Here is a 144179-nt window from a genome sequence, read left to right on the forward strand (position 1 = left end):
TTCTCCTACTTCAGAAATTCAGTTTTACAGATGCATCATCGTGTTTGATCAAAATAAATTTTAATATATATAATTTTCACAAATTGCTGAAATAAACTTTTCAAAAGGAAATACATCTTAATGATCTACAGGGGAAAAAAGAAGAATTCTTCCATTGTTAGAAAAAAAAAGATCAACCATAATGGATGGGGAAAAAGGGGTGGATGGGGGTGCATTTCTATTACCAGTTTTAAAATAAAACATTGATTGGCTTTAGAGATGCAAAACATATAGCCTGGATGCAGATTTAAAATATAAGAAATTGTGCATCAATAAACAAGTACCCTATTGAAAACAAACGGCCAACCTTTCAACTTTTCATTTCATAGATTTTTTTCAATTTTTGAATTTGTTTTCAGCAAGATATAGTGTTTTTGTATAGATTGACAGTACAATTACTAATTCTTCTCCCAAACCTTCAAATCATCTGATTCAGTATATACAAACTCAGGGATTGGTGTTTTTATTAACATCAAATACCATCAATATTTTCATTTACTATTCAGAATAGGATGTATAGCCCATATTTTACAGAAACAAAAACACTTCTAAATCTTAAATTGTTGACACAGCCATGACTTTACATTGATTAGGATATGAATGGATAAGATGAACCTTGAGAAAAGCTTTGTAATTATTTCTCATAGTGTTCAAACCAATGAATGTGGGTCAGTAACCACTAATTTGACATAAAATCAGTCCACTTAATTCTTAATAACAGAAAAGTTGTATTATATAAGAACTGAACTTAATTTTAGGAATTGAAAGATAAACTATTACAACTGACACATAATCTATATATATGAATAAAAATAGAATTTTCTTTTTAAAAGCTAAATCAATGCAATCAATATAATTTAAAATGGCCTTTATATATCTTAAATTAAGAACAATTATGGTAATTTGAATAAAAATAAAAACAGGGGATATAAATTATAGTTTTTCATACAAATTTATACCTTAGAAAATCGTTATTAAAAATAATATTTAATGGGAGATAACTCTCAATTGATGAACTAAATATCTGAGTAGAAACAAACAAAAACAATGATAATTTGTTAATTAAGGACATAAACAAAAATTGTTGCTGTTACTCTTATCAAAAACTGTACTGCTGAATGTTGAAAAAAATAATAATGAAGAAGTGTTGTTGTAAGAAACCTTAACTAAAAAAAATAGTTAAATGTGTAAAGGTTATAATTTCTAAAATGGTAGATGACAAATGGGTAGGGGTTATAACTTCTAAATGGTAGTTGTCAAAGGTTATTCAAACTTTTTTCAAAGTTCATTGTTGTGTGGATGGACAACTTTAAAAGGATCATATCACTAGAACAGCAAATTACAAATTTTCCTCACCTTAACTTGATCTATATCAATTGGTTAATGACAAGATGTAAAAGTTCTAAATCTTACTTGTCATCCAGAAACCTAATAAGCAAATTAAAATCATATACTGGAACAGTAAAAGTTAAATTTATCAAGATTGAGGTCAAAATCCTATCTTTTAAGTTCTATGACAATAAAGTATGAATTTTGAAACGTAGGTTGTGTCTTGTTTTATTTATTATCAAGCATTGATATAAACGTTCTTTTATACCAAGCATTTCTTTGTGATAGGGAAATACCAAGGGGCAAGGGGCCCTCTTAAACATGCAGTAAGGCAAGGCTTTTTTGCTCAGTGTTGAAGGCCTGACTGTGACTTTGAGACGAAGAACAGCAAAATTAAGCACTGTTCCTTTGCTGATTGTGGTTTTGCTAAGCATATACTGATCTTGTTTTATGGATAGATACCAAATATCCTTTATTTTCTACTATATCATTAGATAAAAAGAATTTTGTGATTGTTTAATAGTCTCCATCTGTCAGTTTTGTTGTAATGCAATGATGACTATAATAACCCTAATGGCTATCACCTGATAGAAGTAAAGTACAAATCTGTATTGAAACAAACTTCATAAATATCTGTAAAAGTACAGCAAGCAACTTTTAGAGCCAAAACTTTCTTTTCTTCAATTTCTGAAATGGAAAGAGGATACCATAATTATTATACAAATAAAAGTAAATGTTTGACACTGTGTCAATATTTGGTTGTCTTTGTTTACCCACATCTCTCGAGCATCAATAAACAAGTTTCTTTTATTGAAGAAAGTGGCATTGTTAAAATATAAAGTGGATTTGTTCAGCTTCTTGCTCTATATTTTGGAAACATTATGAAAATCAGTAAGGGTTTTACATTCTTTTGTGTATTATTTTTTTTAAATTGCAAAATGTTTGTACTATTAGACTCCTACAATTATGCCCTAAATAGACACAATAGATCAGACTGAAAAGTAAACATTTTACTCAGGCTTGTGATCATAAAATTTTAGTTTGCTTAGAAATTGATCAAATGCAGTACGCAAATCAAGGCTGGTGAAGGTCAAATGTCTATTTGGGTATATGGGCTTACTCTACCAACTAAAACTGGTTGCCATTTTATTGCCAAGTGTGCTTAAAGTTGTTCTTTCGACAAATAATCAATCCCAAATCAAGGATATTCATTAAGAAGCGTGACACTAAATTTAGATATAAGATAATAAAAATGAAACTTTTTTTCTTCAATATTTTACCATTTCTAAAGTAATATTAAATAATTAATTCATTCTTTAACCTATTCTTGTAGATTGATTGATTAATTTGTGTTAAAACAGCTTTAAACAAATTCCAAACTTTTGTGATGCAGCGCTCATAGTACCCTGGTATCTCTTTAGATGACTGCTTAGCAAAGCTCTGCAATCTATATATTAGTAATCATGTAGTTAATATTTACTTGTTTTCATGGAAAAATTTCCAAAAATACAAAATTTAGGTTATAACTATAGCTTTTCATTTTTTAATTTTTATATTTCTCTGATGACCTTAATTTCTAGAAAAAAAAATTTAATTGCCATTTAACAGATCCACAACTTACATGGTGCCAAAACGATTTTTCTTAAACATTTTTCTATACTTTGTTTAAGTTTAGTGTTACCATGGTCAAGTACTGTACGATTTACAAACAACAAATATTAGCTTTTCTTTTCATTGATTCTTAAATCTTATCAATATCTTAAGTACAGAATTGTTAAAGCTTGTATGTAATGTGACAACTAGTTTCTCAGGGCATTCAACTATTACATCCAACTGATAATTTTTTCCTCATTTTTCACTTTTTTTTTTCAAAGGAAAAAATCTGTTACAAGTTCAATGACTTAATTATATGCCAAATATTGATTATGATATCAAAAATATAATATTTTTGCTTCATGTGATACTTCTTTTTGGTCAAAAAGTCATACACCGGTAGAACAATCAATTAGTCCATCAGTGGATGTTAGAGGACAATATGGAAATCTGTCTCTTCCAAGGTTTTCTTTTGTTGGGAAACATGTAAGAATGTTAAAAAAAATCCCTATGAATAAACATATATTATATATGAATACATGTTGTTTCTTTTAACAATACAAACAACGTACTGTGAATTCAGAAATCATTTAGTACACTTATTTTTGTTATTGTTGTTACAATATTCTCAATAATAATAAAAAAAAAAGGAAATATTTCTAAATTTACAGTACATGTATCCAAGCAAAATTTGATTAGCATTTCTTTTAATGGAGAATAAATACATTTTAGCCTTTTCACTATTAAAACCTTCAAAATAACAAATGGTATTAAAACTAGTTTTTCTTGCAATATTTTGAATTGTATTGATTGAACAGCCTACAAAACATAGAAAAAAACCCACAACAACAGGGATGAGAATCAGATTAATGCATTTTCATATAATTTCCAAGACCAAATTTTTAAAAGTTTTATCACTGCCAATTTTAGATTAAATATTTTTTTGAACAAGTCAGAAGATGACCTGAACCCCTGTTTCCTGAAAAACTTTGCTCTGGTAAATCTGTTTGCTATCATAGAATACAGCTAGAAAAAAGGGTTTCCAATAAAATACATATGTAATTCATTTTATTGGATAAAACCTTGCCAATTAATGGTATTAAATAATGATAACCGGTACTAAAAGTAAATCCCATCTGATGAAAATAAATAATTCATAACTACTGCAATATGTCATGTTTTATTAGGAAGTAACTACAGTTCTGCCTTCAGATAATCATTAGAAATTTCCCGTAATTATTATTACATAACTCATTTACCTTTTTTCTTCAAAGGTAATACTATATCTTTGTAGATCTGAAAGTTTAGAAATATTCATTAAGTTGTGGAATTGCAGGATAAAGTATATTATTAAGTGCATTCTGGTAAAGCAGTTCTTCAATAGTATTCTGAAAGCCTCTGGCCTTTGTTAGTCTTGTATTATTTTAATTTTAGTTTCTTGTGTACAATTTGGAAATTAGTATGGCGTTCATTATCACTGGACTAGTATATATTTGTTTAGGGGCCAGCTGAGGGACGCCTCCGGGTGCGGGAATTTCTCGCTACATTGAAGACCTGTTGGTGACCCTCTGCTGTTGTTTTTTATTTGGTCGGGTTGTTGTCTCTTTGACACATTCCCCATTTCCATTCTCAATTTTATTTTATATGAAATATAAAAAGCATGATAGAGATGCTTATAATTATTTACTTGACAGAAAATGTTTTCAGAATTCAATTTTCTTAACTTGTCTCTCTATCATTAACTGACCATAGGGGGCATACAACTCAGAAATAGTCAAAAGTTTTTTACAGGGCATTATTCAAATAAAAGAAATCAGGAATATGCGACAGCAACCTCACACAATAAAACCAGGTAACACACTGTCATCACAGTTCAGACCTGGATCCCAAGAAGCTAGAATACAATTCTGAAATTTCTTGGTATGAAAAAGTAAAAAATACAAACTGTAGTACTAGTAGTATTTAATGGTTTTTAGGGGAAGGGGTACCACCCCGACTATGTTTGTGCTTTTTGCATTTGTAAAGCAGATTTTGTTTTTAGATAATTTTGTAATAAAAGTGCTGTATTAGAACAAATTTCAGGAGTAAATCATGAGAGCCATTTATATTGTCAATTTGACAATTATCACAAAGTAAAAGCTTTCTTGTCTTCTATGTTGTAATAATTCTAGTAACAAAGATATTTTATCGTGTTATTTTTTACATCTTGGAAGTGTTATAAACTTGTAACTCAGTTCAAGTTTTATTAATATAATTAATATAGAATCATTTTTGTCTCTATTCCATGTCAAGATATGATGAACCTCTTCATAACATCTTATTTATTTTTGCAAAATTATATTTTCTGATTAATTGAAATCAAGAAAATGAAATTGAATGTGTATCTTAATATCAAAAACACTCAAACAAACGTGAATTTAAATATATCAAGAAATGAACTTTTCAAGTACAAAATTATTGTTGCTGAAGCTGTTACATGGATATGAGTGCTGCCTTGTAGCGTCATTACCCTGCTCTTTTTCGAAATCTACAAGGGTGTCTTTTACGTGCAAGAGATATGGCTCTCTCTAAACAAGGCTCAGCCATTTATCGTCCCCTTCCGACGGACTATCATCGTTTCCTCAAGACCATACTCACGAATGGTGTCAAGGGAGAACCGAAAATTCAGCCCCTGAAATTTTCATCCGGAAACAGGAGTTGAACCAGGAACCTTTGTGTTAGTAGTCTGATGCACTAACCACTACACGGTTGTGATGTTTCACCACTATCCCAGACAGGGTAGGATTCCTGGAAACATGTTTAACCCTGCCACATTCTATTGGTGCCTGTCCCAAACCAGAAGCTGTAATGAGATGGTTGGCATTTGTTGCTATGTATCATATTTGTTTTTTTGCAAAAATAGTTTTACATTTGTCATTTACATGCCTTTTATAGCTTGCTATGTGGTATGGGTTTTGTTCCTTGTTGAAGGGCTGATGTTGGAATTTAGTTGCTAACTTTAACATCATTTGGTCTTTGGTGGAGAGTTGTCTAATTGGCAATCACACCACATCTTCTTATATCTATAATCAAGCTTAAAAAGAAAAATATTTTTAAGTGTCTTCAAAATCCTCAAAACAGCTGTTGTAAAAGAAACTGTTCAATGCAAAATATTATTTCATAATACTTTTTTTTACAGAAACACTAAAATTTGTTTGAAAATGGAACGATTTGATTGTGATAAATGTTGAAACTAAAATAAAATCACAGTTAAAAATTATTGAGAAAAACAAAAAATCTTGTATATCGAAGCTCTTGTCCTTTTATTTCATTTACCGGTAATCAGATACCCTAAGTATGGGGTATATGATTCTTCTTTTTCATAGCCAGAATAGTGACCATTATGTAAAAGTATCATGGCAGAACATTATATTAGTGGAAAACCTTAAATGGACAACTGTCAATGTTATGTAAACTGTCGATTTTTGTTGCTTATTATCATATGATGTGAAGAAAAGTGCGAAATATGCTTGGCATTTGTCCTGACATCTAGAAGTTGTTATTTGGAAATAAGGAGTACCTGTTCGCAGTTTATCATTACTATTTACTTTTTCCTATTCCTCTGTTTACAATGCCTCACATCTTTGGCAAGCTTTTCTATAATGCATGCCACAATGCCAGATCACATAGAGTAAACACACAACTACACCTGTTCCTGGTAAAGAAAATTGAATTACTAACATCATCCCAGAAAGAACCAAACCTAAGGATACTCTAATGGTTACTAAGGTTTGCTAAGGTCAAATCATGGCCAGATCACATATCATATCAAAAGATCTTGAAAGTCTAAGCTGTTATTCCACTATTTCAAATATTTAGGATGAATTTAGTGTTGGAAAGTTGTAAATATGAACATTAATACTATATGACTTCTTTTTGTAAGACAAAAATGAACACCCTCTTGTGATCATTGATACACTGTCCCCATAATAGTGCACCTTTGATGCAAATTACATCAACTAATTAATTTTACTTTTTCAGAAAACCAATACTATCGTTTTATTCAGGTTAATTGATCTGGTAAAATTTGTAAGGGGAGATAAAGCTATTTTTCACAGAAAACAGTGTATTGCAAATATATGAATATAGAAATCAAATTCCATGTCAATTTTCAAACTTTAAAATATTTGTCTTGCTTTGGAATGTTCTTTTAAATAAATGCTATTTCAATATCTATGCATTTCTTGTAAAAAAAAATTATGAATATTCCTTTACTAACTGCTTTCATTTATTAGAATGTGTTTATGGTGACTTAAAATACTGTTTTTGTCGATTATTTTTTAATTGGTATTAACCCGAAAATGTTCTTTTTAGTTTTAAACTAGGACTCTCCAATCAATTGTCCATTTCTAGTACAATTTTTCTCTAATTACCCTCTTTTCTTGTGTTTATAAAATTGTATATGTATATCATCATGATCATTAGATTTAGAAATAATATGCCTGTAGTCAACTCTGCAATATGTCTATGGTTATACAGATAAAAGGAGGTTTAAAATTAAATTTCCTGAATGAATTATTTTGAAACTGTTTGATCTTATGTATACCTTTAATATGATTCCTCTGCTTAAGTTCAAGCTTGTTAACTTGTGTCTGATTTTTTCTGTAAACAGACAAAATTTATAATACATTAACAGACCTGTACTGTCCAAAAATGAAATCAAAATGCACAATTCTAATTGGTCAATTTTTATTTGTTTTTTTTGTCTATATCATAATCAATAGGGGTTAGGTAGCTGTGTCTTTGAGTTGTAGAGACTGATTTAGAAATTAGAGCTTGGTAATCATTTATTCCCATACAATATAGATATTTTCTGAAGATTGATTTATAGATGTCTTTTATGGTTTTTGTTGGGTTTTTTTGTACTGTTGTCTCATTGCTATACACCACAAATCTATGAAAAAAGCAGATTTTATTCAAACTGAAGGACATAAACATTTGAAGTGACAATAACTTTAATAATATCTATACAGCTCTAAAAGTTGAATACTGCATTGACTAATCTTAAAAAGATAGTTTTCAGTAATATTATAGGATGTTTACTGTTAATCTTGCACTAGTAGGAATGTTTTTTGAGTTTGTGGGGTTATTTTTCTGCTGTCTCATTACGTTATACCACAAATGTACTTGTATTTATATACAATTGAACTAGCAGGATTGGCTTTGATGTTTTTACTACACTTTTGTTTACAACATTCTACAACTGAAATTCTAGCCTAATAGTGTTGAGTTGGTGTGTAAATTTTGTAAATAAATTTTAAAACTAAAGAAGTTTTTTGTACCATCCTCTTGATTCTAAACATGTGTGGCTCATTACGTTTTAAGTGGTTAAGCTTTGCAAAGATCTTCTTTCAGTAAGTTCTGTGAGTGGAATAAAATGGCATTCCCCAGAATATTTTCCTGACATCTAACAACAAACCATGCAATAAACTAAAGTGCTTCCAATCTTTATGATTTTCTCTTTCTTTTTCAAGAGCCCATCAGCTGCCAAAAGAACAAAATAGTTATGTTAGTAGGTTTCTACTGTATTTATTTATAGGTTTCCATTCACAGACCAAATATATCCTTAGAATGTGTCTTTATATTTTCATACAAAATTTTAATAAAATTAATATATACCTAATACAAATCATTATCTTTCCTTTCCATTTCTTTAACAATATTCTGAAAGTAATAACATACAATAAGATACAACTAGTATCTCAATTGTTTGTAAAACAATTGAAAGGTCTTTCCTGTAAAAGTGATGTTTTCGTAATGCACTTTGTACGACCTTTCGTTTGATATACGACAAGCGTACCTTCTAAAACTTTTCACTTTTCACTTAATAACCCCATCAGCCTACATTTTTAAGATCGGAAGTATGATATATGTAACACAGGGTAGATGAGCTTTCATTTGATATGCGACAACGCCATGTTCTAGAAAGTTTGATTTTTGCACTTAATAACCCCATCTTACTAATTTTTGGAGGTCGGGAATTTGATATTTCAAATGTAGACATCATGAGCTTTCATTTGATATACAACAACCCTATCGTAAAAGAAAATTTATTTTTTGCACTCAATGACCTCATCCAACCAATTTTTTGCGGGACGTCAATTTGAAATTTGAAATGTACGCTTTATGTTCTTTCATTTGATATGCGACAACCTTACCATCTGATAAATTTGAATGTTTGCACTAAATGACCCCACCCGTACCCCTGGGATGAAAAGGGGGTTATAAATTTTCATTTTTAAGTAGAGTTCATTAAGACCTTCAATTTGATATATCAGATGACCCCATTTGACAAAGTGCAAATAATGATGCAATATCAACTATATAAATAGAAGTTATGAAACTAACAAAGTCAATGCAAAACTTGAAAATTTCAAATTGATTTTTTGGTGTTTTTTTCCATGGAATGTTTTTGGTATTTGGTCAAACATATAACTATGTCAACCTCTTCAATTTCTAAAACATTTTAAGTGGTAAGCTCTTGATGATTCAGAAATACATGCCTCCGCTCGCAAAACTTCAAACTGCATTATCTCTAAAAGGACAATAGATATCTCAAATCTGTTAAATGATAAATGATCTACAGTTGAAGGACAACATTATAGAAAAAAAATTGGGACAATTTCAAAGTTCACAAAGGTCACAATTAATCATCAAATATATGATGCAATACCAAACTTGAGAACCGGAAGTCGTAGAGACATGGGACTATCACCATTCAACTCAGGACTACTTGACCTTTCAAATATCACAAGGTCAAGGTCATAGTATAATGTGAAGGTCAAGGTGAAATTTCATCATGACCTGACATTGACCTCAAATTGAAGGTCTTGAACTACTGGTCATCTTTGCAGTTTATTGTAGGTTGATATCTGTTACCTTTAAAAAGATATACACATAATACTATACTTTTAAGAATCATCCCGTCGTAACTTTTGAACAGATAGTCGAACTCTTTTGAGCTCAGTGTATAAAATATAGAGCTCGTCAAGAGGAACATTTTATACGCTGTAAGTATGCAGCAAACTCTTATCGTTTTCTTAATATGAACACTTGAAATTGCAGCGTAAATTTTTTTTGCACTCGGTGACCTTTGACCTTGGGTGCAAATTAAAGGTCACATGAACTTAAGATTATTGGTGTAGGTCCCAAGTCTTTACGACTTCCGGTTCTGGAGATACAATTTTTCAAAAATTGTGTATATTTTTTCAAGGGAAATAACTCCTTATAAGAGTTAACAACAAAATGATTGTATATGTTAATTAACATTGCCATCTGGTCCTGTACATGTTGCCGTTTTCAAATCGATTCTATCTTGAATACTTTTTGAGAAAAATGTAAAAGAAAGAAATTGCTTCAAGGGGACATAACTCTCATACGGAATAATGAAATCCTTAGCAGCCTCATATGGTAACAAATCATGATGAGATCTAACTATTGTCCAAATAAGGTCATGATATCTTCAAAAACAACGAGGGGGGGGGCCATGTTGGAAAAAACCAATAAAAGGGAGATAACTTCTAAAGGGGATGATGAAATCCTACACAGCCTCATCTGGTAATACTTCATGATGAGGTCTACCGATGGTCCATATTTGGTCTTGATAACTCCAATAGAAACGGGGGGAGGCCATGTCAAACAAATGCTGGATGAAAAAAAAAAAAAAAAAAAAAAAAAAAAAAAAAAAAAACAGGAGAAAAACAATAAGGTCTTTCCTCGCGGAGAGGAAAGACCTTAATGATAAAATATGAATTCTTAGGTATAATTCAATATCTGATAACTATTTATTGTAAGCTAATTATTCTTGAGACTTAGCAGAATATTTAGATTAATGCTGTGTTCATACCATAATGATGAACTTGATGCATATTCATATTTCACAATCATAAGGGCACTAAACGATTCTCAAATACTGTTTATCACACAATGAATATGCATTGGATGATAACACTTGTTGTATACAAATTAAAATTGAATGATCATTTAACTGTGAACCAGGAATCAAAGTGAAACCATATTTATCCAGTCTAGATACATTCCACATATATTACATCCAAAAGAGTATACAACATTAAAGCAGGAATCAGCCCCTTATGAAAACCAGTCTCCTTTAACCCTTTCCTCCATGGATTTTTTTCTTTCTTGATTCAATGCAAAAAAAATCATCAGGTTTAAAGTATTATGCATTGTGAAAACAAATATTTCATCAATGAAATTCAAGTCAGATATTCTCATGAATATCCTTTTCATATTGGATTCCAATTTTTAAAGTTTGAAGCAGACATTTTGTAAACATCAAAGCATATCAACTTAGGTACTACACAGGCATCAAAAGGCGTCATTATGGAGTAAAGGGGGTGGCGTCAAAAGGCGTCACTATGGAGGAAAGGGTTAAAATGTTATGCTGTGTAATGAAAGTCTATTTTAAGTTGCACAGTGACCAAGATCATATGCAGTATTTTTCTATGGTTATCCACAGCAACCAAAATGGTTCTTGAGGCAGTCTAAAATTTGCAATGATGTGCGAGATTTTACTCAATATTGTACTGTTACTTTAAGATAAAGAACAGCAATAAAAATACTGTTTTCCTTTGATTTGGGTTAAATCAAATGCCAGCAGCAAATTCAGGTGATGAATTATAATAATTCTCTGTCATTGCTCATCAGGGGCAGATAAATAGAGGTTCACTGAGCGATTCAACATTTGGATCTGCATCTGCGGTAAAATATGTTTCATGCCAAAGGTAACTGGTGATAGAATGATATTTATAGAAGCTATACCATAGTTATCATAATCTAGCTGTCTGCTTTCCCTTCCCCTCCCATTTTTTTTTCTTCTTCAAAATAAATAAATAATTGTATTTACAAATCACACGCAAACTTTAACCTTTAGAAAATTCATAAAAATAGAAAAGAAATATTTCTTCCCCTTTCTTACAAAGTAGTAACATGTGTTGACTACAGTGACACATTCTTGTTTCATCAATATCTACACCAAAACAAGGTGACTTCATCACCGCTATTGCTTACAGGTAACTTTAATATGCATCGATGATAAAATTTCTTATGCATATGAACCAAAGATAATTTGATGCAAGTTCATCTAAGTTCAGTAATTTACATTTCATCATGTTTACAAAATGCAGATTTTTATGCCTCAGAAAGCATATGTTAAAAGTTAAACGAGTGCATAAAAAATATGTTTTTAATCGAAAAGGGAAGTTTTTAATAATATCTTTAACTCAAATGCAATTTTATTATCATTTTTGTTTAGCCTAAAAAATACTGACGTATCATGTAACCACTTAGTAACATAGTACATGTAGCAGTTATTGTTTGTTTTTAGTAGAAGATTTGTAACGAGCCAGCAACCTAACACAGAAGGCTAACAAAAAAAACCAACCTAAACATTGGGTCTTGAATTAAAGACATTAAGGACTCTCAAATCATATTACAAGCTTTGATTTGTTTATTTCTGTCGCTTTAAAGCTAGTATTTTTTTTCCTTCAAGATTGTAAATTCTTCTATGAATTCATTTATCTTATCTGGTCTTTGCTCTAAAGTGTTTTGAAGAAAAAGTTTTTGTATTGTGTTATTAATAATGATGTTTTCATGTATATTATCATTTTTCTAATAAAATAAAATGTGAACTTTTATATAGTAACAAAGAAAATAATACATTTTATATATATATATATATATATATATATGTTCAAAGATTGCAATAAATTCATCCATTGAATGCCTACGGGTGCCGGAATTTCTCGCTACATTGAAGACCTGTTGGTGACCTACTGCTGTTGTTTTTTCTATGGTCGGGTTGTTGTCTCTTTGACACATTCCCCATTTCCATTCTCAATTTTATGTAAAAGAAAATTACATCTAAAGTTCAGAAGTTAATTAAAATCATAATAAATTAAACAAAAATTTCAGTACATGTATATGTTTTGCCCACTTTAATCAACCATTTCATACTAAATTAAAACATATCGTTTGTTACCATAATGATAAAGTTTCCTCAAACATTTCCTATTTAATCTAGCACCTTAAATATCATATTCCACAACTTGTGGATAGATGCTGAAGAAATATGACTTGGTTTTCATTATCTTGTTTAATTATTTGTAATTAACGAATGTATGTAATGTGTATTCATATTCTTGAAGGTTATCTGCTACTCATTTAACTTCCTTACTGTCAAGGCAAAATGGTCACCTCCATTTCAAGTTATTCCTGGATCCATATACATACGAAACATATCCACAAGCTTAAACTTATAATCCAATTGTTTCAAAACCCACATAACTTTCAAATCCATTTGAAAACAGATAACTGACAGAAGTCTCCTGACTGGCATTGTAATTTTTTCCTAAGCATAAACAAGTCCAACTTCAAAGTGAGACACAATGTCTTTAAATAGAAAATTATATATGATGAAATTTCCTTATATATTTATAAATAAATCTTGGACATCTTGAAGTTATAAATGACAGAAGGGTAAATGACTACTTATAGGTAAACATTTGAATATAAGGTAGGTTGGGTAGACAAGTCTAAACATGTTTCTTTTTAACAGCATCACATTAAGAATATACATGTATCAAACAGATACGTCTATTTGAAATGTTTGCCTTTGTTAAACTTTAAAGGTATATAAGTACTTGATAAAAAATTTAGTTATGCAATACAATCTTTTGTTGGGTTTTAAAATGATATGAGCTTCTCAAAACTTGCAGATAATGTACCTAACCTTTCACACCTTCCAATAAGCTACTTTACTTAGATTTGTTTATATTCTCTATTAATTAGGTGTAAGGAAAGGGAATTATAATTTAATAGATATGTATTTATATAAATATATATTTAATTTCTAAAAGTACAGATCACAAGAAATTATTTAAATCCCAAATAAGAAATTTTATTTTAGGCCTGTAGCTACCTTTATCAGTTTTGATCTCTATGTATATTTTTATATGTTCAAAAAAGTTGCAGAATTTCCTTAAACTGAAGTCAACAACATAGTTTTACTGTTTATTTAGAAGGTAAAGTGCCTATTTTATAGTTATAGGAATATTTATTCATTGGGTGACAAACAGGCACTTTATAACAAGGATAGATGTCTCAAGGGCAATCATACCACATCTTCTTATTTTTATACATTATTTTGCAATTTTAAAACAATATTTTGTAATCAGTTGCTCTTTATAAATAAAATATGATATTTGTAGTACCAATTTCTGTGCCTTTTAAAACCAATTTCAAAAGTATAGCTAATTTCCTGTAATATTGGTTTTAACATCAATCTTTTATAGTTTTGTGCAACAGAACACATCTTACTGGTTATATGCCAAGGGTTTTGCTTTCTCAATATATCTATCGAGTGGACAATATAATCTTGATCATCTTATTTCCATTTTATGAAAATTTAGTGACTGCAAATTTAGAAATTAATGTTAGATTTTTATTAATTAGTAATGCAAAAAATATGATTGGATGAGTATCACAATATTATAAAGAACTGCATTATGATATCTGATACATATTGCATTGGCGGATCCAGGGGGGGAGGGGGGGGGGGGTTCCAGAGGTTGGAACCCCCTTTTTTTTTGGCGATCAATGCATTTGAATTGGGACATATAGTTGGAACCCCCCCTTTTTAAAATGGCTTGATCCGCCCCTGTATTGCCTAGATGTGGTTATTGCTGAGATTGCAATAATTGTTTTAAAATTTTGGTTGGTCAAGTAAAAAAATGCAATACAATCTAATATACTTATAAAAGTAATTAAGTCTTTCCACATGTATGTTGGTGGAAAAACTTTTTTGATTTTTTTCAATTGTATTTTTTTCCCCATCATTTTTTCTTTCTTCTGACACGTTGCTTTTGTTTCTGAACATGTCAGTAAGATATTTGGTACTTGATATCAGAGTCATGTATAATAATGTCTATGATGATATCAAACAGTTATTGCGCTTTTGAAACATGCCCTTTAAAAACAACATGTTTCCATACAAGAGCTATCTGTCATGGGAAAGTAATTTTACTTATATTCTAATGTCTAAAAAACATGATTTATTTTTCTAGAAATAAAATCAATGCTTCATTTTTCAAATTAAACAATATTTGGTTTATTATTATCTACAATGTGTTAAATGTCACAGTTTGATCAAAGTAATACCTTTTGAAATATTAATTTTAACTAATATGTCACTAGGATATTAAAAACATTAACTTTTGGGGATTAGGCATTGTTTGATAATTTTTTTAATTTGCTAATAATAGAACTATCTACATGTCTTGTCATGTTCAGTAATTTTTGGTTTAAGCATAAATAGTTTTAATTTTTTTTTTGTTATTTTGTAAACAAACACTCACACTGGATCTATAAGAGTTTGACATGGGATATAAAGGCTCATAAGATAACTGAAGAAAACAGTTGATTTCATACAGATCGGATATTTCCAGACTTATATATATATATATATATATATATATATCAAACGTCTGAATAATAGTCAACGATTTTTCCCACGTGGGAGCTGGATCGTTACAAGTAACAATACATGTACACAATAGAATAAATTATATATATATATATATATATATGGATAACAGCAGACAAATGATGGTGGTATCACCATGTAAGGGAGCAACGCTTATAATGACGTCAAAGGAAAAACAGAAAGATGATGATTTATATGAGAATTCATACAAACTTGAACCTGATGGTAAATTCCAATCGAACAAAATTAATAGTGTTATTCAAGAGATTTTGGAAAATGAACTAGCGAATAAGACATATAAGCCAGAAATTTGTGTAGGTCAATCAAAATTACTAGCAGAAAAACTCAAACAGGCGGTCAAAGCTCAGGGTTTTAAAAAATACAAACTGGTAGTGATGGTATCGATAGGAGAAAATGAAGTCAGTCCGTCAGTGTCTTTCTCAAGTCAATGCGTATGGAACACAAGTGTGGACAACTATTCAGAATATACGTATTGTAATAACTCACTTTATGCTGTTGGAAGGGTGTTTGCAGTTTCTATAGACTAATTAAGAAATATTTATATAATTACATGATCATGCTTTAAAAAGTATTTAAAATCCTTTCAATAGTCCCAGGAAAAATGTGTAATTATTTTTTTGAAACTGATTGGCTTATATAAAATAAGTTTGTTAAAAAAAAATGTGTTTTATTTTCTTTTAAAATTAAATTCTGTATTTTGTCAAAAATTGTAAATAATTTTGTTTACTTCATCTTAATCTTTGTTGGTTCATGTGTTTAATTTAGCTTAGATTTCTGTTAGTGTTATTTTGTTTAAAAAAATATGTTTTGTTTTCTTGAAATTTAAATTTTGTATTTTGTAAAAATTTGTTTATAATTTGGTTAAATTAATTTTTATCTATAGAAGTTGTAGCAAGTATTTAAACTGATCATACAGTTCAATCAAAGTAATTACTTTAGAAATATTGATTGTAATTAGTATGTCACGAGGAAAATTTATGTTTTCATTACAACTTTACTGATTAGGCTTTTTTCGTTAAGACGTTTAGTTTTTATTTTGTTAATGAGAGCACTTTATTCATGTTTTGCCACATAGACATTAAGACTAATTTTTGGTATAAGTATATATTTTGAAGGTCATTACATTTTTTTGGAAAAGAGACATTAAAAGAGGGACGAAAGATACCAAAGGGACAGTCAAACTCATAAATCTAAAACAAACTGACAACGCCATGGCTAAAAATGAAAAAGACAAACAGAAAAACAATAGTACACATGACACAACACAGAAAACTAAAGAATAAACAACACGAACCCCACCAAAAACTAGGGGTGATCTCAGGTGCTCATGACACTCATATTGGATTTATAAGACTGTTCACCAGGTTACCAATCATCTTTTGATGAGACAAAATTTACATCAGATTCTTATTTTATCTTTTGAGAAGCAATTCATTTTGCAGACTTAGAAAAAAATTAAATTAAAAACTTTCATTCATATCTATTTTTTTTTACTTTGGTTATAGGCCACACTTAAAAGTATCAGATGTCTATTAGTCTTCATGCCTATTTGAATTTTTTTTTTTTAACATCAGATCAGTGAAAGATTTTGAGAAGGCAGCTATTTTCTGGGTAGGTAGGGTTAGGGCAAACAAACATATTCTTTTTTATGGCCTGATTCAGTATTTATTTTATATTTCCACTGTCAAGAGTATGTTTTATTTTATTTGATATCTAGATTTTATACAAGTTTTGTAGTTTAATTATAATATTATTATCATTTGGCATTGTTTACAAATTGATTTACTATCATTCCTTACAATTGTTATTGTTAATTAAATTATGAAAACCTTCCTTGTCTTTTACCTAAGCCTATCAGAATATTAAGTACAGCCATAGACTGGAACCCTCCTGTACCTTGGATCAGGTACATATGAGTTACAATCCCTTACAGTGCTCTGGACCTGTTTGACATATCTCTCTGTATACTTTGTTCCTGCTTGGGCTCCTCCTTAGAATCTGTATAAAATATCGCTTGAGGTTTCTGCAAAAGTATTGTAACTTCCTCATAATGATCTGTCCAATATGTACCAATAAGTTATAAGAAGATGTGGTATGAGTGCCAATGAGACAATTCTCCAACCAAGTCACAATTTGTAAAAGAAAAACCATTATAGGTCAAAGTATATTCTTCAACATGGAGCCTTAGCTCACACCAAACAATAAACTATAAAGGGAACCCAAAATGAATAGTGTAAAACCATTCAAAAGGGAAAACCAACAGTCTTATCTATTTAAAAAAAAAACAGAACACGTTATGAACCACATCAACTACTGAACACCAGGTTCCTAACTTATGACAGGTGCAAACAAATGCAGCGGGGTTTTAACGTTTTAATAGATACCAACCTTCACCCTTATATAACCCAGTTATATTTTGTAAGGTTAATTGATTTTCATTTTTCATTTCCAACAGAAAATAGTATACCAGCGGAACTCAGAAATGAAGAATCTTTTTGATTAGTGGTCATTTGCCATAAGAGGGAAATTGAGTTGAAGGTCAAAAGTTAAGGTCATGTTCTAAATTTTGACTTTGCATGTAATTGCAATTACTTTGTTTGGTAGGATACCTTCTTATCAATACATATACGGTCATAGAAAACAAGTCATTTGATGAACACCTTGATCTTTGATCCTTTTAATTGATGTCATGGTCAGAAATTATTAATTTATGTTTTAAACAAAAATATTTTTATCAGTATTCATTGTATAAGGAACATATATATAAGATATATACTGTTCTCAGATTGTATAGATGTATTTATAACAAAGGTATGTAAATTTGCACTCGTTAATATCTGCTTATTTATCATGTTTATAGTTTGCAAATCCAAAACAAAAGTTACGTAAAGGAAATCAAGGCGATAGCAATACATTGGAATACCCTCACTGTCATTATGATGTAAAAATCAGTTCAATAAATTACTTCAGATTTCAGTTGGAAATAAAATATTTTGTGGTTTGCCCTACCAGACATATACGTTGACGTTGTATTAAAACACATTTGTTATTTTATGCTTAGTTCATTTCAAGAACGATTTTCAACATGAGTATTTTATCATTAATCTAAGACATTCACACATGGATACTAAATACTTGGTTGATTCTTGTTTCAACTCTATATTTCTTAATCTTTCTTGCCTTTGAATTTCGTCTGCAAATCAATGGATTCCGAATAGATATTTACTTCCGAATGGCGTCTGCAAACTGGTTTCCTTCATTTTTAATTACTATATTCGCTAGAGACAACTGTAATGGGAACAGATACAGGAAAACAAAACAAGACTTGAGAAATAGTTTGTCGAAACTTCACAAAGTATGACATTTTGTCCTTCATTGTGTGTTGTGACAGTTCTACAGTTGAATAAGTGATAAAAAATAAATAATCAAGCTAAGTTTGTGCATTTACTATCGTATCGTCGTATCGATACTCGATACTCCTTTGAATGTCTTACCCACACGGCCACAGGCACAGACACAGCACAGGCTCAGACATTTGTAGGTCTATCCATGTGCATGACCATGGGAACATCGACTATCCATATTTAATATGGATAGTCGACCTCTCCTTAGATAGAAGCAAATGCCTGTGACCCCACAAATGAGAGTTTACAATGGAAACATATAAATAAATTTTGAATCAGCATAGTAAACAAATAAGGACATACACATGCATCCTAAGTCAGAGGGTTCCTGATCTCGAAATCCCGGGGTTAAAAACATGGAATCCTGAGGTCCCAAATTAAAAGATATTTAAATCCTGACATCCCGAAATTCGAAAAAAGAATTCCTGGATCCAGAATGGATCAATCCCGAAATCCTTAGCTTAAAAACACCTGATTCCGACAGCCCGTAAAAGGTCCTGCCTCCCTCCTCTATGGATAACTTATTGTCCATTAAGCGTCGCTAAACAGGCCAACCCTCCCATTTTGAGTGGAAGTCCCTATGCCTGCTGACCTCACACACATGTATGAAAAACACAACTTTCTGCAAATCTTTGAAAAGTAAGGATAAAAACAATAGAGAAACAGATTCAGCCAATATAACAGCCAATAAAACTCCTGTATAATAAATATGATATTTCTCCACTCTCAACTTTTTTATAGTTTAAAAAGCTTAGCTAGTCTCTCCCTTTAAATTATAAAATTTATCTGTCTCAAGTGAAGAAAATTGTAACACACTTGTTACAGTGGTTATCGTATCACAATAAATGGTAGGACATACTTAATTGCCTTTTCTACAATCAAGAGACACATATATGAGGACAAGCATGAGGAAATAGAATAAGAAGAAGAAAACGAGGAGAATTTTGAATGTAGACAGAAAGAGACTAACATTTTTTTTTATATATATGACAAAATTTGCTTCTGGGTAATTAACTAATACTTTTGTATCATCATGATACATCTTTCAAAGTACTAGATTAAAGTATAATATATGATATATTTGCAACTAGATGTTAAGCAACAAACAATCAATCAATCAATTGTCCCATCCCTTTTAAAAAAAGATTTTCATTCTGTCTGTCATAACTTACTTTCCTTTCAAAATCAATACATGTCATGCATGTACTGTAAAAAAACAAACAAAAAAACAAAGAAACACAGCTCTTATTGCTGTTCTTCATCCCAAAGACACAACATGGCGTAAGTTAAAGCCAGCCTCTAGCTCTGATTTGAGAGGAAATTTTTACAAAATGATTCAGATAGGCTTAAATAAAACTTGTAAGATGTAACACCACCAAATCAGGCATTGTCAAAAAAGATACTGAAAAAAGTACATATTGAAATTAAAAAGAAAATGGTTCCTTCACATAGGTGTAAATATTACACAATGTAGAATATATTTTAGTTATAAAATTGTGAACAACTGGTAATTCTTGTAGAACACATCTATTATATATTTACTGATAATTATGAATAATACAAATATGTTTGAATGGAATTTGAGGGCATATATTGCCTGTTTCTCAGATGTACATGTACCGGTAGAGTGTCTGGATATCCAAGACTTTTTTTATTCTGCCTGCAATAGTAAGATGGGGGTGAGGGGCATGATTCTAATTCATCTGCACTCTTCTGTCTGTTTTTGTTTGTACTTCACTTCCTGTATCTGTTCAAAATTTTGGTTTACCTTGAAGATATGGTCATACAAACTTGAAACTTAGTACCCTCATGTTCATTATGATATAAAAATTTAAGACATATACCCATTTAGAAATTTTTAACAGATTTTTGTGGTCTTTTGTACAAGGAAATGTGATTATGCAAGCAGGTTTTTATCCTATTGACACACTCTTGTTATGTGGCGGATTTCTCCAGGCACTCCGGCTTCCCCTACAAATAAAAACTGGCCGTCACGAAATAGCCCAAAAGCAGTGCTTAAAAGTGGCGTTAAAACCCAGAAAATCAAATCTACTAAATGAAACAATTTTTATTTTCAATACACATAAATATGACATTTTCGTATATTTTGATTCTATTCAATTCTAAGATTTTAGGCAAAGGAATAAAGATTATCATGCATGCACAGACAAAATCCATGTAAGACATCCTGATATTTAATTGACAGTTACGTTAAGACACTATACATCATCTTCTCATTGACAAACTAATGTATACAAAAATCTAGTTAATACAATTGTGCTGCATGATTATGGATAAACACTGCTGTTAAAGGTATTTTATCAATAATAGTATTTATATTGAACCAGCAGTAGTTTTCTTAGATGTGGTATTAGGAACTCAATTTAAGTCTGATTTTAGTGTTGTATCAATTTTTTCAGCATCAATTTTATTCTGTTTTTTCTTCTTCACCCAATTAGAGCTAAATAGCATATTAGTTTTAATCCATAGGAATTATATAAATGACCTTTGTCAGGTTTGAAATCGTTTATGGAATTGTTTTCTTTTACAGATCCGTGTGAAAAATGAATCCAAGTGAGATAACAGAGGACCTTCCAAGTCAAGCAAGTGATACAAGTGACATTCGACAACTAAAGGTTTATAAAAGAGAGGCTTATAAAAGGTAACTATAAGTACATGTAGTATTGCAATTCAATCAGTGCTGTTTACAAATGTGTTTATTAAAATAATGTTTCATAGCGAAGAATGATTGTGGTATTTGAAAACAAAAGCATTGCAATATAATGCACCATAGCATAAACTAAGTGATTGAACTCATGCTACTGAGATATTGTGGCACCAAATTACCTTACACTATGCTGGCGCGCTAGACAACTGGACCACTTAGGCTCGACAAAAATAAAGCTTTTGGTGACCGGGTGTTACCTTTCCTCTTCACTTTTTATCTTGCATCATAACACAGTACATGATATTTAGGCATGAAGAATGAATATATATTTATTCTTATAAAATTCTTTACCATTTGATTTTTATTTATAATGGATATATATTTCATTACTGCATATAATTTGATTTTTTACCAATTGATTTGTTCTTTCTGAGAAATTAAGGTACTTAAATTAATACAACTGAGATGCAACTAATCTATACGCTTGTAATGTTAGTTCCCATCTAGTTTCGTAAATATTTCTATCAATAGATGCAGTGCATATAATCCCTTTCACAGTAATTTGTATGACTTTGACTTGAAAGTCAAATGTATAATCTTGTGTTTGCTGAAATAGAATATAAGGTTAAATTCAAAACAATAAATTTGGTTTCTTTAGTTTTTCCTCAGCGACAAAACTATTAAATTATTGATTTTTGTCTCAGATCCAGAGCACACTTTCATTAGCTGAAAGGTAATTACTCAACATATGTTTTTAGCTTTGCTGGCCCAAACTCAACCAATACAAATGTATCTCCTCTTCTGAACTGGTCCAATTGAAACCAAATTCTGTTAGCAGTATTATGGCTAAAAAAAAATTTAGTTGACAATAGACTTAATATATGTTTGGTACAAAATATTTAGTGAAACAGTCAAAACATCTCTGGTCAAAATAATGATGTACAACTATTTGATCCCATAAAAGAAAAACCCTTTTGAAACATACCATTTTTTTTATAATTGATAAAAAAGACTATGTCAAAACAATGCACATGCTAAAGGACGGTTGCTTGTTAAATGCATTCAACAAGAAAACACTCTGACACCTCAATGACATTGTTAGTATGTGCAGAAAAAGGCATTGGATATAAACGTGAAACTAAAATTAAGTAAATCAAGCATCCGTACAATCATAACTATTTCACATACATACTGTAATTCAGCAATATAAAAAGATTTGCCAAAATTTGTCAAATTTATGCAAAACCTATCTAATACACTGTTCTCCCCAATATTTTCAAATAGCTCTGTGAATTTTAAATAGCACTGATTTTCTAGATATATTACACCACATATTATACAGTCTACCTGTTATTACTAACTCTATTCTGTATAATTCAGATACATGTACAGTAAGCACCAGGGACCAGGGTAGAAGATATTGTACCATGGTAACAGGTGCTTAAAGGCTCTCGGGAGCCTATTTAAATTCATCATATTTATATTATAGTGCAAAATTAAATATACATTTTTGTACATGTTATTAAATGCTTTCAGGCTGAATACAACCAATTTTTAAATTGAGAGCATTGATATTTGTTTAACATTGATTTTTAGGTTTTGGAGGGACAGTGACTACAATAATATTTTATTACATTATTTTTATCTTGTACCTTTACTTTAAATCGTGATTTAATGCACATACCTATACTAATAGGGTGTATGCAGTTGACTCCAATAATAGGCTTATACAGAGGTGAATTTGAAATTTAAAACAGAAATTATTTAAACAGATTATTAAAGATTTAATTACTTTAATGGATTGAATATTGTCCAAAAATACCCTGATGGCCCTCACCTGAAACAATACATTAATCTTTAGTTAAAAAAAAATCTTTAGAATGTCAAACAATATCCTTTGGTTCCCCCTTTCATTACAAAATGTTAAATGAGGTTTACAGGGAATAATAAATTTTGAAAATATCTAAAACAACATATATGTCAGCTTAACACTGCAATAAATGTTTATAGAAGCTGATTAAAAGTGCCTGTTCATCTAGATTTACTTCAAAGAATTAGTGAAAATTGACAAATTCAAAATTACATGCAATTTTGTTGCTACTAATTGTGCTAGCATTGAATAAAAGGCCAGGAACACAAATATTGACGACAAAATCTGATTGTCAATATCAGGTTCTGGTACAGCTGTTGGATTATAGAACAGTGATAGCGGAAAAGTCACCTTAAAACAATTAATATAACTGAGCAAATATAGGCATACTGTGAAAGTGATTTTTATATTACATCAGATGTTCTAGTGGAATAAACTTGATTAATCCACACTGAAAGTAACAATATTTGATTATTCTACACCGAAAGTAACAATATATGATTACAAGATATTAGATAAATATGTCACATATGTATGATCGCCGAGTTTCTCATGCACATGTAAATCCTTTTTACAGAGTGTTTGTCAACAGAGGACTATTGCTGGATTCAGTGAAGTTTTATGGCTTTGACATGGATTACACTATAGCAGGTAAAAGTCTACCAATCAGAAACAAGCAATATTTTATTTGTAATATCAGGTAAGTAAGACCTTCCAAACACAACTGGTTGACAGTATAAAAAATATTTGAATCTGCCAGCAGCCACTTTTCTGAGTGTCACAATCACACCTTGGTCTCAATAGGGAAACATTTCCATAATTTAAAGATAAAGTCAGCCATCTTCAGAGAATGTGTTGCACTGATCTGTTCATATGAAGCGACATGCTTTTAACATGTTTAAGATCAGAATTTTTTCTCAAACAATGAGTTTGTTGTCTCATGTCAAGTCTTGACCATGTATTTTTTCCTTTTATAAGGGAGTTCATTGAAGCTATCAATATGATTGTCTGGGTGGAGTGCATTTTTGCAATTTGTATTCTCTTTTTTTCAAAAAAGGATGTTGCAAGTTCAACGATGCATGATTTAAATTAGCCTATCATATTAAGCAAGAAGGGTATATTTTACTGTGTTGCTTAAATAAGTTTTTGCTTTATAGTAAAAAAAACCAGTCACATTTTAGTGCACTCAGTAGTGGCCTCCTTTAATGAATTTCTCAGGAAAGTTCACCATTAATGTTATGATTTAAATTATGTGTATGAAAAGGGGCTAGTTGAAAAAAGGGTATTAATTTGTGCTACAAGATTTTTTACATCTAAAGCAAAACACTGTTACAGCTAATTTCAATCCAAAGTAATCTATGCTCTCTTATTCTGACTCTGGGCTCATTTCCTGTACTACCAATTCACCCTTTTGAACAGTAAAAAAAACCTGCAATAATAATTTCCAGCATTTGTATCATTTAAGTGCTTTTCTTGTCTTAGGTAGCTTGCACAGTAAATAAGGATTGTTTCATTTCACATTTTACCATATGATACAAAAGTTAACCTATAATTTCTAATAGGGGCATAGGGCATAAAATTACAATGCTATAAAAATTCCATCAGGTACTAGTTTACAATCCACTTTATTGCTTTGTTCGTGTACCTTTTCATTTCACATATAAACAACTTTCTAATCTCTATAAAAATGTCCTAATTTCCTGTTTACACCAAGCTAAGTGGTGACAATTTTGGAATTAAATTGATTATGGGCAATAACTCAACAACTCTATAAGTAGATAGGTATTATATGATATCGGCTACCTCAATGACAAATGTTGAAAGCCTCTTATTAATCAGGTACCTTGTTACTTTATTTACAGGTAAATTTCTCAGGTAGAAGAAAAGGCGGGAAACCCAGGTGTTGTATTTAATATAAATATGCTAAAAACGCTATTATTTATTCTGAATCTTTTCGGGTCATTTGTTTTGACCCAGATATAAAATGTAAAAAAAAGGTATACAATTACCATCCTGGTGTTTTAGGGGTAAACAAATATGCAGTTGCAATAGTACTTTTCATTAATAATTGTAGTATACGTAATTGCACCTGCTCCTATTGTTAAATTTCAGTGTATTCAAAAGACAGGATGTTGGTGTAATATAATCAGTATATGACTATATGGCTGCAGTCAGGAATAAATTTAAAATTCCCATCAGACTTTGAAATTATGGTATAATAAGTGTGCTTGTCTTGAGGATGACAGGGTGTTGGTTTAATTTCTAGAGCTTTATACTGTAACTGTAATTACATACCTAGTATTGAAGTGTAAAACCTAGCAAGGATGCAAAATTTAGTCTGAATTGTAGTACACGTAATTACATCTTTCTTGAATGTTGTTTTTAAAAATCTTGAATGACAAAAGAACGGATGTTGGAATGTTATTTCAGAACATTGTAAAAATTTACTTCTTGTTTATGTTCTTCTTCTATAATGCTTTTAAAGGGCCTTAGTCAATGAACTTCTGCTGCATAAATAGTTGATATTAACTAGCTGTAAGGGTTTGTGAATAAAAAAAAAGAAAAATGATACCATAAAACATTGGTCTTAGTCAATTACTGGTCACTTATATTTATAATGAGATAAATTATATTATCCATAAGAGACCAACTGAGGTAGATGTACAGCCTTCAAAAATTAACAAAACCCATAGTACATGGCAAGCTATAAAACTTAAAAGGCCAAGAAATTACAAAACGTAAAACAATTCAAATAGGAAAAGCAATGGCTTGATTATGCAGAGACCAATATAAGGTATACAACAATGATAAACGGGAACCAAAACAGCCACTGGCTTCTGCCTAGGGACAGGCATATACATAATGAGTTTTTTCTCTGGAATCATTGAACCTTTCAGGCATAAGTCCCAAGGGTTTGAGGTTACAGTTGACTAAACCTTAACAAAATACTTTTAAAGAATATCCCAACTACATTTGGTTCAAATAAGCAAAACTTTCTGACATTTGTAATTGAAATTCCAAATCTCTTAAAAGATTTTGCTTATTTGAACCAAATTTGGTTGGGATGTTCTTTTATAGGATATAGTATATAGTGACCTTCTTAGGTTTAAAATAATTATTGGGCTGTTATATCATGACCTGATAATTATTGGGCCATTATATCATGACCTGACTGAAAAGTTAATGCCCTGTCATATATTAACAAAAAAGGGGAAATCTGGTTTTACTGAAATTTAAGTACTGTTATGTCTTTGTGGCTATTTAAAAATGTCTTATCTTTTGTTGAAGGTTATCAGATTTGAAATTACGTCTTTCTTTATATTCTTATTGGGCTACAGTGATTCATCAAAATTTAAATTTGTATTTACAATATTTTTCTTTAAATGATTAAAGTGTAGGTGTTCTTTTAATCTTTACTGTTATGTCGGGACAATATTTTCACACTTAACAGGAAGTCATTTCTTGGGAATCACCCGAGCGGAAAAAACAGCTCTCCATCGACAGATTATCTATTGTGTATCTGTTTCCAAGCTCCATTTGAAATTTTATATTCTGTTTTGAAGTATTACTATTAGAAAAATTATTAAATAACTTCACCTTGAACGATGCATTCAAAAGTTTTGGTGCGTTTGATTAAAAGTAGCCATTAATTATTATTTTTACATCAACTTTTTACGTCTGTTAATTTTTGAAGATGCAATGATGTATTACAAAGACATCTATATTCAAATTGTTAAAGCTGGGAAATTTTTTTAATGTAGAAAAAGAATAATGGTTTTTAAAAGCTGTTTTGATCAAGTAGAATTGTGCGGATTTTCGCTATGATCTGTCATTTGAACACATTAACACGTCCAATGCCATAAATGTCTTATTATTAATTAATTTTCTTATTGTATTTTCAGTAATAAATTGTAAACATTTGAAACATAGAATCACTTTAACAGTTTGTTTGCAATTTTCAAATAACTTATTTTTTTTTTTAATTTTCATTTTTTATTGAAATCTGTACATTTGTTACTGTAGTAATGAAAACATCGAATACCGGTACCTTATCCCGGCCTCATTAATGTTAGTAATAGATCATGCAAATATATATGTGTTACTATTTGTTAGTTCATTTTACAAAAAAATATATCAGCTGTAGTTGCAATATAATACCGCATTTTTCATTTGCATTAAAAAATAACATAATAAAAGTTTAAAAATAAGGACCACAAATAAATGTATTCATCATATTAGAATAATTGTTTTAACAAACATACAGATATTCTAAGTTTTTATAGTTTTTTTAAGAATGGAAATTTTGAGGAAAAATAAGTAAAATAAAATTTAAAATAATTAAAAAAAAGAAAAAATTAACACAGAAAAAAAAGAAAATAAATATAAATATAATGTTCTGATGAATATTTTTGATGTAACTTTTTTGTTAGTTCACAAATTAACATTCTATCATGTTTTTCACATATGAATTATAATAGGACTTTAATTACAATCGAACAAATGAGTAAATTTAATCCACAATTTATTGAAATTTTCAATTTTCAAATAACTTGATATTGATAAATTTGAATTTAATTTATTTATTAATGTTGCTATTTTTACTTCTTTAGAGCAATTTTTTACTATACTTATATATTTCCCTTCTTCAACAATTAATTTTCAAAGCTAGTTGAAAATGGGAAGGGATTGTTCTACGACAAAGTAATCTTTGTATGGTTTCTGAATATTTACTCATAGTAATATATATATCAGTATGACAAACTTGAATGGGAATCCTTACTTGAATTGTTTTGCACTAGTCATTTGGGGGGCCCTTTATAGCTTACTGTTAGGAGTGAGCCAAGGCTCTCTGTTCCATTGTTAACTTTTTATACCTTTTGACTCGGACGGAGAATTGTCTCATTAGCAATCATACCACATCTTCTTATTATATATTTTTAATGAACCTCAAGCAGTCCACAAAATTTCAGGGGTCATTTTTGAATAGGCTCACCATTCATGATTTATGAGAAGATTACAGTATATCTGTATTTATAAGAAAAAAGTATCTCAGGCCTGAGAGATTTTTAGTTACTATCAGTCAAATTATTTGATGTTTTTAAAAGCTTTTATAGACTACCTGGTTTAAATAAGAGAAGAATTGGGATCCATAATTCAGATTCTCACCAATTCGAAGCTAGAAGCTGAAATTGATAATCAAGAAGAAGGTTTGCCACAAGAGGAAATCGTTCAAAGTCTACTATATCTTCTTTTACTACGATGATTTCTTTCAAATTGCCTAATACTAGTGTATCTGTACTCATTATGAGGCAGTGAAGTATTTAAGAAACAGGAAGTTATTTTTTAATGATGTGTTACATCGATAAACAGTTTGGTGCCAACTTCATCATCGTTTCTCAATTGGTTTGGTTTTTCAATTTATGTTTGATTGTTTGTATATTTTTCCAGCATATAGACCAATATTTTGGTAATGCGTAACTTTAAAGCAGATGAATGTCAATGGTTTTCTAATTAAGTGTAGCATATGTCTATTTGATGATAGGGGTTACATTATAGTTTGCTGGGATGGACAACTTCATCAGCTTTAATTGATCTGTTTTTTCGCCAGCTGTCTTGGTTTTTCCTTCATAGTTCATAATGTTACGTTTTTTTATTTCATCATTATCTGAAGATTTTTTTGTTAACTTTGATCAAGAAATGGATTAGGGCTAAAGAGTTGAGATAATCAGGATTAATTAACATGAAATGGTTATTTCCTGTAAAACTTAAGACATTCACCTGGCAAAACTTTACTCAAATATATACACCTACTCAAACAGTCACTGGCCTTTGTCAGTTACAGTGGCTGTGTTTTCTGTTTGAAAAAAAGATGTAAAGTATATATATACATTAAAGATAGGTAGCAAGAACTGTGGTATACTGTAGAAACCAAAGTTTTCATGGTTTTAGTATTTTACGTTTTTGTTACTAAATAAGATTTCATGGTAATTAATTTTCATGGTTTCTAGTATGCAAAATTATTATATTAATTGGTGGTTAAAATTTTATTATGGTTTTAATTTCATGGCTATTATCTATCCACCATAAATTATTGAAATTAAAACCCCAACAAGTTTTTTTGCTTTTACAGTATGTCAATCAGCCAGCAACCAAATGAGATAAAAACCAAAAGATGTGTATATAATATAAAAAAGAAGATGTGGTATGATTGCCAATGAGACAACTGTCCATAAGAGACCAAAATGACACAGACATACATTGGACATGGTACAATTCAGCTCTTGACATATGTTACAGACAATTGTCTTTTGTTAAAGACCATATGTTGACCTCTAGATTTCGTTCATCTCCTCTAGTGAAAAAAAGTAGTCTTTAGATTTCTTATTTTGAATGGGTTGCTGTCTCATTGGCATATACTGTTCTTCTCATAATAATAGCTGTTAGACAGAAACCCAACGATACTTTAAATACAAACATTATCTGATGTTGTTGAACCTATTTCCTGTGAATTGAAATACAAGTTACTTATAACTATGCATATCTTTATGAATGTGAGTATTAAAGGGAGAACACTTATAATAAATTTATGCAGCACATAATGTGTGACACTGACAGTGAACATGTATTTAATATTGAGCTTTAAAAAGGTTGATTGTTTTATTTAACGGAAAAAACAACGATACAAGGTACATAGTTATGCACATATGCCATGTCCTAGGGGTTTGGTTTCCACTAATGAATTGTTAATTGTTCTTAAATGCAAAAATACATGTACCAGTATGCATTGCAAAAAGTGTGCATAATTGCCAAGGTATGGTTTTCATTTGTGATTTTTAATTGTTTAAAACATACAAAAATACAAATCTAAAAAGTACAAAAAATACAAAGAAAATGTAGGAGTCTTGTTACACCGCATGTTTAAACGTGGTTTAAACAAAGATAGAATTATTGTTTTTGTCATAATTGTCATGTTCACAGGTACATTACAATAAGAACTTGTCATTAACCTGATAAAATGACAAGTATTTAAGGAAGATGACTTTAAATAGGGGACAACACAAAATGTGCAATAGCTGACTATGTGATATGGGTTTCACTTATTGTTGAAGGCTGTATGGTGACCTATAGTTTAAATTTTAGGGTCATCTGTGGAGAGTTGTCTTATTAGAAATTGTACCATATTTTCTTTCTTTTACAAATACATTTGGACAGCAATTTTCTTACTTGTTTAAGACAGTTTGTCTAGGCACAAATCATGCCACTCTCTTTGAGAGAGTACTGATGTAACAAGAGGTGCCAGGGAGTGGATGATTGGACTTTATTATCAATTGTCAGTTGTCACTAATGTTAAGTGATCAGAGAGCCAAAAAATGATTGATATGCATCCTTCTAATCGTATTTTTGACTATAAGTGTCAAATTGAGAAAAAAAAACTTTTGTTTTTACATATTATTTTTTTACAATTCATAGTCTCCTGGGTACTCCTTGCCAACCCTCTCATTTTGTATTTATATTGTCATTGTCAAATTATATCCCCTTTTAACCCCTTGTAAGCTCATGATAAATGAAGATGGTAACATTTTATTGAATAACATCAAGAAGTTATGGCGTTAATATGACAAGGTCTTCCTGTTTGTCTTTTGAACACGAAACAGGAGTAGGACAGGAGGCATTATTTCAGCCTGACTTGTATAACAAATATCACACTTTGAACTAAATACAGCAGTACATCAGAGAGCATTATTAATGCTCGGCTTGTTTGACAAATTCACAGTGACTTACTAGTAGACCATTTATTAAAATTTCTACCAATGTCAGTTTCACTTGTAAAAAGAATATAAATTCTTTTGTTCTTAACATAAGAATTTGTTAAAGTACACATTAAAACATGATTATGTATTATTATTAGTACATTTCTTGTAATAGAATAAGATGATGCATTCAAATGTCAAAAGGTGAAAATATTACAACATATTTTAGATATATATGCAATCATAAATCATTGCAAATTAATTGAATTAACCAGACAGCTTTGGGGGAATTTTTCTTTAAAGCATTTCATTTTGGGAAAAAAATTTCAGAAAAATTTCAAGTTTATGAAATGATTCTGTTGGTAGTACAGGTATTATTTATGGGTAACTCTTGGAAGGGGTTGAAAGAAGAGGTATATTTTTTTCGTGTATGGGAATGAATTTTAAAGGAAAACATTGAAATAAAATGAATGCAGTGGGCAATTCTTAAACAAAACCTACTTTCTAATTCAAAAGAAATTATCACATTTGTATAAAAAATTGTCTTTAAACTTATTTCTGACACTTTTAATTTGTCTGAGTTTGCTGAAAATTTAAATACAGGAAATTACTGATATTTTTATGTTTTGGAAAAATTTCATGCCACAAAAATGTTGTTTTGGATATACAATGTATAGGCCTACGTAATTTTTGAAAATTTAAATTGAAAACTTTTGTTTCACCAATAAAAACAAACTTGATGCAATACAGAATACTAGACCAACGAATCGGTAGATAAGAAATTTTAAATTGTGCATTATTATGATCACGTAGCTCTTGCTTGACAACTAAAATGAAAATTGCTATGTTTTTTCCCAAAAGTACTTAAAACTTCTTAGGAAAAATGTAAACCTTTGCTGAATCATTCAGAGGAATTTCAAGAGTACACATCGCTTTCTACTAAAGTATGAACGTAAGCTTTTGTTATCTTCATGAGATTTTTTGTTTGTTAGGTTAGTTTCTTTTCACCTGGACAACATGCCTGCACGACAAGATAAATCATTACAGAAAAAACCATCAAAGTTGTTAAAGAATACAACTGGATGTTAAAGTACATGCATTGTATAAATTATTGATTGATGTTTACCAAAACTCCAGTGGCAAATATTTCAGGCATGTTCAAAGCAATTGGTAAAAGGTAATATAAAGACATACAGAGGTCAATATATATGCTACAGTATGCATTCATGCTATTTGTAAATTTTTACTCTGTTGAAATGTTTTGTTGCATTCATGTGTACCAACAAAATTGATAAAAAATGGTATCTAACAAGTGATAAATTTACAGTACATTTATAACTTTGAAAATTATCCCAAATCTATCACTATTTTTTACAGTATCCAAAAAATACCAAAATTTTAAAAATCTAAAACAACTTGCACTAGCAATATCTTTCATTTACAAAATTATGTTAAATGATATATTTAAAGTTTTTTCCTTTTTTTCCTTTCAAGCAGATGTTCCGTGATTTTTCATTGCACCTGAATTCACGCCTATTTTCAGGTGACAAAGGTTATCTTTCAAAAGTTTACAAATACTTATAAATGACGATTTTTCTGTTTGACATGCAATCTTTTGAAAAGCAAAACATTGTTATTTTATGTGGTCATCAATGCAACAATTACCAAAATATGATTTTCCAAATGATAAAATTATGAAATGTCAGAACTAGATAATGAAAATTACCCTATCTTTAAGATGTAGTGATTGGTTTAGTGATCTAGTTTCACAAAAACAGAAATTATGGGTGTTTTGTAGACAATATCAATAGCTTGAGTGATTAGCGTGATGACAAGATGTAAAGATGTCTGGCAATGTAGCTTACTTGTAGAAATTTCATCTGCATATTTTTTATCCTTTAGAGTGCTCCACCTACTTAGGGTTAAAAAAGCATTTTTAAGGAAATAATTGTGCATCTAAAATTGCATCAGATATCAAGTTTTGTTTTAGACAAAAGAATTATGCATATCATGGTACTTTTGAAATAATGAGAGCATGTCTACCCTTCTGTCATGTCGTTGCTATTCTAGTGTACTAGTATTGTCACTAGATATAATAAAGTTCAATATACCTTATTGTACAGTGAGTGATTTATGGAAGGGAAAAATATTTGCTAATTACACAATTAAGATAAAAATGAGAAAATATACACTCAAGAAAATTGAATCTTTAGGGGAAATTAGATTCAAGGATAACAAAACTTTACCTCAATAAAAAAAATACTGTCATCTATGAAAATTACCATAAAGTTTTCTTCTGAATTGTTAGATGTTAAAGTAAGGTTATCATTTGCCATAAACTTGATCATAATGTGTGTGTGTGATTTTATTTCTGTAGAGACATTTGAAACTTGGGATGCAACATTTCTCACAAAATTGATAGTTCATAAACTTTCATTCTGACAATACTCTGGTTATCTCCCTTGTAAGTAATGTATACAAATAAGGAGATGTAGTATAATTGCCAGTTTCGAATTCATTGTATAGATCACAGCTCACAACATGACTCACTTCTTGGACAAATCATTATGGAAATCCCTGATGAATTGAATGCTTTGTTAGCAGCCATGAACCTGCTTGGAAGTTTTCCGCAAGTACTGACCAGGTAACCATACAATTGACATGGAACAAGGCTAAGGAACCAGAGGCATCCTCCAGTAAATCCAAACCTGCCTGCCCTGGAAAAAAGTAAACCACCATCCACCAGGAGAAGGGATGCCAAGCATTATGACCAGTGGGTGCAGGTCAAAAGCTCTGCTGCAACATCAGCTGAGGTTATACCACCAAACACCAGGGTAGACCAGAAACAGCAAACAGAAGCCAAAACATAGCTAGAGGGAAACAGGGAGATAATACCTACAAAATACCAAGGTGAACCTGAGGGGATTGTCATCAAAACAGACATCATCATCAGTCTGTTCCACCCAAGGAAGGCATGCCATCACCAATATTTTCTTCAACCAACCAGCGACAGAGGCAAGCGATGCTGGATTGACTACAACAAGGGATTTGACCTAGATGATCCCGAGTTACTCCGGACACCACCACACACATCGCCACTAATAATGCCATCTCCAGAGGCAGTAACAACAGCACTATCGATCTTGGAACGGCCAGATACGCCATATCATACTCCTCAATGTAAAGTTAAAGCTAAACGGTCATCAAAACTATAACCGCACAATAGGTAGAAGTTAGTCCACAATATCCAGACAGGATAGCCAGACAGTAAAACCCACATATCATCAATTGCCAGTTAGACAACACTGGTACCTTAAAGACTAATGGACAAAGATGTAAAAAAAAATTAAAGACTACCATACAACCTTCAAAAATGAGCAATTCCCATTTCATTTGGCAAGCTATAAAATGCCCTTGTATGACAGTATGTGGAATAATTCAAAAGAGAAAACCCATGGACATATTTTTACTTCTGGTAACAACAAAGGAAAAAACATTATGACAGACACAAACCAACAACAACCAATGGAATACAGGTTCTTGTTTGGGGCCTGTATAGAAAGATGTACATAGTCTGAATAAAAATTTCTCCCCTGTTAGGCAGTTTGCCCATTCAGAATGGTTTCAATGGGAAGTTAACTCGTAAATTAATATAATGAATGAGAGTATAACAACTGCACCAGAATTAAGTCAGTTAAGATCTGGGGGAGGAAAAATTATTTTTTAAAGTATTATAGCTTTTAGTTTTGTGAAGTATCTTGGGATGCACTAAGCACATGACTCTAGCAATTATAATGGCTATTAAGGATTGTCAAAATTCTAAAAGATCAAGTTGTATAATGGCATGAAACGTATGTCGTAATGACTTTATTTCAATCTTCAAATAGAAATCCTTACCTTGAAGTGCACTGAACAACTGCATCTTTGAGGATTATTGTTTCCAGTTAACATTTATTTAATCTAAATCTCTTAGTTCTAATATTTTTTCAAAGGGTAAAAAATCATGCCAATAAAGTGGTGTTCCTGCATAATCCAAAGGGTAAATGCACTTGCACATTCATTGATTTGTGCTGCATAACATAAATATTTGCTTTAATTCTTTCAGCTAAAAAATTCTCAAATGTGACTTGCCAGAGTACTTATGATTATAGTAGAGTACAAATGAATGTCAGGGACGGATCCAGTCATTTTTATAAGGGGTTTCCCAACCCAGAAGAAAAAGGGTGTACCAACTATATTTCACCATTCAAATGCATTGATCTTTAAAAAAAAAAAGGGGGGGAGGGGGTTGCAACCCATAGAATCCTCCGCCTAGATCTACCACTGAATGTTGTGCTTCAGTTATTTTCGATGTTATAACCAAGCTTTTGAGTTTGTCCTTAATTTGAGACAAGAATACATGTCTTATATGTATCAATGTAAAATATAATTGACATGCAATAGACACTATTCATTTTAGACCTGAAAATTTACATACATAATAGTACTAATTATAAAAGTTTCAAATGTCAGTCATCCACTGGAATGATGTATGGTCAATTTCTGTGTATTTGTATCAAAATCAGGAAGTTGATGAACATCACTGAACTTTGAATATTTTAAAGTTTCAAAAAGTACTCTAAGGATCTTCCAACCAATTTATAGTTAATATGGGGACAGGAGAGTTTTGAAGATGAATATCCTGGTATATATAGCCTGGTAAAAGGTGACAAAAAGAAAAAAAGCATGCATACTGATAGCAACATATACAAATGTACATTTAATTCACAAAATATCCCCATACCCCACCGGAACATTTAATTATTGTCCCCAAATACTGTGAAAAGTAAGGGAAACGGCCCTGTTATGAACTAAATTCTGCCCCCTCCCTTTTTCCTTGATTAATTGACCATAACATTAAGTAAGCATGTTTAGAAAAAACACTTGTTTCCTTGAATCTTTTTTTGACCTATGAGAGTCATGACCTTCATCAAGTGAAGCAGACAAGTTTACATTGTAGACCACAAAATGCACTAGGAAGTATCTTCACATGTTAAAATTGATATGATATTAAAAAAGTTTTTTTTGCGCTTCTTTCATGTGATAGATATTTGACAATTAATGACTCAGAAATTGACATTCATTGATAATAATATAAGGATAAATTTATGCACCTTGATGTTTTTGATGACCGAATACAAAAGAATCTTTCTAAGATGTGCAGTTTGAAAGGTACGGATGATGTTCATATTGTGGGAAAAGTATTTTAAACGTCTATTAAACTGACCCTTACTTCAAAAGTAATTAAAGTATAAAACAGGAAATCAGCATAAATAAAATTGAATAATAAAATGTCTCTTCTTTGTGAAAAGCTTGATAAAAAGAGCAATATGTTCAAATGAAAATGCTGTTTTTCATATGTTTGCAACCTCAAAGGAAATTTAAGTTATAAAGATGGGATACCTAAAGAAATCTGACTGATCAAAGAGGCAATAGAATTAGAGAGAGTTGTTCTTAAAAATAAACCCTTGTAGATTCTTTTAGCAGCACTTAATTCTTTAATAAAAGAAACAAAAAGCAACAAAAAAGTTACATTGGTTTTAAAGAATGTTATTCACTTTACAAAACACATCACTTTGACTGCTTTTGTAATGTTTGCTGTTTTGTAAATGAAAGCTATCTATCTGTTTTTGGAAAAACAAACCGCATTGACATTCAACATTGATGGTACACATACTAAGATCAGAAGCTAAGATATCTAAAAAAAGACTGATTTGATGATTTTATTTACAGATGATTATAATTGGTCCTTTAAGTTATATATACAAAATGTACATAATTATTTATAGAAGACAGACTGGTGCCTTAACTTATTTCAATCTATCTTTGTTTGTTGTCTACAATTTCAATAAAATTGAGAATGGAAATGGGGAATGTGTCAAAGAGACAACAACCCGACCATAGAACAGACAACAGCAGAAGGTCACCAACAGGTCTTCAATGCACCGAGAAATTCACGCACCCGGAGGCGTCCTTCAGCTGGCCCCTAAACAAACCTGAACGTGAAAGTTATGTTTGAATGGGGTTTTTTTTGCAGTTTGTTTTCTCTCTTTGATTGTCATTTTCACACTGTTCAGTGCAGAAGTGTTAGGAGGTGTCTCTTTGGTAACCCAACTGAACAAGGGTTTTAATGTTGCATCATTATACTGTTGACAACATATAGCTGTTTGTTGTTTCATCCTGTAACTATTTGGGTAGCATCAGCTCACCTCAAAATGTAAGAGATCAAGGGTTGGATATCTTGTTAGGAACAAACAAAGAGTACAAATTTGGTACGATAATTTGATGTCTTGCAGACTCTAACATTGTGAGCTAGAATGTTGTCACTGGTGGATCCAGAAATTTTTATAAGGGGGACCCCAGTCGCATCATGCTTCAGTGATTCCCCATATAATCAACCACATTGTTTTCCACAAAAGGGGGCCCAGTCCCCTTGATCCCCCTGGATCCACCTATGTTGGTCCAGTACAAAGCATGGGTTATATTCATGTCACATTCATATAATCTCATCCTGAATGTGCAGCAATTTTTTTTTAAAGATTGAAACAAATTTAATCACATCATTCAATCAAGTTTTGATGACTTTTGATTGGCTTTTCCAATGTTCAATTATTCTTTCTTATTGGAAACACATGTACATGTTAAAATTCTTATTATTTCAGTATACAAATCTCCAGAATATGAAACCCTAGGATTTGATTTGATAAAGAACAAGTTGCTAGAGATGGGATACCCTGAACCAATTGGAGAGTTTGAATATGATCCAACATTCCCAATAAGGTTTGTAGAAAAAGTTCTAACACAGAGAAAAAGGGAGACATGTGATAGATAAAATCCATTTATAAAAGATAAAAGATATTTAAAACACTTGGATATAAAATCCTGTAGCATTTTGGCAGTTGAAAACAGAAGAAACTGAGTCAGTTTCATATATTGTTACACTATGTCATCTGAAATAGTGATAGATTGTAACACAGTAATCATCTATAGTATTTTGGATAGAAAGCCTTGCTGGGAGTAGTCTTTAACATGCAATATGATTATTTTGGGGAGAAGGCATGAAAAACTTGCATACAGATTTAAAAAAATACAGGAAATGAAATGAATGAGTACAAGACAAATATTCCATGAATTATTACATTGGTTGCAATGAATTACATTGATTTCCCAGTTAGATAAAAACCGATAATTTCACATGTGAAATAAACGTGGTTATTTCACTCTCTGACGTCATACAACAATATACAATTATGGCCCGTTGAAGAGGTGAATATCCAAAATTGTCAACACGAGAAGGTTATTTCATTGAGGGCGCAGCCCGAAGTGAAATAACTTTTAAGGGTTGACAATTTTGGATATTCATCGACTCTAAGGGGCCACAATTGTTTTATTATACTGAACTAACATTGGAAAGGCCTTTCGAACACTTCTTTGGACTTTACACAACAGTCAACACAAACAGACAAGCTGAAAATACCTTTAACGGCTTTGTGTTCTAGAATTTCTCGAATGTACAACAAAGGTAGAATCTTTTTGTAAAATATTGATGGCCCTGAAAAGGACCGTTTATAAGAGACACGGCTGCTGGCACTCTTTTCATGACCACTGCCTTATTTCCATTTCTCTCGGTGGGCTTCCAGTGTAACGTGAACGCTGCCATTTTGTTTATTTATGTCTGTGACGTCATTTTCATTGGAGGTAACTCAAGTACAAATCAACAAACTGAAAAGGTTATTCACCGGTGAATAATAGGGTTATTCACCGCTGGTGCAAATTTTTAGGGTTATTCGTCCTTCCTTGCAATTGAATGAAAAACAACTGAATTATTCCATGTCACGTGATAACGTTTCACCCAATAGAATTGTTTAAAATATATGTAAGGTATAATAATAGGCGTTGTCAAGACGTCGATAACGTCGGATCAAAACAAATTGTCAATGCATAGGAAAAAGATATAGTTCCTTACATTTTTCACATTAATTTCATAAAAAAAAAAGCCATTTGCCAATGTAATAAAAAGAATAACTACTCGCCGTATTTGAATATCAAAAATAAGACAACTTGTGACCGAACGCCGCTATGGATTAAACGAGTGCGCAGCACAAGTTTAATCCATGCGTCGTTCGATCACACGTTGTCTTATTTTTGATATTCAAATACGGCGATTAGTTATACTATAAATAACTGGAAATAACAACAAAATCAAAGGGACAAAGATTCTATAATGACAAAAATTATTACACTTTCAAGGGCACACAAAGGTGGCTTAATTGTCTGTAATAGCAAATGTAATGGATGAAAACAAAAATTGAAGGTATTTGCTGTAAAACAGTATTTTATTTGAACTCAGGTTTGTCCAACCTTAAACATTATATTTTAACTAATAGTCTTTAGTGATGCAAAATGGATCCAGATGACCCCAGGTTTCCAGCCATTCAGGACAGGTCAAGTACGATAGTTTTTTTTATTACTTCCGGAGGCAAATCAGACAGACAGTTAAACATTCTTTGCAGTGAAAACTTTTGATGCCATATATTTTTTTATTAACCCTCTTAAAAGTTTGACTTCCATCTATCAAAGATGATGTTTACTTCAAACAGAACTAAGCACATCAACAATGGTCACTTAAGGTTAAGATGTTTTCTCACTCTTTATTGAGTGTAGCACCTCATTATAGAGATTTATAAAACCCTCTTCGCCTTGACAGTCTTCATTATAGGAATATAAATTATTCCCTTCACTGCCAAGCTTTAAATTAATGATGAAATTTGAGTTAATTGTTTAATATCATGTATTTATTACCCCTTAGAACATTGATATTGATGCTGCGATTTACTGCACAAAAATTGAGCATTAAATAGTATCATATCACTGAAGAAAATGTGTTTTGTTTTCTTTTTTCAATTGATTGATTTATATTTGTTATTTAATTGAATACAGTTGTCAGTGGGTGATTTTATTGAAGTAATAGAGGATTTATTGTAAACAGAAGTACGAAATTGTTACACAATTATGAAAATCAAAGGGTTTTCATTAGAACTTTGTTACTTACATATCTATTCCATATACATGTGAATGGTTTCAGCCCACCTCATTTTGTGCATGTAGCTATTCAGCTATTTAGTTTTATATTATATTGTTGCTTTTTTAGGGTGTGCATCTATAAGTACTAGAGGTGTACTATGTTGGTGGTTGGTGTGGCTGTTGTACTTGGCAATATTTTTGAAAAATATTATGCATTTTATGCATAGATAAATTCAGTCAGGAACTTTAAGATTTGGCTTCGGTCATTGATGCTGTATTTGGCCTATTAACAGAAACTGCCTTTGCTTTCTTCATGCTGGTGACAGATTATCAAAGGTCACTAGCATTTATACACATCTGATCTAGATTCCAGTATAAATATATGGCTTTTCACAAATGGTATTGGTTGATGTCTCCCATCACAAACTGTTACAAAAGGACTTTTCTTGGGGTTTGATTGTGTTTAATTTTATGCTGATTCAGCATTCTACAGATTTTCCTCAGCCTACAAATATGATATTATAATTTGTTTTAGTGACATCCTGAAATCATCCACAAAAAGTATCACATAAGATCTAAAGGTCACTTTGTTTTTACCATTTAGTACTTGAAATGAATAATTCAAGATGTGTACTACTGATTTTGGCAGATGCTTTCTTAGAACACCTGCACTGTTCAATTAATAGACAATTAAATTTTCAAAATCTATAATACTTATATGAGTTTGAACTGATTTAATTGATTGCAGCTTTTAGTAGGTTAGAGTCTTGTTGATTTAAAAATCAGGATTTCGATTAATTGTTTTTCATACATATCTGAAAAGTTTGTGTTTGAGTCTATATGTACTTCTACAAAAAAAAGGGAAAACTGCTTTTGTATGATGTCACCACCTTATTTACTTTGAAATCTTGACTCGTGAAGTCCATCTTTTCATTTGAAATTTTATGATAATCAGCTTTAATACAGAAAATGGAAATCTTCAATTCAAACTCTTTTGTAACTCTTAGATTTAAAAACCCCAAAAGTATTAGGAATTATCAAATATCATCTGTCAGATGTTGTCAAATATCAATATTTATAGTTTTGAACTTAAATTGTCTTTTATATCTGCTAAGATCTTAAAATTTCAAATAACCCCAAATCTGCCAAAATAGTCTCATTTTGAGGTCTTGTAGTAACTATTCAGATATTGCAACAACCTTACCCTAAAAGATTTTTTATTATAAAAACGTCTTATTGACAGATATTAATGTATAAGAATATATTTGCGGATGAGACAGATCTCATAGTTAACTTTACAAAATACTATGGGTAAAAATGGTTGTCTTTCCCTCAATGAAAGTCACATGATGGAAGACAAAGGGATGCTACTGCAGAATATTACAAAGACATCACCACTGATATTTCTACACTAGAAAATCTTTTACCATATCTTCTTCTTTTCTGTAACTTCTTCCTGCTATTTAGGAGCACATGCAAAAGGATTCAAAAGTCAAGGGTAATATTAAATGAACACAATCTAAAGATGGAAAATATCTTCCTATTCTGTTTTTTAACAGTTTATTATCAAAGATTTATACTTTTTTGCAATTTTAGTGGCTTTATGATTCTTTATTTACCATTTCTTTTCTGTAAAATTAATTTGACCAAATAATGTCCCTCATTTTGAAGACGGAAACGGTTGGGGGACTGAAGGTTTTAACTTACTAGCAAGAATCGCCAAGTAATGGTGTTTGTTTATAACAGATCTAACACAGGTGAATGAAGTTTGCCAAAAAAAAAAAAGGAAAAGAAAAAGTTTTTGGCACCTGAAGATTAAAGTGGTTCCCTTCACCAATCAAAATAAATATTCTCTGATTGGCTTAATTAATCTCCCCGCCAGAGTTACATAAACGTTCACTTTAAACTTAATTTCTGTCTTATTTTAGCAAACCAGATGTTAGGCACAATGAAATTACTATATAATGGCTTTCAGTCCTGATGTTTGTAAAATCAATCTTCTTACCATATAATTTTGTTTAAGATTCAGTGGTTAAAAGAAATATAGCTTTGAGCTGCAACTGCATGTATTGTTTAGAAGTAATCGTTTAAAGTTTTACAAAGAGTTAAAGAAGCATTTCGAACTTAGCCAAGAACTCCCAATTCGTTTGAAACATGGATTTTCAATTTTTGTTAGATTGCAGTTGCAACATGCAGACATTAAAGTCAAAATGTAAACAGTTTATGAAACGCACTAACTATCAAAACACTTAAAATAATCTTTGAGCCAAGTTTGAAAATTGAGGTTTGAATACCAAGAAATACTTACTTACAAGTGAAAAATAGTATTCTGAAAAAAAATTATTTAGTTCTGTCCAAGTGTTTTTCAATAAAATTATCTGGTCTTTCTGATGTTAATGTGGTTCAAACTGTTTAGATTTTTGATTTTGAAGCATTGTCACTAGACAACAAAGCAAACACTGCTTAAAAATATGATCTGATTGTCTTGGGTTTAAGACAATGTGAAAACAATAATATACACCTATAGAATGAATCTTTTGTTTCAACTATCAAGGTGAAGGTCAACGTCAAGGTCAAAAGTGTGGAAACATAGTTTTTTTATTATTATAAGTAATAGTCATGTTCAGAGAGGATGCAGTCTCCCAAATGTCTTTGTTATTATTACTGTGCATTTTCTTTATTGCACTGTGATTAATAAGTAATTTTTAGGTCAAAATTTCAATAATTTTTATCGTTATTTTAATGGAAATTAGGTCAGATTGCTAAAAACCTTATAGTTTTTGATGATTTACAGATGTGAAAGGTTATTAAGACTGCCAATTAAACAGTAGTTATAGCTAAGAGAAACATATAGACAGAAGGAAATGAACATATTAAGACTCTTCAAGTTGTATGTTTCATCACCTTTCAAGAAGTAGTCAATCTAAGCCAGAAAGATAACAAATTGACTACACATTTGTGCAATAAAATAATTCTTTGTCTTAATTTACAAAAGAGAACATAGAATTGTAATAAAGTGTTATGGTCAGTTGGTCAATTGGCCATTATGAACATTTGTTCTAGACAGTTTATTTATTTTTTCTGACACCTGTCAAATTATCCTGATTGGTGAGAAAAGCTTTTTAGAATTCTCTTACTATGACTGGGCTGACCACACTCTTTTATTAATAGGATCATCTACTAGTAATTATCCTTAAAAAAAGTTTGATAAAAGGTTAAATTAGAATTAAAAAAAGATATATCCATGAAATAAAAACTTGATTTGAATTGCAGAACTGTGAAGGTACTATCTTTTGTCTTGGTCATGTCTATATAAAGTTTTCTACAAACACCTTCATGCAGATGTCAACAGAGCTGTCAAATACTGCAATCTTTCATGTATACTTTTGAACAGCTGATCTTTTATTCAGATTAGCTTTCCAAAATTGTTTCAGGTTGAATTTATGTACAGTAAATCTAAATCAAAATGTTCCTTCATCCAAGCATATCTTGGATGTGCAGGATGAAGGTCATTCTTAGAATATGAGCCTGAGGCTCGAAAGTAATGAATTAGCTTAACTTCTCTATGAGGGGTGAAGCTTACATATAATATCTCTGTTTAAAGAAACAAACTATACCCATAGCTGGCCAGTGACCTTGACCCTAGTATATAAGCACCTGTTCCATAATAACTTGTCATAATTTAAAGCAAGTTTGTGTCGACCAAATATAAAACCCAGTGGAAAAGGGTGGGTCTGACTGATAATCCCTAGGGTGGGAATTAATTACTTTCGAGCCTCAGGCTCATATTCTAAGAATGACCTTCATCCTGCACATCCAAGATATGCTTGGATGGAGGAACATTCTTATTCATATTTCGCCTTCGGTCTCAAGTAATGAATTAGCTTGTTTAAAGTGTAGACACAAACTAAAAACAATTTTTATATAAATGCCAACATTTAATAAAGGATAAAAATCACAATCACAGTAACTACAACTGAAGAAAAGCGTTTTAGTACTGATATTATTCACTTTCCTGTTATAGAACTTGTAAAAGGTTTGATCATATGTCCAGACAAAACTGTTGCCATAATGTCCTTAATAGAACATTCTGAAGCTAAATGCACCTATGAAGAGGTTCCTCTAAATGAGTTAACCTTAAAACCTCGGATAAAATTAGAACTCTCTCTAACTATCTAAACTTTACGAAAAGACTTAGATGAATTCTCTCACCTATTTTGTACACAAAACATGATAAATCATTGTCTTAACAACACAAAGTTTTGGTTTATCAAAACCTTTGATCACCTCGTTAGGTAAACTAACTAACAGATCTAGTATTTTTCAAAAACTCATGTATATGAAAAAATAAAGTGCCATGTCTCTGAATGAAGAAACATAGAATGTAAATCTACAGCTGATAAAGATAGTACTTTAAGGCAGCTGTAGTCAAGGCAAATAAAGACACAAGTATAAAAGACAGTCTTCAATGTTAAATTCTCCAATGAATATTAAGAACTTAAAAAAGATAGCACTAAATTCATCTCCCAAGTGAAAGAGTATCTAACTCTTCAATTGCAGATTCAGGTTTAAGCAACCTTCCACAAATACATGTAGTAAACAAACAAATTAAGTAACATCTATTTCTTAAAGGATAAAGTCTGTTTCAACATAGAACAAGGAAAATTCACATTAAACATGCTGAATATGAAAAGCTTGTGTTTTACAAAAAATTCAATAATCAATAACATCCTTTTTAGATGGTGATAAGGAATTGGTTCTCTTTGAACACACCAAATAATGAAATTTCTCAAAAAATATTGATAATGCTTGATTATAGATGCATGGTCTCCAAGATGAAGTGTAAATATATTTTACAAATGATTCTGAAATCTCCTGTTTATATTAAAGTGATTTCTGAGTATAATACACATGTTTTTACCCTACCGCACAATCAACCCTTCAGGTGTTGGTTCACTTATATTTTTTACAATATACAGTTGAATTAAGTCTCTTCCTGACAGAAAGACATTATCTTCAGTATGCAACATTGTTACTAATTTTTATGCTTAGCAGTTTAACTGGCAAATAAATTAAAATTGGTCTTAGCAAAGAAAACCAACTCTGAGCAGGCCAAAAAGGATAATCAAAAGAGCCTTCTGAACTTTATCACTAATAATTTTCTTTATAATTATCCCCAACAATGAAAAAGATGGGAAAATATAAGGTCTTAATTCTGACCATGAAAAATACAAACATCTCTGAAAGGAGCTTGTTGGTCAAAAGACAACGAAGTAATTCTCTACAGATTTGAAAATGAAAACGTGATAACAACAAAACAAATATATCTTCTTTCAATTGCCATCCTTTTGAATCTGTAAATTTTTTAACCATATGATAAGCCTCAAAATTTTCTTACCAGGAATATAAAGAGCTGTGATAAAAATGTTCTTTCTTGAACACCAAGCCCAAATAATGAAATATTTGTAGTAAGCATGTTAAGTGACAACAAGGTTTTACCTCCTATTGCATAATAAAAGCTACTGAAAATGTATTTTCTGATTGTATAACTCTCTGTGACTAAAACTTTTTTCTCCAAAAGAAAAATATAGCCAACAATACTATGAAATCTATATGAAATGAGCGCATACTCTTAAAGAAGCTCCATCTACCAACAGAAACATTTTCTTCAAATTTGGATCCCAAATCCTTCTTACGAGGAATCTGGTCCAATCCAAAAACTTATTTGGATGGGTCTATAAATCAAATTTTTAATTTCTGATTTTAAAATGTTAAAAAAAATTCACCTACATGTATTGATGAAAATAAATACTGTAACAACTCTACAGTGTTTCAACATTATTTCCCGCCATGTTTCTGCAATGTAACATTCCCACAGATACTGCATTAAAAGCATTCGTCACAAAACCAATATATGATGTAAATCATCTATAATACAGTTACACAATTCTATTTAAGAAGAATTTCCCAAGGGAGATAATATTACCATTTCTCATCTGTCAGAAAAAACTTAAATAGCTCAGTATCAATAATGAGACAAAGGAAAACAATGTGCTTCCAAGAAATGAGTACCAACTTCTCAAAATTTCTTCCGAAGCACAGCTTATCAAGCATTTGCACCACTTCTTCTGTATTCACAATACAATCATCTAAACTCTGATCCATAATAAAAGAATCATCAATGTATAAACTATAGCATGTATATACTTCAAGTGACATTATTTCATAAATACATAGACAGGTTTTAAAACCTTAGTAAAAACTCTTGATACAGAAGCCAATCCAAAACAAAAACATAAATATCATATCAATGTCTTTTCCACATGAATCAGGAAAATGTGATATAATCATAAATGAAACTTAAATATGCATCTGTGTGATCTATAGATGTTAGCTCTCTCTCTATATATATATAGATATTTATCCTAAAAATTTAATTCTAAACAAAAGATAAATGGTCCTGCTCCAAATGCTGATTAGCAACAAGCTAAGTATGTTTGAATTTATCAAATAGATACAGGCCTTGAAGACCAATCTTTCTTAGGAACTAAGAAAATATAGGAAATAAACTGATTTTCCATTGATCGATCAACCTCTTAAATAGCTCCCTTAGCTATCAATTTTTGGACTTCTGAAATTAATTCATCCTTATGAAAGGTGAAATGTATTTAATTCAAAAATGATGAACCTTGTGGTACATCATTAAAAATAATTTTATAACCATTTCTTATTAAATCTAATATCAATAGATCATTAGTAACATTTTCCAAATCATAATATTTAAGTTATCTATACTGTATATATAGCAACTGGTTGAGAAATGTGACCTCTTCGAGATTCCCTGTTCCCTTTTTGAAACCCTCTCCCTCTCAATGAAGGGAATTGCCTACTAGTATAGTCGCCCTGTTGACCAACAGAGCCTCTGCAGTTAAAAAACTGATATTGCCTTTCCCATAACAGCTGGGAGTAAATTAATTGCTAGACCTGGAACCTCTTCCAAGGAATCTAGAATTTGCTTCAGAACCTTTGTATAAACACTAAGTTTGCTTCATGCAATCATAACTAGAAACGTGATAAAGCAACTATCACAACAGAATTACAAAAAGTTTTATCATCTAAATATTTCTGAGCATCTCCTATGGGTCTAACCAGAAACCCATGGTCAAACAAACAAATAGAATTTTACAATAAAATCCTTGTACTATCAAGATCCAATGGCCCATTCTTACAACAAGAAATAGCCAACTCAACAATAGGGGTGATGATCAACCCCTTAATAAAGTATCTCTGGGTTTCCTGCATCTTTGAAACCACAGAGTGGGCCTGTCTAGGCAGTGCCATTTCGATTTTTTATTTATCCTCGACACACTAGGATTGTCACAGTTCTCAGTGTGATAGTATTACCTCTATGAACTTTATATTTTCCTGATTTTATATTTGCTGACATGGTAGTAATATTTACAATTTTGGGATTTTCAAAGCAAAATCATGATTAAACTGTTCAACAAACAGGATGAGATAATGGACCATTAATCTCACTAATAGAAGCCTTAAAGGCTTCTGAAAACCTTAATGCAGGATCAAAAGATGAATCAAATTCAACTCCGACTGGACTATCATCAGCCATGGCACAAACTCCAAAAGGAGGTACATACACAGTATCATTTCAGTAGTTCAGATCAAAATATAGAACTAAATCTTCATTAAAGTAAGCCTCTAATGGCAAAAATCAAATATAGCAGCAGGTTTCTCTACAAACTCTGCTTGAGTTAAAGGCAGTAAAACTGTCTCAAACCTCATGATTCATACAGGTTCTTTACTACATTAATAATAATGAGTCAATGTATCAATATACATGCCTATCTTAAAACTCAACAGCACTTTCGTAAGAAACATTCACAAATCAAGTAGATTTTGAAGCTATACAAGTAGCACTAGATTTAAAAACTTACTTTTTACAGGTTCTGTTGCTTTGTCAATTATTTCCAATTGCCATGCCATTATGATCTTTTATAAAACTACTAGGTTTTATAACTGTTTAAGAAGAGGATTTATTCAAAATACCTCTTGTTTTCCTATTAAATTTATCATCTTTAATTTCTAAAACATCATTCTAAACATCTTGCAAAAACAATACATTTGCATAAACAAATTCAGCCATTGTAATACAAAAATGTGTACCTGTGCAGGTAAAACACGTGTAAATTGTGAAGAGTACTCACGACCTTCAGGTGAATAGAAATACTTTTAAATATCTACCTGTTTAACAAACAGGAGTATGAATTAAGTAACAAATGTGCCGTACATCGTAGTGTACTAAGGCAAAAACTTAATGAATATATAAAATTGTCATACATCGTAGACAATAAAATATTTAATTAATTTCCATGAACACTTGTCATACATCGTAGACAAGAAATTTTTAAATTCATTTCCATCAACACTTGTCATACATCGTAGACAATTGAGGAAGTATTATTTCTAAATAACAAAATAACATTAGAACTTGTCGTACATCGTAGACAAGTTAATGTAACTTTAGTAACTCTCTCCCAAATTTAAGATAAAAATAAAATAACTAAAAAGAATTCAAGTGAAGTGTTCACTTCACCCCTCTAGAAAAATAATGACAAGTTATTATGGAACAGGTGCTTATATACTAGGGTCAAGGTCACTGGCCAGCTATGGGTATAGTTTGTTTCTTTAAACAGAGATATTATATGTAAGCTTCACCCCTCATAGAGAAGTTAAGCTAATTCATTACTTGAGACCGAAGGCGAAATATGAATAAGAATCATTGATAGCAAGCTGGTTCTCATGACACCTATAACAAATTCAACACTTTGCAAGAAAGGTGAATGATGCCAAAGGGACATTGGAAATCATAATTCAATAATAAAGTTACAATGCCATGGCTGAAAAGAAGAAAGACCAACAGACAAACAATAGTACACAAAACACAACATTGAAAACTAAAGATTCTCAGCAACAGGAAACATTACAAAAAAATGGATTATAGAGATGTAGATAAAATTCTAGTCAGAAGATGAGTAAAAGGATAAATTTGTTAAGGCATGTATGATTTCAGTTAGTACTGTATGTTTTTCTTTTTTATTGCTGTATCATTGTGACATTATAATTGAAGAAGCCTGGTGAAAGGCTCACAGCTTAGTATCAAATGATGTTAAAAGCATACTGTTGTATTACTACTGAGTATAGTAGGTGTCTACCAGCCATGCCAAAACTTAATGGTTCTGATGTCCCCATAAATCTTTTTAAAACAGTAACAATATATTACACATGTTGTGAAAGTTGCCAAATGGAAGATAGAGTGATATTGAGGAATGGTATGCACGGTGCAATTTCATACATTTACTCATCGGCAAAAAAAATCACAGTTGAAGAGCTGGCAATTATTGACTTTTCATCTTTTTCTCACTTTCATGCTACATTGATAGAATTATGCAAACAATTTGTGCAGCATTTGGCGGGTGTTTTTTTTATCTTTGGTAATTATGTGTATTAAGATTTTTGTGATCATTAGAGCTAGCAGTCTTTACATGTTTCAATTTGCAGGAAATTAAGATATGACATTAGATAATAGATGAGAGATCTATTATTACACAATACTGTTCTATTATTACACAATACTGTTTGTTAGTTTTGATAGCTAGAGTTTCTGATTCAATGATATGGTTGTTTTTAATTGGCCAGTAGTGAATTCTGAAGAATGCTTTAGGTTTTTGAATACCTTATTAATGGACAATTTAGTTTTCTTTAATTTCTTGAAATAGTTTACCTTGATCTCAATGAATTAGAATAGAATACTGATGGTATCAATGATTTTGTCAAGCAATTTTGTGAAAATGAGTTATTGATTGATGGAAGTGTAACATATACCCGGTAGGCTAAATTGTTGAGAGAACAAGTTTTCAAAATATCAGTTAAAAAACATATCAAAATAAGTCTTTTAAATAAAAAAATGGAATTGAAATGAAATATATTATTAGCATTTAAAAACCATTCTGTAGTAAGAATTATTATGTAAGATATATCCTTCTTTTGTCAAAAGGCATTTTACTTTTATTGAGATTGAGGAAAATAAGAAAAATGTAAGCAGATATATCTTTTAAACAAAAAGATGGCCAAGTGCATAATTTTGCTGTTGGAAACCTGAAAATCATTTTGATTAACGTGAAAAGTGAGAGATTCATTGCAGTTTCGTTCTGAAGATTTATTGAAATGTATTGAAATTCAATGACTGGTTTAGGACGATTTGTGACAAACAATTGGACATATCAACATACTCTTTTCAACTAAAGAGATGGTGCCACATGTAGAGCAGGATCTGCTTACCTTTCCTATGCTTCCAAGATCACCCCAAGTTTTTGGTGGGGTTTGTGTTACTAAGACAGTCTTTAGTTTTCAAGTTGTTTTGTATTGTGTACTTTTCTAGCCATGAAATTGTCAGTATATTTTTGAATGTCCTTCAATATCTTTTGCCTCTCTTTTATTGTAAATGATAAAACTGTTGATCTTCTTGCATAACAAAAGTAATGCAATAGATTTCTAAGGATTAAGGAGTTTGAAAGGCTTTCAAAAGAGCTATTTTTGTATCTTTAACTAAACCAAATCTTAAAACCTTTTTTTTTTTAAATAAAACTGATTAAAAATTTGACAAACTCTGCAGTATTGTGTCTTTCTATTAAAGATAATTTTTAGAAGTATTATACATTGAGAGATTTTGCAGTTACATATTATGAGCATGGTGGGGGGTGTTACTTATCTTGGAGTTAGAACGATGATAACAGAGACATTTAAATTATAAACTATAAGTTTTACATTTAACATTCATTTTTGCACCTTTTATATTCAGAATTCTTTTTGCCCTGCCTATGGTAGTACTTCTGTCCTTCCCTAAGTTAAAGATTTGTTTAACTGACATTTAATTTTTTGTTGAAGGTAACATTTACCATGAAGATGAAGTCAACCTGAAACTGTACCCATGGTCATTATTTAGTGGCATCAAGGGGTCAGACTTTTAGATTCAATTTGCCAACTTCCTTTGTCAACATTCCTCCAGAGGCTATCTCTGTACACTACGTTTTTTTTCTGGGCCAATAAAACCTGACCTAGGATATATAGCCAATAGTTTTGAAACATCTTCAAGAACAGGGAACATTTTAACTTTATAAAATAGAGATAAACTAATTAACACAAATTTAATATTTTTTTCATTTGAATATCATTCTAGTTGAATTGACATTAACTTAGATGACAGGAAATGGCCAAACTGTAAACATCATGATCAAATTTTCTAGATTTGGCCATTTTTAAGATTGTTTCTCTGCGACCTAATGTCTAAGTAGAAAGGATGCTATTCATGTTTTTTTAAGTGTTTACACTAGAATCATTTTAAAAGTCAGCTGTTCTTATTAATTACAAGAAATGCTAATAGTCTTTAACTTTTACTCTCAAAAAGTGAAGAAGTTTTTATAGCGTTTCCTGTTTAGAGAGCTTTTTACTGTTTTGTAATTTTCAGTCAAAATTTGATTTTGCCGATAAGAAAATTTGTGACATTTGTTGGAATCTGAAACTGTCATCATTTGTGAATAACTTCCTGCCAGTTTATGCTGTAATTTTAAAGATAAGCATGCTTGAAATCTTGACACTGTAAAGAAAATTTAATGGAAATTTCATATGTGATAATTGGAAGCAGAAAATAAAATACTTGGGTTTTCATATCACCCCTGCAGTTGAAGTATGAAGATTTCCGGAAGAAATTGTTCGAGTTATGATACATATTATTTCAGTATGACCTTGATGTAAGATTTTTAAACATAAACATACTACTTTCTAGTATGTCAAATAAAGGATAAAAAAGAGGAAATGCCAACAATACAATTTTTTCTCTGAAAAAAATATATCCCATCTGATTTTTTGTCGAGCCTGCGACTTTTGTGGCAGAAAGCTTGACATAGGGATAGTGATCAGGTGCGGCATTAGCTAACTTCTTAAAAGCTATATATTTTAGAAGGTTGAAGACCTGGATGCTTCATACTTTGTATATGGATGCCTCATATTACAAAGTTTCCGTCAGTCACATGTCCAATGTCCTTGACCTCATTTTCATGGTTCAGGGACTACCGGTACTTAAAAAAAAAGTTCAGATTTTTTGTAATGTTAAAATCTCTCTGATTATAAGTAATAGGATAACTATATTTGGTATGTGCGTACCTTGTAAGGTCTTCATGCCCATCAGACAGTATTCACTTGACCTTGACCTCATTTCATGGATCAGTGAACAAGGTTAAGTTTTGGTGGTCAAGTCCATATCTCAGATACTATAAGCAATTGGTATAGTAATTATTCTGTGTATTGAAGGACTGTAAGGTGTACATGTCCAACTGGCAGGTGTCATCTGACCTTGACCTCATTTTCATGGTTCAGTGGTCAAATTTAAGTTTTTGAGTTTGGTGTTTTTTTCTAATACTATATGCAATAGGTCAACTATATTGGGTGTATGGAAATGTTTTATGAACTATATGTTAGTCGTGCAGGTTTTATTTGACCTTGACCTCATTTTCACGGTTCATTGCTCAGTGTTGAGTTTTTGTGTTTCAGTCTGTTTTTCTTAAACTTTTAGCAATAGGTCATCTATATTTGTTGTATGGAAGAATTGTTAGCTGTACATGCTGAACATGCCTGGCATGGTTCATCTGACCACGACCTCATGGTTCATTGGTCAATGTTTAGTTTTCTTGGTTAATGTTATTTGTATGTGACAGTTGTAATAAAGCTTTATATTTAGGACTATCAACATAATATCAATGATAAGTAAAGAAGGCGAGACATTTCAGCCTGTGCTCTCTTGTTGTTATAATGAAAAAGTCACAACAATTTTGGAATTTTCAGTTTTTCATGTACCCTTAGTTGTATTGCTGGCTCATATAAGCAGGCTCTATAAGTGTCAATTTTGCCAAACAAATGATCATTTGCATTCTATATTGGTGTTGTATGTACCAGATTGTTTATATTAATAATGATGGTTTAATTTGTTATTGCCCCCAGGGGGTCCATATGATTGCTATAATAAAATATTTGATTTGCTTTGAATTAATACTTGTATTCTGGCAATCAAATGATCTGATATTGAATAGATTCTGTTAATCTGTTTCTCATAAACAAAAGATAATATCACCATTCAGTCTTATGAAACTGCTCAACACATTGGAGATTATTTGTGTCTACATTTTACCACCCAGATCCTTGAAACCATGGAAATATTACACACTTACATGTAATTGTGCACTTGCTTGTATGGACTTTTTTGCCCCCCCCCCCTTTTTTTTGTTCCAGAATCTTTTGATCAATTTTCTGCATAATGACATGCATTTATTGTATGGGATGGTCTAGTTGACCTTTGCATGTTGACCAAAGTTGTAGCTTTTTCTCAGATTTTTGTTCAGGATGCAGACATCAATATCCTCTGGACTCACCATGGTTTTTGTAGCTTTATTTCATCTCCTCTTATAAAAAGCATGTCTATTAACTCTTGCTGATACATTTTAGTTTTGTTTCAGAGGCCTGTGGTTTGATTCCACGTATGGTAATCTACTGAAATGTGATCCATTTGGAAACATCATGGTTTGTGTTCATGGTTTCAAGTTTATGAATAGGTAAGTGATTTATTTTATTTTCCAATTGATAATTGATACGACAAGAAGATTCAAGCAGACGACACTATTTCAGAAAACAAAAGGTATGTATTTACATGTTCAATATAATTTATGTAAGTTTAAAAAATATTTTCATCACATTCTTGTCAACTCTCAGAACTTTGCTTATAATAATAAGGTAAAACACAATCAAGTATCTTAAGAAAAAGAAAAACTGACAGTACCAGGGGCGGATCCAGCAATTTTATAAAGGGGGGTTCTCAACCCAGAGTAAAGGGGGGTTCCAACTATATGCTCCCATTCAAATGCATTGATCGGCCAAAAAAAGGGGGGATTCCAACCCCTGGAACCCCCCCCCCCCCCCCCCCCCCCTGGATCCGCCAATGAGTACCATTGCAAAAGAATACAAAACAAAAAGATAACAGTCCTCAAAACACTGCTTAAAAAGTAAAAAACTGAGCAACTCAGTCCCGATGAAAAACGAGGGGTGATCTCTGGTGTTTATGTTCATGTGAAATCCTTTACTTTTTTCATGGAAAGTATACAAATTTGTTAATCAACCATCAATCAATCAATCATACAAATTTAAGATTAAGACTTTGATGAACTTTGATACTGACACAGGTTAGGCAATCTGGTTTTGAAAATCTAGGAAATAGCCATAGTATTATTAAAATATAATATGATCACCCATGACCTGAATTTTATATAAACAACAAGTAGTATTTTGATGAAAAAGAGTTACAAACAAAAGCTTTTCTTCTCTATTCATAAATTCATAAAGCGTTTGATATGACATGTTCTATCATAAAGCTGTAGGAGTTCTATACAGATATATGTGGTATGAAACATAAACTGAAGCTGCTGTTGAAAATTATGATGAGAAAATTTCTCATAAAGACACTTTTTCATAAAATTATGATTGGTGTGCTTTGTTTTGGAGGAAGTCATAACTTATCTTACACAATTTCAAGAGTAGAAGGTGCGAATAATTGTTCATTAAATGAGTTTAACAAACGTTTGTTACGATGAAGCAGAAAGAAGCAATATGGCTATGTACTATAGAAGATCACAAAATTCATAGAAAGAGCTACTTGATATATCTATTTTAGTGTTTAGCACCTGTCAGTCATATGGAATTCATTATAAACTCTGAAAACTTCAGTTTGTTTTGTTTAGAAATTACATATTTCATGAAAAGCCATTTGTTTATTTAAGAACAGCACTTGGGTCATAGAAATAAAGCTGAAATAAATTAAAAATGTCTCATAACTCTCTGTCAATGTTTGCAGAGTTTTACATTTTTCTTTTGATTTTTTTTTTCTCAATTAGTTGAAATGATTCCTAGTTTATTAAATTCATTGTAATGTTCTTCTGTTAATGTTTTATGATATGCAAATATATGTCAAATCAGTCACTTTTTCCCTAGTTTTTTTCAACATGTTAACTGTAGACCATTTATATATTTCACAAAAAAATTTACACAATGTGTTGCGGAAATAGAAAAAGGATATTATTTTGCTTAAAATTCCATTTTTTTTGTAAATTCATGAGTACTTCTGTAAAAAAATAACTAATATTATTGCTATGATTAACAAAGGACTTTTGGTATGAGTCTATATGAGACAGCAATAAAAAAAAAATAGATATATATATGTAAAGTTACTTTGGAAAGATTTTACATAATTTTGCAGTGAGCAAACTCAACAAGAATGTCCATTTTAATCTATTGCTATCTTCAAAATACAACTGATGTTACAGTTTTAATAACCATGGAGATTAATAGAAATAATAAGATGTGGTATGAGTGCCAATGAGAAAACTCTCCATCCAAGTTCAAATTTGTAAAAGTAAACCATTATAGGTCAAAGTAGGGCCTGCAATACTGACCAACAAACTATAAAGGGCCCCAAAATTGACTAGTGTAAAGCCATTCAAACAGGCCCCTTTCAGCACTCATTTCTATTTCATGGGGACAGTTTTATTGGTGGAGAGAGTAGGAGGGCCAGGAAACGCCTCGAAAGGACCATGACCATTGATAGGCAATCCTAGTCAAGATCTAATTTATATGCCTTCAATCTCTCCATAAAAATGTGGATTTCTACAAAAAATAAATCTAAAGGCCATGTTTTCTGTATTTTATTTTGCCACAAATCCTTGACACTGAGGAGTACATTTGTACAATTTTAATGGCTGCATATTATTGCGTCACATGTTCTAAGTTATATAATGTGCTTGTATTGTCATTGTATGTTTTCTCCTTTTACAAGCACCTGCATCGAATTAGCTTGGTACAGTCCTTCTTATTAAAGTACTCAGTCATTATACCTGAAAAAGAAATGTTATTTTAATGATTGATAATTAGTCGAAAGTTATTTTTATAGATATTTAATTTTAATCCTTTGCATAATGGTGACAGACTGAAGTATTTTCAATGATGGATTTATCATTTATTTCACATCAAACAAATGGTCAAAGCTTAACACCTGTGTCCAATGACCATGCATTGTAACCTTGACCATCCAAAATCAAGGTGTGCTACAAGCTTCTTTTGTTCAATTAGCAAAAACTTCAAAATAATTGTAGAACTAAATGTAAGATACCATTGATGGTGATAATAATGTCCTTCCTGTTAGCTATATAAAAGTTCTAGTTTTGACTATTGAATCACCTTTTGAAAGAAGTCTTTATCTATTTATTACCTTAGTTAATAGATATAGGAAGATGTGGTATGAGTGCCAATGAGACAACTTTCCATCCAAGTCACAATTTGTAAAAGTAAACCATTATAGGTCAAGGTACGGTCTTCAACACAGAGCCTAGGCTCACACTGAACAGCAAGCTATAAAGGGCCCCAAAACTTACTAGTGTAAAACTATTCAAACGGGAAAAACAATGGTCATATCTATATATAAAAGCATTGATAGTTCTGAAAAACAATCTTTTTCCCTCCAATACTTACAGTGGAATAAAATTGAGAATGGAAATGGGGAATGTGTCAAAGAGACAACAACCCGCCCAAATAAAAAACAACAGCAGAGGGTCACCAACAGGTCTTCAATGTAGCGAGAAATTCCCGCACCCGGAGGCGTCCTTCAGCTGGCCCCTAAACAAATATATACTAGTCCAGTGATAATGAACGCCATACTAATTTCCAAATTGTACACAAGAAACTAAAATTAAAATAATACAAGACTAACAAAGGCCAGAGCAATTTAAACATCCCTCTATCACACCCTATTACAGGCTATCACTTAAACAGATAAATTAGGATCTGTGTTTTAGATTGCCATTTAAAACAATTGTTTATGCTATTGTATAGAGAAGATTTTTGTCTGCGGTTCTAGGTGTCATTGAAATACAATGGATTTTGCAATGGTGTCCTGCAGATTTTAATCTGTAATACCAATTCCATTGACTACACCCTTGCTGGTAATAGGGTGTGTCTATCTATATACACAACCAGGATGTGAGACAGGTGTGAAATGGTTTTGAATTGTGTCTATGAAATCCAACTTTTCAAGGTTAAATTTTGTTATTCAATGACCTTGAATAAGCCTTTTGCTTCCCAAGGTTTCTTCAGATCAGTCTAAAGTTTGCCATGCTTCTATATTTTAATACATTTCTGAAACCATCTTTTTGTTTTGTTGTAATTAATTCACTTCTTTTCTTGTGGCTTATTCTGTTGTTAAATCTAAGTGTGCAGTTAAGTATTTTTCCCGGGAGGGTTTGTCTCAGAAGTTTTGGTTCCATCCACAATAAATATGATTTGGGGATTAAAGATGAACCCATGCTGTTAACATGGATTTTCTTGAGATGCTATAACCAATGATAATCTCTTTATCACTATTTTACAAATGATATTGTTAATTTCTATGACAATGGGCATGTTTCTAGTGATAATTGTTCTTATCACTCTACTGTGCTGAGAAAGGAAATTATCAGTCAGTAAAATCAAAGGAAAATTTCGTAAAATAATTATAATTTAGGAGCGAATCTTTCATTGTTTTTTATTATTTGTTGTAATGTATGTTTTAATAAAAATGTGTTAAACTAATACATCTCTCTACTAATTGGTAGCTAAACAAAAGAATTAAAAAAAATGTTCGAACTTTTTGAACTTTTGAGAAAGTCACTAACAACAGTACATTTTTTCCAAAATGTGTTTTTACTTTATAATCTATTGTTTGATTAAAGGTGGATGCTCCTAATTCCATATAATTTAAAAAGTAAATTGGAGGCTGTCAATCATAAATGCCAGATTCTATGGAGTACTTCACAGTATGCTGAGTATTAATTTTGGCAAATTATTTTCAGGGAGTTGTTTATTAATCAATATAAACACTTTAACATGATAAAAATTGTATTCATATGTTGTGATGATAGCTAGGATGCTGCGTACTATCTTTAATGTAATGAAATATGGCTTAAATAAAAGATATGATAAATCTTGCTTTATGTAAGTAAAAGTTGTTGAATACTTACTAGAAAGTGCAATGTAAATGACGATAATACCACTGTTAATAAAAGAGGATGTGGGGTATTCCTGTTTATCAGCAACTGAAGGTCAAATTGAACTGCAAGTGAAGGTCAAATTGAACAGCAACTGAAGGTAAAAAACAAAACAAAATGGTTATATGTTAACAATAGACAGGTCTTACAATGAGTACAGGAAGACTAAAATAAGCCCAGAAAATATGTGAAGAAATTTTGCAGTGATATTCAAAGATCAACCTAGTCATTTTTTTTAAAATACCTAAAACAATAAAAAATATCAAAAGGTAACAACAGGCACATGAACATGTGGCTGGGTTAAACTTTTTTTCTCAAGTCAAATCCCTCCTTGTACATGTATTTTGTAATACAGTACTGTTGAAATTCAACATACACCATCTGAATATACAAAGACAATCAAGAGTACCCTTGAACTTTACATCAGATTCTCCTAAATAAAATTTCATGATATATATCAGTGTAATCATTGTACGACTGACACAGTTTTCCTCTATTACATAATATATTTTTAAGAAGGCCATATGAATTTCTAATATATTATTGAAATAGCAAAAAGATATAAAAGATTATGTGGTTAACGTACAGGAGACATCAACCCAATGACATGGAAAAATCAAAGACATTTTCAGGTTAATATACAGCCTTAAATGGTATACAAATGATGTCTATATAGTATTCTTGCACAAAATCACCCTGATCATACCAAAGTTATGAATAAACCCTGATCATAGCATAGTTATGAATTAGACTGACTATTTGCCACTGAACCTTAAGCACCTACCAATCAATCAATCAATTGGAGACTACACAAGATCCATCATTTATACCTTGCTCCCTATTTTTATTATTAAGAGAACAAAAGAAAACCACTGCCAAGGTTCCTGACTTGTGACCTTACAGCATAAGGTCAAATGTCAGAGACAGCAGCCTATCAGTGTGATTATATATATGTCAACTGATCACTTTGTGTTTTGCTTTCTGCTTGTTAATTTCTACATCTTATTTTCAAACCCAGTTTTTTTGTTGGATTTGGACTGACTGTATTCTCTCCATCATACAGTTTTTATTTCATTTTCTAAACTGCTTGTATAAATTTATAATACATTGTACCTTCCAAAACCAAAGTATTATTTGCTGATTCCAGTTTGTAGTTTTCATATTAAATTTGTGATTTTGAATTTTGTATATACAGACATTGTTGTATCTTTGAATGAGGCCATTCATGATAATGTCTCACAGCACATTAACCTACCTTTAGATACAAGTAATCCTTTGACCTTTGTCGTATGTGCAGTTCCTGACAATTCTTTGTATGAAAGGTAGTTGACCAGCTTAAAGAAGTGATAATCCAGGCTTGAACTTTCTTATTTTAGGGTTGTATAGTCTATAGAAACAAATATTATTGTTTGTAATTGTGCAGGATTTATATGAATGTAGGTGAATAAAGGTACAATCATTGTTGGAAGACAAAGGTTTATAATCTACCCAGGGGTAATGATACAATTAATAGTATCATTTATAACAATGAAAAAGCTCCCCAAAAATTAATTTAATTGCTATGAACTACCATGCAGTAAACTACAAAAGATCAAATACATGTACAAGATTGAAATAATTCAAGGATAGGGCATCACAAACTTTAGTATCTTTCAAACAGTTCTTGTAGGAATTAACACAAAAACCAGACAATTCGTAATTTCACTGTACTTTTGGCTGTGTTGTTACTGATGACTTTTAATCAGGGAGCTTTAATTGGTGTTTATTCTACAGGTTTCTCTGATTAGAATTATAAAGGATTTATCAGTTTCTCTTTTCTCTTGCTCTATTATTTTATTCATTTTAATTCATTTAACATTCAAAATATACCTGGAGTCATTTTAAAAAAACAAAATGTCTCAGGAATTTTAGTCTAATATCCATTTGCTTGCTATCCAAAATATTTTATCTGAATAGTATTTGTCAATAGGTGCTGTCATTTCTAGGTTTGCCCCACTTTATTATTTCTTATTACAGCAAATTGTACACTGAAATAAAGATTTGTAAATACATTTATTCTCTGATATTGGATTATTTTAGAAGTGAGTGCACATGCATTGTGGTCAATAAAAACCTCCAAAACATTGCTATAATTGCAATAAAAGATAGGGATATTATGTATCCTGTATATGGTCCAGAATTAGGCTCTAATCTCTATATACCAGGTACGCAGGTAACAGTAACTGAAGGTCGTCACCTCTGGGATTGACTTGCGGTTTTCTGTAACAAATACTCATTCATATTAAATCTTTATATTTTTCATCTAAAAGATAGATTAGCTATATATTTCATGAAGAAATTCAGGTTTTCTAAAGTTTTTCTTTCCTTTTTTTTCTGTTGATATAATATATTGTACCGCTCAGTTGGGGTTGTATTGTAGGGTGTCGTATCTTTTGAGATTTCGCTGAGAGCTGTTCGACATTATGACCTTACAACACAATGTTGTCTAACTATACTCTATGGTTCAATGGAGACATTTAAAAAATAGAAAGAAGATCAGGAGAAATAGATGAAAATTAAGTAGGTTTGGGTGATGACAGATTTTATCAGGGCTCACTTAACAAATATGAGATGCTATTCAAACGGGTATTGATAACTGAAGGTTGAACCGAAATAATTATACAGAAAAAAAAAAATGACAAAAAGTACTTCTAAAATTTAAATGAGTTTTGCTTCTAGCTGTAATCTGGTATAATAACTAATGTCAGGTGACTGAACTGTTCAACCAAGTTGAACTTGCAAACTTTAAATGTTTTTATTAAAAGTTTAAATTGTTAATTCTTGAAATTGTGGTTAATAAGGGATCAAAAGAAAAGTTCTTGAACCTTTCAGGCATATGAGAATTACATTTGTTTAGTAGGAATTATAGAGAAAGAGGAAATTGTCATTTCAATAATCCTTAGAAAAAATATTTTCGAAATTAAAAAAGTTTTAAAATGTTCTTATAGTAAACATGTGGCTTGAAAACTAAATTTAAATATTTTAATTTTGAAATTAAAGACTGTCCAGGTGTTTCACTTTGTAGTAAATTTAAAATTAAAATGTCGAAAAGCAACAAAGATTTATTTCTGAAAAAAACATGTATAGTATAACATTGTTATGATAAACTTGTTAAATTTGTTTAAGTGCTTATCCAATGTAAAACCACAACTGAAAAAGGTATAGAAAAAACAGAAATATTTGAAATAGGCTTTTTGTGTGGTCTAAAATTAAATGATTTAACGAAATGTAGTGTCTTTCTTATAATAATAAATTATTTTTTTTAAATATATGGGCTCTGAAAATAATCCATTTACTAATCTTTTAAGTTATTAGGAGCATATAACCACAGCCTGTTTTAATTGTGGGCTTTTACAAGTTCAAAGTTTATGGAAAGTTAAAGTTCCTTCAGTGTCAAGGATTAAAATTAGTTCAAACTTATTGGAGTCTCTGACCTTGGTTCTGTTCATTCAACAATAGGTAGCATGCATTAACTGGTAGATTTATAAGGCTAGTCTGGTCATATAGTTGTCATGATTCCTTTAAGTTTTGTATTGAGATCAATTTAACTAAATTGTATTATGTAATTATCAATGATGATAAAAAATATAAATATATTGATTATTGAAATTATTTTATTACTTGATTATAATTTTCAATAATCGATTATATATATACAAAAAGTTAAAAAAAATATTTATAAAAAGCATATTTTTTCAAGAAAATTCCTTTGACACATCATTACAAATATGTAATTTATGTTTTTTAATTAACCATTGAATATCAATTTTGTATATAAATGCAATTTTTCTGTAGAGTTACCTCTGCATTTATGCATTTTTACATTTAGGTAATTTTACTTCAATTCAATAAATATCATGCACAATTATTACATAATGAAAAGTGTGTTCTATAAATTTACATTATTTGCAAATAAACTAAAAAACTTTTAATGAAAAATCAAACCAGAGCATGCTGTCCGATTATTCTGACGTGTCATGATTGCCAATGAGACAAATCTCAACAAGAGACCAAATGACAGAAATCAATAGCAATAGGTCACTGCACAGCCTTCAACAATGAGCAAAGCCCATATCGCACCTATGTTTCATTAATGTTGATTAATATCATTTGGTTCTTTATTACATAACATAAATTGAGAAAATTTTAGGATGTTTATTATTATTGCAAACAAATATGACATAATGAAGGGATATTACAATACACAATAATTTAGTCTGATAGAGCTATTTTGATGCAGCCATTCCTGAAATTGCTTAAATTTATTTCCACTTTGTCTATTGTTTAGCAGTCATTTAAATAATTGCATGCAATAATTTCAGAAAAAAGGTTCATTCTATGTGTGAGAATTTGCACTGAATTCTATTTTAAATTTCCAATGAGGTTTCACTGCTTTTTTTTCCCTTGCATAACACTTTTGCACATATGCTTCTGAACAGCATTTAGGAATCTATGACCAACATTTTTGTCTTGTTTTTTTTCATGAATTTTTAAACATGCCAAGAAATCTACAAGTCAATTAACCAATTTCTTCTTTATGTATGAAGAAATGTTTATAAATTGAATAACAAAAATAGTTTTCTTTTCATTAAAAAACGGAAATTATCAGTAAAAAGTGTATATTTTTTTGGCTTTATGAGTTTAAAAAAAGTCTGACATTTTGTGTATTTTTTGTGGAAAAAAGGAAGAATCAGTAATGGAAAGATTGACGTAAACATTACTACTTTTTGTTAATACTTTCGTTAGTGAGGATCATTAAATCTCCATTCCATCATTTATGTTTACTCTGCCATGATGGCTCAATGAAGTAAATTGAAAGTAACAGGCCTTTGATTGGAAAACCATATATTACAGACATTATTCATTATAACTCATCACTATTGGATAAGAGGGGGAGAAAATTGTCTGATATTGTATCAGATCACTTTGTTTGTTTTTGTTTGCTTAAACTTGTTACACCTGTGAATTCAGGTGGTTCTTGTAGACATTGAGGCAGGAGAAATCATTATAATAAGCTTTTATAGAGAGGAAGGGGCCTGCATTCTTTTAACTGGAAAAAATTGATGCCTTGGATTTTTTTTTATAAAAATTCTTCACTTTACTAAATGGTTAATGTGTACCATTTATTTTGAGAGAAAAATTCTGAACAAAAAAGTTCCAAAAAACAAAATAATTTTTTGTGAATGTAATGTAATCTTGCTTTTAAAACTGTGAAATAGACAAAAAAAAATCCATTTTCTTTCAGTATAGCCATTTTAAAGGCATTGATCTAATTTGTTTTTATCTAAAGAATTATTATAAAATGATAAAAAAAAAAACACACATATTTGAAAAAAAGTCACATACTGTCTTTTAAGGATTGCAAAATCATTGTAAATAAATCTAACCACTGCATACTTTACCTATTAAGGAATTTTATAAGAATTTATAAATTCTATAAAATTCTAAAACACCCACTTTACGAAATTACAGATAGCATATGTTCTTAATGGGAATTTATGTGTCCTTATTTGAATATCAACATATTCATTGGCATGCTTTGGAGGCCAAAATTTAAATACGTGTAACGGTATCTTACTGATAAAACGCAAGGTAACAAACCTGAAATAAAGATTTAAAGTTTATATAAGATTTGCATATTGAATGACCTCTGTGACCTTGAAATACCCGGATTTCTTGACAGGTGCAGGACTGTACTTAACGGATACAGTTACCTTGTAAAACTATTTGAAAACAGTTTGACATGTACAAGAGACTTTTTGGTGACAATATTATGTATTCTATTACCCTTGAAAGTAAACATAATTTAAATGTTAAGATTTCACATCCTGATGGTGATCTAATCTTAATGGCTTAAAAAATATTGTATTACCCCCAGAGATTTTAATAAAAATCTAATGTTATTTGTAATGAAAATTGTTTGAAGAGGTTTTTTAGAAATTGCATAAGGGGTTTTGAAATTAGAAATTGTAATTGCTGGTTATATTGTATTACAGTTTACTTGAAAATGGCATGAGAAAAAAGTGTCTTTTTTATAATGTAAGAAATGTGAATGATATCCAGGGGATTTGAGTTAAATAGCTTTTTAGATAGTTTTCAATATGATACAAAACCCCATCTGATTTAAGCTTCACATGATACACTTAGTTCATCATGGGCTGTTAAATGACAACTAACTGTACTTTCTGAAAAATGTATTCTAAAATCACAGGACAATTTGATACTAATCAGCAAAGGAAGGCTATAGTGGTAAAACAGAAGACCTCAAAACAGGGCATTTAAATGATTTAAACATGTATTTTAGCACCTACATACTCATTCAAACAATATAGTATATAAGAGGAGTTTTAGGTCCTATCGCACTAAAATCACTCCTTAGAGATTTTTTAAAGTTGGCAGGTATTTTGCTACTACAGTGTCACATCAAAGTTCCTTCATATTTCATTGAAGTAGCAATCGCTGTACTTTGTGAAATTTAGGTCATATCATAGCTCATTGCAGACCAATGGGTCTCCATGTGAAATTTAGGTCATATCATAGCTCAGACCAATGGTCTCCATATAATCGGATTTTATCTTTTAACTCTTCTTCTGCATCTTATGATTACTATTTAAATATTTGTCAATTGAAGTGTTCTGTTTACTTTAGCAGTAATGACTCTATTTTACTGTGTTTGTCTTATTTATAAATAGGACGAAGTAGGCTAATAACCCTAATTGTCCCTATTTAGAATTTAAAAAGTACAGTTATACACACTTTAGAAAGCTTATTATGTGTGGGTCTATTTATTTATAGGGATTGATATTGTACACTTGATATATACACAATGACATGTCCTGAATGTCCTAGCAAGCACCAAAAGAGGGACACGGCTCCTTTCTGACCTTATAGTCCTGTATTATGTAATTTTCTATTTTGAAGGAAAATGAGTATGTTTCATTGTAAAACAAACTGCTTATGTCAAGTTATCCTTTTTTTAGACAAGAAATGGTGCTAATGTGACCCTCATCTGTAAACTGTGCCCCTCTATCTCTAAATCTTGTCTTGAACACTGCCACAGTCATGTGTTCTGTGACAACAGCTGTTCTGAAAGTTCTGTATTACAGTTTTTCTTCAATATCTGAAGTATTTGCAATTTAACTTGCAGTAATATTGTAGTCAAAACATTGTATCTCGTGACTCTTTAATTACAGTACAGTAGGTTTTTGTTTAGTAAATGAGAAAGAAAAAAAGTTAAAACAAAAAAAATTCAAGTCATAACTTTTGTTCAATTAGTAAGTGAAGGGTTAAGATGTTTGACATTCTAGCTCTTTGTTCTCTGTTTACTGGAAGTATATTGCAGATATATGCACTGTCTAGATGTCTTAATTTTTTCTGGAATGTAGTAATTGAAATCATAATTATTTTTCATGTTGAAATATTATTAAACAGGCCAAAAATGACATAATTTGAAAGGAAAGTAATACCAGTCATCTGGTGGAAACATCTTGCTTCAGTGTTATTGCTACTAATGAACACATGCATACTATAGTTTGTTTATATGTTTACAAAAGCATAGAGCCCTATTACCTACAAACTATCATTTAAACATTGATTTTTAAATATTTTTTCCAGATGTACATTCCTCCATGGGAAAATTTAAAAGAAGAATTTATAGATTGAAGATTTTGTATATTGTTTCTTGCATTCCTTAAGTGACTGAAGAATGATCAGAGTATAAAAACTTCTATATAATTAAACCAATGGCAAGGTGAAGTTTGGGAGTTAAAAAGAAGTTATGTGGATGCGTCAGTTTTGCTTTCTTCAACATTAAAACAATAATAATGGCATTGAATGGCTTGAATATGAAGAAAATGGTTTTAATTTCCATTAGCTGAATTTAGAATTGGAATGAGTATGGGAAGATAGCACTAAATTAAAGGCATTCATTAAGTTAAGGGAGATAACTCTAAATTGTATCCTTTTGATAAGTTGCAGTGGCGGATCCAGAAAAAAATTTGGGGGTGGTCCCAAATGAATATTGAATGGTATGAAAAAGGTTAAAAAATACCTTCGACATTATGGAAGATCATGAATTTGGACAACACCATGCAATGCACATATTCCTAGGTAAAGGAATTTAAAGACATGTAAAACTGATTTTTATTTAAGACTCTATACAATATCTTGCAATCTAAAATAGCACAACATACAACTGTCATCTGAATTAGGCAAGCTGTAAAAAAAGTTTAGCTAAAATGTTCCGAATCGGTAAAAATAGTTCTACGTAAAATTGTTCAAAATTTACTAATTAAACTAAGAGTCGTTTATCAGGTCATTCAACATCATGCATCACGGGTGTTTCCTTGCAAAGTTATCTATAATTTGTTTTATGTTAAGTTCCAAACTGTAGTGCACATGCATCAACGCAAGTCCGTTTAACGCGATTGCCCCACAGTTGTTCTCAGGTAGGTTTTTAAAAGTGATAACTCACTCTTGGATCGCTTACATTCGCAACTCGTCACCCCCATGGTAGCTATGATTTTTAAGATAACAGAAATATTTGGAAAGTCAACTTCTTCATATTGAAACCCCTAAGGTGACTGGGGTATAAAAATATGGTCACTTGGTCTTCTCCTGACCGACAGTAAAACGCTTGCCGAAGTGGGGCGTCCGTTTGGCTGTGCGGAATGTATCAAGTTCGCAGTCACGTCCAGTCAGAAGGGGGACGTTAAATCTGATGCCTCGTGTAAAGAGAGTGCCACGCTCTTTGCACGTTAAGAACCCTTGCAACAACTCTTTGAGGGGTCCGTAGGTGGCCTGTTGCAAGGCAAAATTTCTGTCCCTATCCAATATACCCTCATTTTCCAGTGGCAGTCCAAATTCCCCCGACCATCATCCCAGATGGCCTCTATCGTATCCACCTACCTATTGTATTTTTTTGTGAACTTGTTCTCGTCCTGAATATGCATGAAATATTTGCCACTGGACGTTAAGCAACCAACAATCAACTAATCTTCATATTGGCGAGCTGTTTTGACAATTTAATTACATGTATACAGGTGAAACGCATTGATCCGTATTCTATCATTGTGACACCTCCAGGTATCCAGGTAATTCATAACCAATTAGTGTGATGAAAGGATTAATCTTAAGTGTTAATTTATTAATTAGCTAGTTATTGAAAAAATAGACACTTTAAAAAAAAATGAGGTTCGTCATGGGGGTGGTCCGGTGCGCTGTGGGACCACCCCCTGGATCCGCCACTGAGTTGGGGGACATAACTCTAAATTGAAGCCTGTTGGTAAGTTAAGGGTAATAACTCTAAATTAAATCCTTTTAATAAGTTAAGGGAGGTAACTTTAAATTGAATCCTTTTGATAAGTTAAGGGACATAACTCTAAATTGAAGCCTGTTGATAAGTTAAGGGATATAACTCTAAATTAAAGCCTTTTAATAAGTTAAGGGAGATAACTCTAAATTGAATCCTTTTGATAAGTTAAGGGACATAACTCTAAATTGAAGCCTGTTGGTAATTTAAGGGAGATAATTTTAAATTAAAGCCTTTTAATAAGTTAAGGGACATAACTCTAAATTGAAGCCTGTTGGTAATTTAAGGGAGATAATTTTAAATTAAAGCCTTTTAATAAGTTAAGGGATATAACTCTAAATTCAAGCCTGTTGGTAATTTAAGGGAGATAATTTTAAATTAAAGCCTTTTAATAAGTTAAGGGAGATAACTCTAAATTGTATCCTTTTGATAAGTTAGGGGACATAACTCTAAATTGAAGCCTGTTGGTAAGTTAAGGGTAATAACTCTAAATTAAAGCCTTTTAATAAGTTAAGGGAGATAACTCTAAATTGAATCCTTTTGATAAGTTAAGGGACATAACTCTAAATTGAAGCCTGTTGGTAATTTAAGGGAGATAATTTTAAATTAAAGCCTTTTAATAAGTAAAGGGAGATAACTCTAAATTGAATCCTTTTGATAAGTTAAGGTTACCTATTCCTTAACAAAAGTGTTGATAATATTTTTTTCTAAGGTTTTAGACATCATTACCTAAAAAAAAGTCTTCTAAGCTCATGATGATAGAGAGTGTCTTGAGTGTTTGAGGTTGAACTCTCAGGCTGAATAAAACAAAAATTTGAAAATCAGAATGTGTGGTTTCTTTTCTCAGCACTTTTCATTTAGAATAATATGTCCAGGTAGGCAAAGTTCTTATTCATATCACTCATTCTTGTCCTGAATTGGAATGGGATTTTGCCGCTAGACGTAACAGTCATCCATGCATTTATCATCATCATCTTTAAAAGCCAATCATAAATAGACATTATAGATATCAGTCAATATCCTCAAAATTCATCTATTTATTTATTGTATATGAATTAAAAAATTTGTTTGATGATTATTAATATCTGTTGTCTATATTTTGTTATTTTTGTAATTTCTTACAAACAGTAGATGTTGTAAGGAAATAGGAATATAGAGTTTTTCCAATTCATTTATTATTTTCTAGATATTTACAGATGAAAAGCTACTTAATACTTTTGATTGACTCAGGCACAAAGGTTATAGATTTTGAGTATTTATGTTGTATAATATTAAATGATATAATGAGAATGATGTTGAAATGCTGTTTTAATAATTAATATAAAAAACAGATACTACAAACACACTCGTCTGGCAAAACTTCAAAAGATTGTACGTCAGTACAACTCCTTTGTGAAATTTTCTTTTCTTTCACAATATATTTAGTATAAAGCCATCCACAAAAACTAAGAAATTGGTAACCCACGAGCAGAAGTACTTTTACAGTATGACAGGTTTCTTTAGTGGAGCATGATTCCTTTCTCTTCTGAGTCCTTTCCAGGATTTGTCTGCTATTTAAGTTATTCAGTGTATAGTGTTATATTTAGTCTGTTCTGACATCTTTAATTATTTTGGCTATGGTATTGTCTGTTCTACTACAACTGCCACAGTTGAAAAAAAGTTGGCAAAAGAAGCTAGTACAACTAGCAATCCTGATGCATTTCCCCCTTGTCAAAGCTGTTTTCAAACTCACTACCTCAGTGTTGACATGCTTGTAATCTACTATGGTATAAATACTTAGACCATTGAACCATTTCAGCCCAAAGTTTAGGGAGTTATAGGATGGATTGCTGTTAAAATTTGACCAGTGACAAATATCACATGCATCAGAAATAAGAATAATATAAGAAGTTACACATCTCTTAATTTAAAAAGAATGTTATGTTATATATCAGGGGCTTATCCCTATACCCCTTTAAGATAAATACATTTGTTGAAGACATCTCTGGTTTTCCACAATGATTAAAACTACAATTTTTTTGTTTTAGAAAATGTGTTTATTGTCTTAAGATAATTGTACCCTGTAAATGAAAAGATAACCGGATGTTTTTAATTACAAGTGTCTACCACATCAAACAACTTTAATTAATTTAAACATAGCTACCTTATTAGTTAGAGGAAATTCATTATTAGCAAATTAGGCAACCATAACAAAAAGGTGATATCTCCGGATAATAACACAAAGGTGACCTTGTTGTTCGTCAATTTTCACTTTTAGTGGTACTATGACAATAGATGTCACTTTGCTGTGAGTTTCGGTTATTTGACCATGTAGACACCATGTCCATTTCTCTAAGTTGACATGTAATTGAAATTTTTTTTATTACCTTTTCTTTCCCTTCTTATCACAATGGCCACTATATCCAATGTACCATAACTTTTAAAAAATATTTATTATTGTGGAATACATTTAAATTATAAATGGGAGATCAGCATGGGAACTTTCAAAAAAAGAAAAATAATCATGTATCATTAAGGTCCATTACCGACCTATTCTGTGTGATGAAATTGGATAAAAATGGATCCACACACTATTAATCTTAACACAATAACTTAATTTTCATAACCTCTTCTGATATTTCAAAGTAAATCATTTTTAAAATATATAATGTGGGCACTATGGCTCCATTTTATAATAGGGAATTAAGATGTCAGTTTTTGAATTGATGAAGACGTTATTTGACCTTTTAATCATTTAAAGATATTATTGTCAAAACTGGTATAAAAAAGCTTTTTAGAAATTTGTATGATTTAATGAATGACTTCACCTTAACTTATGAATTCGATCCAAAATAAGTTTTTAACCTTGATTTTTTTACAAAAATTGCGTCTTCAGAAGTTAATATTTTTGGTAGTTTGACCTTTACACATCACTTAAGTTTTGATGTTAAGAGTTTATATTAAAAAGTACGAAGTAACAATTTTCATGTGTTGTGTTCCCATTTTTTTGCCATTGATTCTTCAAGTATCATAAACCTTAATTGGCTTTAATGCCTTTAGTTGCAAAGTCTAAAGATATTAAAAATTAGACTTAAAAAAATTTAGGGCTGCCTCAGATTTTGTTCGGATCCTCTGGTTATGACACAACTATTTTATACAATGCATTGACAACATTTAAATTTGTGAACTTTTTTGTATTTTTCCTACGTCGCAGAAAAAAAATAGAGAAAGTTCATGAGTAAAATGAAAATATTATACATAGACTCTATATGGAAATGTTCTGGACTTCAAAGGTGCTAAACTGAAAGTGTCTGGACTTTGAAAATGCTTTAACAAAAAAGTCCATAAATGTGTATGGGAAAGCATGAACAATTGTTAGTAGATACAGAGATTGGAAACACAACTTTATATTTTTCCTACCATCTAAGGTTTAATTTTTTGTATCAGTTTTTGTGTAAAAGGGTGAATAAAGGATTAAAAATGTTGTTACAGAGCTGTAGCAAGAAAATGCTTTAAAAGAACTTAGAATTAATAAGGCATTGTGGAATATTCCTAAGTAGTTAAAATAAATGCTTCCAACAAGTCTGTAACAGTTTAAACAAATGTTAGTTCTTTGCACTTAGGATTTAGTATATTAAAGATGTAAAGTTAAAATAAATTTAGATTTTTTAGACATTATAGAAGCAGACAATCCTTCAAGCTTTTTAATGAGCGAAGGCATGATTTGTTGTGGTGAAAATGATTCAATTTTAACAGATGCAATACACAACTTCATCGTTAATCAGTGAAATTAACAATCATCTCAAACCCACACGCTGGTAATTATGAAGGTGCTAAGAAAAGTCCAGTAGCCTTTTCTCTATGTTCCGTGAAATATAGAAAACAGCAGTTTAGGTCATGCGTCATGCAAGTGAAAATAATTTAATCATGGCATATGCAAAATTTAAAATGCACTCTTAGACAGCATATCGTTTCATAAAAGTAGACAGGTGCCTTCAGTTTCTTTTAGCATTAATATTTTTTTTGTGCATCTTAAATAAATGATGCATTTGGCAGGACAAGCATGAAAGCAAATGTGTAAAATTACTTTCCAATTTTGCAGACTTTTAAATGGTTAAGTCTTCAGTAAACAATATAAGGTTTCTATCATTTAATAATAACAAATTTTGATTAGAAGGTAGCAAGGTGGAAAATTGAAACAGACTAAACTTAATTAAAATGTGACTTTGATTTAAATGAGGTTTATGTAACTTGATAAATTCTATGGTGCCATGCTATAAGATGCTTCATAAAAACAAATCCTCTTGTTTGTTTTTTTGTGAGTTTTACAATGATTTCTTTGTATTACAAAGGATTTATATAGAAAGATTATATAAATCCTTGGTATTACCGAAATAATTCGTAAAAAAACCCCAGAGAATTAATAAACATGAAACAGGGCTGTTATAAGTTATCCTTCATTTGGGTACCGATAAGCCACAATTCCTCTTGTAGTAGTTTTGTTTTTTAAAAGAGTTCAAAAAGACATTGAGGTGTATTCTATCCCTTTGTATTTTCATGGTTTTGGTGACCAAATTAAGCTTGTTAGACCATATTATTTATATTTTGTAATATAATTAAATTAAATTAATTTGTCAAATCTGTGAACTGATGAATAACTTTTTTTGTTCTTTCAGACATGAAATCCATAAAATCTACCCTAACAAGTTTGTCAACAGAGAGGACGATCCTAATAGGTTCAGAATATTCAACACCTTGTATGAACTACCAGGTAATATACAGTTTCTGGTCCGAGACCACAATTAATTCGTAGTGCATTTCTTTTAGAACATAAATGAAAATTAAAAAAATCCCACCTGCGCTTTCTCAATGAAATTTTTACAGTGTGTTGTACTACTTTTGGGACAAATTATGTCAAAATTATAGAAAATTCATCGGCTCTAACTCAAAGTATGAACAATTTATGTTTAGGGCGTCTTGAAATCTTTTGATAGCTTCCGAAGTGCTAATTTTTAATCTTTTTCAGCTGGACCAAATCACTACTTTCCTTTAAAATTCTGAACCCAACTTTTTTTTACAGTGTAATTTCACCCCCCTTCTTACAATTTGAGGCATAAAACATGGAGAAATAAATTTGGAAGGGGTATAAAAAATAATGGCAAGTAAACTACTGTCAACACTAGGGACTATATTTGTGGACAACGAAAATCAAGGGATGACAATTGTGGTCTCGGACCTTCTGTTATTATACATGGAATGAACAATCTAAAAAAGTTAAGCTTCAATATTCTACCCAGCATTTTTAAATAGCACCATGTGACTTGAAATAGCACTGATTCCCTAAATATAGCACCACATTTATTACACTTCAATATAAGATATATTCATATAGCACCATGGTTATAAATATGGTACCATGGACCAATAGACATGTTGTGCTACAAGACACCTGAGAAAACAAACTTGAGATGTCCTAGAAAAATATTTAACTTGATTTAGGTTTATAAAGTGCTGTTCTGTCATGTTGCTTTTTAGCTCACCTGGCCTAAAAGTAAAATGCAGTTTTTGGCTTATAACTCAAAAACCAAAGCATTTAGAGCAAATCTGACAGGGGTAAAATTGTTAAACAGGTGAAGATCTATCTGCCCTGAAATTTTCAGATGAATCGGATAACCCATTGTTGGGTTGCTGCCCCTGATTAGTAATTTTAAGGAAATTTTGCTGTTTTTGGTTATTATCTTGAATATTATTATAGATAGAGATAAACAGTAAACAGCAATAATGTTCAGCAAAGTAAGATTTACAAATAAGTCAACATGACTGAAATGATCAGTTGACCCGTTTAGGAGTTATTGCCCTTTATAGTCAATTTTTAACCATTTTTAGTAAATCTTAGTAATCTTTTACAAAAATCTTCTCCTCTGGAACTACAGAGCCAAATTAATCCAAACTTGGCCACAATCATCTTTTGGGTTAGTAGTTTGAAAAATGTGTCCGGTGACCCGGCCATCCAACCAAGATGGCCGCCATGGCTAAAAATAGAACATGGGGTAAAATGCAGTTTTTGGCTTATAACTCAAAACCCAAAGCATTTAGAGCAAATCTGACATGGGGTAAAATTGTTTATCAGGTCAACATTTGTCTGCTCTGAAATTTTTAGATGAATCGGACAACCCGTTGTTGGGTTGCTGACCCTGAATTGTTAGTTTTAAGGAAATTTTGCTGTTTTTGGTCATTATCTTGAATATTATTATTGATAGAGATAAACTGTAAACAACAATAATGTTCAACAAAGTAAGATTTACAAATAAGTCAGCATGACCGAAATGGTCAATTGACCCCCTTAGGAGTTATTGTTCTTTATAGTCAATTTTTAACAATTTTCATAAAATTTGTAAATTTTTACTAACATTTTCCACTGAAACTAATGGGCCAAGTTCATTATAGATAGAGATAATTTTAAGCAGCAAGAATGTTCAGTAAAGTAAGATGTACAAACACATCACAATCACCAAAACACAATTTTGTCATGAATCCATCTGCTTCCTTTAATATTCACATAGACCAAGGTGAGCAACACAGGCTCTTTAGAGCTTCTAGTTCTACTGAACTTTTTTTCAAATAGATCTTGTGTTCATAAATGGTCATTTTAAAATATGAGGCTGTCTAGTTTCAACATCATTTTCAATTTTACTGCCAATCAAAAAGCATATGTATAATCATTATTGAAATATCAGACATAGTTAGTTGTAAGATCCCCATAAAATCAATTGAAAATCTTTCAAAATAAGAATAATTAATTTATAGATTTATTTTTGTTTTACTTTATTGGGGGGGTATGAAAACTACTCTTTTGTTATATGTTATTATACCCCCGCTTTAAAAAAAGGGGGGGTATACTGTTTTACCTCTGTCTGTCAGTCCGTCAGTCCGTATACCCCCGCTTTAAAAAAGGGGGGGTATACTGTCAGTCCGTCCGTCAGTCAGTCCGTCCCATGAAACTTTCGTCACATTTTTCTCAGGAACTACACATCCACCCTTTCTGTAATTTGGTATCAACATTTATATATGTTAGCCATACCGTGTGATGCGTTTTCAGATTCATCACTTGACAACTTCCTGTTTACCGAACACTTGTATGATTTTACACATGATAGCCAAGTTGAAAATTTTCGTCACATTTTTCTCAGCAACTACAATACAAGGATTTCTGAAATTTGGTTTCAGGATTTATATAAGTCAGCTATACCGTGTGATGCGTTTTCAGATTCATCACTCGACAACTGCCTGTTTACCGAACACTTGTATGATTTTACACATGATAGCCAAGTTGAAAATTTTCGTCACATTTTTCTCAGGAACTACAATACAAGGATTTCTGAAATTTGGTTTCAGGATTTATATAAGTCAGCTATACCGTGTGATGCCTTTTCAGATTCATCACTTGACAACTTCCTGTTTACCGAACACTTGCATATTTTTACACTATTAATATTATCCACTTGCGGCGGGGGTATCATCAGTGAGCAGTAGCTCGCAGTTTCACTTGTTTAGGTAATGTCTTTTTATCTACTGTGGATTCATTAATATTCGTTGGATACCAATTTTTGTGGGTTTCGTGGGTACAGGTGAACCACAAATTCAAATGTTCCAACGAATTACATATTTTGAATAGGCTTTGTATACAGAGATTGGCTAAACCACGAAATCAAATATCCACTAATATATAATTTTTCAGCAATCCACGAAAACTGATACCCACGAAAATAAATGAAACCACAGTACCTGAAAGCTCTGATATCTGTTCAATTTTAACTAAATGTGTAAGGCTTAGCACATTGCACTCTGAATACAAAATAAAAACGATTATTATGTATACGAAGACATTTTTTCAGTATAAGTAGACCAAATAAAATAGTTTTTTATGAGGCTATATAAAAAGTTATGGGACACCATTGAAGTTGAGATGTATCATTTTATCGTTGTTTTTCTAATGTACTTTTCTCACTTTGATGCATATGCACATTTGTTATTAAGTTGATATAGTGTTATAATTTATCTAAATTACACCTCCCAGATTATAGAAATGTGTATTACCAATTTATCATGTGGACACCTTTAGTCCATTGATCTAAGCTATAAGTTGTATTGTGTTAAAACTTTTAATTTGTTCCTGTTGAAAGCTAAAATGTCTATAAAACATTTTTAGTTCACACAGAAACAAAATCTTTTAGTTTCCCATGCCAATCTTCAAGAATCAATTTATTTATCCCCCTTTTTTTGCCAGATTGTATCAATGTAACCCGGGTTCCAAGCAGTTAAGAGGGCTTAAATCCAGAATTACATCATCAAGTTGGTGTTAACCACCCTCATTAGTTCCATGGTAACATGTTCTCTTCAAGTACAAGAGGTTTTGTGTTGAATATATTAGACACTACTCTAGAATTATCAAATGGATGTTTATAATGGTTATAATTGAAAACAAGTGAAAATAACACTATATAGGGATGGACAATTTGTTGAGATACCATTTGTGTAGATTTCTGTGTATGTGGTTATTGCAAGTCAAGAATAAAACAGTGTTCTTTGCTTTCTGCAAGGCAACATTTATATACAGGTAATGTGTGCTGTATATGATATTGAACATTTGGTGCTGTTTTCAAGGCTACTTTGAAATGCTATGGTGAGCCTCGGTGGCCGAGGGGTCCTAGTAGTTGAACTACTGTGTCTCTAGCCTGTCAGCACTTTTACCAGCCAATAAAACTACATAAAAAGGCATTCAATTCTGAAGTAAAAATGTGTTATGGATAGTGATCATAGTCATTTTTAACATATCGAAATTCCTTTAGTCTATATGTTTGTTTCAAGATGGATAAGGATAAAAAATGAACCCTAATACGTCTCAATTGACTGTCACTTTATGTCAGAGAGCTGTCATCTGTTTGAGGGTTAATATGTTAATAAACTCATTATTAATACACCAATGCTACATAAATAGCCAGGAAACAATGTTGTTAATGACTTGTGTGATGGGCGAAAATTCAATTATCAAAATAATAATTTTAATAACTTGTCCATCAAAGCAATTACTTGTCATCTTTCATAAATAGGTAAAATATAAATGTTTAAGAATAAACATATGCATAAAAATGCATATGATAATTAAGGTAGACTGTCTGAAGTCTGAAATGTTGATTTTTTTGGGAGCATTGAAGTGCATCTTACTAAAGGGTCTATACAGATAGTCAGAAGTCTTGTACAGTTGTAGTGTCAAAAGAAACCTTGGGTTGGAGTTTGCAGAGATTACAGTGAATACACATACTTTGCCAGCCATAGCATTACATGCAGATGATTACAACTATTTTTTGCTAGTTTTAAATTGAGAATGGAAATGGGAAATGTGTCAAAGAGACAACAACCTGGCCAAAGTGCAGAAAAAAATACTCTTTAAAAATCTTTACTTACAGTCAAATGTGAACTTGAACATAAAAAAAACAATATTCAAATATTTCTTAAAATTAAAGCTGGTTTTTTTTTCAAATATTGTCCCATTTCATTTTAATTTTAGAGGAATAAGTGATACATTCCTTATATATGTTTATTTTATATTATTCTTTTCTGTATCCAAATGAATAGGAGATGTAAATTCATTAGAATGCACTGTAAAAATCATACAAAGGTAGATAACTCTGAAATTTACACACACATATGTCTGTGTTTAAAATGTATTGTTAAAGTCAGGGAAGAGCCATTAGTTCATTTTTTTATGTGTAGCTTGTCTGTAAGATTGTGATTTTGTCAAGTTTAAATCAGAAATACCCTTTTTTGTTGTATTTCAAGCAATTTTTGAGATTACTCTTCATCAAGATTGCTCAAACCATGGAAGTATTATATTGACAGGAACTCCAACAATATAATACTTCCATGCTCAAACCAATAGTAGTGGAACAACTCACTTTGAAATTGTGAGGTATAAAGTGTTCTGTTAACTACAGCTCTTTATGACAGTAGTAGTTTAAAATAAAACTAATGCGGTCTGGTTAATTTGCATTCCTTTTCAACCCCCAAAAAATATCAAAGTCAATTTTCTAGTGGGCTTATATGTCTGAATTTGGAAAATCACTGTATCTACTCTACAAGAAGACAGCGTTGTCACGATTTTTATTTGAATTCACGTCACAGATGACATTGAAGAATTTTTTATTGAAATATTACCTCCTGTATTGAGCCATATTAATTAAAACACACATTATTATGTTTCCCGTAATTAATTGAAAAACAAAATGATTAATTACCTTCTCCTATTGTAATTGTTCATTTATATTGTTTATTGTTTTGTGGAAGAGTGATTCTTAGTGATGCAATAAAAAGCGATTTTTGATTGACGAAAGTATGCTAACAATTTACAGCTTGAACAAATATTAATTATTCAGACAGGATAAATATACACACAACTTTCTTAGAATTCTAATTAATTATAAATTTTTCCTTTGATCTTTTAGGGATTTTCTTTCCTCCATTATTCATGAATTGAAATAGTTTTTCACACCCTTTTTTTGATTTTGATAATAATGACTTTTAAAGCATTGAAGTAATTAGTGCTGTTAAAAGATCATGTAAACTGTAAAAAATCATATTAATGTGCCTGCACTCAAAAAACCTTATAATTATTCCATTCAAGACATGATCATTTAGTTCAGTTTACTTTGTCTCCCCCACAAAAATATAATGTGGAATGGTTTGAACAACAGATTGTCCACAACCTTATCATTTGAATTAAAAAAAAAATCTTCATATATTTACAAAAAAACAGAATTTACTCACTTGTTGATAATTTTGACAGCAATTGTGATGTCAACAGCCATTCGTTTTAAGCCCATATGGCTTTACATATTTTTTTTATGCCCCCGCCACTTCCTAAAGTTTGTTTCCATTCTCTTACTTTAGTTTGCCTCATCCATATATTATGAACTTGTAAACAATGCTTATTACCACAAAACACAGAAAAAATTCGAATTTTGGTGGCATCACTTTTACCATTCTAGAGTTATTTCCCTTTAAAAATTGCTGATTTCTTTTGGTTTCCATTCTCCAACTTAAGTTTGTCTCATTTATTGGCCCCTTTACCGTTCTTCAGTTATGTCCCATTATAACATTATATGCTCTTCCAAAACACAACAATACTCAGGCAGCATTTGAAAAAAAGCTTTTATACTTGGATTATTTTTCATCATATTGTGTTGACATTTCTGTACCACCATTTTGATTTGATATTTTTTTCAGAAAGAATGGGACTTTTAACATTTTTACATGTATAACAGGACTTTTTTAGACTACCGGTAATAACCCAATGACACCTTGTGAATTCAGCTTCTTCTAGACTGTTAAGCAGGAGTTTATCTACAGCAGAGTTATTTTTGTTACTCAAAAGGTTGAAAAGATAAATGACTTCATGCGTCGAAGGAATCATAAAGTTGGCTTTTAAGTGTAGTATACATGGTTTTACTAATTACTGATAATATTTACATCAATGATTAAGTCATTTATTATGTTATGATGTCAACTTTCATTACTAAAGAATATGCAGTGCTTAAACTGTACGTTTTCATTAGGGAGATGCTCTTTACACATCTCTTATAAGTAATTGTTTCTAAATACACTATAAAACTTATCATTATGTGATCTACACATTATTTCTTTGTAGACGAAAAGTGTGCCAGTTCTCTAGGTATCTCTTATTAGTTATACCAACCATGTTTCATCCACGAGTACACCAGTCCTCTTGGTATCTCTGATGATTTTTATCGAAAAATGTTTTAAAAGTCCCAGAGGGTATCATAAACTCAGTAGTCAACATCTTTTTATTAAAATGAAACATCACTGATATGTTCATTTTTTTGTAAGTCAACTGCTCATAAAATGTTAAATTTTAAGGATTTTTTCTAGATAGTAGAAAGCCTTATATAATCAGCTTAACTTTGTTTAATTTTTATGTTTTCAATACTCTTCAACTTCATATTTGATTTTGCCAGAAACTTTTGATTAGAGCATAATTAATGAGTCTTATGTGACAAAACATGTCTGGTATAGCATATTATGAGCCTATTATTTCTGATGAACCTTTTCAACCACTGGGTTGATGCATCTGTGGTTAGACATTTTGTCCACAAGGGTATCACAAACACCCAGTAGTTAGCACTTCTGTTTTGATATAAAATGTCATAGATACATTCTTTTTTATAGATAAACTATTTATAAAGAATGTGTTGAAAAACTCTCAATATATAGGGTTTTCTACCCCTAGTCATAGTTTTGCAATAGTCATATTTGGCACAATTTTTGGAACTTTTTGGTTTTCTATGCTCTTTATGCTCTTTGTATTTGTTTTTGCCTGCAACTGTTTCGAATCAAGCACAATGTTGAGTCTTTTGTAGACTAAACCCATGTCTATTGCTCGGTTTAAGTCATATATACTAGCAAGAGATACACCCCATTCTTTATAGAAATAAGCATTCTAATCCATGTTATTACTTCAATAGCAGAACATGATCAGAATGATTGGAATCTGGCAGCTAAATACAAGTATTAATTGGACAGGTAGTATGCATAATTGTTTTCCAATGGCCACATTTTGTTCTGCATTAACTTCTTGGCATGTAGATGTACTCTTGGTAATGATATATTTATATTGACAAGATTACATATTTGTGGTCAAGACAGTGACCCAAACACATATGTTTTGTAATCTTTTCATAATTGATCCCACCAGTCTGTGATGTTCAGTATTTGGATAAGAGACAATTTTGTGGATTTTAGACAAGAGCTAATGTGAAGTGTTAATTAACCTTAAAGATATACAACCTTGTTAGTACTGTCGTCTGCCAAAAGTAAATTAGCCATCTTGTATTTTATCTGCCAACGATTACTAACCTATCATCACACAATTCATCCCTAATGCATTAATTTGAAATTATTCATCAAAAATTTACTTTTGCCAAAATGATTATACAACAATTTGGCATTGATGGAAATCATTTTAATAATTTCTTCAAAATTTGATGACGCAGATTGTTGAGGTTGTTGCCTCATAATTTAGGAAAAGTTTAAGTGGTAATCAGAACATTTTTCAATGAAAATGTATATCATATAAACTGATTAACCCCTTATTACATTCAGTTCATTTTAGGATAAATAGAATCAGAGGGGGTGGAGCAGGGATTTACCACAATTCCCCTAAAATGAAGGAAAAAGACCAACATGAAACTTATTTTCAATTACTTGAAAACAACAACTAATAAGTAAAACATGTTTTGAATAATAAATATTTGAAACCCAAATGAATTTCTGTAAATTTTTTCTTAAAAACTACAATTTTCAAATGGAGCATTTTTTTCTCCTTGATTAATATAACTGTACAATAAATAATTCATGAGTGCTGCCATATTAGTATTTCAGTGCTATACTCAAGGTATCAGATCAACTAGACATTTGTTTAACCCTAGATAACTGGACTCATTTGATAATTATACTTTGGCCATTATCACAAGGTTTGGTTTGTTTTTGCTTGTTTTGTGCAATGCATAGTTGATATTAAAAAAAAACAGAATTAACTAAAAACATATCAGATATCAACTTGTCCAAGTTTCAGGTTTGGTATGCTTACTATTAATTAATTTAGAAAGATTGTTGCTCTCTCTCTCTGAGTTTTTTAGAAGGTGAAATATTTGATTATGAGAGATATGTTAGACATACTTTCCTCTTAGGCAGCTAGGATAGGTTTAATTATACAATGTAAATGTTTATAAATAATATTTTCCAGAATGGATTTGTACTGTTATTGTACAACGTCAAAGGTCATATGACCTTGGTGTTTACTACAAAATCATCCTTAATTCTACCTTTTTGGCAGTGGTTGCATCTTTAGAACAAACAATTTGAATTGTAGAAGGTGTGTAACTCAAACATACGTCAGTGTTTAAGATTGAATACATGCCTCCATACAGGAAATCATTCACTGCAAATAGACTTATGTTTATAATAGTCTGATCATCGCTTTTGATATTTTTACGTCAAACAAACAAAATGTAACAATCTGACTGACAGGTAGAAAAGTTTCTTGAATGGAACATAATTACTCGTTTAGTTAGATTTAGATGAGTTTTGGGGTTTTTTTTCCCGCTATCTTTATAGATTTTGCAATTCTTTTATTTTCATATTTTTTTTGTTTTGAGTCCATTTTTTGCTTCATTACTAATAAATATATTGGAATGCAAATTGAAAAGCAACACCCAGATTTTTTTATGTTGAAAACACAATTTAGTAAATGATATTGATGTTATGTGTGCACTTTTATTAGTGCATTGTAAAATGTGATACTAACCAGAATTTTTATCCTTGACAATATAACCCAGTATCAGTTGTTTTTAGACCTCTAGTCAAGTGGTAGAGATAGGTTTGTCAGCATGTCAGGTAAAGATATCTCAAGTTCATCACCTTTATTAGGTAAATTGATGCCACAAGTTGAAAGCCACTTACTTTATTTCTAAAAAAAGGATAATTAAATCTGACTTGTAGATAGTACCAGTAGTTAGTATCTACCTTTCTCAGACAATAAAGACAGTCTTTATTGTGAAATTATTTTAGCAGTTTATAGACTCTTTCAGTTCAAATATGGTTGTTGATTGTTATTCTTCCAGGAGAGAGAAAAAAGTAGTAGTATAATTAATCTAAATAAAAAGAAATCTTCCAACATAGAGTTTGAAGGGGAGAAGGGGATTAGTAACATAAATTCAGGGGGATTGACTACAAAAAAAGTTTAGTCTTTATTGGTCTTTGTGCTGTGTATGTTTCTGCTTCAAGTTCCCTAATTAATTTGGGGCTCCATAATCAATCAGTGGAAGCTAGGCCTGTAGTATTCAGTCAATACTTCTGCCACCAACAACAATGCCGCCTAGTGAATACAACTCCTCTGAGACTGTTGCACAAAAAGTTCTCATATGTTATAAGATTGTTTAACATCAAGTGTAGTTGACCATATTGTACCCTCATTTTGACAATATTTTACCATCATTTTGATAAGATTTTACAGGAGTTTTGAGAATTAGATCTCAATTATTCATTGACACGTAGCAGGGCCCTCTGTGGTCACATTACTATAGTAGATGTTTCCTCAGTACAGGTATATCAATGGCTCACTTTCTTTAAGAATATTAGATTACTGAGGCCATCTTTTCTCTGTATTTTCAGGTATTTATATACTTGCCTGTATAGTAGATTTCTTTTCCAACCATGAAGATTTTAAAAAGTAAGTACGATTTAGTGTGCATTTCAGGTTAAAAAGTAAAAACTGAGTGGATTATGGGTTATCTATGCATATCAAGCTATTAATTTCTGTGTCTATTGGTCTTTTCAACAGAGTTGTCTCATTGGCAATTAAACCACATCTTCTTTTTTTTCTTCATATAAGGCTAAAATAGCAAAAACACTTGAAAAGTATGAGTAACAGTACTTCTTCATTGTAGAATTCAATATATTTTTTTGTATTTTTATTGAGGTATTAAGATAACCATGGTTCATTCAGATCAATGTGCAGAAGAACATCATACTAAAACGTGTGATTGATCTGTGCTTTCACAACCCTGTAACTAGGAAAAGATCTATTTCACATTTAACAAAGATCAACTTTAATTTTCTACAGATTTTTTTCTCTCAAAACATTTGTCATAGGCACCTTTTTAATGACAAGGATGATGAAAGCAGTCTGTCTTGAATTTTGTGCTTCAGTAGGTAATGAAGTTGCATAATAGCCATTACATCAGTCAGAATGTTTAGATTCGAAAACATACATAAAATGTATTTTTTTGAAGTTATCTAATGTCAAAAATATAACAGCTATATCATAATATCATAATGCTTACTACTTTATCCTGGAATCCCAATAGGAGCTCTATCCATCAAAAATAGATAATAGTCTTATCTATATCTACAAACATATTAAATTTGATGGTTTCTAAATGGTAATGGATTGGGTTGAAATAGATGATAGGATTTATCATCCCAGTGGTTTGTTGTTAATTTTTGATTTATTAAACATATTTCCAAAATAATTTGGTCTCTAGGTGATAATTGTATTATTTTTGCAGAAATTCTCACTTTATCTCAATCTAGAAAACAATAAAACAGTTATGTAACATCTTGTTCTTAGGTGTTTTATTTTCATGTTACTTGTGGTTAGAATGCATGTTTTTATTTGTCCTACATAATTTGAAGGTTAAGGATTACCATCAAGATCAGTGTACACTAAGAGTGAATGGATACAAACTCCAGGTCCAGATAGCCTGAACTGATACAAACACCAGGTCAAGATAGCCTGAATTGATACAGAAACCAGGTCCAGAGAGCCTGAATTCATACAAACACCAGGTCCAGATAGCATGAATTGATACAAACACCAGGTTTAGATAGTCTGAATGGATACAAACACCAGGTCCAGATAGCCTGAATTGATACAAAAACCAGGTCCAGAGAGTCTGAATGGATACAAACACCAGGTCCAGATAGCCTGAATTGATACAAACACCAGGTCCAGAGAGACTGAATTGATACAGACACCAGGTCCAGATAGCCTGAATTGATACAAACACCAGGTTTAGATAGTCTGAATGGATACAAACACCAGGACCAGATAGCCTGAATTGATACAAAAACCAGGCCCAGAGAGACTGAATTGATACAGACACCAGGTCCAGATAGCCTGAATTGATACAAACACCAGGTCCAGATAGCCTGAATTGATACAAACACCAGGTCCAGATAGTCTGAATGGATACAAACACCAGGTCCAGATAGCCTGAATTGATACAAAAACCAGGTCCAGAGAGTCTGAATTGATACAAACACCAGGTCCAGATAGTCTGAATTGATACAAACTCCAGGTCCAGATAGCCTAAATTGATACAAACACCAGGTCCAGATAGCCTGAATTGATACAAAAACCAGGTCCAGAGAATCTGAATTGATACAAACACCAGGTCCAGATAGCCTGAATTGATACAAAAACCAGGTCCAGAGAGTCTGAATGGATACAAACACCAGGTCCAGATAGCCTGAATTGATACAGACTCTAGGTCCAGAGAGTCTGAATTGATACAAACACCAGGTCCAGAGAGCCTGAATGGATACAAACACCAGGTCCAGATGGCCTGATTTGTATTCAAACTCCAAGTCCAGATAGCCTGAATGGATACAAACTCCAGGTCCAGATAGCCTGAATTTATACAAACACCAGGTCAAGATAGCCTGAATTGATACAGCACCAGGTCAAGATAGCCTGAATTGATACAAACACCAGGTCCAGAGAGCCTGAATTGATACAAACACCAGGTCCAGATAGCCTGATTTGTATTCAAACTCCAGGTCCAGATAGCCTGAATGGATACAAACTCCAGGTCCAGATAGCCTGAATTGATACAAACACCAGGTCCAGATAGCCTGAATTGATACAAACACAGGTCAAGATAGCCTGAATTGATACAAAAACCAGGTCCAGATATTCTGAATTAATATAGGCACAAAAACAAACAAAACTGGGTCCAGGTAGTCAGAATTGATATAGGCACAAATTTCTAAAAACACATGGTCCAGATAGCATGAATTGATACAGGCACATAAACAAAACAACACATAGTCCTTATAGCCTGAATAAAAACAGGGAGGTAAACAAACAACACATGGTCCTTATAGCCTGAGTAAAAACAGGGAGGTAAACAAACAACACATGGTCCTTATAGCCTGAATAAGAACAGGGAGGTAAACAAACAACACATGGTCCTTATAGCCATAGCCTGAATAAAAACAGGGAGGTAAACAAACAACACATGGTCCTTATAGTCTGAATAAAAACAGGGAGGTAAACAAACAACACATGGTCCTTATAGCCTGAATTGATACAGACACAAAAACAAACAACATGTGTCCAGGTAGCCTGAATAGATGCAGGCAAAAAAACACAACATGGTTCACATAGCCTGATACAAGCACAAAGACTAACAGATTTATGCAAAATCAATCTCCGACTATTGTCTTTGTAGATCAAGTTGAACTGTCTTATAAAAACTGTCCATATATTGGTTTTGTTTGAATAATATATAAAGGCAAAAATTATTGATTTCAATTTCCCAAAAAGTAAACATAAATAAATTGAGAATGGAAATTGGGAATGTGCAATTTTCAATTTCTGACAATCAAGGGAGTGTTTAAGAAATGTCTCTAATTTGTATCTGCTAATTTTTTGTTTTCAAGTGATTATTTAGTCTGTACTGGACCAAGCTATGTTTTATTAGACATTGCACATTGAAGTTTTACCAAATTTGACTCCTACACTTATGTATACTATGGTTATACTAGGAAATCATTTCATAAAGTAGTATAGTGAAATTCAGGTTAATATTATTCAGAATATCTTTTCTTTTTAAAGTAAATCTTTTTTATGATCTTTGCTATTGGTGTGGTCTTTTTAGTCTGAAGTGTAATGTATTTGATCAACTGATTATGTGGGCTTAGTATTGCAGGCTTATAATTCCCTATAATTTCATTTTGAATTTTTTGAAATCACTATTTTAAAAGAATCTATAAATTTGCGTATTAGTTGCTATCTGAAGATGAAGCTAACCTGGAGTATTTCGTAAGATAGGATGGCGTGATATAACTGATAAAACAGTTTATATTGTGATAAATCTGCCTTCTCATGGAGAGAATAGTAGATAAAATTTGTTGATCTCTACCATTATCAGATGTCTAAACTTTGACATTTTTGAAAAATCACTTTGATATTTAAAGCATTATATATTATGAAATGATAGGGACATTTGCCTTGTGTGAAAATATTATTCAAGTAAAATGGGGGAAAACAGGATATGGATTTGAACAGGATCAATTTAAACAATAAAAATGATTCTGATTATAGATAAATTAAATAAAAAGATAGATATAAATAGAAGGGAAAACTAGAGGCTCTAAAGAGCCTGTGTCGCTCACCTTCGTCTATGTGAATATTAAACAAAGAAAGCAGATGGATTCATGACAAAATTGTGTTTTTGTGATGGTGATGTGTTTGTACATCTTACTTTACTAAACAGTCTTGCTGCTTACAATTATCTCTATCTATAATGAACTTGGCCCAGTAGTTTCAGGGGAAAATGTTAATAAAATTTACAAATTTTATGAAAATTGTTAATAATTGACTAGAAAAGGACAATAACTCCTTAGGGGGTCAATTGACCATTTCGGTCATCTTGACTTATTTGTAAATCTTACTTTGCTGAACATTATTGCTGTTTACAGTTTATCTCTATCTATAATAATATTCAAGATAATAACCAAAAACAGCAAAATTTCCTTAAAATTATCAATTCAGGGGCAGCAACCCAACAACGGGTTGTCTGATTCATCTGAAAATTTCAGGGCAGATAGATCTTGACCTGATAAACAATTTTATCCATGTCAGATTTGCTCTAAATGCTTTGGTTTTTGAGTTATAAGCCAAAAACCCCATTTTACCCCTATGTTCTATTTTTAGCCATGGCAGCCATCTTGGTTGGTTGGCCGGGTCACGCCACACATTTTTTAAACTAGATACCCCAATGATGATTGTGGCCAAGTTTGGTTTAATTTGTCCCAGTAGTTTCAGAGGAGAAGATTTTTGTAAAAGTTAACGACGACGGACGACGACAGGCGAGGGACGAGGGACGAGGGACAGCGGACGCAAAGTGATGGGAAAAGCTCACTTGGCCCTTCGGGCCAGGTGAGCTAAAAATGAAATTTATTAATCTTTTAAGTTCTGTTTATTTTCTTGTTTTTTAGTAACTATTAATCCACCAATAAAAATAATAGATTAAAATCTGAATTTTTTTAATTACCCAAAAGTAAAATTTATATATTAAAAATAATAGAATTCCATGTCTTTCTAGCTATAGAAACATTAATGTCAAATAATAATTTACAAATCTACGTGATTAGATTATACACTCCTGTGTGTAAGTTACAAAGCATTTCTGTTAAAATAGGGTCACTATAATTGATTGATTGATTGGAGTTTTAAAGCCATTTTCAACACTATTAGTATTGTGCCATTTTGTTGTGGTCAGGGTTTTTTTTTGTGTGTGGAGTCACCCAATTTGCAGGATGAGAACCACAGACCTTTAGGAAGAAAATTTACAATCCTTGTCAATTAAGATTGGAGTTGAGTGCACCTTCAAAGTGCAGGATTTGAACTCACAACCTCAGATTTGAAAGGCCAGTGATACAGTAGTTAGACTCCTTCGACTATTTGACCACTGACCTATAATTCACTAGTGAATGACTTTGATAAAGTAATTTGTTAGGGTGCATGTGAGATGTCATGAAAAATATAAATTAAAAAAGTGCAACATGAGACTTTGAACAGACAATGCAAATTCATTTATTCTTTGACTAATTCCTAAAAATAGCACTAATATTCTTTAATAATTTGCAAGAATGCATTATTATAAATAGTTCAATAATTAAGTTATAATCAAACCTTTGTCATGTCAGTATTAAACACATTAGCTTTTTTTCTGCAGCAGAAACATCTGAGATAAATTTTATCCCAGAGAAACAGAAAAAGAATGTTACATCATAAATAGAGGTTAATATCTATTAAATTAAAATATCTCTAATCAAATAAAATCAGTCTTAGATAAGAAGGCTGTAAGCAAATCTGTTTGAGCAAATTACATCAATGGAAAGAAAAGAACATCATTAATGGTGTCCATTTCAGAATTAATCAAGATGTTTATCGGATGGAACATGGCGCAAAACATTTTCATTTTTGATTTGGATCGCCAAAAATAGTTTATATAATCCACATGTGTTTTGGTCTTATTCCAGGATTTAAGATCTAAATGTGTCCATCTGTCTGTTGCAGTTAATTATAAAGCTTTGTTTTTAAAGTGCACTAAAAGTTCTCAGAAATCCATTATGATATAGCAGTGGTAGTTCAATGATACAGCCCTTTCATGTGCATATTATGTAAATTCTATTCTGTTTATATATGATAAATATCTTTTCAGAGTTTAGGATGATGTGGAATCATAAAACATAACTATGACCTTGTTTTTAAAGTGCACTTAAAGTTCTTAGAATCCATTTTGATATAGCAGTGGTATTGTCTATGCTACATCCCTTTCATGACATATGTAAATTTTGTTCTGTTTAAGTATAAAGAATTTATTTTTTAAGAGTTGACAATGGTGTGCAATCATAAGATATAACTATGACCTTGTTTTTAAAGTGCACTTAATGTTCTCAGAAATCAATTATAATTAATTATAATCAATTATAATAGAGCAGTGGTATTTCAATGCTTTAACCCTTTTTGTAAATTTTATTCTGTTTATGTATTTCAGAGTTGACAATGGTGTGAAATCAGGGGACATAACTATGACTTACATGTCTATATACCAAGATGTACTAGCTGCTACAGATTATGTACATACAAAAACAGTATGTATTAATTTGCATATTCAGGGCGTTTTTCTAGCCCTGCTATTTTCCCAAAGTATAAAATTGTCTGATACCAACAGTGTTTAACAGATTTTTATCACCTGAAACTTATGTCAGAAAAAGAAGAAAAAGGGATGCTCATCCTGTTTGGCAATCTGAAAGTTTTGTTTAAAGCTTCATATTTTAGGTTGTAAAAGAACTGAAAACAAACCTGGTACAATGTATACAGATTCCTTCAGGTCTTAAGGTTTCATCTGGCATATGTCTCTTTATGTCCTTGAACTAACATGGTTCAATAATCACTTATAAAAAAAAACGTAGTTTTCATTCTCATGTTATTTTAATGCAATATTAAGATTGACTGATGAAAGCTCTGTATCCATTTTTGTCCATGTTCTTGTTTGTCATTTAGAGAATAGGACTTTAATTGTCAGATTTAAGTTAATATTTCACTTGTGGTACCATAACCTATGTTTGATTGGATTGACTAACTGGAAACTTCACACAATTATTAAAATTGGTGAAAATAACACAGTGGTTGGTTAAAGAAAAATACTTCATTTGAGAGTTATGTGACTGAACATCAGATATATAGGCTTGGGAATGAAAACTTGCTTGTGATTTTAGAAGCAAGTCTATGACTTGTTTGAGCTCAGTATGATAATTAAATTATTTTAGTGCAATCATACATCTTCCTTATTTTAATGCCCCACCTACGATCTACAATAGTAGAGGGCCATTATGTTTTCTGGGTGTGGGTCCGTTCGTTCGTTCGTCCCTCCATCTGTTTGTCCGTCTGTCCCGATTCAGGTTAAAGTTTTTGGTCAAGGTAGTTTTTGATGAAGTTGAAATCCAATCAACTTGAAACTTAGTACACATGTTCCCTATGATATGATATTTCTTATTTTAATGCCAAATTAGAGTTTTGACCCAAATTTCACTGTTCACTGAACATAGAAAATGATAGTGCAAATTTTCGGTTAAAGTTTTTGGTCAAGGTAGTTTTTGATGAATTTGAAGTCCAATCAACTTGAAACTTAGTATACATGTTCCCTATAATATGATCTTTCTAATCTTAATGCCAAATTAGAGTTTTTACCCTTAATTTCAGGTCCACAAAATAAAAAAAATGAAAGTGTGAGTGGGGCATCTGTGTACTATGGACACATTCTTGTTATAAATATTTTTAAGTGTAATATTGTTGCAATTTAGGTATAAGACATGTTTACTAGAAAGCAGTCATCCCTTGTTATGCTTTTATCTGGAAATAATGTTTATTGTGGCATGCTTTATCTATGAGAAAACTACGATTATACATGACAATGTAAGATATATGGCAATCAAACAAAACAAAGCAGTATTATGTATTACCAGTTTTTGTTGTAACCATCATGATCAGTTGTATAATGTATTAAGAACAGCGGACTGAATTTCATTATTTGCCAAAATAGAAATGAGGAGGCAGTTGAAATTTAAAGTAGTGATTGAAAAGAAAAAAATATAGGGTATATGTTATGTGAATGCCTTTATTTATATTGATTGCAATTAAACAAAAAGAACATGGTTCAACACTTCATATCTGATTTTGTATAAAAGTACTCCTTATCACTGTTTGAATTAAAATGAATTGCAAATTGACATGTTGAAGGGCCAATTATTTCCTTGCAGGACTACTTACCTTGAATCATTAGGAGTCCCCCCAACTAAGTCAGCCAATAAGTCAGTGTCAGGTTCATTTTATTTAAAGTATTTTTAACTTTTTAGTCACAATAGTACTTCCTAAAGATTATTTTGATATAAAACAAATAGATCTTTTGACTCCCATTTGATTTCAGTACTACTTTTACAAAAATGTCAAGTTGTGACACTAAGTGGATGTTTATCTTGTGAATAAAAGAGTCATTTAAAAAACTTTTACCTACAAAACTTTGGATCCAAAATATTTGATATTTACAAAATTGCAATCAAAGGAAGATAACTCTGATTTGTTATGAAAATTTAACATTACTTTGCCATTCTTTGTCTGCATCTGTTATTTGTAATAGAAAAATGAATCAGAATTTCAAAGGATGTGGGGTAGCCATCCATGACACAATATCAGTACATGCACAACAAAAAAACACAAACAATGCAAATGAACGACACTTTTATTGCTGTTCTTGATCTCAAAGTCACAGTGAGGCCTCAACACGGAGTAAAAAAAACTCTCACCTCACTGCAAGTTTTAGATGACCCCTAACATCAGCTTAAGCGGAACTCTTTGCAAAAATAATTTGGATAGACTGTGTAAGAATATATTTTTTTCAGGGCCCTCTGAAAACAGAAACGGCAAAAAATTTAGAGAAATATGTTATTAAAGATGACAGATTACCAATTCTTTTAGACAGGTGAGAATATGCAGATTGCTTATATTTAAATTGTTCTGTTTGAGATGCATTTATAAACCATTATAATAAATTGTCCACAACTGTCTGATGGAATTAGATGGAGGAAAAAAACTGTTTTGTGCAGTTACAATGAAAAAGCAGGTAATTTGGAACAAGAGGTTGCTTACAGACTTGATGTGGTTTAGCCTTATACTAGACTTACACAGATATACAGAGGAAGCTACCAGCTTTAAATCATTGTGTTGTGACTTTTAATTTTAATTATACTGTAAATTCAGAAATTATTGTGTGCATGTATTATTGCGATTTTGTCAATTTATACTTAAATGCGATTTTAATTTTTACGACTTTGAGAAAAAAATCCTGTTTAATTCACATAAAATAGAGTTTAAATTATTGCGTTTACAAATCTCTGGTGGTTTTCCCAATGATAAAACCTCGCAACAATTTCTGAATTTACAAGTCGGAAAATCAGCAACAACTATTTTTTACCAAAAAAACTGTATGGAATATTGTGTTTGTTAGTGGTTTTATGCTTTACATGGTATAAGTAATTAAAGTACAGTTCAAATTAATAATCGTTCTATTCTTCAAAACACATCTACATGGAATGGTAACAATAAATCAAGAGAACAAATCAAATTAACATATAATACAAATACAGAATGCAATCTGCATATCAATACACCAAAGACTGATAAAGGAGAGATAACTCTCAAGTATGTTAACTTTACCAAACATCCTGACCATACCAAACTGACATATAACAGTGGCCACATGTCATAATTTCTTGTCATATTTACTGTTATCAAAGGTTTATATGAGTAACATCTTTGAAACCTGAATGAACTTTGCATTTGAAAGGAAAATTATTGGAGTTGTTGCCCTTGGATAAATATGATATGTTCCATGATGAGAGGTATTGGAACATTGGTTTACATATTTTATTTGCCTGTTTTATATTTAGAATGAGACTACATGGATCTAAAGTCTTTCTAGCAACAAATAGTGATTATACATTCACAAATGTAAGTATTTATAAAAAGGTAAAAAGTTAGAGCAAGCTAGGTTCTTTTACTAAGAATCAAATCGATTATAAAACAAAATAAGAATATAACACACCACAATACACACAAACAATTTGAACTTAATTTTTGTACCTACTTTTTTTTTTTTCGCCTGTGCATTGTTTTTTTTATTTATTAATAAAGGTGTTGTTTGTTTTATCTCATTTCTTCATTCATCAACTAGTGGTTAATTTTTCTTAACTGTCAACAGTTAAGAAGTTTTAAATTTTTGACTGTCTTGGTGTATTAAACACATAACGAATTATGTACATCCCAAAATTGGTTTCTAGTTTGCCTTTACCAAATGTTATGAAATTAAATGCTTATTCCTACAAAACATGGAATAAGAATTTTGGCATCTCTTTTACTGTTCTAAAGTTATGGCCTATACCTTTCTTTTTTTTTATATTTATTTTATTTTATCAAAACACAATACATAATCATGATAATATACAAGGTATATAAATTATTCTTTACAATGCAGGTAATACAATTACAGATAATCATAATTAAGTTAATTGTAATACTTCTTATAATTACTTATTCTTAAGAACAGTTTGAGTTTTCTGCTGCAAACTAATTTGTCTATGTTTTGTTTTATTTCTATAGTAAAATTTTGAAGAAGAAAAAAAAATTGATAGAGAAAAATAAAAGAAAAAAAATCAAAAGTTTGTCAAAAGAATAACAAAAAAAATCTAACAAAAAGCCAAATACAAGTTTGAAATTTTTAGGAAAAAAAAAGAAGAATTGGTCATCTGTGGTTTGCCCTATATATTACTGCCATTATATGGTTTCTGATTCAAGAAAGATGGAGAGTAAAGAGCCAGATTTATAGGTTTCATTAGCAAATTTAAAAACAAAAGTCTCATGTATTTGTGTTATTGTTCCTATACCTTTCTTGAGTTATGTCCCTTTATAACATTATATGAAAGCTTGGGCATCATCTGTGTCATATTTTATATTATATTACCAGTAAAAATTTTAAAAAGATATTTTTTATTTCAGAAAGTGATGAAATATCTTCTTGATTATGATGAAAAGGTAAGAGTAAGAATTTGTAATCAGGGAGCATTATTCTTACATTTTATTTCTAACTTATTCATGTGATTGAATGTAATGGAAGCAAAGTTTTTATTCTCCGTTTCAATCTTATAAGTGTACACTAGTTTACCCCTATGTAAAATGTTAATCCTAATAATGGGGTAGATGGAAACTTTAAACAGTAGAAATTGTCAGCTATACAAGATATATTTTTGACTGGTGAGCACTTCAGACTATAATAAGCCTGTCGTTTAATATAAAATATTTATTTTTTGTTATTTCAGAGAGATTGGACGGATTATTTTGATTACATTGTGGTCGATGCTAGAAAACCTTTATTTTTTGAAGGAGGAACTATTCTACGTGAAGTAGTTAGGGTAAGATAACTGTTTTATTTCATTCTTTTTTGTGTGTCTTTTGTGTCATTGCACATTTTGAACATTTAAGTAGCTGCATCATTTGTATTTTATGTTTAGCTTTTTTGGGGGGTTGTATTTTTTCTGTTTTGATGATGCTTACCTTAGATCTCATTTTCTCATATACATATGATTGAACATTAAGAATTGTATTGGGGAAAAGGATCTGTTGTATTAGAACTCTTTTCAAAGTACAAATTAACCATTGTAACTGTTTCAAAGTGGCAAAAATAAGAAAATTAATATAATGTACATCATTATTTTTATAGACAACAAGAATCTAAGAAGGATATATTTACTTAAAAAGACCAGTAGTATGCTTAATATAAGATACAGTCTAAGGTTAAAGATTATCAGACATCAAAGGCTTTGTCAAACCTTTCTGAATATTTTTGTAAACTTGGACAACATCTGTTTAAGATCAAAGACATAATTATGCATAGCAAAATACATTAGAAATTAAACACTGTTTTGACTATATGGGATATTTTTTCACCCAACCACAAAACTTATTCATAAAATTGTATATGATAGCAATAACATTCAAACTTTTATTTTTCAGGACACTGGAAAATTACAGATAGGTTCACATACAGGACCAATTAAATCTGGAAAGATCTATTCTGGAGGTAAAATTCTCTTGTAATGATATGTATCTTTTCCTTAAGTGTCTACTACAAAACACAACAGAGCTTAAGTAATGCATCTAGTTCTAACTGAAGTGTATTGTAATTGGCCTGTATATTGAACAAAAATGATCCCATGTTTTAAGTTTTGGTAGTTTATACTGCAAAATTTAATTAATTTATTAGCAGCAATACTTCATGTAGCATATTAAGACATAAGCTTTAGAATGTTAATTTAAAAAAAATTGTTTGAAATTTTTTATCACACAATTTTTACTTATCTCCCTTGCCTTTCAAATTTGCACTTTTGAATATGTGTTTCTTTACAGTCCACAAAAGACTTTTTAGTTGCTTTGAAGCAAAGGGATAAAATTGACAAGCAGTTGTTGTTTGCAAACCTGTGTTGTTTATGTGTTACACAGCTTAAAACTTTGCTTTAAATTTCAAGTTTGTGTTCATTTTAGGTTCTGTTGATGTGTTCTCTGATATCATGGGAGTTTTAGACAAGGAAGTTCTTTATATTGGGGACCATATATTTGGTGATATTTTGAAATCAAAGAAAATGAGAGGTTGGAGAACATTCCTTATTGTACCAGAATTAGCACATGAACTAAGAGTATGGACAGAAAAACAGGACTTCTTCACACAACTAGAAGATTTTGATGCTAATATAGGCGAGATATATAGGTATGTCTTATCTTGATACTATACAGTTCATTTGAAAGGTAAAAGGCTTGTAATCCAATAAATAGACAATAACAGTGCATTGACTTGACATATCAATGATATAAGGATGAGGGTTAGAAATGGGCAAATGCAAGACTCTTCCAAGCTTTTGCCCTGTTTCGGCCAAATCCTTATATTGTTGATATGTCAAGTCAATGCACTGTTATTGTCTTTATACTTTAATCTAGAAAAAACATTTTCACTTGTTGTTTAATGTGTTAATGTTATTTATTTGATTTGAATATTAGGGGAAAGTCCCCTTTCAAAAAGGCCTCATATCAGGCGGAGAAATATGAAAATGACATCAAACATTAACATAAGTGTATATGTATAATAACAGGTAAAACACTGGAATAATTTTAAGTTTTATTAAGTATCTATACTACTAAAGAAAGTGACTGATTTCTTTGAGCCACAACACGTCTGAAACCAAACAAATCAGACATATTTGTGATATGATTTATGGATATTATGTTTTGTACTTCCTAAATTTCAAGCTCACCTGGCCCGAAGGGCCAAGTGAGCTTTTCTCATCACTTTGCGTCCGTCGTCCGTTGTCCGTCGTCGTCGTCCGTCGTCGTTAGCTTTTACAAAAATCTTCTTCTCTGGAACTACTAGGCCAAATTAAACCAAACTTGGCCACAATCATCATTGGTGTATCTAGTTTTAAAAATGTGTGTCATGACCTTGCCAACAAACCAAGATGGCCACCATGGCTAAAAATAGAACATAGGGGTAAAATGTAGAATTTGGCTTATAACTCTGAAACCAAAGCATTTAGAGCAATTCAGACATGGGGATAAATTGTTATCAGGTAAAGATCTATCTGTCCTGAAATTTTCAGACGAATCGGACAACCGGTTGTTGGGTTGCTGCCCCTGAATTGGCAATTTTAAGGAAATTATACCGTTTTTTTGGCTATTATCTGGAATATTATTATAGATAGAGATAAACTGTAAACAGCAATAATCTTCAGCAAAGTAAGATCTACAAATAAGTTAATATGACTAAAATGGTCAGTTGACCCCTTTTAAAAGGAGTTATTGCCCTTTATAGTCATTTTTTGTCGAGGCTGCAACTTTTGTTGCAGAAAGCTCGACATAGGGATAGTGATCTGGTGGCGGCGGTGTTAGCTCACTTCTTAAAAGCTATATATTTTAGAAGGTGGAAGACCTGGATGCTTCATATTTTGTATATAGATGCCTCATGTTACGATGTTTCCGTCAGTCACATGTCCATTGTCCTTGACCTCATTTTCATGGTTCAGTGACCACTTGAAAAAAAAGTTCAGATTTGTTGTAATGTTAAATTCTCTTTTACTGTAAGTAATAAGATAACTATATTTTGTATGTGCGTACCTTGCAAGGTCCTCATGCCCGTCAGACAGTTTCACTTGACCTCCACCTCATTTCATGGATCAGTGTACAAGGTTAAGTTTTGGTGGTCAAGTCCATATCTCAGATACCATAAGCAATAGGTCTAGTATATTTGGTGTATGGAAGGACTGTAAGGTGTACATGTCCAACTGGCAGTTGTCATCTGACCTTGACCTCATTTTCATGGTTCAGTGGTTATAGTTAAGTTTTTGTGCTTTGGTCTGTTTTTCTCATACTTTATGCAATAGGTTTACTATATTTGTTGTATGGAATGATTGTAAGGTGTACATGTCTAGCGGGCAGATGTCATCTGACCTTGACCTCATTTTCATGGTTCAGTGGTTATAGTTAAGTTTTTGTGTTTTGGTCTGTTTTTCTCATACTTTATGCAATAGGTTTACTATATTTGTTGTATGGAATGATTGTAAGGTGTACATGTCTAGCGGGCAGATGTCATCTGACCTTGACCTCATTTTCATGGTTCAGTGGTCAAAGTTAAGTTTTTGAGTTTTGGTCTTTTTATTTAATACTATATGTCATAGTGAACTATATTTGATGTATGGAAATATTTTATGATCTATATGTCAGTGGTGCAGGTTTTATTTGACCTTGACCTGGTTTTCATGGTTCATTGCTCAGTGTTAAGTTTTTGTGTTTTGGTCTATTTTCTTAAACTATAAGCAATATTTGTTGTATGGAAGCATTGTTAGCTGTACATGTCTGCCTGGCATATGGTTCAACTGACCCTGACCTCAATTTCATGGTTCATATTAAGTTTATGTGACAGTCGTAATAAAGCTTTATATTTAGGAGTATCAACATAATATCAATGATTAGTAAAGAAGGCGAGACATTTCAGTGTGTGCACTCTTGTTACCAATTTTTCGTAATTTTTTCTTATCTTTTACAAAAATCTTCTCCTTTAAAACTACTGTTCCAAATTTAACCATACTTGGCCTTAATCATCATTGAGGTATCTAATTAAAAAACTGTGTGCAGTGACCCAGCCAACCAACCAAGATGGCCGTCATGGCAAAAAATAGAACATAGGGGTAAAATGTAGATTTTGGCTTATAACTCTGAAACCAAAGCATTTAGAGCAATTCAGACATGGGGATAAATTGTTTCGCAAGTCAAGATCTATCTGCCCTGAAATTTTCAAATGAATCCAACAACTGTTTGTTGGGTTGCTGCCCCTGAATTGAAAATTTTGAAGGAAATTTTGCTGTTTTTGGTTATTATCGTGAATATTATTATAGATAGAGATAAACTGTTAACAGCAATAATGTTCAGCAAAGTAAGATCCACAAATAAGTCAACATGACCAAAAAGGTCAGTTGACCCCTTAAGGAGTTATTGCCCTTTATAGTCAATTTTTAATAATTTTGTACATTTTGTAAATTTTTGTAAATTTCAACAAAATATTTTCTTCTTTTACTATTAAATGGGCCAAGTTCATTATAAATTGAGATAATTGTAAGAAGCAAGAATGTTCAGTTAAGTAAGATCTACAAACACATCACCATCACCAAAACACAATTTTGTCATGAATCCATCTGTGTCTTTGTTTAATATGCATAGACCAAGGTGAGCGACACAGGCTCTTAAGAGCCTCTAGTTTTTTTTTTTTTATTCAGATGGTATAAAACTGAATGAGGTAGACCACAAGGTTGACATAATTTATTGTGATCAAAAAGATTTTGTTTTTAGAATGCATTCAAGTATTGATTTGATGATCAGTCTGATTAGTCAGTATTTCAACAGATGAATATAAAATAAGAACCTTTTCCTTTTTCTTTTTGGGGATATAAAGTTACTGAATTGGGTTGACCCAAAGTTGACATATGAGTGTTCCAATTTATTGTTTATGGATTACTTTAGAACCCTAATATATTCACTTTGTATAGCTTGGCATCCTTACTGGCTGTACTGCTGTCAGGTTGAGAACATCCTATATAGAGCTGTCCTGTTTGAGAGAAGGCAAGGGCATGTGGATCTTCTATTCCATTGTCTGTTGTCTTTATGTATGTTATCAGGTGTCCAGAGTTGTTTAGGATGTGGAGAGTATCAGTATCAACATCAACTACAATTATATTGCCTCTTGGTGTTGTCACTATATCTACTGGTATGAATGGTATCTTCTTGTTGATTTCTGTATCCCCTTTATATATATTTACCACATCACCTGCCTGTCCTAACACTACCACTTTACCACTGTCTTCACCTAAATTATAATCTGCCACATGTATATTACCATTGCTGGTTGTAGTAATTCTCCAGGGGTAACTAAATATAGGTTGATTATGTTTGTCATGTTCATACACAGCTTCATGGTCTCCATTCTTATTTATTACAAACACATCTCTTCTTCTTTCATCCTTATAACCTCCTACAATGACCTGACCTCCACTGGTGACATGAATGGCTATAGCAAGGAAAGGCTTAATGTCATACACACTGTCTGTTACTTTACCAGTGGCACTGCTGACCATTTGTAGTCTGGATTCCCCTGTTGACACAAGTAGATCATCAGATGCAAGTATTGCCATACCATAGACCTGGATGTTGAAGGTTGATATTGTCTTTAGATTGTTTCCATCAGGTTTTACTTTCTGTAACACTACATCTGTTTGACAACCTATCCACAGTGAATCATCAGGACATGGAGATAAATGACCAACAACAGAAAGATTAGTCTGATATTGGTTAACAACACTAAAAGAAACCTCTACTTCAGGTACAGGTATGTCTACACTTTGTAGAACTCCAATGTTAGACTGAGTTATCTCTCCTGGATGAAATTGAAGTGTTTTTCTTTGTGATATTTCAGGTTGTGGAACAGATAATTCTGTTGATTTCTCAATTTTGTTGACACCTTGGAAAAATTTAGAAATGTTGATGGTATTAATGAAATCCTGAACATCCCTATACTTTTCCTCTATTTGTCCCTCACTCTTAGAAATTGCATTGATACTTTCTTCATTTGCTTTGGTACAGGCTTTGTGGTTCTGGTCTAACTCATTTCTTAGTTTTGCAATATGTTTTTCAATTGCTTTTTTCAAATCTCTCTCATGATTAAGAATTTCTGTGCTTACTTTGGCATAATTTGAATTCTCAGCTTTTTGAAACTCGTTCAATTGATCCTTGGTCGCAATGATTTCATTTGTTTCCTTTTTCAGTTTACTTTGTCTATTCTTCAGTCTTTCTTTCTTTAAGTTATATGCATCACTTATTTCGGTTAGATCATGTTTCTTGTGAACCTTAGCAATGCAAGTAGGGCAAACGAGTTTGTCACAATTTGTACAAAAAAGGCAAGACGATTGTTCTGAATGATCTTCACATTTGATATTGGTAAAATCCAATTCTTCAACAGGCAGCCCCACATTCTTAATGTCAACTACCTTATGATCCTTAGCAATTCTCAGATGTATTTTATCTTTACATGTACTGCACATTAGAACTCCACAGGTCAGGCATTTCCATTTGATATTCTTTTCAGTTTCACATAAATTACAGTTAATTGGCATTTGGCTTCTAATTACTGATTTAGAAAACGCCATTATTGAAGCTATTCTATTCCTGGTTTGTATCCAGGTGACTACCAAATAAACCTTGCCAGGTATATAAAGTATATAAATTTAAATGTACATCATCTCTTGATCAAGTTTATTACAGTAGTGTAAACAGTTTAAAGTTCTTCTTGATAATAAACTATTCATCCTTAGCAAAAGAATTATGTATCTTAATTGAGCAACAAAGGAAATGAATCTTATACTTTTTGTCGAGCCTTCGACTTTAGTCAAAAAAGCGAGACTAAGCAATCCTACATTCCGTCGGTGTCGTCGTCGTCGGCGTCCACAAATATTCACTCTGTGGTTAAAGTTTTTGAAATTTTAATAACTTTCTTAAACCATACTGGATTTCTACCAAACATGGACAGAAGCTTGTTTATGATCATATTAAGATAGTATCCAGAAGTAAATTTTGTGAAAATAAAATTTCATTTTTTCCATATTTTACTTATAAATGGACTTAGTTTTTCTGCGGGAAAACATTACATACACTCTGTGGTTAAAGTTTTTAAAATTTTAAAAACTTTCTTAAACTATCCTGGATTTCTACCAAACTTGGACAGAAGCTTATTTATGATCATAAGATAGTATCCAGAAGTAAATTTTGTAAAAATAAAATTCCATTTTTCCCGTATTTTACTTATAAATGCACTTAGTTTTTCTGCGGGAAAACATTACATCACTCTGTGGTTGTAGTTTTTAAAATTTTAATAACGTTCTTAAAGGGAAATTCCGCGATTTTTTACTTATCATCTAATTATGTTCATCTTAACATAAAAAACACATTTGCAAAGTTTTAAATTTATATTCCTTCTAATAACGGAGAAAATCAAGTATTTGTAACTTTTTTGGTTGAATTCTCGAGTGGGTCGTGACGTATTAGCCCGATTTATTGAATTCTGGGAAAAAATAAAATCTGTTTAACTCTTATAGCTTATCGACAATATACGTAATTAAAAGCGCACAGCTGACGAATGGTCGAAGTTATAAACCACAATATAAGAATGAACGAAAATGAATATGCATATACCATTTTGTATTAATTGATTGAATTAAACTCCTATAAAATTATCTCTAGTAAATGTTTTTGAATAAATTTAATTAATTATTGTTGAGATTTTTTTCATAACATATTTATTGAACATTTTTACTGATATTGAACTGAAAATATTTCAGTTCTATTTACCGTTATTGTTTTGATAATCATTTCAATGCAACTAATGTGTGAGCAGAGTGTGTATATTATTTTGTAAAGGTCACTGTATATTTCTCGGCTTGAGGTCAATTCGTTTACCTTGTAGCTATTTAGCCGCAGGTGTGAGTTCAAGCGTACACAGGTATAAATGTTGTTATTTGGAAAGGATAAACAGAAAGGATTAGAAAGAGTATGCTGTCACGATGTTAATACACTAAGATTTAATACACGATGAGAATAAAGATACAATAATTAAATTGTGTAAATTAATTGAAAATAAAATTCAGATTCGTAATTCCGAGAAAGTGTATAAAAATAAAAGGAAACAATTTTTGATTACTTTCTTAGCGGCAATTGGCGTAAAGATTCAAATATGAAGCAAAAAATAGTAGTTTTAATCTTTTATAAAAACTAAATGCAATATTACCCAATTTGATATACCATTGTACATCTGTTTGATATCATTGACTTTACCGGAATTTCTTAACTTGTATTCAAATCTGGCTGTGTTTAAATGCTAATAAAACTATTGCAATTTTAAAGTTTTTAATTGACAAAAAATACAACATACAACATGCATGATTTTTTTTTAGTTTCTTTTTAACATTTTATTCTTACATAATTAAATTCATTTGACAATCATTTACACGAACTTTTTGTGAAAAGAATATCAATTATCTAAGCTAAGGCATTATTTCTTTTGAGGATTTTTGAGGATTTTTTTTTAAATTCTATGATAATATTTGTGCAATGTTGAACATGATAGCCGTCATTAATCCAAATAAGTAATACAGTAGTTGTAATAAAAGTTATATTTTAGTCATGCATAACTGATATTGACGAATTTATAATAGTTCGTCCATACATCGTTGTTCTTGAAACAATCATTATTAGTATACCTGTAAGTTTCCTGACTTATAAGAGCCATTGAGGATGAGCTCCAGAGAAATCAGACTAGTGGCGTTTCGTTCGTTTGTTTGTTGGGAAAGGAGAGGAAATGCAACCGCTTGTACAGATAAACGACAGAATTACCATGCAAGCATTTATAGTCAACACAATCAGAAAGAGTTCCCATCGTTAGACGGGGAATATGAAGGCTTCCAAGAATGAACAAGTGACATGTCTAACTCTGAACAGTTAGAAAAGAGACTATCGACATCGACCGCTTGTTCTTAATATTTGAAACTGTATGCATATATATATAGTGATGAGTTCTTGCGTCTGACAAAAACTAAATTCCTTCATGGTTATATCTTGCCATACGTTTATATTGGTTTGTAAGGTGATTACTCACAATCGTTATTTGAAAATCCTGTTTATGAGATGTAGATTCATTTCAATACAGAAATTTCGTCTATATATTTCACAAGTGTATAACACGGAGAAGCTCTGAAGGTCCATTACTCCCATTTTGTTTGGGTGTGAACCATCGATGTTTACAGCAATATCACAGAATAAGATGATGATGGTAGAAAGAACTATGGGCGTCATGTGGCAAATATTACATGCATATCGGACAATGAGTTGTCAATCTGTATGAAAAGATTTCCACTACAACCATATTATTGAGAAGGAATGTTTACATGCTATACTCTCGTACTAGTATTACAGGGTTCTTGTGGCGTTCACCTTAGACACACATCTGTTTAACGATGTTTAAAAAAAAGACAGAACCAATTTAATGTCATATTTCCCTATTTTTTAAATATAACTAAAAGTCTTTAAATTTTTATCTGACAAGAATACCCCTATTTAGCGAACAAGTAATTTATTCTTTTTTCTGTTATTGAATACCAAGAAAGAAAATAAATCCCGAAATTAATTTGAAACTTTGATACTCAAAAGTTTCCCAGCAAAATATTCACATTCCCTGGGGATAATTAGTGTTCGTCCAGTGGCATATATAACAATTGTGATGACGAATTACTTCCTTTGTTCGAGAACAATCTTATTGAAATATAAATCTGTGATTTTACTAGGTCCACAGCTTCAATGAACCAAAGCAAAAGTTATACATCGACCTGTATTTAAATCAAATTGGTTCTCTTCTTCTTCTGGTATACAATAGTCTATCGACATTCGATGATTACATACTGTTGGCATACATGGACTAGTCTATTTACAACACTTTTACCCCTATTTATTCAAAATATATGTTTTTTTCTTATGTTCAATGTATACATGTATATATTCAGTGGCGGATCCAGAAATTTTCATAAGTGGGGGCCCACTGACTGACCTAAGAGAGGGCCCGCTCCAGGCTCACTTCAATGATTCCCTATATAAGCAACCAAATTTTTTCCCAAAAAAGGGGGGCCAGGGCCCCCTGCCCCCCCCCCCCCCCCCCCCCCCCCCCCCTAAATCCGCCTCTGATATTTTAAATTGCGCTATAGTTCCGTAACTTTCTATCCAGTCGTATAAACGAATCGTCGGCAAGTGCGTACATTTTTTTAAATCAATATTTCTGGTCTGTTCCAATCTGTCCTTCACTATTGACAATGACTATATATTACATTTTCCCAAATTCACCCTTGGAAAAAATATTTAAATAGATTTTAATTTCATCAAATCTTATTTTTTGGGTATTATTTATATGTTTATGAATTACATGTATATTCTTTACACCAGAAATGTTATTTATAAACAAGCGTATGAGTTTAGTAATGACAAGTAAGACAGAGTTGTATATTATTCATCTGATAGTTCAAAATGGAAAGTAATAAGTTATAAGTTATCAGCCGTGTACACTGACCAATACCTGCAGAAGTGAAACGATGCATGAACTTGCAAGCCCGACAGGAAATCGCTTGAATACCTGGACGTGTCACCTCACACCCCTCACAATACCTTTGGAAGTAATACCTTTAGCCATGCTGGTGATCAGATGAGGGAAGATCAAAATATATTTGTTTATTACTTTAAAGAATTATGAACAAATTAGATTTTCGAAAAAAAATTTCACGGAACACTTATTTATGATTTCAACTTTGACTTTTCACCTAATTCCAATATCAACAGTTTAAAAACAACAGACCATGGTAATTTAAAAAAAGTAAGAATATTTTTCGTATCAAGTTAGTTAGTCGGATAAAACAACCGTACGATTGACAAGATATCGACACGCAATTACGACTACATCGGTTACTGTAGTTTTGTTTCTTTGTGGTTTATAGACATATCGTTTTTATTAATCGGGAAAGAAGACAAAATGGCGGATCGCAGAGAATTGATACTCTAAATTTAAAATCGATGGTGATCGCTTATATAGCGGAATAAAACTTTAATATCTATGAATTTGAGCATTTTTATACAGAATGAACATAATATCAATTTTTGATTTTTTTGCGAAGTTTCCCTTTAAACTCTCCTTGGTTTGTACCAAACTTGGACAAAAGCTTGTTTATGATCATAAAGATAGTATCCAGAAGTAAATTTTGTAAAATGACAAATCCATTTTTTCCATATTTTACTCTGTGGTTAAATTTTTAAAAATTTTGATAACTTTCTTATACTTTTTTTTATTTGTACCAAACTAAGACAGGAGCTTGTTTATGATCAAAAGCTAGTATCTAGAAGGAAATTTTGTTAATATTTTGTACCTGTGAATCTATATTTTACTTAGAAATCGACTTAGTTTTTCTTCAAGTTAACATTACATCCAGTCTGCAGTTAAAGTTTTTAAAACATTTATTAGATTCATAAACTATCCAGGATTTTTTACCAAACTTGGACAGAAGCTTTCTACAATCCAAACATGGTATCAAGCGGAATATTTTTTATGATTTTTTCCCTCATTTTTGTTGATCCTGCAATTTACAGCAAAAGTAGGCGAGACACTGGGTTCCGCGGAACCCTTACAAATTTTTTCTATTGAAAATGAAGTGAAAAAAGTTATTGTTCATAAATGTTAAACTTTGTAACATGATTATGATATTATCCGTACCTATACAAATGCAAAACGCTAGATGACTAGCAATTTTTTAAAGTGTGACTTGATAAAGTAATACTTTGTTATGCCAAATAAAAGGTAAAAGGTATGTTTACAGGTATTCCTATAGAACCCCTTTTAATCATTGTAAATAATCTGATATTAATGTAACTTAACAAAAACTTGGTTTTAATTGAAGTATGTTAGGGTCGAATAATGATATGTAAAACCCTCTTTTTCTAAATGTTTTTCAAAGACTGTATGTTTATACATTTATTAATATCATATGTGGGTTATTAGTTTAGCGAAAAAATGCATTATTTGATATACGTCACTCTGAACAGAGTTAAGGAGGGCAAATTGAATACTGTTGAACATCCATGTCAACCTTTTTATACGACCGCAAAAATTTTAATTTTTTGGTCGTATATTGCTATCACGTTGGCGTCGTCGTCGTCCGAATACTTTTAGTTTTCGCACTCTAACTTTAGTAAAAGTGAATAGAAATCAATGAAATTTTAACACAAGGTTTATGACCACAAAAGGAAGGTTGGGATTGATTTTGGGAGTTTTGGTCCCAACATTTTAGGAATAAGGGGCCAAAAAGGGCCCAAATAAGCATTTTCTTGGTTTTCGCACTATAACTTTAGTTTAAGTGAATAGAAATCTATGAAATTTTGACACAGATTTATGACCACAAAAGGAAGGTTGGGATTGATTTTGGGAGTTTTGGTTCCAACAGTTTAGGAATTAAGGGCCAAAAAAAGGCCCAAATAAGCATTATTCTTGGTTTTCGCACAATAACTTTAGTATATTAAGTAAATAGAAATCAATGAAATTTTAACACAAGGTTTATGACCACAAAAGGAAGGTTGGGATTGATTTTTGGAGTTTTGGTCCTAACAGTTTAGGAATAAGGGGCCCAAAGGGTCCAAAATTGAACTTTGTGTGATTTCATCAAAAATTGAATAATTGGGGTTCTTTGATATGCCGAATCTAACTATATATGTAGATTCTTAATTTTTGGTCCCGTTTTCAAATTGGTCTACATTAAGGTCCAAAGGGTCCAAAATTAAACTTAGTTTGATTTTAACAAAAATTGAATCCTTGGGGTTCTTTGATATGCTGAATTTAAAAATGTACTTAGATTTTTAATTATTGGCCTAGTTTTCAAGTTGGTCCAAATGGGGGTCCAAAATTAAACTTTGTTTGATTTCATCAAAAATTGAATAAATGGGTTCTTTGATATGTCAAATCTAACTGTGTATGTAGATTCTTAATTTTTGGTCCCGTTTTCAAATTGGTCTACATTAAGGTCCAAAGGGTCCAAAATTAAACTAAGTTTGATTTCAACAAAAATTAAATTCTTGGGCTTATTTGATATGCTTTATCTAAATATGTACTTTGATTTTTGATAATGGGCCCAGTTTTCAAGTTGGTCCAAATCAGGATTCCATATCAAGTCTTGTGCAATAGCAAGAAATTTTCAATTGCACAGTATTGCACAATAGCAAGAAATATCTAATTGCACAATATTGTGCAATAGCAATTAATTTTCAATTGAAGTTATCTTTCTTTGTATAGAATAGTAGTTGATAATATATGTTGGAAATTTGCCAGACATGACTATGATGTCATTTTCTATTTTTATTTGCCAATAACTTTATGTAAATAACTTCATTGGAAATTTGCCAATATAAAATGTTGCTGATGAAGCTTTTTTCCCTTATCTTATCTAAAATGTTTTTAGATAGTGTATGTTGGACATTTGCCAGACATGACTATGATGTCATTTTCTATTTTTATTTGCCAATAACTTTATGTAAATACTTCATTGGAAATTTGCCAATATAAAATGTTTCTGATGAAGTTTTTTTTATTGTTTTATACAATAAACAATGTATATTCACTTTTACTACCAACCAATCTTTACCATTCAGTGATAACAAGCACTTTATTTTACATTTTAATATTTTATGATGTATTTAAAAGAGTAGTTATTGTTGCAAACTCCATTAGAAATTTGAATTGATATCAGTTTTGGAAAAAGGGAAACGGGGATATGAAAAAAAGGGGGGGGGGGGTTAAATTTTTCTCATTTCAGATTTCATAAATAAAAAGAAAATTTCTTCAAACATTTTTTTGAGAGGATTAATATTCAACAGCATAGTGAATTGCTCAAAGGCAAAAAAAACCTTTTAAGTTCATTAGACCACATTCATTCTGTGTCAGAAACCTATGCTGTGTCAACTATTTAATTTTAGATTTAAAAAGTTTGAAGAAGAAATTTTTAATTGATTTGTAAAATCTTGACATTTGTTTTGTGTAAAAAAAAAACATGTATTGTCAAAAATTTGATCACAATCCAAATTCAGAGATGTAGTACGCTTGAATGTTTTGTCCATACTTGCCCCAACTGTTCAGGGTTCGACCTCTGCGGTCGTATAAAGCTGCGCCCTGCGGAGCACCTGGTTGGTATATTAAAGATATGTCATCTACCTACCAACTTTAGTCACTCTGGACTACATTTCAGGGAATTAGACTATATTATTTTATGTTTAATTTTGAGGTGGAAAAACACTTTTCTTTCCTTGGCACTTAAATTTTATACTTCACAAACCCTCACCATATGTATTGGTTTTGATATATAAACGTGTTTATTTAAATGTGTGAGTCTGAAAAATGACCTATTGCATGCATATTCTTCAACAACATATATAAAGTCTGGATCCAATTATATAATGTCCTCGTACACATAACACATAACCTGAAGAATATATTCATCCAAGGGGGATTATAACCTTCCACCAAAATAGGTCAATCATTCTTTGAACATCTTGTCATTCTTCATTGTCTTTGCTAAATATGACATCAGATACTGTGGATTCATTACTATTCGTTGAATACCAATTTTCGTGGGTTTGGTGGGAACAGATGAACCACAAATTCAAATGTTCAAAGAATAACATATTTTCAATTGGCCATATATACAGAGATAGGCAAGACCACAAATTCAAATATCCTTGAATGTGCAAGTGTTCAGCAATCCACGAAAATTGATACCCACAAAATTAAATGAATCCACAGTGTAGTATATGGCAACAGCTTGTGTATTGGCAAATACTATATTTCTATGCTTTCAATTTTCCCTGCTGATACATATCATTAATATGGCTACTAACAAAAGCTCCATTTGGAGCTGATGTGTTTAGAGACCTCTTATGTCAGTACACCATTGCTATATTGTCTACCTAAATTTAACATCTTAGTTTATTTGGAAGATTATAACTGTAAGATGTATAAGTTACATGACTAAATTCATGAATGAACAAAGAGATAAAGCAGTATTCTTAACACAATTATTAGGTCACTGTGAACTTAACATTTCAATCCTTCATTGATGACTTACCATACAACTTACAATCATAACTTGTGTTATATGGTTTACTGTCTACTATAGAAAAAGTTCTTGCATGCTTGACAGGGTATATATTGACCTGTTCATTTTAGCCCAAAGTAATCAGACAAGTAATAGAATTGTTTTCCCTTAAAGCTCATCTGGCCCACAGGGCTAATTGAGCTTTTCTCATCACTTGGCAACCGTTTTCTGTTGTCGTTGCTAATTAACTTTTATAGAAATCTTCTCCTCTGAAACTGCTTGGCCAATCTATTCAAACTTGGCCACAATCATCATTTGGGTTATTTTGTTTAAATAGTATTGGTATGACCCTTACAGCCAACTAACATGGCCCACATGGCCAAAAAACAGCAACAAAGGGTTAAAATACAAATTTTGTCTATAATTTTGAAAAGTACTATCAATAGTAAAAAAAAAGATATGAGAAAGCTAAATATTGAAAATGTTGAAATCTAGGATTTTCCCTTTCATCAAAACTTTTAGAAGACCTCTTATTGTACAATGACAATTTTTACCTATTTTTAGTGTTTTATACAACCGCAAAAATTGAAAATTTGTTGGTCTTATATTGGTATCACGTTGGTGTCGTCTGTGTCGTCGTCTTCGTCCGAATACTTTTAGTTTTAGCACTCTAACTTAAGTAAAAATGAATAGAAATCTATGAAATTTTAACACAAGGTTAATGACCACAAAAGGAAGGTTGGGATTGATTTTGGGGGTTTTGGTTTTAACAGTTTAGGAATTAGGGGCCAAAAAAGGGCCCAAATAAGCATTATTCTTGGTTTTTGCACAATAACTTTAGTATAAGTAAATAGAAATCAATGAAATTTAAAGACAAGGTTTATGACCACAAAAGGAAGGCTGTTATTGCCCTTTATAGTCAATTTTTTTAATAATTTTGTAAATTTTAACAAAATATTTTCCTCTTTTACTAATGGGCCAAATTCATTATAAATTGAGATAATTGTAAGAAGCAAGAATGTTCAGTTAAGTAAGATCTACAAACACATCACCATCACCAAAACACAATTTTGTCATGAATCCATCTGTGTGTTTATTTAATATGCACATAGACCAAGGTGAGTGACACAGGCTCTTAAGAGCCTCTAGTTCTTTGAAACAGTCATTTCCACAGTAAACGCCACTTTTTGAGAAAATATCCTATTTGGGAGACCGTTATATGCTTTAGCTCATGCTCAGTGGATGTACTTCCTGCAAAATTTACAAACTCTTTTGTTTCACTACTTGGCCAGTATTGTACTGTGATTTTGCAGGCATCTTCTAGTATATATAAATAAAGCATAAAATTATTTAACTGTAAGCTTGCCTTTTTACTCTTGATCATGGTTGCAATTTACATGGTAGGCTGTGGAAAAATGCTATTTCAGGTTCTTTTTATTTCTTTTTATTTTCTAAAGCAGTCCAAATCTTCAGTAAATATAGTAGCTTTTGACAACTGTTAAGTTATTTTGAAATTACACTGTTTTATATCAAATATGTTTTAACTTTTCAGAAATTTAGATAGCAGTTCCAATAAAAAGCCTGACATCAGTAATATTCAGAAAGCTATTAGGGTAAGGCTCTTATCAATAGTAGAGTCATTTGTACTTTTTAGTCTTTATTTAACTTTTTTTTATCTGTAAACAAATAGAAATTAGAACAAATTAAGTTAAGATAAAATGAAATAAGTTTTATTCTCATTTTTTTTTAATTCGTGTATATTTCTACAGCAGAGGTCATTCATTCTTTTTATTTACTTTCTTGCAAGTGGTCAATATAGATTTTTATACATACTATTTTTAATTATACTTTCTAGGATGTAACTCATCACATGGACATGGCCTATGGCATGCTTGGAAGTCTCTTTAGAAGTGGTAAGTTTGTAGAATATGAGCATGCGCTTTGGCATGGTTGGAAGTGTCTGTCAGTTTATGTTCTGATTATGCATACAATTTAGATTTGTTAAACTAAACTAAATAATTTTAAAAAAAAGGAAACTTTCCTTTTCCTGCTACACAATGTATACGCTTTTTGGATAAAGATTGCATGAATTGCAATCAAAACCCTATGTCACTGACTTGATATCTGAATCTTCTAAGGCTTATCACTACCTTTTTGATACACAAAATATAGTGCATAGATAAAAACACTTTGTACATCCTACCCATGAACATTTATAGAATTTATCAATGTAGATATATGCCCAGATATTAAAGTCACAAAACAAGGTTTTTACACTTGTCAAGAAAATTACATAACTTTTGCAATGTGCAGGAATCTAATATCTGTTCTAAAAATATAAATGATGTCATTGTTAAAGTAATCTTTTTTTTTAATTGAAGTTATCTCCCATTGTCTAGAATTATAATTGACAATGCTGATAAATTGAAGCAATCTTTCAGCGCTTACAAGCACCTTGATTTTTAAATGCTGCCACAATAAAATGTTGGGGAATTATGTATAGGGTACATGGATTGTCTGGCTAAACCTTTTAAATGTTTTGAAGCTAGAACTTTAAAAAGAAAACAAGTTTATTTACAAATTTTTTGATAATCAGTATGATATAAAAACTTACATAAAATCTGTGATATTACACATTGTACCTTAACATTTAGCCTTGAACAGTGCTTATTCATTTCTTAAAAATGCACAATTTATATCTCTGTTAGATTAATTAATGTTTGATTTTCTAGGTTCTCGACAGACATTTTTTGGTAACCAAGTGATGAGATATGCTGATCTGTATGCTGCTTCTTTCCTCAATTTACTTCATTATCCATTTTCATATGTATTTAGGTCACCTGCTATGTTGGTATGTAATATGTGTACTGTCAATTATTTACTGGTGAATTAATTTGTTCGGATCTTCTTTCAACTGAAAAACTATAAAATAGAATCTCACAAAGAGTTGATATTTTCCCTGCAAAATACATGAAAAATTCAAACAGAGAATTTAAGCCCTATTTTTTTTTTACATAAAATATGCTGAAAAAGAAATTAACCCTTAAAATTGTACCAGCTAAAATAAGTAAATTTTGTGTCAGCTTAAAAGCACACTATAATTTACTGTAGAAATGCTTTTTAAGATAAATGCTTTTCTTACAACAGAAAAATTCATTTATTTTTATTTTAAACCATTCTAAAAACAATTGCCATTGAGCATTTTTTTGAAAAGTCATTTGTATCTGTATTTTTTATGTATCTTATATAGATGCCTCATGAGTCAACAGTTAGACATGAAGACAGATTACCAGAAGAAGCAGAGGTGATGGCCAGTCGCTCCAGAGACTTCAAACAGGCTGAAGAGAGGAGGAAGAGACTACATAGATCAGATAGTACTGTACCTCATCTGTATGCAAACACACCTCACCAGCTTACACAAATTATGGATGATGAAGAGAGCTTATCAGATTAAAACTAAAAAGATCTGAGAGAAAAACGATAATATTAGAGGTAGATTAGATTAGGGAAACCCTGGGGTTTTTTTTCCAAAGCCATTATGGCAAAATATAGGTTGGCAAAATATAGGTATCTCCAGTGTAATTCAATGTGAAACATATCATTATACCAATCTCAGCTTCCTCAATATTAACAGATATTGTATAAAGATCACATTCTCATGATTTTTACAAATACATATTATGTTAAATGTGCTATACTTTTACATATTTAAATTGATGTATGTTTTATTTATTTATAGCATAATATTATTTACCAATATATTTTTTGTTACATATATACCAATATCCTTATGAAGCTTACCTTTATATTGTATTATCTTGTTATATTGCTATGATGTGAGTTGAAGAATATTGTATTGATTTGCTATCTGGCTTCAGTTTTTGGAAGATAATGAATGACGTTTTATATTAAAAAAAACTGGGAAAAAAGATAGAACTTCAGAAAAAGCTATGTATTTATTTAGATAAATAATCATACTAGCCATAAGCATTTACAAAAAAGAAAGTTGTTAATTAAAATTATATACAGTTATATATTTTCTTAAATGTCTTAACTAATTTTTTTATGTTTAAATCTATTTGTTTTTTGTTATTTATAAATATTTTTATGAAATGCCAACATCATATTGACTGAAATACCGTACCATTGGTTAATTGAAGTTTATTTTGTTATGTTATTACCTCCCTTGTTACAAATCATAAAATGGTGTTATATTGAAATTTATGTTTTTTCTATTAATAATTTGAATAACTTTTCAAAAATCTATAAAAATATAGCTTTGAAGCTGCAGTAAATAAAGCTGTATATTGAAATATTTTGTTATTTTAAAGGTACAGTAAGGAATGCAGATGCTTTCATTTTGAAGTAAATGTTTTGTCTAAGATATCCAGTTTTCACAATGTTATCTTTAATACATTCCTCTATCAAATGGAAAAAAATGATAAAAAGAAGACATTTTGATTGAGCACTGCATTTATAAAATGACGGGTAGGTTTCATGTTTTATAAAGCTTTTTAAAGCCTAACTTCAATTTTAAGAATTTGCTAAATACAGCTTTTCTACCTCATCATAAGGGACCAAAGATTTAGCAAAAAAAAAGCTTATGCATTGTTTGTTTTCTTAAGGTGGTACCCAACACTTTAACTAAAATCAATTTGGCTCGTTTAATTTTCTTAAAATTTTGACAAAATATTTGCTTTGACCCTTTTACAAAAATATAAAAATTTCAAAAAAATTGAACCAACCGTTTTATCAGAAAAATTACACTGGTTATATAGCAGTTAGACAAACAATTATTTTGATCATTGAGAAGCCTGATATTCCCTTAACAACACAACGTAATTAAAACGTTTAGCTGATTTTACAGAGTTATCTCCCTGTAGTGTTAGGTACCACCTTAATTAAGTTGTATTATTAGGTGAAATATCATATATATTTATTAGCTTTAGTGGTTAGTGGTTGAATTAGAATTTCATATTTTTTTAATTTAGTATACTGTAAATTCAGAAATTATTGCAATGATTTTATTATTGCGAAAAATGCGGCAGGGTTAAAATCGCAAAAATTTAAACTTGCATTTTGAAATTTTTAATATGAATTTCACAGGATTTTCAGAATATTGCAAAATTTAAAATCTCATTTTAGTCAAAAATAACAAAATCACAATAATAAATGCACACAATAATTTCTGAATTTTCAGTAATTAAGCCCATGTGATCTAGTATATGTGTGTTGCTACGCAGTATTTTCCTTTTAATTGCATTTTGATGTTAAGCCAATGGTTTTATCTCAGGTTTTCAAGAACATGTTGCCATTTTTGTTGAATGAATTGTCCTTTAAAGTTTTTGTTGTTATGGTGAAATAGTGGTAATAGACTAGAGAGAAACATTATGATTGTGTATAAAAATAAGTCATTCCTTTTATAGCTTACTTGTGCTGGCACTGTTTTGTCCCTAATACTGGTACATTTGTCTTTGTATTCATTTTTTGTCAAGTATAAGCACTGGCTTGTTAAGACTCAAGCCTGTATGTAGAAATATCCTTATTTGAATTACATAGATAAAGGCAGATGTGGTGTGAGTGCCAATGAGACAACTCTCCATCCAAATAACAATTTAAAAAAGTAAACCATTATAGGTTAAAGTACGGCCTTCAACACGGAGCCTTGGCTCACACCGAACAACAAGCTATAAAGCTATAAAGCTATACATGTTGACTTTAAGAAATATCTCAATTTTATTACTTTTTTTTTCATTTTTAGCCCACATAGCCCATAGGGTAATTATGCCATCTTCTGTGAAACTTGAACAACCGTTTTGAATACAAAGATTTTTGAAAATATGAGTGATATAATTTTTACATTAAAAAGATGTCTGCAATATATGAATGGTGTGGTTTTGTCCCTTAGACTTTCTGAAATATCAGTATCAAATATTTTCTCAATTACATGAGGGCCCTCATGGGGTTTTTGATTATGTGATTACTTGGCCGTTTTTTTAATGATTATTTGATTATTAAGCCAAATATTTCATGATTATTTGATTACCTAGGACTGTATTTTTAGTTTATGATTATTTGATTACTAAAGATAAGCAAATATTTAATGATTATGTGATTATATTGGCAAAAAAATGGTGATTATGTGATTACTAGGACCCCCCCATGAGGGGCCTCTTACATGTACTGTGATTTTTGCTACCAAGAAATATACATTCCTGTTTCATTTTGTTAAGGAACCATATGTGTATTGCATTATATTTTCAAGTTATTTTATTGCCAGACAGGTTTTTAAATCGCTAACTAGTTGATTCTTTTCATTTCTTATAGATGAATAACTAACAACATGATTATCTTCATAATTCTGAATATCATCTCACTAATTTTTGGTCCCCATTTTGGTCATGACTGATAAATATGACCTCTTTGAACTCAATTGTAATTGTATTGTTTTGAGATGTCCTTTAAAATTGTATATACAATTTTTATATAATTTTTACAGCTTTAAACATCACCACATCATTAAGTTTTTGTTCAGTTTTTAGTGTAAATGTGTTACCTTGTATTGTTAAACCCAACATAAATCTATTTTGTTTATACATTTATATTGTTTCAAGACGTCATAATTATTTGGACTTATATATAGCCATATTTATCAAATACAATTTTATGCTTTAAATTATATTTTTTGTTAATTGTTTGGAATGTCTGTTATGTCTGAACAAGTTTATAATATGTATAATCAAAGTTAGAAAATGACAATCATAGAATATTTGGATATGTATGAATATTCATGGATGACTTATATTTATAAATTCAGGACTATATAATATTTAAAAAGAAGCCTTTATCATAGAACATTGTCCCATAAAACAAAAACGTCTTGAAATTGACAGGTGCCAATATAACAGCATGTCTGACTATTCAAGACTTTTAGTAGAATCTCTGTTCCAAATCTCTGCACTTAAATATTATTTATTTTATGAAAAATAAAAACAGTTAAGAGATATGTTAGGGACGACATCAAAAGTTCAATGAAGGATAAAAAACTTAATTCTCTGACCCCCACACCCCCCTCTTAACTTAATTTGAGAAAAATTGATTGACCAATAGGGATATATGTAAAATCGATTTTAGATTAAAAAAACTTGCAGCAATGTTGACCCCCACCCCCAAACTATTTGATTTAAGTTTTTTATCCTACATCGATCTTTTGATGTCGTCCCTTAGTGTGTAGGTTAAGGTAATATCTTTCATTAGCTTGCTTGTTAGCTGAAACATGAAGTCGTAAAACAACCTTCCTTTAAGAGTAGACTAGTCCATCAGAAAGTCAATCTATCTGTCTTTTGGACTACACTACTTCAAAAGGAGGGTAGTATACCATGCCTAAAAATGACATCACGGTTCAGCTAACAAGCAAGCTGACCAAAGAGATTACCTTTACCTACACACTCATTGTATAGCATTAGATATATGATCTACTGTACAATTATTTGTATCTGTTAATTGAACAAATACTCATTCTGATCACTGCCCATAGTTATCAAACATTTTGTTATATTCACCACATAAAAATGGATCTGCATAATTTCAGAAAAAAATCATGTAGTAAAAAGAAGAACAACTTAGGAACAAAGATATGATCCAACATAAATTATTATTTTTACACACTTGACTTTGTATTTACTTTGTAACTTCTTTTTATTTACATGTATGTGTATCAATTAAGGATGTATTTGGCAGCAAATAAAGGGCATTACAAAACCTTGTATGTACAGATACCATCCTTTTTCAAAATAAATTTAAAAGACTAAATCTTCCATAACACAATGTTTCAGTCTAACATTTTTAAAAGATGTTTGTATGAGATGTAGGTGTATCTCTCAAAAAGCTTGATTCCTACTACCAATTGAATAAAGGCCACAAATAATTAAACTTTAAAATCAAATCAAAGCTTGGCTGCTGAATATTTTACTAGTTTTCATGGAATAAGAAATTGCTCTTTTAGAATTGGCTGAAACACTTATTATAATAAGGAGTACAGCAGACATTAAACCTAATTTTTCACATTGGCAGGAAATTACTTTGAAAATAAAGCAAGTATTTAGATTTTTTTTCAGAGATGTAAGAAGAACATTCAGGGAAAATAGAAAGCATTAAAAAGTGGGTTTTTTTCATACCTCGACCATACTAGTACAATTTTTTCCATTTTTATTTGTTAGTAGTTCTTATTTGTATATATATATGTATGTATAAAGCAATGCTTTTCTTCCATACGACAAAACCAAAATACAAGTTATAACAATTCTCATGTTGTCTATCTCAAGGCATCATTTCATTAAAAGGCTGATAATATCAACTAAAAACCAAATGTTTATAATGAGCTCCCCATTCTTAAAAAGAAACCTGACTTTTTGATGTTGCAAAAGAAGAAACAAAAAAGGAAACAAAAAAATGGTTTTGGGAGCAATAAACTGAATACTTTCTTTGGATACATATTTGTATAACAGTCATTTTAAAAGTGAAATTTACTCATTTTGATGCCCCAAAAAAAGCTTCTTCATAATTTATAAAGGAAGCATTTGTTTTCGATCCATTTTTTGTTATAACAATTATACCCTATAAATCTGTATGTGATATGTAGAAATAGTGGCCATATTAACAAATCTACAATTTTTTGTAGTAATCCTATCTAAGGGAATTGTAGAAAATATCTGTTTTGAAGGTTATTTTGTTTTGTTTGCAAACAATAATGATTTTTCTATTCCATTGCTTTTTTTTTATAGTAAGTGTAGAAGTCTATTATTTATTTGAATTAAACTTCTCTTTTTTTATCCTGAAAGTAGTTGTGTTTTTTATCAAAATGCCGTTTTTTTTATTTTGAAATATTTAGAATTGCTGTTTTAATGTCACGTGTTGTTGGTGTCTGACATTAAGAAAAAGAAGTATGGAGGTAAAATATAGTCTTAAGAAGTAATGTCACAACAATACATTTAAACCAATTTAAAAATAGACAAGTTATGTATGAATTCCACAGATAGAATAGATAATGTAAACAGGGAAAGTGTCAAAGACACAACAACCGGACCAAAGAGCAGACAACAGCCCACTGCCACCAATGATTCTTCAACATCGTGATAAAATCCTTCACCTGGTAGCCCCTTAACCATTATGTATGCTACTTCAGTGAAATGAATGCCATACTGAACTCTGATACTAAAATACTCAACCCCCTTATTTATGTTTAGCTTTTGTTATATAAAAGTCTATTTCTTGGTATAAAGATCTTGACAAACATAATGCCTACCAATGTAAAATGGGCACATAGCATGACATAAAAGAATAACTTATTAAACAAAAACTTCAATGTATGCTCCAAACACTAAATTGTTACATGTAATGTATATGAAAACAGTAGTTAAACAGAAAAGTACAGAAGATTAACCCCTTTCCAGAGGACCAGGTGCTAAAGATATGATTAAGTTTTAGGGGAGGCAAAAGGGGGGGAGAGGGTAAAGATTGCACAATGTGTGATTGAAAACTATTGTTACAGGTTGAGTAACTATATTTAAGCCCTCCTTTCTACATGTGTTAATGTTTTAAACAATGTAAACCTTTGGTGTGTGTACACACTAACACATAGATTATAAATATAAAGATAGCTAGATGTGGCATGATTGCCAATGAGATAACTCTGAACCCAAGACCAAGCGCTGTAGCCCTGAAATGACAAATGTAAACATTTCAAATGAGAAAACTAACAACCTGCTATATGTACAAAACAATAGAAGAAAAAGCAATATGATATACATCATCAACTGTTGCCAACAAAAGACAAGAGTGCACACACTAACATGTCTTGCCTTTTTTATGCCAGCGTCACACTGTCCCAATTAACACGATTATGGAAATTTTCAAAATCGGGACAGATACTTTCCTGACCGAGCTATTTGTAGTGCCATCTTTCACCATTGTAGAACCATCGGCCACTTTTTCTAGACTTCATGGACAACTTCGGGAAGGGTTCTAAATTTTTTAACATGTTAAAAAATCCCCGAAGGTGCGTCCGATGTTGAGGGTTCGTATTGAGTTCGTATCACCATCCTCACCATCGTAATGTCACTGGGAATGCATTTGTGTTTCCATCGTTTCCATCAGGCAGTTTTGACATTACCATGTCTACACGAATGAATCACGAAGGTCTTACAATGGCAACACGACTTCATGAAGACCTCGTAGTCCCATCGTGTTGCCATCGAATAAAAGTACGAAGGCGACAAGATTGAACTACGACGGCAATAAATCCAGCTAAATGTAAGTTAATTTTCACGCTAAAATACATTTAAAGTGCCATGCGCGATATGCACTGGTCAGTCTAATACGACAGTTAAGAAAGAAGTTCTAAAAACAAGGAGCTCATATCATATGATTCTATGAGAACAAGAAAGGCGACAGCCTTGTTTCTATTAATTCAAATGGAATAAGAAAAGCAGCTATTACAGGCTCAGGATTACAAGAAAAATATTATTTTTTGTCAATTTTTCATATCAAGTAACATAATGAAAATCATAAACGCGCCTCATACACCAACACTGCAGGTACACGTATATAAGGAAACCAACTTTTTCTTCATTATTCTGATTTTTTATGTATCGTCTGAGTTGTAGTCACACGAAAAGGGATCAACGAACCCATTACCTTACATTTAAGATAGATCAGTTAACATGGGCATAATTATGGGTGATTATTCAAGACTAGTGCACACATTTTACAGTTCGAACAAGGCAATGCCGACTGTGGCATCCCCTCGTATGTAACATATTGAGGACAAATATGAACACTGATCATTGTAATCCATCGTGTAGCCTTCGTGATCCATCGTGTAGGCTTCGGCTGAGATATGAAGCTTAAATACCCGTCTTCAGTTAACCTTCGTATGTCCAACTTTTGCTATTGTATTTAATTTCGGCACCATCGTATAGACTTCGTAATTCATCTTACTTTCTTTGTCACTTTTTGGTATTTTAACGAGATTGGGATCAACTTCGTACAAACTTACAATTTTCGCATTCAGGTGTCCATCGTATATAAAAATTGGGACAGTGTGACGCGGACATTACTAATCATTGATATTATGTTGATAGTCCTAAATATAAAGCTTTAACTACACATATCACACAAACTTAACATGATCCAAGAAAATGAGGTCAAGGTCATATAAACCAAACTAGAATACATGTACACCTTACATTCATTCAATACACTGAATATAGTTGACCTATTGCTTAGTTTCTTTGAAACAGACTTAACCAAGAACACTTAACATTGACCAATGAAACATGAAAATGAGGTCAAGGTCAGATGAATCATACCAGGAAGCCATGTAAGACTTACAATTCTTCCATATAACAAATAAAGTTGAACTATTGATTATAGTTTAAGAAAAAGAGACAAAAACAAAACTTAAAACTGAGCAATGAGCCATGAAAATGAGTTCAGGGTCAAATAAAACCTGTGAGACTGACATGTACATCATAAAATATTTCCATACACCAAATATAGTTTACCTACTAAATATAGTATTGGAAAAAAGACCAACACTCAAAAACTTAACTTTGACAAATGGACAATGAAAATGAGGTCATGGTCAGATGACATCTGTCAGCTAGACATGTACACCTTACAATCATTTCGTGCACCAAATATAGTAGGACTGTTGCTTAAAGTATAAGTAAAACAGACCAAAACACAATATCTTAACTATAACCACTGACCCATGAAAATGAGGTCAAGGTCAGTTGGACATGTACACTTTAAAGTCCCTCCATACACCGAATATACTACACCTATTGATGATAGTATCTGAGATATGTGCTTGACCACCAAAACTGAACCTTGTTCACTGATGCATCATTGAAATGAGGTTGAGGTCAGGTCCAGTGCAAACTTTTTTTCACGGTAGTCGCTGAATCATGAAAATGAGGTCAAGGAAAATGGACATGTGATAGATGGAAACAAGTTCGTAACATGAGGCATCTATATACAGAGTATGAAGGATCCAGGTCTTCCACCTTCTAAAATATAGGCATTTGGACTAAAATGTCTCCTGTTGTCCATTCATCAGATATCATATATATCCCCGTTGTCTACCCAAGTTCAGGGATATTGGACAAACTACGTAAAACACGTAAATATAAACAAGATGTTTATTTGAAGACATACATTAGGGGACGACCATTTGATTTTCTGGGGGCCAAGAGGATTTTGAAAATAAATGACTAAGCCTTGATAATCACAAAAATAAATGGTTTGTTCTGTGGGAGTTTGAAAATAAATTACCTGACTTGCAATGTATGGAAAATAAATAACTCAGCAGGTCTAATCGAAAGTATGAGATGGCACCAGATTCTTCATAAATTCACATTTTTTCCCCAAAAAAATCACTTCCCAAATTTTTTAATAACAAAAGTATAAATATTATTTAAATATACTTGAAATGTCTGAAAATTGGTTTTATTTAACTGAGGTATATTGTCTCAGGAACCTTACTTCACTTTTATTTTAACGGCCGTAACTACATGTAGGAAATTTCAAAACCAAACGCTTGTCTCCATATCAAATTGTGTTCACGGCCTTGCAAGAAGAAAGTTCTGCTTTCCCTCACACTTATAGCCCTGATTTTTTGGGATCAATGTTTCTTATTTATTTGTCTTTTGTTCATTGATTGCCCTTCTGTATTCTGTAAGTGTTGCATGCATTCCTTTCGTAATCTAGTAATTTTGTTATGAACTTGATCACGAGTTTAAAAATAAAACAGCAGCCACAGGCTTAACTATGTGAATTCCATTTTTGCTTTATCATGCACATTGGTCTTTTGATGTTGTCCCTAAAAACTTCAGTCTTACACTGAATTTATACATTTTGCTTTTGAAACCAAAATACAAAACGTATTGTCAAAAAATTATTAAAACAACACTTCATTTTCAGATTATGAAAGGGTCTTCGGAACACCCAGAAAGCATGATTTTGCATCATTTGTTCTATAGCTTCTTGAGCCTTCAGTGGCTTCAAAACCCTTCAAAAAATTTTTGCCTTGCTCCGCTCGGCGTTACATCATTGCCAATACATTTAAAAGTGCCTAGTGATAACTAAACTTCAATACTATGTATGTATGCAATACATGTATATGCAGTTGGGAATTTAAAAGATTCATTTCTGCAGAGGGGGATGGTTAATCTAATTAAATGGTACTTATATATAATGACTTGCTTATACTATATGTATTATTTATATTCCGGACCATATGAGTATTTGGACCATACGCGTATGGTCATGACCATATGCGTATACTCATATGGTCCGACCGTACGCGTATGGTCGGACCATATGAGTATATACTCGTTTGGTTATAAACGGGCCGGACCATATGAGTATACTATTTGGACCATATAGGTATATTTTTCAATAATATGCATGAGAAAAATTTATAAAATAACAATGATTGCTACATGCAATTGTATTATTTACAATTCAAATAACATTAAATATTGATGCCAAAGCTAGTTTTCATCGCTAATTGTCATTTTGCATGGATGCGTAGGGTGATATTTACGTTCACACAGTACTACCATAGCTTTGCTTGGGTCCTTGGTCATTCCGATGTGTCTACGGTGAAAAAGCTCTGGATCTCCAATATCGTAACATTACTGAAGTACATCATATCACCAGACAACTTTAAAAAATAAACTAGTGTCCTTGCCGGTGACGTCATTCATTTTATTTTTACAAAACACGTATAAGTCTAAAAAATTATGAATATTGCACTGCTAATGCTAATTATATTAAGTTTCAAAAGTAAGCAATTTATTAGACTCTTTATCCTGTCGACCTTTACGTCAGGTTAAAGTAAAACAGTTCACTTCTTGTGTAACAGTTCATTAATATATTTTTGGAAGTTACCTTCCCAGGTCGACATTTTGCCATTCACTCGTAATAACATATCGGTATTGAAACAAATGTGTTTACTATAGTTTTGACTAGTGATGGAATTGACCGTGTGAAACTGCTTATTTTATTTTGTTAATCTTGCTATTACTAATTTTTAATGAAAAATGACCTTTGGTAGTGTCTTTTTAATAACGTGACAACTAGAAGGGTTATATAAAGAGGTAGCATTAACGTACCTGTTAATTACTCCGACCATACGCGTATGGTCGGACCATATGAGTATATACCCATATTGTCATGACCATACGTGTATGGTCCAAATACTCATATGGTCCGGAAAATTTATAATAAACAAATCATTTAAAAAATTGTATGTTTTCGAATATCAAAAATATAGTTTGTGAAAATGAATAATCAGTCCCTTGCTTTTAGTGAAAATGAAAAATCTTACATGGGGGGGGGGGGAGTCATAGGACACACATTTGTTTTAGACTCTAATATAAACCATCTAAAACCATAGGCGAATCCAGCCATTCCCACTTTTGTGGGAAAATTTTGGTTGGTTATATAGGGAAGCACTGAAGCTTGACTGGAGCGGACCCCCTCTTAGGTCAGCACCCCCACCTTTTAAAAAAAATTGGATCCGTCACTAAAAACAAGAGTAAGAATCAATACAATATTTTTACGAATGATTGTTTTAAAATGTTTATATACTTTTTTTTATTGGCGCTCTGTTGGATATACCATTTTTTTTTAAATTTATTTAATAAAGAGAGGTTGAGCGCTCACAAACATTAAACCATGCCAAATAATTTGCATGCATGTCACAAGTCTGTATGGTTGCTTGCTGTTAAATTGTTACATCTGTTTTCCGTTTTGTCATTAATCAACTCTCCCCCTTTGTTAAATATGTTGCTAGTAGTCTGTTGTTATTTATGTATTATTGTCATTTTGTTTATTTTCTTTGGTTACATCTTCTGACATCAGACTCGGACTTCTCTTGAACTGAATTTTAATGTGCGTATTGTTATGCGTTTACTTTACTACATTGGTTAGAGGTATAGGGGGAGGGTTGAGATCTCACAAACATGTTTAACCCCGCCGCATTTTTGCGCCTGTCCCAAGTCGGGAGCCTCTGGCCTTTGTTAGTCTTGTATTATTTTAATTTTAGTTTCTTGTGTACAATTCGGAAATTAGTATGGCGTTCATTATCACTGGACTAGTATATATTTGTTTAGGGGCCAGCTGAAGGACGCCTCCGGGTGCGGGAATTTCTCGCTACATTGAAGACCTGTTGGTGACCCTCTGCTGTTGTTGTTTTTTATTTGGTCGGGTTGTTGTCTCTTTGACACATTCCCCATTTCCATTCTCAATTTTATTTACAGTTTGTTATGTTTGTTCATTGCTAAACGCCGCCGTTCAGTGACCTGTAATTGCTTTTTGTAACTATATAGGATAGTATATTGACATTTCATCCAACCTTTAGCCCGATACAGATGAAACGCAGATGGCAGTTAGGTCCGCTGCTGTATGCCCTGAGGTAATCGGTGCCCTCAGGTAATCGTGGCAATAGTGCCCATATGCGTAGTAATAACATGATCTAAAAATAGAATAAACTAAAAATACATCATTGTACTTTCTATTTCGACTGACAGTATATGTGCTATTTAACAATTTTGCATTAGTGTTAACTTTCGTTTGTTTTTTCTTATCTTTATTTGAAATGTATTTTATTTAAAGCTTCTTTGTGTACCATTCTTTGTTTATTCGAAAGGGGTAGTAGATATATATATATATATATATATATACAATTAAAATAGAAGAACCTAGATAATGATGTGTATGCGTTCAATAATGATACATACAAAAAAGAAGCTGTGGTATAAATCCCAATGAGACAACATGTCCACAAAAGGACACAGAAATTAACAACTGTAGGTCACCGTACGGCCTTCAACAATGAGCAAAGTCCATATCGCATTGTCATCTATAAAAGGTTCAGAAATAACAATGAAATCCAATTCAAACGAGAAAACTAACGGCCTTAATTATATAAAACAAATGAACAAAAACAAATATGTAGCACATACTAGTAAACAAACGACAACCACTAAATTACAGGCTCCTGACTTGGGGCAGGCACATACGGTTTTTTTTCTTATAAAAGTTGTACAAACACTCGATATGTGAAAAGTATTCCATCAATTATATCAAAGTATAAATAATCATAAATCTTTATCATTTAAGCAAAGCATACATTTATAGATCCGTATTTTACTCGATTGGCTTTAAAATAGTTAATAATATATAACACTAACATATGGACAGATTACGCATATATTGATTTTGGTTACTTCTTTTAAAGTAACATAAGTAGAAAATGATAACATTTAATAGATAGGTTATTGAAAATTAGTCCATCTTGTCCGACTGCATGAGGGGCAGTGGCGGATCCATCCATTTCAAAAAGGGGGGTTCCCAATCCAGGACACAAGAAGGGGGTTCCAACTATATGTTTCCATTCAAATGCATTGATCTCCAAAAAAAGGGTTCCTATACCCAGAACACCCCTGGACCCGCCATTGTCCATTGTTCAACTACTAAATTGTCTGTTTTACTTACTAGTACACTTGGTACAATAAAAAACCTGATAATAAATTGTTCAAATAAGGCCTTTGAAAATAGTGGAATTAATTACTTTTGGAGTGTCAAAAACTCGTTGGTAGTACTTGATAAATTGCATGCATATATTGGTGATTTTAAATCTGTTCAAAGTTTTGATTTTTCTACCCTATATACCACTTTGCCTCATATTCTTATTAAGAAAGAATTCACATCCCTAATTAACTGGGCATTTAAAAAGTCGGAATGCGAGTACATATGTTCAAACTCTTTGCGATCATTTTTTAGTAGCAATAAACAAAAGAACTCTGTCAATTGGACATGCTTTGATACTATTTATGCGCTTGAATTTTTATTTGATAACATTTTTGTTCGCTTTAGAGATTCCGTATATCGTCAAGTTATTGGAATTCCAATGGGGACTAACTGTGAACCAATTATTGCGGACCTGTTTTTGTATTGTTATGAGTTACAATTTATGACTTAAATTAGCTAAGACCCATCAAAACAATATTTGATACAAAAATTTAACAATACTTTTAGATATTTGGATGATGTATTGGCTCTCAATAATAACGACTTCCGTATGTATACTAAAGAAATTTATCCTGTAGAACTTACTTTAATTAAAGCTAATGATAACAATGACCACTGCCCTTTCCTCGATCTTGATATCTATATCATAAACGGGAAGATTAATACAAAAATTGTTGATAAGAGAGATGTTTTTTTTTCATTTCCTATTGTTAATTATCCATTTGTAGATGGTGACGTTCCCTTGTCATCATCTTATGGTGTTTTTATATCTCAACTTGTACGATTCTCTCGTGTTTGTAACAACGTATTAGATTTTAGCGAGAGAAATTTATGTATTACTAAAAACTTATTACACCAGGGTTTTCGATATCACAAACTGGTCAAAACATTTACTAAATTTTATCATCGGTATAAGGAAATAATTCGTAAATATAACTCAACATGCAGACATTTATACGTTCAGGTATTTCACATCCAATTTTTTATGGAAGTATTCTATATAAAGAACAAAAATGTCAGTATTCTCTTCAGAAACTAACAAAACCTTTAAATAGACTTATTAAAAAGGGATATAGTTACGAAACTGTTGTCAGGTCATTAAAGATTGCATATTTTGGCTTTAATATTGATTCACTGATAGAATCTTCGAATCGGAACTAAACACATCTATTTCTAAAAAAAAAACAGTTGTTGGCATGACACGGGTTATGTTCTTCTCATATATTTTATGATAGTATGATACTAAATCCCTAACGGGAGGGATTGTGCCTGATATTCATATGATGAACACATAATCTTTCAATCAGTTTAATTGAGGTCTGGAGCTGGCATGTAAGTTAACTGCTAGTAGTCTGTTGTTATTTATGTACTTTTGTCATTTTATTTATTTTCTTTTGTTACATCTTTTGACATCGGACTCGGACTTCTCTTGAACTGAATTATAATGTGCGTATTGTTATGCTTTTACTTTTCTACACTGGCTAGATGTATAGAGGGAGGGTTGAGATCTCATAAACATGTTTAACCCCGCCGCAATTTTGCGCATGTCCCAAGTCAGGAGCCTCTGGCCTTTGTTAGGCTTGTATGATTTTAAATTTTAGTTTCTTGTGTATAATTCGGAGTTTAGTATGACGTCCATTATCACTGAACTATTATGCATATTTCGGAGTTTAGTATGACGTCCATTATCACTGAACTATTATGCATATTTTTAGGGGCCAGCTGAAGGACACCCACAACTGCGGGAATTCTCGCTACATTGGAGACCCTTTGGTTGCCTTCGGCTGTTGTCTGCTCTATGGTCGGGTGGTTGTCGATTTGACATATTCACCATTTCCTTTCTCAATTTTAATAACTATGTTTCTGATCTAATTTTGTATTCTATAAACGGCATCTATATATTTACACTACAAATCTACAACTCTCAGTCTATGGCTACACGTGCTGATCTTATCTATATTCATGCATAATATTCATTAGCTGTGTATGAGTATCAAAATCGTATCATACGCGATGATGACCAGCCAGTACACACTGTAAGGATTTTATTCACCAGTATTAAAAAAGAGAAACATTGCAGTACGAACAGTAATCTATTTTTTTTTCATTTGACATTACTTTGAAAGTAACGTAGTTACAAGCACGGGTTATATAGTATATAACTGCTTTTTTAAAATGTTAATTGTCTCACGGTGGGTATGGTTGTCCTGCGAGAGAACGTACTGTGCTGGTGATGCGGTCCTGACGGGTGCTGGTGATCAATGAAAAAATGTAAACAAAGACGAAAATGAAGATTTTTGACGTTTTCACTCATAAAAAATGGAAGAAAACAGTTGAGATTTTTCAATTTCGTTTCTCATGGGTTCATATATAAACCATTAAAAAAATGACCCTCTAAACTGTTTCAATAAGCGTAACACAAAAATGCTCATTTTCAGAAAATCTCGAACTGAAAAAATAAAACAAAAATGCTCATAGAGTCCGCTTTCTATACCGCAATCCACACGACAAAACAATTTTGTGAAAAAACATTGCAATGTCTTAAAATTTAGCATTTTCTCAATTTATGCATGTCCTGATACTGTGCTGGTGGGTCCTGTCATTGTGCTGGTGGGTCCTGATACGGTGCTGGTGATTTTGGATAAGAAGTTGGTCATATTTGAAACAAATGTTACAAAATCAATAAAATTGGGCAGATAATTGTTGCCAACAGGATCTATGACTCCTATTTTAGCTCTTGTGCATCCATTTGGCTGTTTAATATGTGTTTTCAAATGATCTTAACTTGTATTACATAATAACATAAAAGGGCAACATCTTTCGTCCAATATCAGATAACAATATATAGTATCTAAAATAAGTTAAAAATTCCACAATACTATATAATTCATTTTATGTGTCAATTTGTTCGAAAAAAGTCGAAAAGAAGAGAGTTTAAGTTAATGTCATGATTATCTGTCGCTTTCTAGATCTATGCTTAGCATTTATTTCAGATGACATGGACTCCTCACCCTGATGACCCTGCTGCCTTTCATAACTTCATCCGTATACATATATTAATAGATGAACGAAAGGCTGCAACTGGTATTTTTGTATTTAAAATGATTCGTTGTAACGAGAATATTTGTGGTGAATGGAAACTGTGAGGGTCAAAATCTTAAATTGCTTATAAATGTTGCTGGACCTAGTTTCGTTATCTGATCCGAATTTTCTGAAATGTGCAAGGTAGATAGACATTTTGATTTGTTTACTCGGTAATGAACCCTTGTGTTGATCCCATGGTAAACATAACAAAAATCTCTGTACAAAGGTCTGTGAATTTTCTACAAAAATAGTGATTTTATTTTCACTAAATTCTCTTTTTTCTACTAAATACAATAATGAACTATAATAAATAATAATGCTTTGCAAGAAGTTTCCCCTTGATATATGCACATTTCGTAATTGACATTGTCATAAACCGTACACGAAAAGATAAAATATTGATATAAGTACTTAATTTGCATCTTTGAACCCCCACCCCGGCTTGTTTTTAGGAGCCTGGGGTGTCTAAAAATGGTCGATTACAGACAGCCGAGTACGCATTTTACTTTCCAGGCGTGTTTATGTTTTTTAAATATAAATTAAGGCTACATTTTAATATAATAATTCTATGAATTCACAATATAAAAAAATGCAGAAAAAAAATGAATGAAGTGAAATATATTAGTAAGGAGTCATAACTACAGAGATGGTGTGTTTGACACACAAAACTTAAAAGCTTAGTGATATTACCAATATTAAAATAAAAGTGTATTTTAGTTGGGTATTTTTTCCATTTACTCATTTTCAATTATAATCAAGGCACATTTGATTTTTATTCATGAAAAATATTTAAATATAGAAAAGTAGGACACATTGTTCACTTCCTCCCCCGTAATTCTTTGTCAAAAATATTTATTTTGAAATGAAAAAGCTAAGAAATCTTAGGTTTTTTAGTGTTTTCTAGGTTATCTCGTCTTCATTCTCTGACATATTCTAGCTTGCCCTTTCATAAAATAGTGATTTTTTTAGTGTTTTATCGAATTTTCGAAAAACAAATACCTGATAACCGCTTAGACAAAAAAAAAATATGTTGGAAAAATCTTACAGCAAGTGATTCTTAATAGCTATAGCCTCGGTCACACCTTACCGGATAGCTCGAACGGACGCCTAACGGATAAAAAAAAGTTATCCGTTGACAAAATTTGTATCTGTTGGGAGTCCGTTGGTGTACTAACGAACATGTAACGAATGCCAAACGGACACACAACGGACACTGAACGTACGTGAAACGGAAACGTACCGGACAGAATGGACGTCGAACGTACATCCAACGGACGAGTACCGGATAAAACAGACACCGCTATGGAAGCGTAACGGATAAAACGGATGAACAAATAATCTGAAAATTAAAGGCAATAAACCATCTAAAAATTAAAGGCAATAAACCATGAGAAATTTCAATTGGCATTTGTCCATTTTACATCCGGTAGTCATCCGTTTTATCCGTTATCCTTCCGTTAATATCCGTTTTACATCCGTTTTATCCGTTAGGCGTCCGGTAGACATCCGTTGGTGAATTGGTCTACCGGATCTCCAACGGATGCATAACGGATACGTAACGGATACAAAACGGACGAGTACCGTACAAAACGGATGCCTAACGGACGTTCAACGGACATTTTATCCGTTGGACGTCCGTTCAAAGTTTGAACATGCTCAAAATTTTCCACCGGACAGAACGGACGTCAACGGATAAAACGGACGCTTAACGGACATGCAACGGATATGGACGGACGCCTAACGGATAAGAACGGACGTCCAACGGACATGAACGGATTGAGAAAAAGTTATCCGTTAGGCGTCCGTTCGAGCTATCCGGTAAGGTGTGACCAAGGCTAATATAAGATACATTTTTCTTTTACAATCCACCTTTAAAATTTTACGGGAAACTATTCCAAGCTTTCACTGTAACCTCGCTCTAACTTATCCCCCTCCCTCCCCCACCCTCCCCCCAAAAAAACACCAAACAAACAAACCCGCAATACTATTGTCATTCTTATAGTCAACACTCAATTGTTCACAAACAAATGTGTTTTAAGCTGCTAAAGACATGATTCAAACGCTCAGAAAGTCCTTTGTTCTATATTTATGCAAAACCTTTCACATTTTTATTTTATGGGTTATTGTTGAAGGTCGTACGATGACGTATGGTTGTTAACACATACTTCCTTTGGTTTCTTATGGAAATTTGTCCATTGACAACAAACATACCACATCATCTACATTATATTAAGTATTGTATAAATTACAACGTATTTTGGTGATCTTGCAAAATGATCGTGATCCCGAAAATCGTAAACATATTATCTTATCTCAAAAGAGGGCAAGAAGGGTTCCATTAACAGCCCAATAAATAAGATTACAGTTAATTTCATTTTTTTTTTTAAATAGTAGTATTTTTTCTCTCATAATAACAGTAAACAGATTCACAACAATGTCAATTTCAAGAAAGCAGACAACAGCTAATTAGTCAACAACAGTACAGCATCAATGCTCTTGAATATATACCACTTTTAACTAAAATATAAAAGCACAGAACCAGCACATAGGAGCACAGAACCAGGACCGTTTTTCTTATCACCAGCACAGCGTCAGGACAATTCCGTTTAACGAACCTTCACGACTTTTGCAATATAATATTGTTCTAATATACTTTGAATGGTACTTATGACACATCAGAGAAAAATTAAGCAACAAAACAGTCGTTTTATTGCCGTTCTGATACAATGTAAACAAACCCACCAGCACAGAATCAGGACCCACCAGCACCCGTCAGGACCAAATCACCAGCACAGTACGTTCTCTCGCAGGACAACCATACCCACCGTGTGTCTTAATCAATCTTATTTGAGAGATGTTGGATATTTTCAAGGAAAAACCTCACTTCTCCAGTGGACTTTTGTACATGTTCTGATAACCTTAGGTCATCTCTAAATTACTGTGTATTTCCTGTATCTCAGATCATATCTATGATTGCTCACATGGTGAGGTTTTCACCTCTGTATGATTGAACATTGTGAGTTACCTAATATTACCTCTGTATTGCTGTACATGGTGAGGTTACTCTGTATTACTGCACATACTCGTATTACCACACTTTGTATAAACTTTACAAAACACTATTTTTTTAGTTTTCCTCAGGGCACTTCTGCATTTCTATACAAGGCCAAGTGCACATGTTAACTAATGTCATTTCTTAACTACTGTATATAAATATGTAACCTCAGAATACCTCTGTATGTTAGAATATGGTGAGGTTACCTAAGGTCACAACTTCTTGGTCATTGTACCAGCTGCATGTTACCACAGATAAACTTTGCAAAACGCTAATTTTCTACAAACCTCAGGTTACCACAATTGAATGTTCATAACTCCCTTCGTCAGCTTAGTCAGTACAGATTACATCTATGTACTTTTTTTTTCACGGACAGGCTACCTCAGGTCATCTGTAAATTACTGTACATGACCAGGTTACCTCAGGTCATCTGTACATTACTGTACATGACAAGGTTACCTCAGGTCATATGTAAATTACTATACATGACCAGGTTACGTCAGGGAACCATTGTACTACTGTGCATGGTAAGGTTACCTCAGGGAACCATGGTACTACTGTGCATGATCGGGTTACTTCAAGGAACCATTGTTCTACTGTGCATGGTCTGGTTACCTCAGGGATCCATTGTACTACTGTGCATGGTCATGTTACCGAGGGAACCATTGCACTACTATGCATGGTCAGGTTACCTCAGGGAACCACTGGGACTACTGTGTATGGTCAGGTTACCTCAGGAAACCATTGTACTACTGTGCATTGTCATGTTACCTCAGGGAACCTTTGTACTACTGTGCATGGTCAGGTTTCCCCAGGGAACCATTGTACTATTGACATGGTCAGGTTACTTCAGGGAACCATTGTACTACTGTGCATTGCAAGGTTACTTCAGGGAACCATTGTACTTCTGTGCATTGTCATGTCTCCTCAGGGAACCACTCTACTACTGTGCATGGTCAGGTTACCTCAGGGAACCATTCTACTACTGTGCATGGTAAGGTACCTCAGGGAATCATTGTACTACTCTGCATTGTCAGGTTACTCAGGGAACCACTGTTCAACTATGCATGGTCAGGTTACCTCAGGAATAAATTGTACTACTGTGCATTGCTAGGTTACCTCATGGAACCATTGTACTACTGTGCATGGTAAATTTAACTCAGGGAACCATTGTACTACTGTGCATGGTCAGGTTACCTCAGGGAACCATTTTACTACTGTGCATGGTCAGGTTACCTCAGGGAACCATTGTACTTCTATGTATGGCCATGTTACCTTAGGAAATCATTGTACTACTGTGCATGGTCATGTTACTACAAGGAACCACTGTACTACTGTGCATGGTCATGTTACCTCAGGGAACCACTGTACAACTGGGCATGGTCAGATAACCTCAGGAAAGCATTGTACTACTGTGCAGGGAACCTTTGTACTATTGTGCATGGTCAAGTCTCCTCAGGGAATCATTGTTCTACTGTGCATGGTCATGGTCATGGTCCCTCAGGGAATCATTGTACTGCTGTGTATTTTAAGGTTACCTCAGGGAACCATTGAACTACTGTGCATGATCAGGTTACATTAGGGAACCATTGTACATTGTGCATGGTCAGGTTACCTCAGGGAACCATTGTACTACTGTGCATGGTCATGTTACCTCAGAAAACCACTGTATCACTGGGCATGGTCAGGTAACCCCAGGGAACCGTTATACTAATATGCAGGGAACCATTGTACTGTGTATGGTCAGGTTACTTAAGTGAACCATTGTACTACTGTGCATGGTAGGTAACCTCAGGGAATCATTGTACTACTGTGCATGGTCATGTTACACCAGGTAACCACTATACAACTGGGCATTGTCAGGTAACCTCAGGGAACCATTGTACTATTGTGCATGTTCAAGTCTTCTCAGGGAAACGTTGTTCTACTGTGCATGGTCATGGTACCTCAGGGAACCATTGTACAGTTGTGTATTGTGAGATTACCTCAAGGAATCATTGTACTGCTGTGCATGGTCAGGTTACCTCAGGGAACCATTGCACTACTGTGCATGGTCAGGTTTCTTCAGGGAACCATCGTACTACTGTGCATGGTAGGTAACCTCAGGGAATCATTGTACTACCCTGCATGGTCAGGTTACTTCAGGGAACAATTGTACTACTGTGCATGGTAAGTAATTAGGGAATCATTGCACTACTGTGCATGGTCGGGTTACTTCAGAGAACCATTGCACTACTGTGCATGATCAGGTTACTTCAGGGAACCATTGACCTACTGTACATGGTCATGTTACCTCAGGGAACCATTTTACTACTGTGCATGGTCAGTTTATCTCAGGGAACCATTGTACTACTGTGCATGGTCAGGTTACCGATGGAACCATTGTGCTTCTGTACTTGGTCAGGTTACCTCAGGGAACCATTGTGCTTCTGTGCATTGTCAGGTTTCCTCAGGGAACCATTGTACTACTGTACATGGTCATGTTACCTCAGGGAACCACAGTACTTCTGTGCATGGTCAGGTTACCTCAGGGAACCATTGTACAACTGTGCATGGCCAGGTTACCTCAGGGAACCATTGTAATACTGTGCATTGTCATGTTACCACAGGGAACCATTGTACTACTGTGCATGGTCAGGTTTCCCCAGGGAACCATTGTACTACTGTACATGGTCAGATTACTTCAGGGAACCATTGTACTTCTGTGCATGGTCAAGTTTCCTCAGGGAACCATTGTACTTCTGTGCATGGTCAGGTTACCTCAGGAAACAATTGCACTACTGTGCCTGGTCAGATTACTTCAGGAACCATTGTACTACTGTGCATGGTAGGTTTCCTCAGGGAACCATTGTACTAATGTGCATGGTCAGGTTACCTTAGGGAACCAGTGTACAACTGTGCATGGTCAGATTACCTCAGGGAAACATTGTACTCGTGTGCATGGTCAGGTTACCTCAGTGAACCACTGTAGAACTGTGCATGGTCAGGTTATTCATAAAGATAGACAAGAATGAGATTTACAGATAATTTAGAAGACTGAATTTTTTTCTGAACTCATTTTTTTCTGTTTGTTTATAGGTTTATGGTGAATGGAAACATAAATATAGACTTTTAAAAAAATCTTGCATCTTTTGGGGATATCATTCCAGGAAAGTGGAAGGATATCATGTTTACTTGAAGTGGTGAGGTCTAGTAAAAATAGCAAACAGAAAGTAGAAAAAAATGAGTTGACTTCAGGATTACGTAACGTTTTATTCTTCGTGGCAAGACCCCCTTTTTTCAATTAAATCACCATTTCGCTTTGGTACATCCATGATATGAACATGATTTTTTTTCTAAGATCAGCTGTTTTGCATGTAAGCCTATGGAGCAGTCAATAACAAGACTGCAACATTATGTTAATTTGATTTGAATTGATTATATTTGTTGTTATTTTTGGGGTTACTTGAGGTAATCCTGTTATGAAAGAATACTTCGTAGATACTTTGCTGGTATATGCATTTATGCTGTAATTACACAATTTCTTAATTTAAAATGTAGGACTTCATAGATTTGTATTGTTTATGCGATTATATGTAAATGTTAAACGAGTTCACCTGAGTTAAATGGGTTGTATTTGGTGTTATAGTTGGGGTTACCTCAGGTAACCCTGTCATGAATGAATACTTCGTAGATACTTTGCTAGTCTTTACATTAATTGTAATAAACCAACTTATTCATTTTGAATGTAGGACGTCATTGAAGTTATATTGTTTATGGGATATATATGTAAAGGTGATCTCAAATAACTTCAGTTAAGTGGGTTATATTTGCAATTATATTTGGGGTTACCTCAGGTACCCCTGTTATGAAAGAATGCTTATTAGATAGTTTGTTAGTGTAAACATTTATGTTGTAATGAAACAATTTCTATATTTTACATGTAGGACTTCACAGATGTAAATTGCTTACGCGATATTCAGAAAATGCGATCTGTCTTAACTCGATTTAAATGGATTATACTTGTAGCTATTTTATGGGTTACCTGAGGTAACCCTGTCATGACAGAATACTTAGTAGATACTTTATTAGTATATGTATTTATGGTCTAATAAACCAACTTCTTCATTTTCAATGTAGGAATTCATTGAAGTTATATTGTTTATGTGATGTAAATGTAAAGGTGATCTGAATTAACTTGAGTTAAATTGGTTGTAATTGCTGTTATGAAAAAAATATTAGTAGATACTATGCTAGTGTATACATTTGTATTTTAATCACACAATTTCTTAATTTATAAATGTAGGGCTTCATAGATTTGTATTTTTTATTTGATGTTATTGTTAAGGTTACCCGAGGTTATCCTGTTATGTAAGAATACTTTGTAGATAGTTTTCCAGAATATACATTTAAGTTGTAATAAACGATTTACTTTTTTATCAATTTGAACTTCATAGATGTGTATTGTTTATATGATATTTAGGAAAGGCGACTTAAGTTAACTTGATATGAATGGATAATACTTGTTACTATTTTATGGGTTACCTGAGGTAACCCTGTCATGACAGAATACTTAGTAGATACTTTATTAGTATATGTATTTATGGTCTAATAAACCAACTTCTTCATTTTCAATGTAGGAATTCATTAAAGTTATATTGTTTATGTGATGTATATGTAAAGGTGATATGATTTTACTTGAGTTAAATAGGTTGTTTTTGTTGTTATTGTATTGGTTACCTCAGGTAACCCTGCTATGAAAGAATTCTTAGTAGATACTTTGCTAGTGTATACATTTGTATTGTAATTCCACAATTTTTCAATTTGAAATGTAGGACTTCATAGATTTGTATTGTTTATGTGATGCATATATATTTAAAGGTGACCTCAGTTAACTTGAGTTAGATGGGTTATCTTTGTTGTTATTGTTATGGTTACCTAAGGTAACCCTGTAATGAATGAATCTTTCGTAGACACTTTGCTAGTGTTTACATTAATTGTAATAAACAAACTTCTTTATTTTAAATGTAGGACTTCATGAAAGTTATATTGTTTATGTGATGCACATGTAAAGGTGACCTCAGTTAACTTCAGTTAGGTGGGTTATATTTGTAATTATGTCTGGGGTTACCTCAGGTACCCATGTTATGAAGAATGCTTTTGAGATAGTTTGCTAGTGTAAACATTTATGTTGTAATCGGACAATTTCTTTATTTTAAATGTAGGACTGAATAGATGTGTATTGTTTATGTGATATTTCTGAAAGGCGACTTAAGTTAACTTGATATGAATGGATAATACTTGTTTCTATTTCATGGGTTACCTGAGGTAACCTGTCATGACAGAATATTTAGTAGATACTTATAATAAATCAACTTCTTCATTTTTAATGTAGGAATTCATTAAAGTTATATTGTTTATGTGTTGTATATGTAAAGGTGATCTGAATTAACTTGAGTTAAATAGGTTGTTTTTGTTGTTTTTGTATTGGTTACCTCAGGTAACCCTGCTATGAAAGAATTCTTAGTATATACTTTGTAAGTGTATACATTTATATTTTAATTACAAAATTTCTTAATTCAAAAATGTAGGACTTCATAGATTTGTATGGTTTATGTGATGCATATATATTTAAAGGTGATACCTGAGTTTACTTGAGTTATATGGGTTGTATTTGTTGTTATTGTTATGGTTACCTGAGGTAACCCTGTAATGAATGATTTCTTTGTAGATACTTTGCTATTGTTTACATTAATCGTAATAAACAAACGTCTTTATTTCAAATGTAGGACTTCATGAAAGTTGTATTGTTTATGTGATGTATATATATAAAGGTGACCTCAGTTAACTTGAGTTAGATGGGTTATCTTTGCTATTATTGTTATGGTTACCTGAGGTAACCCTGTAATGAATGAATCCTTCGTAGACACTTTGCTAGTGTTTACATTAATTGTTATAAACAAACTTCTTTATTTTAAATGTAGGACTTCATGAAAGTTGTATTGTTTATGTGATGCACATGTGAAGGTGACCTCAGTTAACTTCAGTTATGTGGGTTATACTTGTAATTATTTCTGGGGTTACCTCAGGTACCCATGTTATAAAGAATGCTTTTTAGATTGTTTGCTAGTGTAAACATTTATGTTGTAATCAAACAATTTCTTTATTTTAAATGAAGGACTTCATAGATGGGTATTGTTTATGTGATATATTGGAAAGGCGACTTAAGTTAACTTGATATGAATGGATAATACTTGTTTCTATTTTATGAGTTACCTGAGGTAACCGTGCATGACAGAATATTTAGTAGATACTTTGCTAGTATATGCATTTATGGTGTAATAAACCAACCTCTTAATTTTTAATGTAGGAATTCTTTGAAGTTATATTGTTTATGTGATGTATATGTAAAGGTGATCTGAATTAACTTGAGTTAAATAGGTTGTATTTGCTGTTATTGTTTTGGTTACCTCAGGTAACCCAGCTATGAAAGAATTCTTAGTTGATACTTTGCTAGTGTATACATTCATATTGTTATTCCACAATTTTTTAATTTGAAATGTAGGACTTCAAAGATTTGTATTGTTTATGTGATGTATATATATTTAAAGGTAACCTGAGTGAACTTGAGTTAGATGGGTTATCTTTGTTGTGATTGTTTTGGTTATATGAGGTAACCCTGTCACGTAAAAATACGTCGTAGATAGTTTTCCAGAGTATACATTTAACTTCTAATAAACCATTTACTTTATCATTTTGGACTTCATAGATAAGTATTGTGTATATGATATTCAGGAAAGGCGACTTTAGTTAACTGAATTTGAATGGATTATATTTGTTGTTATTTTTGAAATACCATGAGTTATCTCTGTTATGAAAGAATACTTCGTAGATAATTTGTTGGTATATGCATTTATGCTGTAATGACACAATTTCTTAATCTAAAATGTAGGACTTCATAGATTTGTATTGTGTATGCGAGGTCTATATAAATGTAACCTGAGTTAACTTGAGTTGAATGGGTTGTATTTATTGTAATTATTGGGGTTACCTCATGTAACCCTGTCGTGAATGAATACTTCGTAATACTTTGGTAGTGTTTACATTTATTGTAATAAACAAACTTCTTTATTTCAAATGTAGGACTTCATGAAAGTTGTATTGTTTATTTGATTTACATGTAAAGGTGATCTCAGTTTACTTCAGTTAAGTTAAGTGGGTTATAATTGTAATTATATCTGGGGTTACCTCAGGTACCCATGTTATAAAGAATCTTATTAGATGGTTAACTAGCGAAAACATTTATGTTGTAATCAAACAATTTCTTTATTTTACATGTACGCCTCATAAATGTGTATTGTTTATGTGATATATCGGAAAAGCGACTTTAGTCAACTTGATATCAATGGATAATACTTTGCTATTTTATGGGTTACCTGAGGTAACCCTGTCATAACAAAATACTTAGTAGATACTTTGCTAGTATATGCATTTATGCTGTAATAAACCACTTTCTTCTTTTGTTATGTAGGAATTCATTGAAATTATATTGTTTATGTGATGTATATGTAAAGGTGATCTGAATTAACTTGAGTTAAATAGGTTGTATTTGCTGTTATTGTTTTGGTTACCGCAGGTTACCCTGTTATGAAAGAATTTTTAGTACATACTTTGCTAGTGTATACATTTATATTTTAATTACACAATTTCTTAATTTTATAATAGAATGTAGGACTTCATAGATTTGTATTGTTTATGTGATGTATAAATAAAGTTACCTCAGTTGACTTGAGTTTAATGGTTGTATTTGTTGTTATAATTGGGGTTACCTCAGGTAACCCTGTCATGAATGAATACTTCAGATCATTAATTGAACTTTTATAAAAAAAAAAAAAAGTTTATAATTTTACCAGCCATCCCCACCCTACACGTACATACGAAATGAATGATCGGTGAAAACAAATAATAAAATCATTTGGGAAGTTTGTTGACATCTTTGGTATTTGGTCACATTAAAATTTGGTATTAAGATCTATCTAAATAAGAACTATATTTTCGTGCGTATTTAATCAATGACGCATTACCACGATTACCTCAGGGCACCGATTACCTCAGGGCATACAGCAGCGGACCTAACTGCCACCTGCAGATGAAACCGGACGTTGACGCGTTCGAATCGAACACACCGTGTAACACTGAGTTCAGACAGTAAGGAATTAATATTTTAAACTAAAATCCAATATCTATTCTTTGCATATTCTGCTTCAATATATTCTTTTCCATCATTCTCATTACTTACTCCAAGGTTTTTGAAATTTGTGACATTTTTGTACACAAACATCGCAAAACGCACGACAATATTGATGATAAAACGTCCTTGGTATTTTTAAAATATTCAAAACTTAATGTTTCTCGTGCCTAATAGTTTTAAAACATACATTTTTGAAAATTTCATAATTTAAAATTAACAAACTTATAAAGATCGTTGGTTTATGTTGTATCTAGAAACAAAAAAAAATACAAGTTTAAAAGTGTCTTCATTTTCATGTTGTGTACGCTTCGTTGTCATAACACCTTTTTGTACTGTACGCTTCGTTGCGACAATATTGCGTTTGCAATGAATTTTGCATGTATGAAATTATGCTTTAATATGATTTTAACCAATGTACATGTTTTGAAAGTTTTGAAAAAATAATTTACCACCATAACATGCAGACAGCAACCCATAATATCCATTGTATTGTCAAAACACTCTTGGAGGTATTTTGTACATGTAAAAAAAAATCCTTATGTATACGAAAGTGTAAATTGGTAGGAAAACACAATTACTCGAGATGCAAATATCACTGACTGAGCATACAGATACACAGGTCCGATTTCTTATTTGATATCATTTTTTTAAAGTATTTACCATACGACATTCAATGTAAGGACACACCATTGTCCCAGGTTAGGGGAGGGTTGGGTGCCTTCTAACATGTTAATCTCGCCATATTCTGTATGTGCCTGTCCGAAGCCAGAAGTTCAGTGGTTATATATATATTTTTTTGTTCACTATTTTAAATTTTACCGTTAGTTTTCTCGTTTGAAGTGTGTTGCATAACTGACTATGCGGTATGGGCTTTGCGCATTGTTGAAGGCCGTATGTTGACCTATAGTTGTTCATTTTTGTGTCTTTTGGTATCTTGTGAAGAGTTGTATCAAAAACAAATCTTTTTGATATAGACAGCAATCAAAAATAATCAATGGATTGTAGGCTTTTGGCCTGAATAGCAGAGGCGAGTCCAAGGGGGTCATGGATTACAATAGAGTTACATTAAGACTTAAGAGTATGTGTATACAATGAACATGTAATTTAGAATGAAATTCAAAACAGTGTGGCTGTGGCCATTGATTGACACATTAAATTCATCCATTGACTGGGACAATTTACGTGAACGTTTGTCTGTAACGACCACTGTTCACGACGTACCTATGATAGACATTTAAACTGTGGGGCCACCAAGGTTTCTTAACGCTTTTAATTATAAAATAATTCGAAAAATTAATTAGAAATAACCTTTATGTTTTGATTTATATAATTGATATAAATCAAAACATCGTGTTATTTCTGATTAATTTTTTCGAATTACTTTAAGGTGCTGAGAACCTTTGGTGACCCCATAGTTTAAGTGTCTTTAAAAAGTACACAGTGAGCAATGGTCGTTACATACACACGTTCACCTAAATTGTCCCAGTCAATGGATGAATTTAATGTGTCAATCAATGGCCACAGCCACACTGTTTTGAATTTCATTCTATATAGCCACCGTTGATAAGTAATAAAGTTTCTTTAACGTGGAGATATACAGATGAAAAGATAATTCTTAATATAAACTGGTTTGCTTTCTTCGATTATGTTTTTTTTTTTAATTTCCTCGAACAATTCAGTCTTTCTAATGTAATGCCAAAATCTAACTAATTGGTCAGTTTTGTTATTTTAAGCATCTTTAAAAAGTCTATACCCATCCATATGCATTTCATTGAAATTTTGACTTATTTCGGAGAAGACCAAACTTTAAGGGACCATATTTATATTCCACTGTTACCCTTGGCGTTATCGGTAAATTATACGGTTGAGCAAAGCATCAATCATCAAGACTACCTTACCTTAGACATTTGCTTTGTTGCATCTTGCATGTCTTTATAGTAATCAATAAAAAATGAAACTTTTCAAAGTTGGTACTGAACAATTTCTAGACCCCTTTATGTGTTAATGACACGCGTACGTACTGGCTGATTGTTGGTTGAGAGGGGAGGGTTGGGTGCCTGCTAACATGTTAATCTCGCCATATTCTGTATGCTTAGGAAAGAAGTAGGCTGTGATTATATGATTTCAAGTCATGCCTTCATCAGTCAAGCTATGTTTTTTTCACTATAAAGATTTGTTTTGATTCCTATAATTAATTAGATGGGTCTTAAAAGCATACTATTAAATTTTTTTACAAGTAAATGTATCACTCCCAACATTTGAGTATCACTGAGGCCCAAAATCATGGAGACGCACCTGTCAAGACAGGCATATATGAGGGTAGTAATTTACCGCCAGGCGTCAAACGTTCATTTTCGGCTACCGTTAGCATCAAATTGATTAAAATTTTACCGTGATTCGTCAGAGGTCTCAAATGATTATCGTTACTGTGTATTTTGTAAAAAAAAATAACGTGATTCGTCAAAATAATTCGATTATTTTATCGTCTAAAAGAACGTGCACATTTTATCGTCATGCACCAGGGGCGGATCCAGGATTTTGGAAAGGGGGCGAAGTTTTGAAAGATCGCCGAGCGGATCGAGGCGAAAAATGTTTGGGACCTTTTTGGGGTTAAAAACATAAAATAAGTGTAATATGCACTTTTCAAACGGTTACTCGCGTGGGGCATATATATTTTGTAGTTGCTGTAAAGTGTAAGGGTTGGATATTTTCGTTGCTGTATTCTCTCTATTAATTGTCTATCATAAAATGATAGTATGGATCCAAAGCTATGAACTGATAAATTTGATGTGGGACTTGTCAATAGAAAATAGACCTGGAAAATTCTCGCTGTTTTGTTGTAAGTTAAGTTATCTTACTGAACTTCACAGATTTCTTGTTGTAAACAAGATATACGCCGGGGTATTCAATGAAATTTACAATACGGCCGGCACAAGTTAAAAAAGACAAACAAGCAATTTCTTATCCAAATGTTTGGTTGATATGTTTCACCCAACAAAATTAAGGGAAGTGAGGGGTTCCAAATCAACCAAAGGCTAAGAATGAGTCTGAAATGACAACGAATTTATGAATGACGGTGGACAAATGGAGACATAAAGGCCACACCGATTAGGCAGGTTGCAGTCTGGTCTTGAAAAAAGTATTTGATATATCAGTTCGGGGAAACGGACATTCCGTTCAGACATGCAAACCCCTGCCACCAAAAAAATATGACCGTTTTTATTCATCATGTTCATTTAATGCTAAATCATTCTGTTGGAAATTTTTGATTCTAATAGCAAAAACAGTGGACATGATTATTGTTGTCAATCCAGATACAGCCAGAATTTTTGCTCAAGGCAAAAATCAAAGTTATTTTTTTCTCTCAAATATCTCAGACTGTCTCCTCAAATCAAATGGTTCGTTCCTTAGACTTTAAATATATCTAGAGCTTATACTGACTGGGGATCATTATTCAGCTATGTTATTTCAAAATTGGCTGGGGCGTTTGGAGTTAACTTGTTTTCGTAGGTAAATAATATTGCAGTGGAACTTTCTTTCATGTGAGTGTAATAGTCTATAGATTGTTTGGTGGAATAGTGAAGTAGAAGTTAATAAGTTCTTGCTCAACCCTGTGTCGCTTTGAATGTGTCATGATTGTCATCCTCAGCTTATAAAAAATGTTAAGTGTAATTTGAATTTCAAAATGACTAAGCGACGTTTTTTTCGACGCACTGTTCAACTCCACCATAGAGAATTACATGACTGGCAATCGGTAAATTCCAGCAAAAAATATCTTTATAAGTAAAGAATTGTCGCATAAAAATTAAATACTACAGTACATGGAAAATGGCAAAGTTCACGAAGTCTAGTCTGATTAATCATTTCACCAAAAAAAAAGTCTGAGCAAAGGGGGGCGTACGCCCTCTACGCACCCTCCCCCCTCTGGATCCGCCACTGTGCACCACAAAAACTCAACACATCGATAGAATCCTGTTTTTTTTTGTTTGGTTTCACCGTACGCATTTCCCTGTTCACGGTCCATTAAGCCGCTGTCCATTTATTGGTTAATGTATTTGGCGGGTAATTTTTGTCGAAACCGGAAGTCATGATCTATAAACACTGGAACTGCAAGAAAATCTAAAACTCCTATTTACGATTTGATAACTTGACTTTGTGGCTGGAAATTCATTATA

At 31.7% G+C, this 144179-nt stretch overlaps 2 protein-coding genes and 3 long non-coding RNA genes across 5 annotated transcripts; 1 reads left to right on the forward strand and 4 right to left on the reverse strand.

Moving 5' to 3' along the window:
• Nucleotides 1-1939: 1939 nt before the first annotated feature.
• On the reverse strand, nucleotides 1940-7669 carry LOC139520515 (uncharacterized). Its single transcript, XR_011663901.1, has 4 exons — nucleotides 7547-7669; nucleotides 6521-6655; nucleotides 4221-4257; nucleotides 1940-2055 (listed from the first exon to the last, which is right to left on the reverse strand). It is a non-coding gene; the product is annotated as an uncharacterized lncRNA (long non-coding RNA).
• A 648-nt stretch (nucleotides 7670-8317) lies between these two features.
• Nucleotides 8318-18715, reverse strand: LOC139520516 (uncharacterized). The gene is made up of 2 exons (XR_011663902.1): nucleotides 18659-18715; nucleotides 8318-8484 (listed from the first exon to the last, which is right to left on the reverse strand). It is a non-coding gene; the product is annotated as an uncharacterized lncRNA (long non-coding RNA).
• Nucleotides 18716-18782: 67 nt separating this feature from the next.
• Nucleotides 18783-113038, forward strand: LOC139520518 (cytosolic purine 5'-nucleotidase-like). Its single transcript, XM_071313204.1, has 18 exons — nucleotides 18783-18878; nucleotides 21479-21589; nucleotides 24043-24116; nucleotides 37918-38035; nucleotides 53863-53958; nucleotides 72475-72569; nucleotides 83045-83102; nucleotides 89224-89320; nucleotides 91628-91707; nucleotides 92675-92735; nucleotides 93780-93815; nucleotides 94100-94192; nucleotides 94794-94860; nucleotides 95322-95544; nucleotides 110586-110646; nucleotides 110889-110946; nucleotides 111766-111884; nucleotides 112284-113038. Exons 2-18 carry the CDS (start codon nucleotides 21492-21494, stop codon nucleotides 112485-112487), a joined length of 1638 nt encoding a protein of 545 aa, XP_071169305.1. The 5' UTR covers nucleotides 18783-18878; nucleotides 21479-21491; the 3' UTR covers nucleotides 112488-113038.
• On the reverse strand, nucleotides 56082-58576 carry LOC139520519 (uncharacterized). Its single transcript, XR_011663903.1, has 2 exons — nucleotides 58444-58576; nucleotides 56082-56286 (listed from the first exon to the last, which is right to left on the reverse strand). It is a non-coding gene; the product is annotated as an uncharacterized lncRNA (long non-coding RNA).
• LOC139520517 (uncharacterized) lies at nucleotides 98625-100562 on the reverse strand. The gene has a single exon (XM_071313203.1). It carries the CDS (start codon nucleotides 100517-100519, stop codon nucleotides 98837-98839), a length of 1683 nt encoding a protein of 560 aa, XP_071169304.1. The 5' UTR covers nucleotides 100520-100562; the 3' UTR covers nucleotides 98625-98836.
• Nucleotides 113039-144179: the final 31141 nt, after the last annotated feature.

This window comes from Mytilus edulis, chromosome 4, assembly GCF_963676685.1.
Source record: "Mytilus edulis chromosome 4, xbMytEdul2.2, whole genome shotgun sequence".
Lineage (NCBI taxonomy): Eukaryota > Metazoa > Mollusca > Bivalvia > Mytilida > Mytilidae > Mytilus > Mytilus edulis.

Bases quoted from the DNA above. Each gene is read 5' to 3' on its own strand.
- LOC139520517 (XM_071313203.1), bottom strand. From the start codon at position 100,519: ATGGCGTTTTCTAAATCAGTAATTAGAAGCCAAATGCCAATTAACTGT.
- LOC139520518 (XM_071313204.1), top strand. From the start codon at position 21,492: ATGAATCCAAGTGAGATAACAGAGGACCTTCCAAGTCAAGCAAGTGAT. The intron at 53,959-72,474 runs GTAAGTGATTTA...TTGTTCTTTCAG, and splicing joins GGTTTCAAGTTTATGAATAG to ACATGAAATCCATAAAATCT. The intron at 94,861-95,321 runs GTAAAATTCTCT...TGTTCATTTTAG, and splicing joins TGGAAAGATCTATTCTGGAG to GTTCTGTTGATGTGTTCTCT.